This window comes from Coregonus lavaretus, assembly GCF_964263955.1.
Source record: "Coregonus lavaretus genome assembly, chromosome: 7".
Taxonomy (NCBI): domain Eukaryota; kingdom Metazoa; phylum Chordata; class Actinopteri; order Salmoniformes; family Salmonidae; genus Coregonus; species Coregonus lavaretus.
This window is the reverse complement of record NC_139994.1, coordinates 47,473,155-47,617,333: the sequence shown is the minus strand read 5'-3', so window position 1 is coordinate 47,617,333 and position 144,179 is coordinate 47,473,155. Positions and strand designations below refer to the sequence as shown.

The 144,179-nt window shown below is 44.1% G+C and overlaps 5 protein-coding genes and 1 pseudogene across 12 annotated transcripts; 4 read left to right on the top strand and 2 right to left on the bottom strand.

Annotated features, from left to right (window-relative positions):
- Positions 1–12,857: 12,857 nt before the first annotated feature.
- On the bottom strand, positions 12,858–14,759 carry gal3st3 (galactose-3-O-sulfotransferase 3; the record flags this gene model as incomplete). Its single annotated transcript, XM_084164922.1, has 2 exons — positions 12,858–14,193; positions 14,677–14,759. The coding sequence occupies 2 exons, from the start codon at positions 14,757–14,759 to the stop codon at positions 12,858–12,860; spliced, it is 1,419 nt and encodes a 472-aa protein (XP_084021048.1).
- Positions 14,760–41,438: 26,679 nt separating this feature from the next.
- Positions 41,439–44,222, top strand: LOC311132545 (copper chaperone for superoxide dismutase-like; annotated as a pseudogene). Its single transcript, XR_014615363.1, has 7 exons — positions 41,439–41,547; positions 41,944–42,007; positions 42,451–42,559; positions 42,699–42,709; positions 42,992–43,161; positions 43,472–43,633; positions 43,892–44,222. The product of XR_014615363.1 is annotated as a copper chaperone for superoxide dismutase-like (transcript).
- Positions 44,223–45,012: 790 nt separating this feature from the next.
- Positions 45,013–59,208, top strand: LOC311131989 (uncharacterized protein). Of its 7 annotated transcripts, none has more exons than XM_084165146.1 (8): positions 45,013–45,094; positions 46,611–46,761; positions 50,896–51,100; positions 51,560–51,666; positions 52,000–52,970; positions 53,434–53,505; positions 53,919–53,990; positions 54,215–59,208. In XM_084165146.1, exons 2-8 carry the CDS (start codon positions 46,618–46,620, stop codon positions 54,549–54,551), a joined length of 1,908 nt encoding a protein of 635 aa, XP_084021272.1. In that variant the 5' UTR covers positions 45,013–45,094; positions 46,611–46,617; the 3' UTR covers positions 54,552–59,208. The 7 variants fall into 7 exon arrangements, with proteins under 7 accessions (XP_084021272.1, XP_084021270.1, XP_084021273.1 ...); XM_084165144.1 differs by having other exon boundaries at positions 51,539–51,666; XM_084165145.1 differs by lacking the exon at positions 45,013–45,094 and adding an exon at positions 45,104–46,500 and having other exon boundaries at positions 51,539–51,666.
- Positions 59,209–62,905: 3,697 nt separating this feature from the next.
- On the top strand, positions 62,906–93,846 carry LOC311132687 (alpha-actinin-3-like; the record flags this gene model as incomplete). The annotated part of the gene is given in 24 exon segments (XM_084165955.1): positions 62,906–63,043; positions 82,696–82,810; positions 83,092–83,211; positions 83,492–83,578; positions 84,392–84,479; positions 85,057–85,074; positions 85,076–85,133; positions 85,464–85,478; positions 85,480–85,546; positions 85,663–85,748; positions 86,109–86,201; positions 86,485–86,715; positions 86,964–87,111; positions 87,461–87,611; positions 87,818–87,926; positions 88,240–88,380; positions 88,650–88,832; positions 89,808–89,942; positions 90,934–91,113; positions 91,935–92,081; positions 92,415–92,480; positions 92,961–93,119; positions 93,252–93,328; positions 93,765–93,846. Coding segments are annotated over 24 exon segments (2,694 nt in total).
- A 4,975-nt stretch (positions 93,847–98,821) lies between these two features.
- On the bottom strand, positions 98,822–111,747 carry LOC311132182 (myeloid-associated differentiation marker homolog). The gene is made up of 2 exons (XM_084165401.1): positions 111,692–111,747; positions 98,822–100,261 (listed from the first exon to the last, which is right to left on the bottom strand). Exon 2 carries the CDS (start codon positions 100,113–100,115, stop codon positions 99,264–99,266), a length of 852 nt encoding a protein of 283 aa, XP_084021527.1. The 5' UTR covers positions 100,116–100,261; positions 111,692–111,747; the 3' UTR covers positions 98,822–99,263.
- A 5,588-nt stretch (positions 111,748–117,335) lies between these two features.
- On the top strand, positions 117,336–142,231 carry arhgef11 (Rho guanine nucleotide exchange factor (GEF) 11). The gene is made up of 42 exons (XM_084166386.1): positions 117,336–117,383; positions 119,227–119,515; positions 121,727–121,818; positions 122,208–122,312; positions 122,409–122,458; positions 122,594–122,651; positions 122,832–123,025; positions 123,208–123,279; positions 123,649–123,756; positions 123,888–123,936; positions 124,024–124,061; positions 124,180–124,275; positions 124,427–124,495; positions 124,615–124,719; positions 124,814–124,912; positions 125,212–125,254; positions 125,390–125,486; positions 125,659–125,781; positions 127,449–127,472; positions 127,761–127,890; positions 128,197–128,290; positions 128,482–128,511; positions 129,727–129,856; positions 129,981–130,184; positions 130,390–130,440; positions 130,517–130,665; positions 131,225–131,365; positions 131,658–131,734; positions 133,437–133,562; positions 133,646–133,763; positions 134,089–134,237; positions 134,589–134,664; positions 134,893–135,075; positions 135,342–135,423; positions 135,562–135,642; positions 135,785–135,843; positions 135,951–136,121; positions 136,239–136,472; positions 139,668–139,769; positions 140,075–140,406; positions 140,571–140,703; positions 140,906–142,231. The coding sequence occupies exons 2-42, from the start codon at positions 119,481–119,483 to the stop codon at positions 140,941–140,943; spliced, it is 4,347 nt and encodes a 1,448-aa protein (XP_084022512.1). The 5' UTR covers positions 117,336–117,383; positions 119,227–119,480; the 3' UTR covers positions 140,944–142,231.
- Positions 142,232–144,179: the final 1,948 nt, after the last annotated feature.

Genomic DNA, 144,179 nt, shown 5'->3' with positions numbered 1-144,179 from the left:
TCCCTTGGCTGAGAAGCAACCCCACACATGAATGGTCTCAGGTTGCTTTACTGTTGGCATGACACAGGACTGATGGTAGCGCTCACCTTGTCTTCTCCGGACAAGCTTTTTTCCGGATGCCCCAAACAATCGGAAAGGGGATTCATCAGAGAAAATGACTTTACCCCAGTCCTCAGCAGTCCAATCCCTGTACCTTTTGCAGAATATCAGTCTGTCCCTGATGTTTTTCCTGGAGAGAAGTGGCTTCCTTGCTGCCCTTCTTGACACCAGGCCATCCTCCAAAAGTCTTCGCCTCACTGTGCGTGCAGATGCACTCACACCTGCCTGTTGCCATTCCTGAGCAAGCTCTGCACTGGTGGTGCCCCGATCCCGCAGCTGAATCATCTTTAGGAGACGGTCCTGGCGCTTGCTGGACTTTCTTGGGCGCCCTGAAGCCTTCTTCACAACAATTGAACCTCTCTCCTTGAAGTTCTTGATGATCCGATAAATGGTTGATTTAGGTGCAATCTTACTAGCAGCAATATCCTTTCCTGTGAAGCCCTTTTTGTGCAAAGCAATGATGACGGCACGTGTTTCCTTGCAGGTAACCATGGTTAACAGAGGAAGAACAATGATTTCAAGCACCACCCTCCTTTTAAAGCTTCCAGTCTGTTATTCTAACTCAATCAGCATGACAGAGTGATCTCCAGCCTTGTCCTCATCAACACTCTCACCTGTGTTAATGAGAGAATCACTGACACGATGTCAGCTGGTCCTTTTGTGGCAGGGCTGAAATGCAGTGGAGATGTTTTTTTTGGGATTAAGTTCATTTTCATGGCAAAGAGGGACTTTGCAATTAATTGCAATTCATCTGATCACTCTTCATAACATTCTGGAGTATATGCAAATTGCCACCATAAAAACTGAGGCAGCAGACTTTGTGAAAATTTGTATTTGTGTCATTCTCAAAACTTTTGACCACGACTGTTGTAGCCAGTTGTTGTTGCCCATGGTGGAATCATCTAACCTGCTGGTTCCTGAAGCCCCGATGAGCTCCCGAGTCTAGAAGCAGTCAAGCTAACGGTATGTCTTAACTGGTTCCGTTGGGGGCCACGGAGCCCCAGTAATTTTCAATGAATGGAATTAAAGTGAAGCGAGCATGGACAAGGAACGTGAAAAATTGCGGAAAGCTGAACTTCCTGCAAATACTCTGCAACATCGCGACACGCCTGACCAATCGAAGCTGGATTGGCTGTTGAAACCTAGCACCGACACGAGGGTAAAGCTAGCGTGGCGAGGCGGAATACAATATCCCGTCCTGGAAACAAAGTATTTTTAGCATATTTTACATTTTGAACATGTTAGCGTATGTGCTAATATGCATCTACAGGTATAGTCTGCCCATCTTTTTTTGAATGCATCAAAGTTATTTTCTCAAACTCTTTAGGGACTATTGTGATGATTCCAAAGACCAAACTGATTCCAAAGACCAATCTGACTTTCAGTCTATGCTTTCAGTTTTGTACACCAGCTTCTAACAGCTGAAAAACAATATTTTTGGTTATGGAAAATAGATTTCACAACGGTTTAGATGGTAGAATGATCTCTACACTATGCTTGCTTGTTTTGTCACATAATGTCACGATCGTTGACGAACGGGACGGACCAAGGCGCAGCGTGATATGCATACATGTTTATTTATATAGAATAAACACCACGACAAAACAACAAATGAAACGTGAAGTCCAAGGTAGACAAATAACATACCTCACACGGAACAAGATCCCACAACTAACTCGTGCCAAAAGGCTGCCTAAGTATGGTCCCCAATCAGAGACAACGAGCTACAGCTGCCTCTGATTGGGAACCACCCCGGCCAACATAGATCTACACATTCTAGATCTAAAACATAGAAAATCCAACATAGAACATAACCACAATGAATATACACAACAAGGAAAATCACACCCTGACTCAACAAATAAGAGTCCTCAGAGTCAGGGCGTGACAGTACCCCCCCCCCAAAGGTGTGGACTCCGACCGCGCCACATAAACATAACAGGGTAGGGGCCGGGTGGGCATTCCGCCTCGGAGGCGGATCCGGCTCCGGGCGTGACCACCACTTACTCTCCACCTCCCTGTTGCGCCCCTGGTCTGGTCTGGACCTCGGCGCGCTGCTTCCCCTCTCCTTCCTCCCACGACGTACCAAGCCCTGTCTGGACCCTGGTGTGGGAGACCCGAACCTGGAGAGGGGCTGACGTCTGGGTCTGGACTGGAACCGCTGACTGGAGCTAGACCCGACGACGGTGGAGCGAATTGCTCTGGCTCCGGAGTGGAGCCGCTGACCGGAGCTGGATCAGGCACCGGTGGAGCGGACTGCTCTGGCTCCGGAGTGGAGCCGCTGACCGGAGCTGGACTGGACCCTGGTGGAGCGGATTGCTCTGGCTCCGGAGTGGAGCAGCTGACCGGAGCTGAACTGGGCACCGGTGGAGCGGATTACTCTGGCTCCGGAGTGGAGCAGTTGCCGGACCAGGCACCAGTGAAACAGGCACGGGCCGTGCCGGACTGGACACACGCACCACTGGCTTGGTGCGGGGGCAGGAACGGGCCGGACTGGGCTGACGACGCGCACCACTGGCTTGGTGCGGGGAGCAGGAACGGGCCGTACCGTACTGGAGACGCGCACCACTGGCCTGGTGCGGGGAGCAGGAACAGGCCGGGCCGGGCTGGCGATGCGCACCACTGGCTTGGTGCGAGGGGCAGGAACAGGCCGGGTCGGGCTGGCGACGCGCACCACTGGCTTGGTGCGAGAGACAGGAACAGGCCGGACCGGGCTGGTGACGCGCACCACTGGCTTGGTGCGAGGGGCAGTAACAGGCCGGACCGGGCTGGCGACGCGCACCACTGGCTTGGTGCGAGGGACAGGAACAGGCCGGGCCGGGCTGGCGACGCGCACCACTGGCTTGGTGCGAGGGGCAGGAACAGGCCGGGCCGGGCTGGCGACGCGCACCACTGGCTTGGTGCGAGGGACAGGAACAGGCCGGACCGGGCTGGCGACGCGCACCACTGGCTTGGTGCGAGGGGCAGGAACAGGCCAGGCCGGGCTGGCGACGTGCACCACTGGTTTGGTGCGAGGGGCAGGAACAGGCCGGGCCGGGCTGGCGACACGCACCACTGGCTTGGTGCGAGGGGCAGGAATAGGCCGGGCCGGGCTGGCGACGCGCACCACTGGTTTGGTGCGAGGGGCAGGAACAGGCCGTGCCGGGCTGGCGACGCGCACCACTGGCTTGGTGCGAGGGGCAGGAACAGGCCGTGCCGGGCTGGCGACGCGCACCACTGGCTTGATGCGAGGAGCAGGAACGGGCCGGACAGGGCTGGCGACGCACACCACTGGCTTGATGCGAGGAGCAGGAACGGGCCGGACCGTACTGGGAACACACACCACTGGCTTTGTGCGGGGAGCAGGAACGGGTCGGGTCGTACTGGGACCACGCACCACTAGCTTAGTGCGGGGAGCAGGAACGGGCCGGACCGTACATGGAACACACACCACTGGCCTTGTGCGGGGAGCAGGAATGGGTCGGGCCGTACTGGGAACACGCACCACTGGCTTAGTGCGGGGATCAGGAACGGGCCGGACCGGACTGGCGACACGCACCACTTGCTTGGTGCGAGGAGCGGGACTGGGTTCCCTTATAAACCCCCGCTCCTTCTGCTGCCTAACCAGCTCCTCTCGCCGTGCCTCTACACTCTCCTTCTCCCTTATAGCCTCCTGTAGCTCCTCCCTCTGACCAAATAACTCCTGCTCCCTCTGAACCAATAGCCCCCTTAACCTGGTGGCCTCCTCTCCTAACCTGCAGATCCGCCCTGTCGCTGCCTCCTGCTGCCTCGTCGTCCACACCGTGTGCCCCCCCCCCCAAAATGTTCTTGGGGTTGCCTCTCGGGTCTCCGTCGTCGGCACTGTTGGCGCCGTTTCTCCTCTCCTACCTGGGCATCCTCCTTCATCGCCTTCCGGTAGCGGCTTCCTCCCCCGTGATTCTCCCCCAACCGAGGAGGACATCTACTAAAGTAACCTCCTGTTTAATTCCCGGCGTTTGCTCCTGAACACGCTGCTTGGTCCTTGTTTGGTGGGATCTTCTGTCACGATCGTTTACGAACGAGACGGACCAAGGCGCAGCGTGATAAGCATACATGTTTATTAAACGAATAAACACACGACAAAAACAACAAACGAAACGTGAAGTCCAAGGTAGCACACTAACATACCAAAACACGGAACAAGATCCCACAACTAACAGGTGCCAAAAGGCTGCCTAAGTATGGTCCCCAATCAGAGACAACGAGCAACAGCTGCCTCTGATTGGGAACCACACAGGCCAACATAGATCTATTCATTCTAGAATCTACACCATAGAAACAACATAACACGGAATATACACACCCTGACTCAACAAATAAACGTCCCCTGAGTCAGGGCGTGACACATAAACTGAAATTAAGAGAACTATTTGAATTTTAGCAACCAGGAAATGGCGCAGCTTTAAGAGATGTACCATGGGTCTACATACTGAATTTGGTGTTATTTGGACTCAAAGGTTTTCAAACATAAGATGGAGGAAATTCTATCCTGACGGACATTATGGGTCCTTGAGGCAAATTTGTTCAACATCAGGAAAGACACCTACACATAAAGTTTCAAGTCTCTAGGTCAAATGGGGCGGTGGATATGAGGCTTCACTGTGAACTCCTAATATTATTATTATTATTATTATTATTAACTGTATTTGTATAGCGCTTTTCAAAACAAGTAACAAAGTTCTTTACACCATAAAATAAAAGTACTAACAAAGAAACAGAGACAGGAGGAAGGAGAATAAAAATATATAGCTAATTGAAATCATACATTAAAAGCATCTTTAGATTCAGAGATTGAGTGTCTTCAGTAGGAATTTAAAAAGAGGCACTGAATCTGCAACCCTGATCTCCTCTGGCAAACCAATTCCAAAGTCTAGGGCTGCTAATGGCAAATGCCCGGTCTCTTTTATTTTCAACCTAGACTTTGGAATGGTCAACAGTGACCTACCGGAGGATCTCATGGTTCAATCCTGGCTTGTAGGGAGATGAGAGATATAGGATGGGGCTAAACCAAGCCTAGCCTTAAACGAGATTAATACAATTTTTTAATCTATTCTAAAAGTGACTGGTAGCCAGTGTAGAGAAGCTAAAATAAGTGTGATGTGGGTACATTTTCTGGTCCCTGTTAAAAGCCGAGCTGCAGCATTTTGAACTAACTGTAGACGATGGAGTGATTTCTGATTGAGACAGTAATCTAGGCACAACGAAATAAAAGCATGTATAACTTTCTCCAGATCAGTGACTGAAATAAGACTGGACTTTAGCTATATTTCTTTAGCTATAGTCCCCTGTAGCTCCGTTGGTAGAGCATGGCGCTTGCAACGCCAAGGTTGTGGGTTCGTTTCCCACGTGGGGCCAGTATGAAAAATTTATGCACTCACTAACTGTAAGTCGCTCTGGATAAGAGCGTCTGCTAAATGACTATAAATAAAAAATGATAAAAGCAGGACTGGATGGCCTTCTTTACATTTAGCTTGAGGTTTAGGTCAGGGTCAAAGAAGACGCCAAGGTTTCTGGCCGTAGGCTTTACATTGGTGGACAAATGACCAAGGCTATTTACAATCTGGGTTCTAGCAAGGCGGGGGCCAAATTAAAAAACCTGATTTCTTATCATTATGCTGGAGAATATTGTCCGACATCCAACATTTGATGTCAGCAAAATACTTCTGAAGGGTAGCTACTCTAGCTTGTTCACAGGTTCTGATTGGTAAATAAAGCTGCTTTTCATCCGCATATCATTGAAACTGAATGTTATGATTGCGGATGATGTCACCAAGGGGAAGCATGTACAGGGGAAAAAAAGGATGGGGGCCCAGAATTGACCCCTGAGAGACACCATAGTGAATAGGTGCTGGGGACGATACTGAACCACCCATGCTCACTGAGAAAGGTCTGCCACATAGATATGACCTGAACCAGTCGAGGGCAAAGGCAGAGATTCCCACCTACCTCTCCAGCCGGTCAACAAGGGTGTTATGATCAATAGTATCAAATGCGGCACTGAGATCCAAAATAACTACAATAGAGCATTCACCGGTGGAAAAATGTGTAATCGCTAATGCTGTGTGTGGTGTACGTGTGTGTGCGTGTGTCAAGGATGGCTGTTTCCTCTGAGTTTGTAAATATTATTTGGTCCTCTCTCTCTCTCTCTCTTTTTTTCTTATTTCTCTTCCTTCCCTCTCGCCTTCTCTCGCTCCATGCCCACTCCTTCCCCACCTACATCTCCTCAACATTCCTCCTCCACACCTAGTCCTCCCTCCGGATTTCACCATATTATACTTATCCGTTTGTGTCAGCTCATTTGCATCTTATTCAAAAGTATCTCTCTTCTTCAACTGCCTTTTTTTCTCAATCTCTCACTTTTTTGTGTGCATGTGAGCGTGTCTGTTACTGTGTGTGTATGTTTGTTTGTGTGTGTTGTTTATTCAGAGTCCTTTTGGCTTCTCTAGCTATCTCCCCCCACACATGCCTCTAGTATCCTCTTGATGTGTGAACTAATGTGTTCGGTCACAGAGCCATGAACCTCAGCCCACTTCAATCGCTGATGTATACAGCCACTTGAAGCCCCTGAAGCTACTGTTCTAACTGCCTATTGTTGGCGAGTCTCATCTACTCTCTCTCCCACGCACTGACCCTGCCTGCCGCACACACTGATACACCATGCCACCTGGGTTCAAACAGTATTGGAAATCTTTTCAAATTACTTTGAAAATATAGTTTTGCTTGAGCCTGATGCCTGGAGTGCCAGATGGGCGACAGGGTTTGGGGTCTGCACTTCTGGGACAATTCCATTGTTTTTATGGCGGCCATACAAGCTCAATCGAGCACAGGTCAAGTATTTGAAAGGAAACTAATAGTGTTTGAACCCAGGTCTGACGGATAACCCATCACGACCACCCACCACCGGCAGAAAAAGAGAGAGCGAGAGAGAGAAAAAGAGAGCGAGAGAGTTATCCAGAGCCAGCACTCAAAACTGCACCTCTGGTAAACTGAAGTGTTCAGTGGAGAGAAAAATAACATTATCAGGTACACTTAAAAGTTGTGTGGAGTTCTTGACGTGGCATCTTCAGAATTCTAAAAGGTTCTTGAAATGTGTGGAAGCCTTCAGATGTGTCCCTTTCATAGCACACAGCAAATTGTCCAGTGATTTTTCAGTCTAACATTTCTAGTGTTGATTCAATAGTTAAATTAACACTCAGTGGTGTAAAATAACTCCAGTGTTGGTGTTAATAACCAGAGTTGAACCAAAACCATGCCCATCATTATATTTATCAGCGTGCTCTATTGCAGGTTGATTTTTAGAATTGTTTTTCAATATCTATGTTTTTGCATGTACATTGATTGATTAACTCATCTTTATGCTACTCAAATATAAATAACATTTTTTTTTTTTTGTGTATGGGTGGTCCCGGGGATCGAACCCACTACCTTGGCGTTACAAGCGCCGTGCTCTACCAGCTGAGCTACAGAGGACCACCATTCTTCTTGGGAATGACGCTACAAGCTTGGCACACCTGTATTTGAGGAGTTTCTCCCATTTTTCTCAGCAGATCCTCTCAAGCTCTGTCAGGTTGGATGGGGAGCGTCGCTGCACAGCTATTTTCAGGTCTCTCCAGAGATGTTCGATCGGGTTCAAGTCCGGGCTCTGGCTGTGCCACTCAAGGACATTCAGAGACTTGTCCCAAAGCCTCTCCTGCGTTGTCTTGGCTGTGTGCTTAGGGTCGTTGTCCTGTTGGAAGGTGAACCTTCGCCCCAGTCTGAGGTCCTGAGTGCTCTGGAGCAGGTTTTCATCAAGGATCTCTCTGTACTTTGCTCCGTTCATCTTTCCCTCCTGACTTGTCTCCCAGTCCCTGCCGCTGAAAAACATCCCCACAGCAAGATGCTGCCACCACCATGCTTCACCGTAGGGTTGGTGCCTGGTTTCCTCCAGACGTGACACTTGGCATTCAGGCGAAATAGTTCAATCTTGGTTTCATCAGACCAGAGAATCTTGTTTCTCATGGTCTGAGTCCTTATAGGTGCCTTTTGGCAAACTCCAAGCAGGCTGTCGTGCCTTTTACTGAGGAGTGGCTTCCGTCTGGCACTACCATAAAGGCCTGATTGGTGGAGTGCTGCAGAGATGGTTGTCCTTCTGGAAGGTTCTCCCATCTCCACAGACGAACTCTGGAGCTCCGTCAGAGTGACCATCAGGTTCTTGGTCGCCTCCCTGACCAAGGCACTTCTCCCCCGTTTTACATTTACATTTTACATTTTAGTCATTTAGCAGACGCTCTTATCCAGAGCGACTTACAGGAGCGATTAGGGTTAAGTGCCTTGCTCAAGGGCACATCGACAGATTTTTCACCTAGTCGGCTCGGGTTTTCTCAGTTTGGCCGGGCGGCCAGCTCTAGGAAGAGTCTTGGTGGTTCCAAACTTCTTCCATTTAAGAATGATGGAGGCCACTGTGTTCTTGGCGACCTTCAATGCTGCAGACATTTTTTGTTACCTTTCCAAATCAAATCACATTTTATTTGTCACATACACGTGTTTAGCAGATGTTATTGTGGGTGTAGCGAAATGCTTGTCCCCAGATCTGTGCCTCGACACAATCCTGTCTCGGAGCTCTACGGACAATTCCTTAGACCTTGTGGCTTGGTTTTTGCACTGTCAACTGTGGGACCTTATATAGACAGGTGTGTGCCTTTCCAAATCATGTCATCATTCAATCAATTGAATTTACCACAGGTGGACTCCAATCAAGTGGTAGAAACATCTCAAGGATGATCAATGGAAACAGGATGCACCTGAGCTCAATTTCGAGTCTCATAGCAAAAGGTCTGAATACTTATATAAATAAGGTATTTCTGCTTTTTATTTTTAATACATTTGCAAAAATGTATAGATTGATGAAGAAAATTTTTAATTTAATCCATTTTAGAATAAGGCTGTAACGTAACAAAATGTGGAAAAGGGGAAGGGATCTGAATACTTTCTGAATGCACTGTAGCTCAGTATTTGAATTATTTATTTTATAAAGTATTTTTTGCTCATCTTTATCAAGGGTGCCAATAATGATGGAACTGACTGTATGTCTTGATCAGGGAGGCGGTTGAATGAGGTTGTGTCTGCGTTCCAAATGCCATTTGGGATGCAGATTGGGTTTTCACCAGCTCCTTTCAATTAGCGTCTCATTAGAGCTCTGGAAGAGAGTGGCTTTGTCGTCCGTTTGAAGTGACACAGATCTGAGCAGTGCAGTCAGCCAGGGAGACACACACACAGCTTTCTCCACTTCAGCCACCCCAGCTAGTGATAACACCATGGCAACAACAGCGGTAATAATAAGACATTGGCAAGAGGACAGCTGATTGCTGTAATCATAGTAAATATCAAACACATTGATTTGCATCTGTTTTTCCCTTTGAAAAGAAGAAAGATCTTTGTTGTTGTTTTTCTAAAGGAAGTTGGATGTGATTTGGGGGTGTATTTAGCATTTTAGGCGGCTTCGTGGCAGCTTGAGACTTGTATTCATATGTGTCTTCTTGATGATGTACATTTGTATTTGCATGTAATACCTTTCATGAATAAGTCTTACAAAACTATAACTTGTGTATACTATTATTAATGCAAATTTTTGCATTTATAACCATTTCTAAACATGTAAAAGTATTTCTAAACAATGTATAACCATTTATAATGGCTTATTAATTCAAGTAATTAAAAACCGTTACCCCATGTAAAATGAAAAATGACAACAAACATTGATTTGAATCATTTAACTTTTAAGGGTTGCTTTCCCCCCCCCCCCTTCATCCCTCAGTACAAAGCTTTGGGACGTCTAGCTCTGATTGTCTCTAGCTGTATGATCTAGGTGAAGTTTCCCCTAGGTACAGATCTAGGATCAGCTCCCTCTCCCCAATCCTAACCTTAACCATTAGCAGAGAAAATGCTAAACTGTCCCCAGTTTAGGGCAACTTCACCTTACTTCTGTATGATTAGAGCCCCCCCAGTCAAAAACAGAAAGACCCCTTTCAGTTCAAATACATCAATAAATATCATTTGAGAATGAATTAATGCCATGGAAAGAGAGACAATGTCATTGGAAATATAGTCACGGAAAAAAGATCAAGCGCATCATTTTGTGTCACATTGACACGTTCTCTTAACAAAGACACAGAATTTGTTGAGAAAGACACTAAAAACAGAATACGGTTCATTCTAAAAGAACACTTTTGTTCCACGTTGTTCTAACTGAGAATTTGACAAAGTGATGAGATGAAATAGTAAAACATTAAACAACTATTCTAAACTAGGTGGTTCGAGCCCTGAATGCTGATTGGCTGACAGCCGTGGAACATCAGACCGTATACCACGGGTATGACAAAACATGTATTTCTACTGCTCTAATTACGTTGGTAACCAGTTTATAATAGCAATAAGGCACCTCGGGGTTTGTGGTATATGGCCAATATACCACGGCTAAGTGCTGTATCCAGGCACTCTGTGTTGAGTCATGCGTAAGAACAGCCCTTAGCCGTGGTTTATTGGTCATATACCCCGCCCCCCCCGTGCCTTATTGCTTAATTCTAGCATTCCTAAAAATGCTGGCTATCATTGACTTGTGGATGACACAACCACCATTCTGTGCTGGTTATTTCTCTCAAAACCGAAAAACCAGCCTAGATTTGGTACTCTGTGTCACAAATGGCAACCTATTCCCTATTTAGTGCACTACTTTTGACCAGCGCCCATATGGCTCTGGTCAAAAGGGTGACATTTGGGATGAAAAATAGAGTACAATCAAAGAGCACTTAAAAAATTAACAGCAGTCGAACATGGAGGATTTCACAGGGTCAAGGGCCCTTCTGAAAGTTATCTTTCTACACTGTCCTCTTTCCACTAGACTAGGTTTGGGTCCCAAATGGCACCCTATTCCCTACATAGTGTACTACAAATAATGCACTATGTAGGGAATATGGTGCCATTTGGGATGCAATCTAGAGCATTACGAAGCACTTAAAACACAATAAAATGAATGCTTAAGTGAGTACACTTGGTGCTGTCTGAGTGGCTTTTGTGGTTGGCCTATGTAGAAAATGTATATTTTATTCATCAGAACATGCCATGTACAGTACAGTGTGTATTGCCATAAGTGGTTTGGTCCACAATACAATGTTCTGTTCCAAAATCGTAAATATACATTGAAGGTAAACAAAAACAGACTGTTTTTCCAATGATGAGAATAAATAATATATACTTAGAAACACACACACACACACACACACACACCTTCGAGGGCTCCCCGGTCGGTTCATACCATACCATTTAGGTTGTCTGCTAAATGACTAAAATTAATAAATAATAATAATTAGAGTAAAACATACTTAACACATTAAACATGAACAACCAACTGCATAAAAAATTGACCACATAATGAAACGAGAGGCGAAAAACAACCTCCATGACAACCACCTCACCAGGGCTGTGTTCATTAGGCACCAAATGGGAGACCAAGGACTGAAACAGGAAGGGAATACTACATGGAGTTGTCGGAGAAGAAACACGTATTTTTCGTATTCTGTTGCAAAATGTTTTTAAAAGTTTTCCGCAGTGTGTCCAAATGAACAGGACCCAGACTTTCTTCTTCTACTGCTTTCCCCCAGTACTGTAGTTATTTCCTCCCTCTGCTTTGCTTCTGATAAGTAAGCTACTTTGGCATGGTCCACACTTCTGTGTGTGTGTGTGTGTGTGTGTGTGTGTGTGTGTGTTTCGCTGTGTAACCCAAGTGGAGGGTCTGTCCAAAGAGAGCCTCATTAAGATTACATAATTAAATATTCAAACACTATAGCTCTCGCTCATCATGTCTTTTAGCAGGCTTGCATCACTAACGACGGGTTGAGTCCAGTGTGTGTGTGGGTGGTTATAAGATCCCTACCTTTACATAAGACTTGACCAAGATAACTTTATTGCGATAACACCCCAGATAAACGAAACGCATAGGAAAAACACTTTCACACACACACAAATTCCCATATTTAAAAAGATCACATTTGTCAGCAGCAGCTGCCATGGTCTAGTTCAGTTGCTGGTGGAGGGGAGAGAGATGAGCTGGGTTGGAGAAGCATAGAGAGTTGTTCTAAAGCAGGTTGGGCTGGAGGGAGAGAGTTGGTGTAGGGCTGAGAGCGTGTGTGTGGTGGGGAGGGGGGTTAGGGTATAGGCATGGTTGGGGGATAGGCCGGCAGGGAGATAAGCCAGCGGTCCTTAGACTGACCCCTGCCCTAACCTTTGACATTTAACCTCTGTCCTGGGGCCTAGTTCCCACAGTGGGAGTGGGGAGAGTCATTGGGTGAGAGGCCCAGAACTGGATGGTTTTCCTCTCTAGAGAAGGCTTAGAGGGTTGGATGCTCAGAGCACACAGACCCGGAGCGGTGACCCTCTCTCACTGTCAGCATCATGACCTTCTCAAGGCTTGGGAGGTGGAGGATGGCATTAGAGCGAGACAGAGAGAGAAAGCGAGAGTAACAGTTCTTTATTGTCCCATACAGAGTTGGTAATAAATGGGAGTTCTCTGCCTATGCCCATATTGCTGTGGTCCTACCCCAATCTCCAGCCCCAATCTGGGCGTGTCCTTCCCCCTCTGTCTCTCCTCCAGAGCCCCCGATACAGTCCCTGGGGACAAATGGCTGAAGTCTGGAGGACAGTCTGTCTGCCTGTATTTAGTCTGTCTGTATTCAGTCTATATTCAAGGCTGGGGCTGCAGTCTTAAGTTATGGCGTCTGCCTCTGGGGGCCCGAGGACCTTAGCCCCACCCTGGTGGCCCTGCTCTGGGTCCCTGCAGGTCTAGGGGTGGCTGTGAGGCCAGAGGCAGGACCAGGTCCTGGAGGAAGGGCCTCCCGGTGCATCTGCTGTATCCCCACCTGTTGGTGGCGTGGCAGGACCGACCGTATGGGCTGCTGCGGCTGGGGCTGAGGGGAGCGGAGTGGGTAGCTGCGTCGGTAGCGTAGTGACTGTGATCGAAGCAGGACCCTGGTGTACTGGACCTCTGGCATGATGAGCTTCAGACACAGCTCATGGGCCAGGCTTCCGGGCCGTGTGGCGTTGGTGTTGGTCGGCAGGTCGTAGCCCACGATGTCCACCTTTGCGCTGGGCTGCCACGGCCGCAGCTCCTTGTTCTTGATCTGGGCGGCCGAGCGGAGCTGGGGGAGCCGTCCGCCGAAGCAGCCTCTCACCAACCTCTCCTGGGCCCTGCGGAGCAGCCGCACCTCCCTGGCCACGCACGCCGGGCCGAGGGCAGTCAGCTGGCGCCACAGGGAGGCGTTGAAGTGATCGTAGAGGCGTGCGTCCAAGGCATTCCAGGCGCGGATCTTGGCGGGGAGGCCAGGCGAGAGGCTGTGCTTGGAGCCGGACATCCGCATGTTGAGCTTGACGTAGAGCACGTCGTCCAGATCCCAGGATAAGAGGTGACGGAGGAGGACCAGCGACTCGTCAAAGTACTCGGCGATCATCACCAGGGAGAAGACACGTTCCGTCTCGGCCACAAAGGCCCGGGCGTACACAGCTACGTCTGCCGCCGGACGGTCCTTGTCCCCACCGAGGTCAAAGGTCAGCGTGTTACGGGCGTACATGGAGTCCTTTTCGTCCGGACGGTAGTACCGCCATGGCTCATTCAGAAACGCCTCCAGCGACCCGTTGGGAACTCTCTTAAAACTCTGACAGTACTGGTTATAGTAACTGAACAACGATTCAAACATGGACCCTGGTTCTCGAAGTATGGTCACGTAGATGGTATCGTTAGGCATGAGGTGCTGCATCTCGGCACGGTTGAAGCGCATGTGGCTGGTGACCACGTTGGGTGGCAGGGTGTGTGGGTGGACGAGGTGGGCGTTGAAGGTGCGCGGGTAGCAGAACTGGTGTCCGCAGGCCTGCACAGGGAGCGCCACGGTCAGGTTGTTGCGCTCGGCAAAGCGGAAGAGCAGATTCTGCATGGTGGTGCTGGCCGTCTTGTGCGTCTTGAGGAAGGCCACGTTGGTGTGTTTGGGCTTGAGAGAGGAGGACAGGTGGGTGCGCAGTGACGGACAGCCGAGATGAAAGGCTTCCATCGTCCTGGATGAGAAAAATAGAGGGGGGAGGGGCTTTTAATACGCGATTTGCTGCTCAATCTCTGTGAAATTAGGAACTTTAAGGTGAATAAAGTTCCTATTCAGTTTTGACTGATTAACACAATGGTTAGCATAATTATATATTTTCCCTGTCTTTAATACACATGATTGGGTGTGGGTTGATGGTCACTAGACTCGATGCTGTATGTTATGGATTAAACTCATATCTGTTGATAGTGATTGATGCCAGACTGGAGGTACATGGACTGTGACAGTGATTATTATTGTATTCTGTGAAACAAGGCGGGCCAAATACTTGCAAACATTAGAAAAGTCTAAGTGCACATCAGCCAATTAAAATCCTTGGCGCTACATGTTAGCTGTTCCCATTACATAACCTGCCACATTTAGCCCTATGCTAACCTGAGCAGGTGGCAGTGATTATTTCCTATTACAAATTCTGTGTGTGGGTGCGTGGGTGTCTCACCAGCTGAAATGGACCCCATGGTGCAGCAGTAGACTGACGGTACTGATCGCCACAAAGACCAGAAATATCTTCTTCTGAGACATGATCCGCCACGTCACTGAGGGAGACGGAGGGAGAGAAAAAGGAGAGTGAGAGGCAGAGATACAAGGGTGAGAAAGGGAGAGAGAGAGAACGGGAAAGAAGATGTTATTATACATATATGCAAAACCAAAGGAGAGAAAGAGGGAGATTTATTTAACATATAATTGGCCGCATTCATTAGCAAGAGCGTGTATAGTGACTTGGCTTTTGTCACATTTTAATGATAGTGGCCGCATCGGGTTCTTCTTATTATCCTCTTTGAATATTCATAATAGGCAGTGGACTGGATGTACCTAGCTAGAATACTGTGTATCCATTAGCACATTCCTCTTAGGACTCATCAAGATGCGTACATTACTGTAAGTAGACCCTGTTGGTAGAATAGAATAAAAACATAGAACATTAGAACATGTTCTAAATCAATGGAATATAATGAGTGAGAGTGGTACACAGTGACAGCTTCCAGGTTGCCTATGTCACCTCGCCTCAAGATTCCAAGCCAACCTCCTCTCCTCTCCTCCTGCATAATAATGGCTTCTGCCAATGTCTTCTCTTGATTACACTATCCCGTTCCTCAGCACGTCAGGTCGGGTTACTTACCGACATTGTAACCACATTTAAACTACTTTCTCTGTCCAGCGGTTCTCAATCCTGGTCCTGGGGACCCAAAGGGGCGCACATTTTTGTTTTTGCCCTAGCATCTAACACACCTGATTCTAATCGAAGGCTTGATAATGAGTTGATTAGTTGAATCAAGTGTGTTGGTGGTGCTAGGGCAAAAAACGGAAATGAACATCCCTTTGGGTCCCCAGGGCCAGGGTTGAGAAAGACAGCTCTAGTCTACTCCAAGCTCAGACTGTCCTTCGGATGGGAAGTTAAACCGAGGTCTTGACCCACTGTGGTCACTAAAGATCCCATGGCACTTGTCGCTAGTGTAGGGGGTGTTAACCCATGTGCCCTGAATTCCCAAATTGGCTGCTCATTCCACCACTAGAGCTACGTTGCCCATACTATGTACTGTATGTCCAGAATATAGCACTAGCAGACTGCTATATAGCTATAATATGGCCCCATTGACCTCCATTGAAGATCACTAGTGTACTTACCCAGACAGATGTTTCATTTAGTTCCACAGACAGACAGACAGACAGGGTAGAACCAGGCTGATGAGATGTCGCCCAGATAACAGCAGAGACAAAGGGACCAGAGGCGCACACACACGCGCGCACATGCACACGCACACACCATTTTGCAGCGGTAAGATGAGCCGTGGTTTGAAGCAGTGAGTGTGTGTCTGTGTGGTGTGTGTCTATGAGTGAGCCTCCCTGCGTGGTGGATCAGGTGTCATGGAGAGTTAATAAGAAAGGGATTTAAGTGGCTCTCTGTTGGTGAGCCCCAGACTCTGGTCACGCACACACATACACACACACACACACACACAGACTACTACAACTAAATCATGGTCGTGTAGTGGGTGTCAGGTGTTAGCCTCCTGTGCTGTCATAGCTGTGGCGATCGTTGTGAAACCCAATCAGGCCTTTTTAATTAAACACGGCTCCTTTCTAGTGTGGCCAGAGTGTGTCTCTGTCTCTGTGTTTTGACCTCAAAAAGATTTTGTGCCAATCTCTTTTGTTACAGAGTCGTGAATAAAGCCCTGCCATCCATTATGTGATCAGTTTAGTTTTAGAGAAAGGAGGGCAGAGAGTTATTTGTCCACATTAGAGCTGTCTACATCACTGTTTCACTACCGTCACAGTCATTTCAGTGACGGGAAGGAATTCAATCTGTCAGTTTCTCTTCATTTCTCTGTTGCTTCGCTCTGTCTATCTTTTCTTTCCTTTCCTCTTTCTCTCCCTCCCTCTATCTTTTCTCTCTCTCCCTTTTTATTTCTCTGACCATCTTTTTTATTTTACAATAATTCTACACCAATCATTGTCAGGAAGTGAAGTCAAAGTACGTCAAACGCTGTGAAACGAACAACACTCATCTTGCGTGACCAACACAAAAGTTATTTGAGGCTAGTCTTAATGAAGTAATGAGCAGACCTTCACGCTAGCTAACTCTCAACTCCCTCTGGCCAAATGGCAGATGCTTATAGTCTATGCTGACGGCGTCTTGTCATGACTTCATACGTTGACCCCTAACCTTTGACCCTATACAACCGTAGATTAAATTCTGTCATAGACCTCCCTTACTAGGTTATCTAGTGGACACAAGACCCACAAACGTATTATCAAACTGGTCAGTTCAGGATGAAGTAACAGGACTATGATTTAGATTAGATTTACCTCCACACTGTTATTTCCCACAAAGTTAGGAAACAAATATGTTGGTAACCAATGTTCCCTCTAATTCTTTGGGGCACTGAGCATATTTTAGGTCTTGTGAACGGAAACTTGAACGTTGTGAGAATTTTGTGCAACTTCTGGCACGTGTTTGCAGTGAACACTGAGGCTGTACCCTTACCGTTTTAGACAGTAGCCAATAGGCTATTGTGGCAATTTGAGCATAATGTAGGCCTACCAACAAAACCAATGGAGCAAATCCCATAACATTTTCACATGGAAATAGCTTTTGATATCTATTATGAAGCCTACAGTAGCCTACAGTGAGGGAAAAAAGTATTTGATCCCCTGCTGATTTTGTACGTTTGCCCAATGACAAAGAAATGATCAGTCTATAATTTTAATGGTAGGTTTATTTGAACAGTGAGAGACAGAATAACAACAAAAGAATCCAGAAAAATGCATGTCAAGTGTTATAAATTGATTTGCATTTTAATGAGGGAAATAAGTATTTGACCCCTCTGCAAAACATGACTTAGTACTTGGTGGCAAAACCCTTGTTGGCAATCACAGAGGTCAGACGTTTCTTGTAGTTGGCCACCAGGTTTGCACACATCTCAGGAGGGATTTTGTCCCACACCTCTTTGCAGATCTTCTCCAAGTCATTAAGGTTTCGAGGCTGACGTTTGACAACTCGAACCTTCAGCTCCCTCCACAGATTTTCTATGGGATTAAGGTCTGGAGACTGGCTAGGCCACTCCAGGACCTTAATGTGCTTCTTCTTGAGCCACTCCTTTGTTGCCTTGGCCGTGTGTTTTGGGTCATTGTCATGCTGGAATACCCATCCACTACCCATTTTCAAGGGAAGGGAAGGAGGTTCTCACCCAAGATTTGACGGTACATGGCCCCGTCCATCGTCCCTTTGATGCGGTGAAGTTGTCCTGTCACCTTAGCAGAAAAACACCCCCAAAGCATAATGTTTGCACCTCCATGTTTGATGGTGGGGATGGTGTTCTTGGGGTCATAGGCAGCATTCCTCCTCCTCCAAACACGGCGAGTTGAGTTGATGCCAAAGAGCTCGATTTTGGTCTCATCTGACCACAACACTTTCACCCAGTTCTCCTCTGAATCATTCAGATGTTCATTGGCAAACTTCAGACGGGCATGTATATGTGCTTTCTTGAGCAGGGGGACCTTGCGGGCGCTGCAGGATTTCAGTCCTTCACAGTGTAATGTGTTACCAATTGTTTTATTGGTGACTATGGTCCCAGCTGCCTTGAGATCATTGACAAGATCCTCCCGTGTAGTTCTGGGCTGATTCCTCACCGTTCTCATGATCATTGCAACTCCACGAGGTGAGATCTTGCATGGAGCCCCAGGCCGAGGGAGATTGACAGTTATTTTGTGTTTCTTCCATTTGCGAATAATCGCACCAACTGTTGTCACCTTCTCACCAAGTTGCTTGGCAATAGTCTTGTAGCCCGATCCAGCCTTGTGTAGGTCTAGAATCTTGTCCCTTGGAGAGCTCTTTGGTCTTGGCCATGGTGGAGAGTTTGGAATCTGATTGATTGATTGCTTCTGTGGACAGGTGTCTTTTTATACAGGTAACAAACAGAGATTAGGAGCACTCCCTTTAAGAGTGTGCTCCTAATCTCAGCTCGTTACCTGTATAAAAGACACCTGGGAGCCAGAAATCTTTCTGATTGAGAGGGGGTCAAATACTTATTTCCCTCATTAAAATGCAAATAAATTTCTAAATTTTTTTACGTGTTTTTCTGGATTTTCTGGTTGTTATTCTGTCTCTCTCTGTTCAAATAACCCTACCATTAAAATTATAGACTGATAATGTCTTTGTCAGTGGGCAAAGGTACAAAATCAGCAGGGGATCAAATACTTTTTTCCCTCACTGTATTTCTTCTGCGTGGCCTGGCATTTCTTCTGCGTGGCAGTCCTGGAGAAGGTGCGCGGCTATGCGCGCAGCTTAGAGGGAACATTGTTGGTAACACTTAATAACGATTATAAATTATTATAAATCCTTTATAAACGATTATAAATGCAGTTTGAGTGAACTATCCCTTTACAGTGCTAAGTGGGAATGAAAGAACCTCCCTTCCTCCCTTTGTTATAAAATATGACTGGCGTAGGAACAGATGTCAACCAGTGATAAGGGTCACACAGCCACAGTAATACCGCACATACAGACGGCAGACTGACATGCGATGCTCCAGCTGTTCACTCAGCACTCAGAGACGACACCTCGTCAGAGCTTGGGGACGGAGCGAGCATCTCTGGCGGCAACCAAGGGCATGGGGAATCTACCCTCTAATCTATCCTATCCCCCCCTTCTGTCTCTCTTCTCTCTATAACCTCTCTCTCCTTGTCTCTTCTCTCTCTCTCTCTCTCTCTCTCTCTCTCTCTCTCTCTCTCTCTCTCTCTCTCTCTCTCTCTCTCTCTCTCTCTCTCTCTCTCTCTCTCTCTCTCTCTCTCTCTCTCTCTCTCTCTCTCTCTCTCTCTCTCTCTCTCTCTCTCTCTCTCTCTCTCTCTCTCTCTCTCTCTCTCTCTCTCTCTCTCTCTCTCTCTCTCTCTCTCTCTCTCTCTCTCTCTCTCAGGAATGGGCAACTTTGCTGGGGGTGGGGGCCACAAAAAATCTGAACTCTTCATGAGGGGCCGCAGTTGCTCGCGGGTCTGCGTACCCACATGCATACCCCCCCGCTCTAGTCTAATCCCCCTCCAACCCAACCTTGATGCTTTAGCCTTTCCCTATTAGCGACCATGTGGAAAGAGATCACTTCTGTAACTAACGCTCTCTCAGCATTTTCCACTTGAAGGTTACAGAGGCACATAGAGGGGAGAGAAGGGATGAAGGGATGTGAGAGAGGGAGAAGGGATGGATACGTCTCAATGGTATTGCAGTGAGACAGACAGCTACTGCAGCGCAGCACTAAATATAACATATTAAAACACTATTATAAGATCTTAATGGACTATAGTCTGTGACACAATTCCATCTGGGAATTCTAGAATTCCATCATCTCCTTCTGACACCAATTAATCAAAAGAAGATATTCCAGATATTCCGATCGGACCAGTCACAGTAGTTATTACAGAAGATGTCACGCTATAGTTCTAAACAAGCATCCTGTGTGTGTGTGTGACATCATCATGGAAACGCTATAGCTCAGCCTATATGTCTGTCTGTCTGTCTGATAGCTTGGTTTCTCAACTCCACAATATGTACATCACATCAGTGGAGTTGAGCGGAGACGACTGTGGGTGGAGTTTACCTACAACTGCATCCAGTCGCTGTCAGTCGATACGAGGAAATAGTCGGTGGTTGTATTTTACTAAAGTTTTATTAAAAAGTATGGATTTCAGCAAACAAATAAAGGCACACAGCTACAGAGGACAAACATAGGTACATGGCAAGGGTTTAGACATTTTTACAAGTATCGACTGACAGCGACTCGATGTAGTCAGAGGTAAACTGTCGTCTCCGCTCAACTCCATTGATGTGATGTACATTGTGGAGTTGAGAAAAACACAACTATCTGTCAGAGAGACTACAGTGGATGTACTCGATTGAGAACTGCATTGAAATGGAAAAAAGAGAGGGAGTGAGAGAGAAAGAGAGCTACCCCATCATAATCTCCCGAGTGGCGCTGTGCCACTAGAGATCCTGGTTCGAATCCATGCTCTGTCAAATCTAGAGGCACATCCAAAAAAGTCAATCCACTACTTCGCCCCTTTCTTCCCACAAACATAACACTAGAGCTAGGATAGCTAACGTGTGTGTGTGTGTGTGTGTGTGTGTGTGTGTGTGTGTGTGTGTGTGTGTGTGTATCTAGATTCAGAAGCCTGACAGGGAAAGGTACTTTTTTATATTCAGGAGCCTCTGAGTAGAATAGTCTGCCTCTGTCTGTTAAAACTATTCCCACTCTGTGTAGCTTTCAAAGGAAGGTGAAATACTGGTTAATGGATAGTGTGCCTCTGTGAGCAATCCCTCCTAGCCCAATGAGGATGACCAAATAGCATTCCTTTGTGTATGGTATGTATAGGTTGTTGTGTTTATATGACTAAATAGCCAAATTGACCTGCCATTTTAGCTTCAGTTTGTTTTTATCCTGCCACATGTGCCAAACCTGCTAAATGCTATCATGAAAGAGGAACCCAATGGAAAAAATAAATATACTTTTTTGTGTTATCCTTGATGATTCTTAATCAAGTGCATACTTTTGTATGTGTACCTTGTTTTAAATGATCAAATAAACTAAACTCAACTAAATGAGACATCATTTTCGAAGGGACTCAGGGCCATATGTATCAAGTGTCTCACTCAGAGTAGGAGTGCTGATCAAGGATCAGGTCCATGTAATCTTTTCATTGTGATCTAAAAGGCTAAACTGATCCCTAAATAAGCACTCCTGCTCTGATATGCTTGATAAGTACGGCCCCCAGTTATTAGAATTCCAAGAAATCCTTCTTGGGGTCTGTTAGCGTGTATAAGTCTTAAGTATGGTATTTTTCTTGAAAATCCTCAGAATCAATCTGATATATGACGGCTTGAAATTGTACTTCGCACTGCCTCTCAATCCTCTCCTCATCCGCCCTCCACCCCTCCTCTCTTTCTCTGCTCTTCTGAAAAACGTCCTCATCCCTCCTACTCCATTCTCTCTATCTCCTCCATCCCCTCACTTACCCTTTCTCCTCTGTTCTCACCCACCTTACATCCCTTCTCTACCCACCTCCTCTCTTCCTCCACCCTCCATCCCTCTTTTCCCCTAAATTCTACCCCCTCCTCTACCCCCTCCTTCTACTACCCCCTCCTACCCCTCCAGCCCAACCCCCTCCCCTTCTCCTCAACCACCCTCCATCCCTCCTCTCTACCCTCACCTCTACCCCCACCCCTTCCCTTATTCTCCTCACCTACCCTCCATCCCCCCATCTCTACCCCTCCCCTCCTCCTTCTCCCCCAGCCCAATCCCCTCTCCCCCTTCTCCTACCCACCCGCCATCCCTCCTCTCTCCCCCAACCCCTTCTCCTGTCCTCTTCTCCCCCAGCCCCTTCTCCCCTTCTCCTCTCCCACCCTCCATTTCTACCCCCCCCCCCCCCCCCCCCCATTCTAACCCCTTCTCCCTACAGTAAGCCCATTCACTTTCAGATCCTTTCCCAGCAGGGTTTTGGCTGCGTCCCAAATGGCACCCTATTCCCTTTAGCGTGCACAACAGAACCCATAGGGCTCTTGTCAAATGTAGTGCACTATATAGGGAGTAGGGTGCCATTTGGGTCGCAGCCTTTGTCTTGGGCCACACCCCGTTAGCCAGACACACATTGAGACAGACTCTTTGTGGTCCTGAGAGGTTCATTACTGTTCTGCTGCCACTATAAAGGCCTTTTAAGAAACAACACTTCTCCCTAAACGACCCCCCTTCAGAGAGAGAGAGAGAGAGAGAGAGAGAGAGAGAGAGAGAGAGAGAGAGAGAGAGAGAGAGAGAGAGAGAGAGAGAGAGAGAGAGAGAGAGAGAGAGAGAGAGAGAGAGAGAGAGAGAGAGAGAGAGAGAGAGAAGCCTATATAACAACTTTAATGTTTTTACAATATGACAGTGCCATTTATAGAAAAATACAATTGAACAACAAACATACAAGCAATTTTGGAGCAACACAGGCAATAACCATTTTCTCAAGGTCTATTCCAATATGAACTACAAAAACGGTCTGTGAGTCTTTCGAATCACCCAGACAGACCATTAATGACTGCATCAATTTCTATCAGAAATATAACCCAGAAATAGACCCCAATTCTCTAAAACACTCAAAAAGCTTTGCTCCACTTTTTGTTTGTGAGAGCAGAAGGATGAAGAAAGCATCCAGGTCTGTGCTCAGACCTCATTCTCTCTGCCTTGGCAGCAGCTAATGGGGATCCATAATAAATACAAATACAAAACTGACAGATCAGCTGTTCATTTACATAAGAAACATCGTCATCGCCAAATTAGTTTAAACTTTGGGTCCCTCTTCACTAAAACACACTTTAATCACACACACACACTGCCAAGCACAGCCATTTACCACGATGCTATCAGTCCCTCCTGCATCCAATTTAGCGAGAGAGTTGTAAACAGTACTCTGTTATAAAACCACATTATCAAGGTCTTCACACTGCCCTCTCTACACACAGAGAACACTTGCATTGCTAGTTGGCCAGGAGCTTTTCCTGGTCAGGGTTAGGTGGTCAGGGAAAACTCCAGGACCCTAATTGTAGTACTATCTCTCCATTACCTCATTGTTTTCACCTCTCTCATAGAACACACACGCTTGTTTCCCCCCACTCTCGCTCACACACACACACACACACAGCCTAACCCTGCTATTAAGCACACCAGCAATTACCAGCGCTCGCCAAGCCAAAGGCAGTCTTGTGTGTGTGTGTGTGGCCAGCCAAGGCAGCTTGATTTGTTTGAGGATAGTTTATTTTGCCACTTGCTTAGGATGAAAGAGCAGCAGCAGCAAGGAAGCAATGTGAGGTTTGTGTGTGTGTGTGAAATCAAAAGAGACACACACACACGATCCAATTAACATACTGTTGCATTTATAGACAGTGAGAACATGAAAGAGGTCTTGATTTGTTGGTTGGTGTGTAGCTGTAGGCTATGTGTGTGTTGTATACATATGAAAGGGATTGGAGATTTCTTTCATCAGTTAGTTGTATTGACGTGGAGGTAGAAAAACAAACACACCATTAACTGGATGTTGGGGCAAGGCATAGGACACACACACACACACACACACACACACACACACACACACACACAAACACACAGCTATGTCTTACTATACTTGTGAGGACTTTTTGGGGACTATTCAAAATCATATTTTCCCTAACCCTTACCCTAAACTTAATCCTAACCTTAACCCTAAATCTAAACCTAACTCCTAAACCTAACCACTAACCCCAATTCTAACCCTTAACTTACCCCTAAGCCTAAAATAGCCTTTTTCCAAGTGAGGACTGGCAAAATATCCTCACTGATTTTTTGTTGGTTTACTATTGTTGAGGACTTCTGGTACTCACTAGTATAGTAAAACATGTACTCACACACACACACACACACACACACACACACACACACAGCGACTAATACTAGTGTGACTAATACTATAGTAATACTATTCATATGAGAGGCTATGGTTGCAACGATCCCATAACTTCTAATGATGTCTAATATAGAAACAGAAGGCTGGATCAATATGTTTGTGCTACCACTCTATGAATTCATATTTTAATGATTAAACGCCACTTAAAGAGAACTCCGTCCAGTCCAGATGCAATTATATAATGGGGCTAATTGGCTGGTAAAGCTTGTTGATTATTTTGGAGGTAAGCATTGGCCATTTGTCATATTGATGAGGGCTCCTTATTAAATCACCTCTAAGGATCTAGGAACATAATTACCTGATTAATAAACAAATAACATTCTCAAATCCAAAGACGCGCGTACACACACACACACACACACACACACACACACACACACACACACACACACACACACTGGGCATCCACAGTGTCTATTTGAGTCTGTGAAAATCAATGAACAAGCCACAAAGGTTAGGGGGTAAAGGTCAAACGTCAAACTGATAATGATGAAGGGGGTCATTTCCTTGGTATTTTCTTCCTGTGAGGGTCAGCTATATAGACTTCTGAAGTTATATTCCTCCTCTGTTGGGTGTGTACCATGTATTGTACTGTAAGGACTCGTAGCCTGATCCCAGATCTGTTTGTGCTGTCTTGCTTGACAATGATTTCCAATAAGTTGGCAAGACAGCACAAACAGATCTGGATTCAGGCTAATGTCTGCAAGTCTGCCAGTGGGTTTGGTTGAATTCTTAATTGTGATGCAACATTTTAATAAAGCTGTTCTTATTCTAAAAATGTCAGCGCAGATGGCATATAGCCTCTGGCAGAGCGTTAGTGTTAGAGAAGAAGGGAAGGAAAGAGACGGGGATGGAGAGCGGGGAGGAAAGCAGAAAGAGAGAGGGGGGCAGAGAAAGAGGAGAGAAGGAAAGAGACCGGGATGGGGAAGGAGAGATTGGTGAGAGAAATAAGAACGAGAGGGGGGCAGAGAGAGAAAGACAGAGAAAAAGAGAGAGTGATAAAGAATGAGAGAGAGAGAGAGAGACAGAGAGAAGCAGGCAGCAGTTAATGTGATATCTCCCTTGCTGCCACGAAGTTGATGTTAAAGACTAATCAGATTACACACACCACTCCAGTCTTCTCTAACTGTACAGTCGTGGTCAAAAGTGACACAAATACTAATTTTCACAAAGTCTGCTGCCTCAGTTTTGATGATGGCAAATTGCATATACTCCAGAATGTCATGAAGTGTCACGATCGTCGGATATAGAGGACCAAGGCGCAGCGTGGAAGGTGAACATACTTATTTATTAAATGATACACGAACAAAACAACAAATCGATACGTGACGTCCACAGGTGCAAAACACAAACCAACACGGAACAAGATCCCACAAACACTGTGGGAAAACCACCTGACTAAATATGGTTCCCAATCAGAGACAACCAGCAACAGCTGATACTCGTTGCCTCTGATTGAGAACCACTCTGGCCAACATAGATAAACAAAAACTAGACTAGACACAACGAGCACAAAACATAAACTCTACACACCCTGGCTCAACTTAAAAGAGTCCCTAGAGCCAGGGCGTGACATGAAGAGTGATCAGATGAATTGCAATTAATTGCAAAGAACCTCTTTGCCATGAAAATGAACTTAATCCCCAAAAAACATTTCCACTGCATTTCAGCCCTGCCACAAAAGGACCAGCTGCCATCATGTCAGTGATTCTCTCGTTAACACAGGTGAGTGTTGACGAGGACAAGGCTGGAGATCACTCTATGCTGATTGAGTTAGAATAACAGACTGGAAGCTTTAAAAGGAGGGTGGTGCTTGAAATCATTGTTATCCTCTGTTAACCATGGTTACCTGCAAGGAAACACGTGCCGTCATCATTGCTTTGCACAAAAAGGGCTTCACAGGCAAGGATATTGCTGCTAGTAAGATTGCACCTAAATCAACCATTTATCGGATGATCAAGAACTTCAAGTAGAGAGGTTCAATTATTGTGAAGAAGGCATCAGGGCGCCCAAGAAAGTCCAGCAAGCGCCAGGACCGTCTCCTAAAGTTGTTTCAGCTGTGGGATCGGGGCACCACCAGTGCAGAGCTTGCTCAGGAATGGCAGCAGGCAGGTGTGAGTGCATCTGCACGCACATTGAGGCGAAGACTTTTGGAGGATGGCCTGGTGTCAAGAAGGGCAGCAAAGAAGCCACTTCTCTCCAGGAAAAACATCAGGGACAGACTGATATTCTGCAAAAGGTACAGGGATTGGACTGCTGAGGACTGGGGTAAAGTCATTTTCTCTGATGAATCCCCTTTCCGATTGTTTGGGGCATCCGGAAAACACCTTGTCCGGAGAAGACAAGGTGAGCGCTACCATCAGTCCTGTGTCATGCCAACAGTAAAGCATCCTGAGACCATTCATGTGTGGGGTTGCTTCTCAGCCAAGGGAGTGGGCTCACTCACATTTTTGCCTAAGAACACAGCCATGAATGAAGAATGGTACGAACACATCCTCCGAGAGCAACTTCTCCCAACCATCCAAGTGACGAACAATGCCTTTTCCAGCATGATGGAGCACCTTGCTATAAGGCAAAAGTGATAACTAAGTGGCACGGGGAACAAAACATCGACATTTTGGGTCCATGGTCAGGAAACTCCACAGACCTTAATCCCACTGAGAACTTGTGGTCGATCCTCAAGAGGCGGGTGGACAAACAAAAACCCACAAATTCTGACAAACTCCAAGCATTGATTATGCAAGAATGGGCTGCCATCAGTCAGGATATGGCCCAGAAGTTAATAGACAGCATGCCAGGGCGAATTGCAGAGGTCTTGAAAAAGAAGGGTCAACACTGCAAATATTGACTCTTTGCATAAACTTTAATGTAATTGTCAATAAAAGCCTTTGACACTTATGGAATGCTTGTAATTATACTTCAGTATACCATAGTAACATCTGACAAAAATATCTCATAACACTGAAGCAGGGAACTTTATGAAGACCAATACTTGTGTCATTCTCAAAACGTTTGACCACGACTGTAGTGGTTCTAAAGACTCTGCTTCTCTAACCTCTCCTCTACTGCCAGCCAGGAGGATGAGGAGTAGGAAGAAGAGGAGGAGGGAATTCATATTTTTCACAAACTGTCTGCATGGAATACATATTTTTCACAAAAAGATATGCTTACATGTTACAAACGGCGCCCCATAAGTAACAGAGACCCTCCATCTGAGGAGAGATTCATTAATCCTCCAGACACCCTAGGGGAGGGTTGCTCTGCAACACACACACACACACACAGACACACACACTCCTCTGCACTGTGATAGGTCAGTAGTGAGACAATCTATTACTGACCCCAGCCAGCCAGTCACGCCCCCCAAGGGGAAAGACCTTGACACCTTTACCTTCACACTGTTATTTTATCAGTATTTTATCTGTTTTTTAAATCAGTATTTTGTACTGTACACAGCAGTTTTATCTGTGTTTTCACTTCAAAGTTATCTACTCTGAGGATTTGTTTAGTGTTGAAGAACATAAAAAATTGAAGTTGTTTCCTGCTGCTGCTGGTAAGGATTTGTTGAATAAAAAAAGTATTTTGAAACATCCTGCTGCAGTGAAAGATGATATTGTTTGGACAAACAGTGGTTTAACTGTCTATTGTGACACCTGTGTATACACCTGTGGCTATCTAATGGGGCTTTCCACAGAATGGGTCCCGATACTGGACACTGTAAAGCTTACCGTATGCTTCCCAGTCGAAACAGTTTGCGCTTATATTATGATGACATTTTGTGACGTTTTTGTCTTGGGCTGTTCGTGCACACAAAAAATATTATTGAGGCAAGTCGAAGTTCGGTAGCCAAAGTCATTGCCCCTTCGTCTGTGATTGGTCAACAGTACTACTTCTAGTAGGGGTGGGAACGTGAAGTGTTTGTTGTCATTAAACGAGAGACGACTAGTTTTCATGCACATTTTTTCACTTGAGAAATACTGCACCAAACATAAAATTGTGCGACTAAGACATAATTTGCAAAAACATCAACATTAATGACAGATTTCTTTAAATATTTATTATATTAATTCAGACTATTTTGAGGAAGTGTTTCTGGCTATGTTGTTGCTATGGTGGCTCAAGAGGCACAACAGTAATATTGCTGTTATTTTCTCGCTTTTCAAGCGAAGGTCTTTAGGGAGTATGAGAGCACAGATGTTCGCTTTGCCTTGCCGAGTTCTGCTAGGAGCAAACCGAACTTATGTATGCAGACGCCTTAACTGGACAGGCAATCCAGTGTGTTCTTATAGGGTGGTGTGAGCCTAGATGGCCTATTGTTGCTGGTGTTGTTCAGTTACATCAGTGGTTCTCAAACCTCTCCTTGGGGACCCCCAGCACAGATTACCATTATATTGACCAGATACTTTAGTGGCCGCTCTAACAATGAAAATAAATGTCTTCAAAAATGGAAGACAGTTGGGAGGAGGCAAGATTAGGTGGGACCATTCTAGCCAATGAGAGGGCAGATACGTGTGTGAACAACAGGCACAACGTTTTCCACTAGTTACCCTAGCCACAAAGTTAAAATTGGCCATATCGTAAAAATGCATGCATTATTTTTGGTCTTAATTTGAGGTCAGGGTTAGGAATAAGGTTAGCAGTGTGGCTAAGGTTAGTGTTAGGTTTAAAATCACATTTTAAGAAGATAAATTGTCGAAATAGGTGGGGTTTATAACTTTGTTGCTGTGGTAACTAGTGACAACCAGGCACAACTCCGATATAAAGTGTTTTTTCTCAAAGTTGCCGGGATGTCACGTGTCCTACTTATATCAGTACGCTCGAAACAGCCAAATCATTACGAAACTTCTATTCGATCAAATAAGCCACACGTAGCAAATAAGCCATTAAATTATTTGTTAACCAAATTCAACACTCTCTCATTGACCTCCATACAGAAACTCCTCGCTTGGTGAGCGAAAAAAACTCAAAAACACCACCTGCTGAAGAAGACAGATGTTGGGCCTGTAATCCCTCTCGCGTTGCCTCTTCCTCTCTGCCCCTAGCCATTCCATGTAGTTCATCTATTCCTGTGCTAGCACACCTGATTCAACTTGTCAACTAATCAAGACCTTGACTAGGTGAATCAGGTGAGCTAGTTCAGGGCTACAACAAAATTGTGAAACGTCTGGGGGTCCCTGAGGAGAAGTTTGAGAAGCACGGAGTCACATCATTGTGCGCAGGGCTAAGATATGGCATTGGTGTGGCAGCGCCAGAGGACGTCTTCCTTTGATGTTCTTACCATGTGGAGAAGGGGTTTTGTGTTTCTTTCCTCCGAGGGGGTAGTCTTTCCTTGGGTTCATGGGAACCACAGTGGTGGAGCCGGAGGGCAACTCCAACGATCACGCCCACTCTTCCAGTCAAACCTGGGGTGTAGGGTGAAGTTGCCCTTAGATGCTGATCTTGGGTCAGTTTAGCATTTTCCCAACTAATGGTTAAGGTTAGGATTGGGGCCGGAGAAGCTGATCTTAGATCTGTACCCAGGGGAAATGTTCACACCTGTGGTGGTCCAAAAAGTCACTTTCTGAGCACGTCTACAATGGGCAAATACAGTTGAAGTCGGAAGTTTACATACACTTAGGTTGGAGTCATTAAAACTCGTTTTTCAACCCCTCCACAAATGTATTGTTAACAAACTATCGTTTTGGCAAGCCGGTTAGGACATCTACTTTGAGCATGACACAAGTAATTTTTCCAACAATTGTTTACAGACAGATTATTTCACTTATAATTCACTGTATCACAATTCCAGTGGGTCAGAAGTTTACATACACTAAGTTGACTGTGCCTTTAAACAGCTTGGAAAATTCCAGAAAATGATGTCATGGCTTTAGAAGCTTCTGATAGGCTAATTGACATAATTTGAGTCAATTGGAGATGTACCCGTGGATGTATTTCTTGGCCTACCTTCAATCTCAGTGCCTCTTTGCTTGACTTCATGGGAAAATCAAAACAAATCAGCCAAGACCTCAGAAAAAAAATTATAGACCACCACAAGTCTGGTTCATCCTTGGGAGCAATTTCCAAATGCCTGTAGGTACCACGTTCATCTGTACAAACAATAGTACGCACGTATAAACACCATGGGACCACGCAGCCGTTATCCCGCTCAGGAAGGAGATGTGTTCTGTCTCCTAGAGATGAACGTACTTTGGTGCGAAAAGTGCAAATCAATCCCAGAACAACGGCAAAGGACCTTGTGAAGATGCTGGAGGAAACAGGTACAAAATAATCTATATCCACAGTAAAACGAGTCTGTGATGGTAATGAAGGTCACTAGCTACAGTATAACCTAGCTTTTAGCTAGCTTCTCTGTAAGCTAGCTTGACTTGCTAGAAAGTTATAGAAACAAGTTGAGAAAAAAGTACCTAACCAAAACATGTTTTATTATAAACTGAAACAATATGTTTCTCCTGTCTTGAATGAAAAGGTCACATTTTACAATCTCCCAAAATAAATGTGATCCCTGACGAGAGGCTCTCCTCCATCTTGTCTTGCATTGTGAAACCCTCCTTGTGCTCTCCGCCCAGTAGAGGAATGAGATTGCATAAAGATGCCGTACGGCATAATGAAATACGTTTGTCACGATCTGCCAGGTATGGAGATTGCGCGTGCCCGGGGGAGGAGATGGAGAGAGAGACAGGGAGAGAGATGTGTGCCTGTGTTTATATATATATATATATATATATGTGTGTGTGTGTGGGGCGGATGCTATCACTGTTCTTCATTAGCCTGCATTGTCACTTTAAGAGCATGCATTCATTATTCTGTATTGTGTTCCCACAGGTACAGGCAGGAAGACAAAGAGAACACACTACTACACCATTAGAGTGGTGTGTATGGGTTTATCTGAATTTTCCCTATATTTTCCCCCACCTGGGCCAGCCCCCTAATAATTAGAGTTCAACCAATTAGCTTCAGCCCCACACACACACACAGAGAGAGAGAGAGGCAATTTTCGGCGACCACTTTTGGCTAGTGAGCACTACTTTCAGAACTACTGGATAAAAAGTATGCAAAAGTACCGAAGAATCTCTTTAATTCTATACTGTGGTGCCACATTCAATATACACTTCATTTGTCAAGTGTTGATTAGTTTGTACTCTTGTGACACACAAACACTACTTTCAATTGTGTTCAATTTAAATAATTTGATTGCCAACAAAGTTTTATTGTCAATATAGGCTAATAATGACACAAGTGGCGATTTTAAGTAAAAATAAATCCAATCTAATAGAATTAAACCTACCTCAACCACACAAAAATGGGAATCTTCAAACTTCTGCAGCAGTGAACGAAATGCACTGTAGCCTGCTACACTAATCACACAGCATATCCCTCACTCATGTCAAACTACACTGAGTGGACAAAACATTACCAACAATATTGAGTTGCACCCTTCCTAATATTGAGTTGCACCCGCTTTTGCCCTCAGAACAGCCTCAATTTGTCGGGGCATTGACTCTACAAGGTGTCGAAAGCGTTCTACAGGAAGCTGGCCCATGGTGACTCCAATGCTTCCCATAGTTGTGTCAAGTTGGCTGGATGTCCTTCGGATGGTGGACCATTCTTGATACACACGGGAAACTGTTGAACATGAAAACCCCAGCAGTGTTGCAGTTCTTGACACACTCAAACCGGTGCGCTTGGCATCTACTACCATACCCCGTTCAAAGGCACTTAAATGATCTGTAAGGAATGAGTATGAAAATGTATGCACTCACTAACTGTAAGTCGCTCTAGATAAGAGCGTCTGCTAAATGACTAAAATGTAAATGTCCCTCAGTTAAGCAATGAATTTCAAATATAGATTCAACCACAAAGACCAGGAAGGTTTTCCAATGCCTCGCAAAGAAAGCCACCTATTGGTAGATGTTTTTTTTTTAAAGACGCAGAAATTGAATATCCCTTTCAGCATGGTGAAGTTATGAATTACACTTTGGATGTTGTATCAATACACCCAGTCACTACAAAGATACAAGTGTCCTTCCTAACAGTTGGCGGAGAGGAAGGAAACCGCTCAGGGATGTCACCATGAGGCCAATGGTGACTTTAAAACAGTTATAGAGTTTAATGGCTCTGATAGGAGAAACTGAGGATGGATCAACAACATTGTAGTTACTCCACAGTACTAACCTAAATGGCAGAGTGAAAAGAAAGAAGCCTGTACAGAATACATCCTGTACATGCATCCTGTTTACATTCCTCATGAAGCAGGTTGAGAGAATGCCAAGAGTTGGCAAGGGTTGCTACTTTGAAGAATCTCAAATATAAAATATATTTTGAATTGTTTAACACTTTTTGGGTTACTACATGATTCCATTTGTGTTATTTCATAGTTTTGATGTTTTCACTATTATTCTACAATGTAGAAAATAGTAAAAATAAAGAAAAACCCTGGAATTAGTAGGTGTGTCCAAACGTTTGACTGGTACTGTATGTAAATGAGATTTCTGTATTTCATTTTTCAATAAATTAGTTCGAATTTCTAAACATGTTTTCACTTTGTCATTATATGGGGTATTGTGTGTAAAAGGGTGAGAGAAAAAATATATTTAATCCATTTTGAATTCAGGCTGTAACACAACAAATTGTGGAATAAGTCAAGGGGTATGAATACTTTCTGAAGGCACTGTAGCATTCACCTAGTCAGTCTGTCATTAAATGTTTTGTACACTCAGTGTATATCTAATCTGACAGCGCATTCAGCTCGATCACACTTCTGTTAACCTTACAGCTGATAGGCTGAGAACAAGATGCACTGTGGTAGAATGAATGATCAGATGGATATCATGTTTCATTCTAATGAACCCATAGCAAACTAATTAAAAATAGGGTGGTAAAAAGGAAATAAGGCTGAAACGAAATAGCAAATACTATTATATTGCAAAAACATTGCATTTATTCATAGACCTAAATGCATCTTAAATATGTTTTCTATTTCCTGTTTTATCATCTCTCTCCATCTCATGTTCTGAAATGATAAACTTTCATGCAAATTAATTAGGCCTTCATTAAGTGGGGAGAGTGTTAAATCAATTTAATCTAATATAATGGCTAGGCTAGAAAAATCAATCATACAGCTTTCAGCTCCTTCTGCTAGATACAGTGCCTACAGAAAGTATCCATACCCCTTGACTTACTGCACTTGTTGTTGTGTTACAGCCTGAATTCAAAATGTAATTGATTAAATTGTTGTTTTTATCTCCCCCATCTACACACAATACCCCATAATGACAAAGTGAAAACATGTTTTTAGAAATGTTTGCAAATGTATTGAAAATGAAATGCAGAAATATCTCATTTACATAAGTATTCACACCCCTGAGTCAATACTTTGTAGAAGCACCTTTGGTGGGTATTTCTGTATCAGCTTTGCACATCTGGATTTGCGGATTTTTGCCCATTCTTCCTTGCAGATTGTCTTAAGCTCTGTTAAATTAGATGGGGAGCGGCAGTGAACAGCAATCTTCAAGTTTTTCCACAGATTTTCAATGGGATTCAAGTCTGGGCTTTGGCAGGGCCACTCAAGGACTGTCACATTCTTGTACTGAAGCCATTCCAGCATTGCTTTGGCTGTATGCTTGGGGTCATTGTCCTGTTGGAAAGTAAATCTTCACCCCAGTCTAAGGTCGTTTGCACTCTGAAGCAGGTTTTAATCAGGGATTTGCCTGTATTTGTCTCCATTCATTGTTCCCTCTATCCTTACCAATCTCTCAGTCCCTGCTGCTGAAAAGCATCCCCATAGCATGATGCTGCCACCACCATGCTTCACAGTAGGTTTGGTGTTTAACGGGTGATGATCTGTGCCTGGTTTTCTCCAGACATAGCACTTTGCATTCATGCCAAAGAGTTACATTTTTGTCTCATCAGACTACAGAATCTTTTCCCTTATGATCTCAGAGTCTTTCACGTGCCTTTTTGCAAACTCCAGACGTGCTGTCATGTGCCTTTTTCTCAGGAGTGGCTTCCTTTTGGCCACTCTCCTATAAAGCCCAGATTGGTGAAGTGCTGCAGAGACTGTTGTCCTTCTAGCAGGTACTCCCATCTCAGCCAAGAAACAATGTAGTTCTGTCAGAGTAGTCATTGGGTTCTTGGTCACCTCCCTCACCAAGGTCCTTCTTGCCCGGTTGCTCAGTTTGATCAGACGGCCAGCTCTAGGCAGAGTCTGGGTAGTACCATATTTGTCAATTTCCCGATGATGGAGACCACTGTGCTCTTGTAAACTTTCAACACTCTAAACATTGTTTTATACCCTTCCCCAAATATATGCCTCAACGGAGATCTACGGAAAGTTCCTTGGACTTCATGGTATAGTTTTTGCTCTGACATGCACTGTCAACTGTGGGACCTTATATAGACAGGTGTGTTTCTTTCTAAATCATGTCCAAACAATTGAATTGACAACAGGTGAACTCCAATCAAGTTGTTGTAGTGACATCTAAAGGATAATCAAAGGAATTTGGATGCAACTGAGCTAAATTTGGAGTGTCATAGCAAAGGGGTGTGAATAGATATGTAAATGAGATATTTTTGTATTTGATTTTCAATAAATATGCAAACAATTCTAAAAACATGTTTTTACTTCGTCATTATGGGGTATTGTGTGTACTGTTTTTTTAATATCCATTTTGAATTCAGGCTGCAACACAGCAAAATGTGGAATAAGTCAAGGGGTATGAATACTTTCTTAAGGCACTGTAGATCATCATAATCTATTGAGTTTCCTTGAAGCGATTGTTGGACATCTTCCCAAAGTAGCCTACCGTCCGCGGTCTAATAACAGGACAGGACAGGACGGGGAGAATATGAGCACGGCACCCAGATCCAAACCCAAATGTCAATATTTTGGGATAATTAATTCATACAAAAATAAACTCCGAATGGCATAATTATAATGATGAAATGCGAACCGGCGAACGAACAACTGACTGACGGGCTGAAATGACAAACGCACTTGTCACAGCCTATGGGACTGTCGTTGCCTGATCATCGGTCAGTGACTGACACAACACCGCAGCGGCAGGCGTTGTAAAGAATTAAGACCCGGGGCAGTGGGGTGTTGGGTGCACCAGCCCGGTGACGTTGGAAAAACAATGAAACTACACAATAATATATTATATTCTAGTGTACTGCTGGCAATGCCAGCAGAAATTCCCAGATAAATAACCTGCCATAAAAATTGGGGAAATAGCGATAAACGGGTATTGGAATAAAACGGGTGCTGTTACAGATAAACACAAAACATGATGATGATATTATATTCTTTATCACCCACCTTTGTCATCTCACGACAGACAGACGCGACTGATGATGGTGCGGCTATTCTCGTTTGACGTTTCTGACTAATAGGTAGGCTACTGCCCCTCTTTCACCCGCACCCAGTGATGAAAGAAGCGAATCTCCACCAATCTTTCTTTGCCTTCTTATTCTTCTTCGTCATCGATTCATTCGTGATAGAAACATAAAAAGGGCTGTAGTAGGCTAGTGCTATGGAAACGCTGCAGGATGGAATCGATCGTTTACATTTGATCGTCCCTCTGTCCCGCGGTCGCTGCTCTGCTGCTGTATGTCATTATTGCTTTGAGACCCCTCGTGCGCACAAACGAGACGGTCATATCTTTCGAGACGCTTTTCTTCAATAGCCGCGCCGAAATGCGCGCGCGCTCTCGCGCCCCCCAGTCGTGGAATGAAGGAGCAGCACACACACACAAGCGCGCACACACATGCTGATGATGCTCAATTATATACTATAGGAGAAGACGTTGGCACTAATACAAAACGAAATATTATGATTTTCAGTCCACCTAACCTCACTCAATACGCCTAAATTAGATTATTATTACGATTTGATGAAGTGTTGTTTGTGTGTGGATGGCCCATGGCGCCATATTGCAGTGTCCATATGGTCGGGGTAGACATGATAGACCATTACTTGGACAATAGAGGGAGACTATGCCTCATTAAACAACACGGTCTTGTTTCCTTATTGAATAATTTTTTGATCCATGAAGTTTATTATGTTCCTCTGCTTGTTATGAACACAACCCACTGTCTTCACAATGTCTCTCTTATGTCCCAAATGGCACCCTATTCCCTATATAGTACACTAATTTTGACCAAAACCCTGGTCAAAGGTACAGCACTTCATAGGGAATAGGGTGCTATTTTGGACACTGGTAATGTATTGTTCCCGAAATGATACTAGGTCAGCAATGTTGGACATTTCTGACTATGTAGGCCTACATTTTCTGATATATATTTTTTTATTGTTTCAGAGAATGTATTGGTTTATTTGATTGCAACAATTTTGCTTTTTTAAATCATTAGTGATGATTCAGGATTATTGATAGGCAGCGTTGACCTACACTAGATTCAATGTTGTCATGATTTTAGTTCATCAAAGTTATGGCATTTACACTGGGATATCTATATGTCTGTTTATCATACTTGCCATAAATTAAAGATCTTACTTTCCACAATAGCTGTAGCAACTGGATGCAGACAATGTATCTGATGAGTTTCAGTTATGAGAAGATTGTCCTCCTATAATGAAATAAAAGCAAGGCAAATGGCTTCACTTGAAATAAAAAATATATATTTTGAGAAAAATATATAAGTAAGTAGCCTTGGTATGCAATATAGATGCATTTTATCCAGAGACAAACATTGGTTTGTACAGAAGCGTAGGTAAATCTGATTCATATGAATTATGCATGACCCCAGTGTACAATAGGCCTAGCTACTTATGTAATTGCTTCAGCATTTCACCTTCATTGTCCATGTACTTTATGGAATATGACAAACAACATACGAACCGAAAACAAAATGTTCTATATACTTACCTTGTGAAGTGTGAAGAAATGATAGTGTGTGTGTGCATACATGTGTGTGTGTGTGGCCTTGTCCTGTGACATTGTTGCGACCTCCAACAGGACCCTCTGCCACTGAAAGCCCTCTTATTTTCCTATGGAAGAGTTGAATAATTCACCTTACACACACAAACACACACACACACACACACCATCTAGGATAGATAAGCCCCCTACTGCTCCCTCCTACAAGGTTTGTCATCACCATCACTCACCACAATGCCTTCCTTGCCCCCTCCACCACGCCTCCCTCATCCCCCGCTCCGCTGCTCCTGTGGTACGGCCGGGGCTAGTGTAGTGCTGCTTCGATTTCAACTCCAGAGAGAGAGAGTGTGTGTGTGTCTGTGTTAGCTTGACTCTCAGAGGGAGGAGAAACCCCACTTCTCCAGGATCAGGTGTCCCATATGGCCAGGCCTCTCTCTCTCTCCCCTCCCTCTCTCTCCCTCCCCATCTCTCTCTCTCCCCATCTCTCTCTCTCTCTCTCTCTCTCTCTCGTTCTCTCAAGAGGTACCTTGCCCAGAGAGCTCAGCTCAGTCCTGGGCAGATTAATGGGTGCTCTGTGTGTGTGTGTGTGTGTGTTTGTGTGTGCATGCGTGCATACGTGCATGCACTTGCGCTGTGTGTGTGTGTGTGTGGGGGGGGGGCGCTTAATCTTCTGTGATGATTTCATTTGCATGTTATGGCCTTTTGTACTCCCTACATATTTTCTATGGTAAAGCTGCTCTTTCATTATTTCCCTCTCTCCGTTTGCACTACAGTGGGAACTCAACTCTCCGTCCTCTCATCAACTGTGTGTGTGTGTGTGTGTGCCCAGTCAGTAACTGGAGCAGTTCACCAGGCAGGGCTTAGGGAGTGCCAGCATTGCCTGTTAAAGTGACACACACGCAAACACACACACAATACACCCTTAGAACCTCCACCTAAAGTGGCCATTAACCGTGAATGGGGTCAAAGGTAAAAACAGAAGAGCCGACAAGGAAAGGTGGATATGTTTGTATCCCAAATCACACCCTATCCCCTATATAGTGCACTAGTGTTGACCAGAGCCCTATGGGTCCTGGTCAAAAGTAGTGCACTATATAGAGAATAGAGTGGTATTGGGGACAGCCTATGTGTTAACAGGAGTGTTCATGTTCTCTGTATAATGAGGGTGTATTGGTATCATGTGTGTCATTAACATAGTATTAGTGTTGGAGCACTTAACCTGGTGTATTTATAGTGTTTGGAGTTGAGTAAACATTTGGCTGAGGACACGTCTACAGTACCAAGTATAGTGAAAAACAATGTCTTTTTTGGACAGAAATGTACCACGTTTTCATACCAATGGATACACAGTAGGGTCTGAAATTGTTGACACCCTTGATAAAGATGAGCAAAAATGTATAAAATAAGTAATTTAAATACTAAGCTATTCTGTATGCAAAAAAAATAGGAAATATATTATTTTATACTAATACAATTGCTCTGAGAAAAATATTTTGTTTCACAAGTAGTATTTTTTTTCTTCTCAAAAAGGTAGGGGTCAAAATTATTGACACCCCTGTTTTCAATACCGTTCAATACCTCAACTTGCGAGGATAACGGCACTGAGCCTTTTTCTAAAATGTTTTATGAGTTGGAGAACACATTAGGAGGGATCTTACACCATTCCTCCATACAGAATCTTTACAGATCCTTGATATCCTTCGTCTGTGCTTATGGACTGCCCTTTTCAATTCAAACCACAGGGTTTCACGTCTGGAGACTGAGATGGCCATTGCTAAATGTTGATTTTGTGGTCAATTAACAATTTCTTTGTGGATTTTGATATGTGCTTGCGGCCAAGTTTCAGCCTCCTGGCAGAGGCAACCTGGTTTTTGGCTAAAATGTCCTGGTACTTGGTAAAGTTCATGATGCCATTGACCTTAACAAGGGCCCCAGTCCCAGTGGAAGCAAAATAGCCCCATAACATCAAAGATCCACCACCATGTTTTACAGCGGGCATGAGGTTATTTTCTGCTTATGCATTCTCATTTTGACGCCAAACCCACCACTGGTGTACGTGGCCAAATAGCTCTATTTTCATGTCATCTGACCAAAGCACCGGTTCCAATCCCCCCTCCCCCAAACACACAGACACTACATTAAACCAGCTCTCCTCTGACCCCTGGGTGTGCTGAAATCTCACTAGTGATCAGCTTAGCGGTGCAGTCCCCATACCGGGAATCTAACGGCCTGTAATCTGCAGGATGAAATGGGTAATAATAATCTACCACAGATTGAGATGGGTCTATGGCTTGCATCCCAAATAGCACCCTATTCACTATATAGTGCACTACTATTGACCAGGGCCCATAGGACGCAACCATCTATACACCACACATGCAGTGCAGGGAAAGCAATCATCATTAATAACTCAACTGCAATCTTCTAAGTGATCCTCTTCTATAGGCAGCTTCCCAAATGGCACCCTATTCCTTATATAGTGCACTTCTTTTGACCAGAACCCTATGGGCCATGGTTAAAAGTAGTGCACTACATCGGGAATAGGGTGCCATTTGGGAATAGAGTGCCCTAGATCCACTGCACATCTGACTAAGGTAGGTAGGTCACTGCATCATCAGACAGTACAGTACAACATACACTCAATCTCAACCTATGTGTTTATGTTGATGTGTCCTACTCTGCTGTCAATCATATTAAAAGTGGAACATGAATTGCATCATTCAAGTCACGAGTGTGTCCCGAAATTGATGGGTTTATTGATCCCCTCCCCACTGAGCAAAGAACGTAATTTCAACATGGAAATTTGGGTAATAATTGGTTGAGACGTTGATCAATGTGATTTCAACCTTTATTCACCCACTCAAAAAGACAGCCAGAAGTTTGTTGAATTCCCAGTGTGTTATCACTATGCTTTGAACCATCTAAAAGCACAACCAAATTCCAATGGAAAACAATGTCACATTTTTGGTTTAGCTGTCATCTAAAGGTGTTATCACTGCACTTTCAACCATTTTAAAAAGCACAACAAATGGGAATACATGTCAGATGAACTGTCAGATATTTTGTTTATTTATACAACAGATTAATGTGTTATCACTGTGTTTCATCTAATAGCACAAACAACTGACCTGGATTGCAGCTGAAATTACATGAAAAGTACATAATGCAAGTGATCAATTCTGTTTGAGATTCTGTAGCGGTTTGCCTTGGAAAGGTTTTTTCGCCTGGTCACATACAGCTGATGTGTTGTGCACTGAAGTCCACAAGCGAGAAGGAATACAATGTGGCTGCTATGAAAGTGAACTGTGTTTTCTCGTGATCAGGGTGTATTCATTCTGTTGAAAAACATTTCTTAAACGGAAGCAAACCGAACAAAACGGGGATAAACATACCTGGATTTGTCCAATAGAAATTCTTGTTTGCAACTGTTGGACTAATGATTACACCCTATATCATGTGGTGCAGTGCCGATTACACCCTATATCATTACACCCTCCCAAGTGGCGCAGTGGTCTAAGGCACTGCATCGCAGTGCTAGCTGTGCCACTAGAGATCCTGGTTCGAATCCAGGCTCTGTCGTAGCTGGCCGCGACCGGGAGACCCATGCGACGGCGCACAATTGGCCCAGCATCATCCAGGGTAGGGGAGGGAATGGCCGGCAGGGATGTAGCTCAGTTGGTAGAGCATGGCATTTGCAACGCCAGGGTTGTGGGTTTGATTCCCACGGGGGCCAGTATGAAAAAAATATATTTAAAAAATAATGAATGCACTCACTAACTGTAAGTCGCTCTGGATAAGAGCGTCTGCTAAATGACTAAAATGTAAATATCAGGCGGTGTTGAATGTCACTGTTTGTCCATGTGTCTCTGTCTCTCGACCGGTGTGCACCTACATTGTAAACTTTAATTCATAGGTTGTAGCAACCTCATGATGGGTAAGGGAAAATTCGAGTATCATTTAGTAGCCTAAACCTATCGCTGTTACATTGAACTGGATGAATGGAATATTTATAACAGTCATCCAATATGCTGTAATAGAAATAAGGCCATGCTCATTAAAAAAAATTGTTCTCCCTCATCTTAAACGACACTGACCGCCACTGCCGGATATACTTTTTAGCTATATATTGCACTATTTTTACAGTATGTAGGGAATAGGGTGCTGGAATAGGGTGCTATTTGGGACATAACCCTATTCTCAGTCCACTGCTCCATCATATTACATTTACTTGTCTTGTCACATTCTTTAGTAAAAAGTGAACACCAAATCTACGCAGTGATTGTCAATTGACACTAGGTGGCGGTGACTGTCAAAATACCGTTTACCGACCTCATAAAGATGTCAGCGCCCTTCTCCCGTTTTGTGTTTGGAGGAAAGTAGGACGTTTTCTATTGAATTCTGTTATCATAGGTCAGACAACTGCGTACGGCACAAAAATGGACACAGACAGAACTACGAAGGTTTGAACAATTTGATGTAAATATGCTTTCTTCAAACGACAAATTGTTAATTTTGCGCTCCTGAGTGTCAGTAGGCTACTGAATGTAAACAATTGCTTATTGAATAGCCCTAAAACTCAATGACTGTATATGTAGGAGTCAAGACCGCTTATACAAATTAATAACAGGACTGTCTGAAATAGCTAGCTGTCAGTCATGTGTCTTCATAAATCGTGCCTGGTAGGCCAACTTTAGCTATCATCAATAATTGATATTGAACGCAGCATTGGTGGGAAACTAAAGTAGCTTGCTATATCAAAGCTTAATTTACATTTAGAGATCTAGCAATACAGACTGTACTGTACTTTGAGGATCTTGTTCACTGCGTACTGTATCTTATTTACCTGTTCTGTACAGCTGGAGTTTGCAGTGACCGTTGTGCAGAGAAAGTCCAAGGTGCACTGGAGGGAAAACCAGGCAGGTACATTTTTACCTGTCCATTCCACTACTCAAATAAGTTATTATTGTAGTAGGCTACTAACTACAATTCTGCTACAGTGTGCACAACTCAATGTTAACTAGGGGTATTGCCCCTAGGCTTCATACCAATCGTAATACAGTAGAACAAATTATGAATGTTGTTATTATTTACTTAGCTATTACTGTTACATCATAGTGCAGTACATTGCAATTTAGTTGGCAATACAGGGGCTGCTCTTGCTTTTGGTCAAATACTTAACACTGGAACAAAACCACAGGGCCCCTCCATGCATTCCAAGCCATCTAAAGCATAGCCGGTCACAGGGCAGCAGTAATCTCTCTTTTCTTCCCCCTTTATTCCTCATCTCTGTGTTTTCTCCTGCTCATTGCTTTTCGCTGTCTCTGTTTTGTGTTCCTCACCCCTTCTTTCTCTCTCCTTTTTAGGAGTGTGGTCGGTGAGGATAGACGTGGGGAAGGAAGAGGTTCTGGTGGAAGCAGCTCTGACATCCCATGAGGTGCAGGATCTCATAGAGAGCACTGGATGCAGGGCAGGGTAAGGCTGCGGCCATACTTTCGGACGCATGAACACGGATGAAATTGTATATGACTTGCATTCATTGCCCGTCAAAAGTACAACACTTTTTGTTGCATACTTCAAAAAACAGACAATTTATGTGTTTTCTGTCGGACAGTCATCTCTGTTGTCATTCACCCCTCAATGGATGACTCCCATTAAAAAAAGCATTGCCTCTATCCGAAATACTCCAACACAAAATCCCAATGTGTCCACTGCCTATGGAGGGAGCCAGCATCCTGAGGGTGTATGAACTACTTGGTGACTTCAGAATGCCTGAATACATTGACAGACTAATGTCCAATATTTAAGTTATTAGTAGGCCTACATCACAGGTGTATGGGGCAGCATATGTGCTCTGTATTTGTGTATTCTACTATATGTGTGTGTGTGTGTGTCTGTGTGTATCAGACCTGGGTGCAGCGGTAGCCATGATGGGTGGTAGCGGTTCATGGGGTGGTGCGGTTCCTGCAGCTGTCTGAGGAGCGCTGTCTGATCGACGGGATCATTGATGGTCTGGAATCTGGTGCCCATGGCCTCCACGTCCACACGCTAGGAGACCTCACACAGGACTGCCAAAGGTAACCTGTGTGTGTGTGAAGCACACACAAATGTTATATTAGCACCAAAATGCCAGTTATATGCATTATTTGAGGATTTTTTAATATTATATTTTTCATAATATATTATACTGTATGCATTGTTTTGGCCCCAATTTTTTTTACAGCCTTCAGAGTTTCCTCAAAGTCAATTAAAGGAACCCTTGAATAGATCTGTCACTTTATGATTGCATCAAGGCAGCTCATGATGAGGTCACAGTTGCACCTGCTTGCCCCAGAGGATCATGGGAGCGGATGACTCATGTTTCTCTCTCCGTGTATGTTTGTACAGCTGTGGAGAACACTATAACCCCTATGGGAGACAACATGGCGCCCCACAGGACCCAGACAGTACAGTTTCCTTGCCTTCACTCAGAGTAGGGCTACACTGTATAGTCCTGCTTCAGTACCTTGTGAAAGTGGGGTACTTTCTGAGATGTTCTGCTCTCAGGAAGTAACTTTTTACTGTCTCAAAGATATGATTGGATTGGTATTGACTGATATTGATTAGACAGATATTGGTTTACTTTTTTTGTTGCCTTTCACCTTTTCTAACTGGTCAAATGCTATTCATGGTTGTGATATCCATGTAAATGTGTTTCTTCCAGCATGTAGGTGATCTGGGGAATATTGAGCTCATGGTAGAGGAGAGATGAGGATAGCATTTGGGTGGACTGACTGTAAGTCAGAGTTGAAGGAGTTAATTAATTGTATTTGACCATTTTAAAATACAATTATATAGGTTATTGGAATGTCTCTTAGTGATAGTATTCTGTGTATATTCCTGTGTGACTCGTGTCATGTTACCTTCATTGTCTGGACTTTGCAGGTGCTGGCCCTGTCTATGTATGTGTATCTATTGCTCTGTGCTCATTGGGTACAGACTGGCCTGTGGGATCATCGCTCGCTCCGCTGGCCTGTTCCAGAACGCCAAGCAGATCTGTGAGTGTGACGGGGTGACACTGTGGGAGGAGAGGGACCGACCGCTGGCTGGAACGGGCCGCAGCAAAACCACCACAGAGACACCTGCCGTTCACCTGTAATGCCAGACACCTGGGTCATATTCATTAGTGCACAATGTAGCAAAAAGTTTTGCAACAAAAGTCCAGGTTATCCGTCCGTGTGTTCTGTTTAGTGATCAGTGAATATGACCCGGAATGGTGAACCTCACTGGCTGTTGCTTATGATGTCGCACACAGACTGAAAATGCACTAAGAGTGGGAGAGAGGTTAAGTAGGTGACCGAGGAGGAGAGATCAAATAATTGTCTGATCAGCAGTCATCTTCCTTTTTATTGAGATGCCATATTGAATTCTTCCGAGACCGGAACCTATCATGACAGACTGAAGAAACACAACAGGAATAGGATGTGTGTTCCTGGACACTGAATAGTCTCACATATAAACAATATTCTTGTTTCAAGACAGAATTATCCCATGCTGACTATTCTGTTGTTTAATAGTTAATGTTTATCAATCAGTCAATGTTGTCATTCTATGTTTGATTACAATGTGCTCTACTGTGTAAATATCAGTCCCTCCAAATGTGTTACGTGAGATTGTGGTTTTCCTCCCAAATGTGGTATGACTTAAATCACGATGATTTTATCCAAATCTTTGTAACCAGAGATTATTTTTCTTTGTAACTTTTTCTCAGTGAGCTTGCAATAAAAGGCACCAGTTGCCCTTTGGACTGAATGAAACCTGTATATGAATTGATAAATGACTGACTTTTGCTCAGTCGAAACATGTTATAAAGCCACTTTTTGAATAGCCTATATCTGTTCAAATGTTGTGAAGAATGAGCATTCTAGTGCGGCAGACCCGAGCCACCCTGACTTCCCCATTGGTGAGGAATGCGCGTCATTCTAAAAAACGGAAGCAGGCGCTACCATTTTGAAACACGGCACTGCTTAGGTAAGTAAGATGGTAGATGTCTGTCCATCTCTTTCATTTGATTTCTTTACTAACGAAGAAAAATACACCAAACGACGATAAGTAGAAATATGAGGTTTTATCCGCCGAGAGCGGAACAACCAACGACACCAAATATGAAAGCGGGTTGTCGTACCATTGAATAAATGTTTCGCTCTCGGGGAATGTCCATTCCAGTGCTGAAAAATGCTGTTATTGTAACGTTTTAACTGTAAAATCGGTAATGTTTCCAATCCAACACCATTCACTCGATACAATTTGCGTATTGTTTGTGTAATTGTGTAGATTAGGTTGATAAAAAAATTGCATCGAAATCGTTTGATCACATTTTCGCCTTTAGGTTTGTTCAGTTTCAGTCCCACCAAGCAAAACCTAAGTATCCTCCGTATCAGGCTACTCATTTTAAAGAAAACATACGCCTATAATTGCTTGCTCAGTCTTAACTGCGACTTGCGAAATCATGTAAACCCGCACCACATTTTTGTTAAATTTCTGTATCGTGGTAGATCGGGAGATCCCCAATCTTTCTAGCAAAACATTTTTTACTTTCTCGTGCTGCGTCATCAGAAAAAAAATGTTTTCTATACCGGGTGTGCCTCGTCTGAACTTTTTAAACTACTGTAAATATAGATGATCTCAGCGCATAGGCTACTATGTATAGCATTGTGTTTGGTATGCACAGAAAACAGAAACGTCACTCTGGTGGTGTCAAGTTCTTTATTTTTTTTGCTCTTCGATCACTTTAATAATGTTTACCTACTGTTTTCATATTTATATACTGTGTTCTACTGTATTTTAGTCAATGCCACCCCGACATTGCTCGTCCAAATATTTATATATTTCTTAATTCCATTCTTTTACTTTTAGATGTGTGTGTATTGTTGTGAATTGTTAGATGCTACTGCACTGTTGGAGCTAGAAACACAAGCATTTCGCTACACCCGCAATAACATCTGCAAAAAATGTGTATGTGACCAATAAAAATTGATTTGATTTGATCTACAACTAGCATAGCAACTGGCCCGCCTAAACTGTTGATGACAACCCTGTAAGGTAGCTTAGTGCTTCTTGGCCAGTAGGAAGTAAGGTCAGAGGTCAACTTGTTGCTTGAGAATAGAATAGGCTACATAACCACGTTTCTATGGTGTCTTCCATATAATTACATATTTTAACTGGATATGGTGTCTTCAATCTGACATTCATGCCTTTGTAGTTATTGTGCATGGTGGTCAAATCTCTTCTTGACACACATTTCCTGCCCCTCTTCTCCTGTGGTTTCATTTGTTTACTCATCTCTGGCTTTCTCCCTCTGAATGGTTGCAATTTGTTTTCTCCAGCGACCGCCATGGACAAGTGCAACAAGCTGAAGTTCAGGAAAGTTGTCTTCAGTATGTTCACTTGTCTGCTCTCTTTCACCCTTGTGTCCCACGTGTGTGTGCGTCTGTCTGTGTGTGTGTGCCTGTATCCGTCTGCCTGCATCTGTGTGTGTCACCCCCAGCGCCACAATGGACAAGAGCAACACGGTGAAGCTCTTCGTGGGCAACCTGGCTCTGGACACCACCCAGGAGGAGCTGTCGGCCATCTTTGAGTCGTATGGCGAGGTGGTCAGCTGCAGCGTTCTCCGACAGTTTGCCTTTGTACACCTACAGGTAGGATATAGATATCCCATAGGGAGGACTAAGGTCTGTTTCCCAATTCTCTACACTTCTCCTGAAGTGTACATTTAGTTGCATACTGTTCTTCATGGCTTTAACAATGGTCTAAACTTTGTCTAGGCAAAATGTACAGCAACCAATCCTATGCTTTTAAATCCATGACGGGGAGGGCACTCCAGAACTGTATGTTGGTTTATTTTTTTTTATTTTTTTAGGGGGTAGATCAGCTTTAATATTTCAGATAGATTGTAACTTCCATCAATGTAATTGTCTGCATCACTTCCAATCCCCCATATGTTTTTTTTCTCTCGCATATATATATATATATATATATATATATATATACACACACACACACACACACATATATATATATACATACATACATACATACATACATACATACATACATACATACATACATACATACATACATACATACATACATACATACATACATACATACATACATACATACATACATACATACATACATACATCCATCCATACACACACACATATCCTTTTTTAAATTATATTTCCCTTCATTACTTTCCAACCCCACCACCCCTTCCCCAATTGGAGTAAACTAGTGAACAACAACGCTTAGGCCTCTACTTCCGGCCCATACATACTATATACATTTTATGGACACAGTCAAATTCTACAATAATTATATTTTGTTTGTTTTTACTCCTGAACTTCCTCCGATCATTTTCATGATGTCCATCCGGTTTGCTTCTATATGCCATATTTTTCTAACTGTGCTCTTTCACAAAAGCTCTCAACCTATAACCTATATACAGTGGGGGGAAAAAAGTATTTAGTCAGCCACCAATTGTGCAAATTCTCCTACTTAAAAAGATGAGAGGCCTGTAATTTTCATCATAGGTACACGTCAACTATGACAGACAAAATGAGAAAAAGAAATCCAGAAAATCACATTGTAGGATTTTTAATGAATTTATTTGCAAATTATGGTGGAAAATAAGTATTTGGTCAATAACAAAAGTTACTCAATACTTTGTTATATACCCTTTGTTGGCAATGACACAGGTCAAACGTTTTCTGTAAGTCTTCACAAGGTTTTCACACACTGTTGCTGGTATTTTGGCCCATTCCTCCATGCAGATCTCCTCTAGAGCAGTGATGTTTTGGGGCTGTCGCTGGGCAACACGGACTTTCAACTCCCTCCAAAGATGTTCTATGGGGTTGAGATCTAGGCCACTCCAGGACCTTGAAATGCTTCTTACGAAGCCACTCCTTCGTTGCCCGGGCGGTGTGTTTGGGATCATTGTCATGCTGAAAGACCCAGCCACGTTTCATCTTCAATGCCCTTGCTGATGGAAGGAGGTTTTCACTCAAAATCTCACGATACATGGCCCCATTCATTCTTTCCTTTACACGGATCAGTTGTCCTGGTCCCTTTGCAGAAAAACAGCCCCAAAGCATGATGTTTCCACCCCCATGCTTCACAGTAGGTATCGTGTTCTTTGGATGCAACTCAGCATTCTTTGTCCTCCAAACACGACGAGTTGAGTTTTTACCAAGAAGTTCTATTTTGGTTTCGTCTGACCATATGACATTCTCCCAATCCTCTTCTGGATCATCCAAATGCACTCTAGCAAACTTCAGACGGGCCTGGACATGTACTGGCTTAAGCAGGGGGACACGTCTCGCACTGCAGGATTTGAGTCCCTGGCGGCGTAGTGTGTTACTGATGGTAGGCTTTGTTACTTTGGTCCCAGCTCTCTGCAGGTCATTCACTAGGTCCCCCCGTGTGGTTCTGGGATTTTTGCTCACCGTTCTTGTGATAATTTTGACCCCACGGGGTGAGATCTTGCGTGGAGCCCCAGATCGAGGGAGATTATCAGTGGTCTTGTATGTCTTCCATTTCCTAATAATTGCTCCCACAGTTGATTTCTTCAAACCAAGCTGCTTACCTATTGCAGATTCAGTCTTCCCAGCCTGGTGCAGGTCTACAATTTTGTTTCTGGTGTCCTTTGACAGCTCTTTGGTCTTGGCCATAGTGGAGTTTGGAGTGTGACTGTTTGAGGTTGTGGACAGGTGTCTTTTATACTGATAACAAGTTCAAACAGGTGCCATTAATACAGGTAACGAGTGGAGGACAGAGGAGCCTCTTAAAGAAGAAGTTACAGGTCTGTGAGAGCCAGAAATCTTGCTTGTTTGTAGGTGACCAAATACTTATTTTCCAATAAATTCATTAAAAATCCTACAATGTGATTTTCTGGATTATTTTTTCTCAATTTGTCTGTCATAGTTGACGTGTACCTATGATGAAAATTACAGGCCTCTCTCATCTTTTTAAGTGGGAGAATTTGCACAATTGGTGGCTGACTAAATACTTTTTTCCCCCACTGTACTTATTATGGATACAGTATGCTTTACATTAGTTCTCTTGTTGTTGTTATTATGTTGGCTGTTACTTTGTGTGTACGTAGGTTACATTGACTCCATATGGTACAACATTCATTTCCTTATTGAGTGTTTCTCACATTAATGTTTTCTAATGTACAGTGCTATGAAAAAGTATTTGCCCCCTTACTAATTTTCTCTACTTTTTGCATATTTGTTATACTGAATGTTATCAGATCTTCAACCAAAACCTAATATTAGATAAAGGGAACATAAGTGAACAAATAACACAACAATTACATATTTATTTCATAAACGTTATGCAATGCCCAATTTCTCCTGTGTGAAAAAGTAATTGCCCTCTTACACTCAATAACTGGTTGTGCCACCTTTAGCTGCAATGACTCCAACCAAATCCTTCCTGTAGTTGTTGATCAGTCTCTCACGTCGCTGTGGAGGAATTTTGGCCCACTCTTCCATGCAGAACTGCTTTAACTCAGTGACGTGTGGGTTTTCAAGCATGAACTGCTCGTTTCAAGTCCTGCCACAACATCTCAATTGGGATTAGGTCTGGACTTTGACTAGGCCATTCCAAAACTTCCAATTAGTTGCTTTTTAGCAATTTTCATGTAGGCTTCATGTAGGCTTGATTGTGTGTTTTGGATCATTGTCTTGCTGCATGACCCAGCTGCGCTTCAGCTTCAGCTCACAGATGGATGGTCTGACATTCTCCTGTAGAATTCTCTGATACAGAGCAGAATTCATGGTTCCTTCTATTAAGGCAAGTCGTCCAGGTCCTGAGGCAGCAAAGCATCCCCAAACCATCACACCACCACCACCATGCTTGACCTTTGGTATGATGTTCTTACTGTGGAATGCAGTGTTTGGTTTTCGCCAGGCATAATGGGACCCATCTCGTCCAAAAAGTTGACTCAAGTTTGCCAAAAAGCACCTGGATGATCATCAATACTCTTGGAAGAACGTTCTATGGACAGATGATTCAAAAGTATAACTTTTTGGACGACATGGTTCCAGTAATGCCTGGCAAAAACCAACCTCTGCATTCCACAGTAAGAATATCATACCAAAGGTCAAGCGTGGTGGTGTGATGGTTTGGGGATGCTTTGCTGCCTCAGGACCTGGACGACTTTCCTTAATAGAAGGAACCATGAATTCTGCTCTGTATCAGAGAATTCTAGAGGAGAATGTCAGACCATCCGTCTGTGAGCTGAAGCGCAGCTGGTTTTGGAATGGCCTAGTCAAAGTCCAGACCTAATCCCAATTGAGATGATGTGGCAGGACTTGAAACGAGCAGTTCATGCTTGAAAACCCACACGTCACTGAGTTAAAGCAGTTCTGCATGGAAGAGTGGACCAAAATTCCTCCACAGCGACGTGAGAGACTGATCAACAACTACAGGAAGCATTTGGTTGGAGTCATTGCAGCTAAAGGTGGCACAACCAGTTATTGAGTGTAAGGGGGCAATTACTTTTTCACACAGGGGAATTGGGTGTTGCATAACTTTGTTTATGAAATAAATATGTAATTGTTGTGTTATTTGTTCACTTATGTTTCCTTTATCTAATATTAGGTTTTGGTTGAAGATCTGATAACATTCAGTATCACAAATATGCAAAAAGTAGAGAAAATTAGAAAGGGGGCAAATACTTTTTCATAGCACTGTAATATTCAAATGTAAAATTATCCTATTATTTAGTCAACATTTTGTAATGCAATGTAATCTACTCCCAGGGCGAGGGGGCTGCAGAGCGGGCCATCAGTGAGCTGAACGGCAGGGAGTTCCGGGGGAGGAACCTGGTGGTGGAGGAGTCCCGGGGCAGACCGCTCCACTCCACCAAGGTGTTCGTGGGCAACCTGTCGGGCATGTGCACCACTGAGGATCTCCAAGAGCTCTTCCAGACCTTTGGCAAAGTACTGGAGTGCGACAAGGTCAAAGGTGAGCCACGCCCCTTCTCATGGAGGGGTACTCAGAACGGAGATTGTGCAGTACATTATGTTCCACCAGTGCTTGAAGTGGGCCGGTCAGTGCTGTCCGGTATGAAGTACTAGCGCCTCAAATGTTCTACTGTACCTCTTATAGAATATTGGCTGTAATATGTGTACTAGCATCGAAATATAAAGAGTTCCAGCAACCAAAATGAGTACCGGCACCTATTTCAGTGCACTTCAAGCACTGCATACCATTGATAGCTAGTTAAGGTCCAATGTATGCTTAGCTGTTTAGGGCTTCTTCATTATGCAACTTGAATAACAGTCAGGTAAGGTCTGTGTACAATTGTATAGAGCAGTAAGGAAAGTGTGTGTATAGAGCGTTAAGGTGTGTGTGTGGCATGCCCGGTGTGATTCTAACTGGTGTCCCTGCGCTCAATGACAGCCAGGCTCTCCTCTTCTGCAGGCTACGCCTTCGTGCACATGGAGAACAAGGAGGAGGCTCTACAGGCCATCGAGGCCCTCCACGGCACCTCCTTCAAGGGACGCCCGCTCTCTGTGGAGCTCTCCAAGGTGCTGTAGCGCGACACCCTGACATAGAAATAGAATGGGGAAAGGGATTGATGGGTGGACCGGTGGCCATTTTGAGTGGACCTGTGAGGGTGCGGCCAAATTGCTGTGGTCTGAGGTGTTATGCCTGTTCTAGTGACTGTATTTCTATGTGTACTACAGTACCCATAATGCTCTGCTTTGTATATCTGGTTTTATCTCAGTAAAGATGTTCCTGAAGGCTGTAGAATGATGTACTACAGTACCCATAATACTCTGTGTTCTATGTCTTGTTGTCTCTTAGTAAAGATGTCCCTGAAGCTAACATGATTGTGTCCTGTCTCATTATCCTTACAGGTACAGCCCTCCAAGCAAACCCCCACAGGGAAGATCCCCTGTGTGAGCTGTGGGAAGCAGGGCCACTACGCTGGGGAGTGCCCTGTAGGGAAGTCCTCTCTGGAACAGTACCAGAGCCAGGCAGCCGTGTTAGCTGCAGCCGCCGCTGCCGCAGCCGGCCTCCCCCTCCAGGTCCAGCAGAGCGTCCACAACTCTGTCTACAACACCTCGACCTTTGACCCCACCTACGCGGCACTGACGGGCCTCACCACCGGCACGCGGACGGACAGCAACCCCGTCAACCAGGCAGTGTACGGTGCCCTGGCGACGCAGGTCTACGGCGCCAATGTGGCCAATCAGCTCTACGGAGTCCAGGCAGCCAATCAGGCGGCAGCGTTGACACAGGCGGGTGCCACGCAGGTGTATGCCAGCTCCATGAACCCCAGCCACGCCGCCCTCTACAGTCAGCTCAGTCAGATCGCTGCCAGCCCAGCCGCAGCGTCCGCCGCTGCCTACTCCACACCGGTGTATGCACATGCCATGGCCAACCACCACCACCCAGGGGCCGTCTACCTGGCAGCCCATGGCGTAGAGATGCCTACAGCCGCTGCTGCCATCAACCAGGCCTACGCCTTGGCGCCGGCGCTGTATGGGGGCGCCCAGCATGCCTACGGCCACATGGGGATGGGAGCCATGAGCGTGTCAGCGGACCCGTCGGCGGCCATTTTTGAGGCGGCGAGGGTGCAGCACTACTTCGCCCAGGGACAGCAGGTTCTGGCCGAGCAGCAGAATGCGGCGGCGGCACAAGCAGCAAAGTCCGGGGAAAGGGACCGGAGTCCCCTGAGGCGCTCGGCGGGGTCCCTGCTGCCCGACCCCGTCATGAAGCCCTTCATGTACCAGAGAGCGCCCAAGCAACGCCGGCCACTGCTCCCCACCCCTGCTGGGCGAGCTGCAGAGGAGGCAGCGGAGGCTGCAGAGGACCCCATGGCTAGGTACTAGCACTTTCTCCTTATCAAACCTTCTTTGACTCTCATTCACAATTTAGTTGGCTTTACGCTCTATGGGGCGAATCCAGATTTCCACTTTAAGTCACATTTTTGTGTCCCATTGACATCAGTGCAGGACTGAGTGAAAATTTTGCCCCAATGATTGTAGGAATATTTAATCCTCTCTGACCCTCCCCATTGCACTGCCCCCTACACCATAAACACTCCTTTCTCACTACATTACCCTCTCTCACTACAAATCTTCGTCAGTTTTCAGACTTCAGAAGTGGTATTGGACATACTTACTGTACCGGAATTGCTCAATACATTATCCTTCATTGCCATCAGACTGGCTTTACCCCCTGTATATTTTCTGAAAGCCTGTTCTTTTTGTGTGAAAAGACTACAATTCCCTGCTAGTAGATGATCTAAAACGCTCTCTGTCCCCCTCCCTCCGTGTGTATCTTAGAGACCAGTGTCAACAGTATGCTGAGTACTACCAACGACAGCACCAACAGTACCATCAGCTCCAGCAGTTACAGTAATTAGGCAAATCCTAATTTCCACTTTAAGTCGAAAGTCCACTTTTAAGTTGAATTTTCACTTAGTCTCACATTTACATCGATGCGTGGCTAAGTGAAAATTTGACTAAAGTGGAAGTTAGGGTTCGCCCCAATGGTTTTAGGAGCACTTAACTCATCTCGCTCCTTATTGAATCCTCTCTGACCCTCCCCAATGTACTGCACTCTCTCCTTTTTCACTACATGACCCCTCTGATGTTCACACTTCAGGAGTGGTAGTGGACATACACTTAGCTGAATTGCTCAATACGTTATCCTTCATTGTCATCAGAGGCTTGTTTTAATTTAACCAACCCCTTGCACATTTTCTGAAAGCCTGTTCCCTACTGGTACATGATCTAAAATCTGTTCCCCTCCCTCGTGTGTATCTTAGAGAGCAGTACCAACAGTATGCTGAGTACTACCAACAACAACACCAACAGTACCAGCAGCTCCAGCAGTTACAGTACGCTATCTACCCTACCTACCGCCCCCGGAAAGACTCTGTACCCCACTAGATTTTTTTAAACCTTGTGTGTGTAAAAGACTGTATTATAGTAGATAATCCAAAACCCTCTTGTCTGTCTGTCTCCCTTCCCCTGTCTGTCCCTCTATCCTTCCCTCCCTCTCTTTCCTCCTTTTTCTCCTTCCCTCTGTCTGTCCCTTTCCCCCTCCCCACCTCTCTCCCAGGTACTATGCAGAGTACTACCAGCAGTACCAGCAATACCAGCAACTCCAACAGTACCAGCAACTCCAACAGCTCCAGTGCGCCTACCCGCCTCCCAACCACCACGCCATCGCCGGCATCCCTGCCCACGCCATGGCGGGCCACGCCCACCACCACGGCCAGCCCGGTCACGTCACGGCGCTGGACGCCGCCCTCAGGCCAGTGGTGGCTGCCTCCGCCATGGTGGCGGTGCCCAGAGTGTATGAGCCGCCGCTGCCGCCGCCTCCGAACCGCAAGGAGGCCGTCCTCCGCCGAGCCCCCGAACTCTCCCTTCACACGCCTGAGCCCCCCTTCCGATAGTCCACACCTCCCTCGCACACCTCCTCTGTTCCCCCCCTGCACACAACCTGTATACCACCCTCGTACCCCTCCTTCCTCTCAGTGGCTGTGTGTGGGGGTATATATATCTGGATGTGTATCTGTGCGAGAATGAGTGTTTTATGTGTGGGGTTGGTTTGGTATTGGGTTTGGGTTTGTCCGTTGACTACAGTAAAAACTAAGACCCTAGCTCCAACCATGGTTATGATACCAGACACACAGTGCAGTTAAAGACGGGAAAAGTTGCTCTCTTCCACCACATACTGTTGGCATTTTTTTGTAGGGCTTTCTATGACTTTCTGAAGTGTAAGAAATAGATGACAACCCTCATACATTTTCATTGCCTTCAAGAGTGATGATTTACAGTGTAAAGGCCAAAATATGATGGTTCTCGAGTGTTCAATGAATTAGCTAATCTCTCCACTAGTTCAACAGTAATATTTCTAGCTTTATTTGAACTATGTGAATGTCTAATTGAAACTGCACTGTGGTTTGTTGTGAAGGTCCAGGGTTGGAGGGGTCTGTGTGGCTTGCATGCGTCGGGACTGTGGTGTGAAAGTGTGTGTGAGAGAGAGAGATGTTGGCTTTCTGTTGTTTCAATGTAATTCACACACACACACTGTCTTGTTCCCTCACTAGCTCACCCCTGGGGGACTCGAGGGCACAGATCACAGCCACACTACTATTTAAGAACTACCTTCTACCTACCCAGCCTCATCCCTCCCTCACCCCGCTTCAACCAGAACACTGAAAGACACTGCTGCATTTCTGCCCTCTTTTTACTCTGTCTATACCTTAGCCTGGCTAAACCAGATTGAACGCTGTGCTCACCACTGAAACAATGGAGGATTCAGTCAGGTTTCACCAGGCTTATCTATACCTACCTCTGACGATGAGATAGGACTGAGATTAGCTGGTTAGAATATGAGTCGTCTGCTTTCTATCCATCCAGTATATAAGTTGGTGTCAGTTGCAGGGCTGTGATCCATTCCATTTGAATTCTATTCAGTCAATTTACTTCCTGAATTGAAATGGAATGGATCCCAACCCTGGTCAGGAGTTTGGAGAAGAATGCCACATTTTAGTGACAAAGATTATGTACTATACTAATAGTCTTAATGAATCAGTGTATTTTGAGGCCTTTTGAATTATTTGTTGTTTTAGTTTTTTTGTAAGTGGTTGTAGGGTCGATGAAGAGTACATTTATAACTCCTCAGATCATGTATGAATTATTTGGTGGATTTACAAGCAAGTCAACTTTTTAGCTCGAGAATCATGAGTTTCGATGAGCTTAACGTTGTGCCTAAGCGTTGTGTGAAGTGCATTTAGTGGAGGGAATAGCTCCTTTTTGAAGTGCTTATTTCTTATGGCAGGCTTTTTAATCTGAGGTGGAGGGTAAAGGGTTAAGATAATGTGACATTATAATTTTTTTGTGGTCGGTGACGTTCGCACCGATATGATGACAGATGGAGCAGTATCTTTCAGTCGCTCTCCCCGACGTATCCTTGCACCCCGTTGTAAGACGACTCACTACCCCGTACCCCACTGTGTCCTTTCTCCTTGTGGTTGTAGTGATTTTGTTTTTTATATTGCATAAACTCTCTCCGTCTCATATATATATATATATATAAATATATATATATATCTACACACACACACACACACGGTTGCATCTCCTGTGAGATCTCGACAGTCACAAAAAAACGGTCTTTTTATTCTTGTTGCTTGCCTTGTTTCTGACCTTATTTTTTAAATTTGTTTGAATTTTGCCTTTTTTTTAAACTAAAAATAAACAATTAAACCGGCATGCTTTTTAATATGTGTACTACACATGCCCACCATTTAAAATGAAGAATGTTTCTGACTACTGTGGGGGGGGGGGGGGAAGAACCTGAGCATTTCAGATGTATTTCTCCTTGTTTTAATTTATTCGTTTGTATTCTTCACTCCTCCTTCCTGTCTCTCCTTGTTGTAATGACCAGACCCATATGACTGGGGACCAGGGTGGCAGAGAAAAGGAGGAGTAGCGTCTGTCAGTGTGTGCTCCCCTCCCTAGTCTGCCTCGGTGGATGGGGTAAGTCTAGTCTGGGGTCGGCCTCTCTCGCTCCAGCCTCGCTCAAAATCTCTGTAGGCCTACAGCACAGTCAGACAGGCCCAGGGTGTATCCCAATAACATCTATTTTCTTCCCAATTGTGCACTTGTTCACTTCCCTTCACTGATTTGAGAGGAAATGACTGGGATAAGGAATATGATGGAAACTCCCTCTAGCCCATGCCTCCACTAATCCAATGCGTTTAGATGTGTGAGAAGTAGGGAAGTAGTGTACACTTCAGGAAGGAGGAGAAATAATTGGGACATAACCCCTCACTGGTACCCCAACAAGGTCTACTGTTACCTTGCACTCATGTCTGAAAACAGTTTCCATGACCTCTGATCACTTTGTGCCAATCAGATGATTCCTTGTTTAGCAGTGGTGGACACACATACAGAGCATCTGAGAGCCACACTGACAGAATGGCTCTATCTGTGACATTTTGATCTGTTGGGCTGGGGCCGGGGGAGCTCCTACCCAACCACAACACCAACAACTTGTCTGTCTCTACTTACTACTGTTCTAGACATGCATGTGTCACTGTGTTCTCTATCCAAAGCCCTGTACATACTGACTGACCGTTTCAACTGAAATAGGTCCCGTGCCTTCCTCACACACCACCAGAGCGTGAGGTGAGAGGGGGAAGACAATAAACGTCGCGCAGGCAAATGGGAAGTGGGATCTCAATCTACTCCACCAAGGTAATGAAACAAAGCACCGTTCCCGTTCCTCTCTCTGACTGTGCTTTGACCAACCCCCCCCCCCCCCCACCGCCATCACCACCACCCCTCCGTAGCTCCCCCCCTCACCTGCGTTGACATTGCCAAAGCCGAGGGTCGCTGCTCACCGTTGCCGCGATGTCTCCTACCAGACTTCCACTGAATTGTCCTGTCTCTCGCCATGCAGCACTTACAGTGGACTGTTCTGTCAGTCTCTCTCTGTCGTGCTGATGTGTGTCTGTGTGTTAGAGCGAGAGATTGTGTGCTTGTGCTTTACTGTTTGTGTGTGACTGATTGACTGTACATGTTTGAGACCGTGTGTGTGCAGTAGTGAGTGTGTGATGTCATTGGTGTGTTGAGGCTTGGCACATGTGGATCCCCCGCCCCCGCTAGTGACTCCTACACCGCCGTATTCGCCACGCCTCCTCCCCCCAACCCATCCCCCTCTGCGCCTGTCTGCCGTACACAACGCTTGCTGCCGCCCACTGCCATCTTGGATCTAGGCTGGGTTCTGTGGCTCTGGCTGCGGATCAGCAGCCCCCAACTGGCCACACCTGGCTATGGCTGTAACCATAGAGACTTAGTGAATGACAATGGACACAGTGTATGGTGGCCTAGTGGGGTCGCTTGGCTGGACAGAGTATTACCAGAGATGGTAGAGAAAGCGAGACACCCCATTCCCTAATTTCTTCTGATCGGGGCAGGCTCACTCTACTTATTGCCCCTGCGGAGGGCGTGACCCAGGGCGAGGCATCTCACTGGCTCATTTTTTCTGGTTGGTCGGGGCGAGCGAGAGGGGGACAATAAATAGACCAGAGCCAGCTGTTCCCTTTCTGGCGTGAACATGCCTGACATTGGCTGCGTTCCTCTGCCCCGGCGTTGCTGACGCATACCTTATCTTACAACGCCAGGATAGGTAATGAAAGTATCAGCTAATCACATCATTATGTTATATCAATCAGTCAGTCGATGACGTGGCACGCAACCATTGGTTGCTGCATGCAACGTCTGAGCAAGGGAACACAACCTATATGGAGGAACTGTGAGCTCACGAGGGAAAAGCATGCTCACGCGAGAGAGGAAAATTCCCACTTACACAAACAGGAACCTTGACCATTTTTGTAAAATGGTTAACGGCCTGAGTAAACTATCTTATTTATCCACCATCTTTGGTATTACTTCATAAAATAGACTTTGTAGAGAGAGTTTTTGCTTTGCTAAAACTGTGATGCTGGGTTTGCCATGGATGTGTATGGGGGTTAATCACTGTTCACTACTACCATCACCACCCATATCTGTGCAGTTTAATCAATCAATTCAAAATTATCTAAAAAGTCAATAAGTTGACCTCGCTCTGAAGAATAACATTTGTTTTTTTAACACTGAGTTCCCTATGGCCCTATCAAAAGTGTCCTATAAGACAGACGAACCCATTAAGGGTTAACTACCTGCAGATTCACTGCAATCTCAGGACTCCTATAGGACTTCTTTGGTATGGGGACTATTTCTCTTCACTGGAGACAGCTGCCGTCCCTGTGCCAACCGGCTGTACTTGTGGGTTGTGCTGTATATGTGTGTGTGTTTATATCTGTTAAGAATCTCCCTCTGTTAGGATGGCTGAACACACACACACACACACACACACACACACACACACACTTGTCCGACATGTGCACTGAGCAGCTGAGAGGTTCTTTGAATTTGTTTAGAATAGTTTTAGCCTGCAGGTGGGTGTTTTTTAAAATATTATTTTGTACAACAATAATACCAATATTACACATCAATACAGGGACATCCCCCCCCCCCCCCAAAAAAAAAAAAGAATAATTCAGGACATAATTTAGATGAGACATTACAGACATTCAGAGACATGACTTCTAATAATTGTCCAACTTTTTAAGTTTCACAAGTTTGAGGGATTTATAAAAATGCAACAGTTCACCCCATTTACATTTGTGAATATAATATTTGGCCAAGAGAATAATAATGTTAATAAAATAGTTATGATCGAAATTACAAGGATAAGCGTAATACCATTTAAAATCATTGAAGGTAAACATAGGTAATTTTTTAGATTTAATACACAACCATTCATGAATTTGGAAAAGTGGGAACAACCTCATAATATAGCAAAGTGTTCTTAATAAGTCCAAGTAAAGGAAGTGGAATTGCTTTGCAAACCTTAATATATTCTCTCCACAGCAGAAACTCCCCAGTGTTGTCTAACAAATCACATACAAAATGAATACCCTTGTCAAACCAAAAGCCTTTGAAAATGTATTTCCTATTCATTTTAATAACTCCAAATCAATGTTTTATGGGGGGGGGGGGGATTGTGCTTGAATATCATTTTCCAGGAAGAAAGAAAATTGCTGGTGAAACTTAGACAATTTCACAGGTATTTTTAGAGGGTCAAAATCACATTTCATTAGGAATTCAAGTGAGCATCTGAGAGGAGCGTTGCTGGCGGCGGCAGGCAGAGACATGACAGGGAGAGGGCGTGGTCTTCCCGTGTGTCTGTCTGCTTTACCACTGAAAAGAATGAAGGATGGATGGAAGGAAGCTGCGTTGGTAATGTAGGGATCTCCAGCTCTGATCCATGCCTGTTCCCTTAACCCCATTCTATCCTGATCCTAGAGGAGAAAAGTAATCTAGATGTTTTCAAAATGGCGGCTCATGGAAAGAGAGTGGGCTGGGTTGTCTCAAGAAACATTGATTTTGACTATAGCCTACAGTGGGTCAAAGGAAAATGATAAAATCACTGGTGCTGCACTCATGGGGGGATAGAAAAACTGTGCCTTGCATTTGCAGCTCTGGGAGGGGAGTCTTGTAAAGATGCGGCAGATAGCCTAGCGGTTAAGAGCGTTGGTCCAGTAACCGAAAGGTCGCTGGTTCAAACCCCCGAGCTGACTAGGTGAAAAATCTTTCTATGCCCTTGAGCAAGGCACTTAACCTTAATTGCTCCTGTAAGTCGCTCTGGATAAGAATGTCTGCTAAATGACTAAAATGTAAAAAGGTGCACCAGTAATCTCTCTGAGCATTCAAACTACAGTATTGCCTCTGCACAAAATGGACTAACTAAAATAACTAATCAGGATGTGGTGCTTTTTCCCACATAGTCCCCTTTTCCTCTCAGAAGTGGATGTGTGGAGTCTGACTCTAGTGCTTGAGCAAATGCAGCCAGCCATGCATTTCTAAATCCCCCTGGCTTGCTCCCTATTAGTTCACACTGACGGACAACCACATGGCTGCAGCCTTTCACCACTGCTCCTGTTCTGCTCTACCTCGCTCTGCACAACACAGGACAGGGAAGCCAGAAATGCTGCCTTACCAATAGAATCTCAATTCTAAATCTCGCCCCTCTTTCCTGAAGTGTGCACTTGTCCACTCCCACTCAAGGAGATGATGGGGGAAAGCGTTGGATTGTTGTAGACAGAGTATACCATATATCTTCTACCAATCTCATGCTTTTAAATCCTCAAGGAGTGAACGAATGCGCACTTCAAGGAGAGCGGGAAGAATTGGAATTGGGCCGCAGATTTGCCCCCTGTGTAGTCGCAAGTCGACTGTCGGTCACACTTAACATTGCAGCCCAAATACTACCTAGTCACATCGAATATTATATTCTCACATGCAAGAACTTGTAACTACGCTGTAACTAAGTTGACTTAATTAAGAATCTGGGGCAAGTCAAGTGTAGTTACAGTGTAATGGTGTGTGATTTCATCTGGTTAAGGAAAATACTATCTATAGTCCTACTACGATATAAAGGCAACCTAATGTAAACTGTTACCTCATTTGTTATCTAATACCTATGTTCTTATAGTCTGAGCCATTTGATTTATTTTGGTATTTTTAGGGAGAAAGAGCAACTTTGTATGCCCAGCTGGATTGTTGAGGTGATGTTTTGCAAACAAGTGCAAAGAATCAGCATGCTTGAAGGAGATGAAGGGGGACATTTTAATGGTGCAAAATAGTTAAAATATGCAAGAAAATACTGTAAAACTCATTATAATCCTGCAGTGTTATTATAAATATTTTCAACAATGTTCATTATAAATGGGTGATTATTTAACTAGAGTTTAGTATACTGAGCAATGCATGAATAGTGACCTTTTATAACACACAATGCTTGAGAAAAGTCTAATTCAATCACAATGCCAGATTGAGTTTTACTGTGTTTTTGCACAGCTTTAAACTACTCTCCACCAAGAAAATGTCGCCTTAAATGTATTATGACAATGAATAACCAAATGTCATATAAATATGTATACTCCTTGCATCGCTTATATGTCTTGAGGCACTGTACCGTCTGCATGGCAGTACCAAATAAATGAATATTTTAAAATAAACGTTGTTTTATTCTCTCTTTAAACATAATTAGGCTATTTTTAAGCGTACAGCACAAATATGGAAATAAAGCAGTGCTATATGCCTTTTTTTGATATTTTTCTATATTTTCTTATGTAATACTGTAGGTCTAGATCACTTTGTGCCTACTGACATTTCCATCTGAGCTGTCAATGGTGTATCAGCCAAATATTGAGAAGTCAACTGCCTTCAGCTGTTCTTTGATTTCTACCTCGAGTCACAGCACTTTATATAGGGCTTGTCATGTCAATGTGTCTTCTGGAAATGTGACCTTCATAGTACTACCTTCATAGGCTAGGCCAGCCTTTTTCAAACCTCCTCTCAGGGAACCCCAGAGACATTTCACCGTTTTGTTGTAACCCTCCTTGAACTATCACACTTGACTTAAGTAGTCAAGGGCATGATGATTAGTTGACACATTAAATCAGGGGTGCTAGATCTGGAGTAATTCAAATACATGGAATAGCTGGGGGTCTTAGAGGAGAGGATTGAGAAAGGATGAAAAAAGCATATCCCTGTCAGTTTCCTGGATTCATAAAGACATCTTCCCATCGTCCTGCAATTATCCTAAAATACACTGATGTGTCAATATAATTCTTAGTTGTAAGGACATTGAGGTTATCTGAGGTCTGTGTTGTTTATCATTGTAATCAGTGTGAGGGGTGTAGAGGGATATAGACTAGAGCCCGAGACTAGAGGCGCACAAGAGGCAACAGGTGCGCTCCACAAGCTGTAGTTTAAAATCTCCTTCAGTAAGGGGTGTGATTGACGTCTCCATCCTCCTCTCACAAGCCTCCCTGCCCCGGGATAGGTCAACTCTCCAACCACCACCCCACCCATCGCACCTTTTTAGGGTCAGACCCTGACAGCCGCCCGCCCGTGTTCTCATACTTATTGGGGTGCGGTCACGTGTTCTACTTTTGACCAGGAAAGTAGCACGGGCGAAGCATAGTTTCTGGTAGTGGGAGCTGCACCTCTGCCGCAGTCTGTACTCTGCCGCCGCATCTCTTGTTTCTGCTGACCAGCACACCTGACAGACAGCGAGTCCTCAAGCCCAAGGAGGGTTTCATCTGGTATCTACAAGGCTCAGAGTGCGCAAAAACCTCGTTTCTTTTCTATATAATCAGAGGGGGTACTAGAAACCCTAGACGGCATGATGATGGCTGTCGAAACCCAAGCGCAATACAACACCTCGTATATGATGAGCGAGGAGCATCAGTATATGACTCCGGAGGATGAGTGGGACAGGGACCTACTGCTGGACCCCGCCTGGGAGAAACAGCAGAGAAAGGTACGTTCGGTGCCGGGCGGTGAGTAAGTCAAGTCAAAGTGGCACGGTGACCGTTGAGTGTTGGCTAGAGCGGGCGGTTGTACACTACGGAAATGTGTGCGTCTGGCTTGAGTCCAGCCAACCCGTTGTGTATGTTTTATGAGTGCCCACAAGGCAGAATCAAATGGTTGACGGTTACTAAAATCCCAGTAAAACTTATTAAAGTTTGGGGGTGGTGGGGGGGGGTGGTGGTATAAGGAGTTGGCGTACGCACCTGCTCCCTTTCAGTTCTGGAAGCTATGAGCAGAGCAGTTAGATATTTCAAACGCGCAACGTTCTCAGTGTTATCTTTCACTTACACCCGACAGGCACACGAAGACAGTCTCAATATATATATATATATATATACCCCCACACATTTAAACTAAGCAATTAAACAAATAGGGACTTGCGTGCTTTTATGCACGACTTTTCCAAGAAGTCACCATGTGCTATAGGCAGGCCCAAATCGAACCATTTACAGAATCTCTAACCTATGCTTAGGCAACCAGTCAACAGTTAGGTCTAATAAGGTAGGCCTATATGTGTAGAGAGATATGTTCATATATTAAAGGTTGAATGCTTTTTAAACTCTCTCTCGCTCTCTCAAAACTACTCCAAGTTGTCTATGAGTTTGTATTTTATTTTGGGAGTGGCGCTTATTTGAGGTGGCAAACTATAGTGTCTGGAAGTGTCATGTAGCCGGAATAAGAGCGTCTGCTAAATTAATAAAATGTAAAATAGGCCTAGAAAGTCGCGAGGGGACTTGGGCCCGTTGTCTTGGCGATCAGCTGGCCTTGCTGTGTTCGCGGACATGGATGACAGGTGCATTTAATGAGCTGGAGCTGTCAAGCTTAAAAGTCAATGGGCTGATGTGACAGTTATGACGTAAGCATCGCGGCGCTTCGCCTGCCTGTGCTCTATGGCCTGGCCTAACTTGGAATGGGACAACCATACCTCAATAGTGAATTCATTGAGCATAAAGACTAAACTGCTAATAAATGCACGTTCGCCATGCTAATAAATGCATGTTTGTCAGCTCAGCTCTCATAGGCATTCATTTCTGATTTGTGCCTCATGGCCTATATATATTTTATTACCATTGATTTACCAGAATAAATGTTCTGCTTCTGACAAGACTTTGTAGAATGTTCATGTACACCTTTAAAAGAGTGGTCTGAAGTTGGAGGATTGTAGTCCTTGCATACAGGTCTGAATCTCAGTCTGAAAATATCTATGGCCTATTTATATTTATACATAACTAGCCTACTTGGGTTGATTGGCATCTTGGGAGAAGGTAGAGACTGTACATAATATACATACAAACATGAATTAGGAAACACATAGAAAATAGAATCTATTCTAGTCCTTATATATTATATTTCTATGGAACTCCCCTGTCTCTCTATGATGTGAAAGTTTCCTTCACACAGTGACTGTACTGGAGCTCACAGGGCCTTAAGGGTGAGAGACGTCAACAGATGGCCAGTCAGGCAGCGGCCAGAGAGGGTGAGTGAGAGAACGGAGAAGGGGAGAAGGGGAAAGACTGCTCGTATAGAAGTACACCGACAGGGTTAGTTTCAGATCTACGAATAAACCTGTCCTAAAAATACTCCTGAACTCTTTCTGTTCCCTCCCTCCCTCCCTCCCTCCCTCCCTGCTTCTCCTTCTCTCTCTTTTTCCCTCATTCTCTCTCTTTCTCCCTCCTTCTCTCTCTCTCTCTCTCTCTCTCTCTCTCTCTCTCTCTCTCTCTCTCTCGCGCGCTTCTATACTTTCCCCCCTTCTTCCCAACAGTATAGTAGGCCAATACCTCCTGGCCAGTTCCCTCTCCAACAATCTCTCTCACACCTTCTCAATGTCTCAACAAGTTGTTGAGGTGGTGCAATATCACAATCTTATATATATATTTTTGTTGCTGTTTAGCATAAGGTGATATGAGCTTGTGAGACACACACACACAAGGAAAAAATAAAAAATAGTGATTTTTTTGAGGGGAATACAAAAATATGACCTTTAATCCACACACACCAGAAGGGCTGTGTGAGTTCACCCCGACCCCCCCCCCCACACACATACTAAAGAACAGCTTAAGAAGCTGATATCATCTCATAAATATAGAAAGCTGCATCATTTTGTGGTGAAATGGATCTGAGAGAGGACATAACCACCTGTTCTAACCGCATGTTCCACATTTCTTTGGAAAAAGCTCCGGCTGCATTCAGGCTCAGTAATAAAGTTTGTCAACACACTGTGACTCTGTTGAATATGATACAGCATTTGAAATAGACACAGCACTCCTTTCACTTTATTGAGAGGGTTGTATTTTGATATTTCACTTGGTCCTAAGAGTTGATGTAGTGCGACCAACCAAGGTTTGGACTGCAAGACTGTGTTAGCCCGCTGAGCTAAAGCCTAGGCATTAGCCTATCTCGGGAGCTAACGCAGGTCTTCTGGTCTCAAGGCAAGGTTTCTCATTTCTCGAGCATGGTTCACCGAGCCACCTTCTTTACAGAAGTTAAAATGTTACAGTGGTGTTATATACTGTATCTGAGCATTGACCACCTAAGGAGTTCAGAATGAAAGGATGATGAATGAGAGGAAGGTATGAACGATTCTTATTCACACCAGCCGTCCTGTCTCTGGCTATAACTCAGTCATAACAATCCTTTTCTGCAAATAGAGAGCTAGGGAGCTATTTCCTGTGATACGATACAGTACTTTTATTTATCTACTTCCATGGAAAATCATTTTGTCAGGTCAGCTTTCATGGAACTAAAGATAATGTCAACTGCAGTAAGCCTATAAAGGGATTGTGTATTTCAGTTAGCTCTGTGTGTACCAGATGTAACAGAAAAAATGATATTATAACGTTATTTGGCATCTACACTAAAGCCCTAAGGCAAAACAGAAAATAGATGAAGTTTAAAGAGCAACACTTCAGCTTTAAGTAGAAAAACATATTAGTCTAATGAACACTTTAAGAAGTTACACCCTAAGGTAAGGGGGAAAAAAATGTTAATTTACAGCACAGAGTGTTAAATTGGCGAAGGAGGGCCCCATCACCGCAGTGAGGACAGGATGTGGACTATTCACACTCAACAGACGTCAACTTAATATGATCAGGGATGACCATTCCCCTGTGGATAGTAGGCCTGCACCTGATGTCCTGAGCGCTCTGGAGCAGGTTTTCATCAAGGATCTCTCTGTACTTTGCTCCGTTCATCTTTCCCTCGATCCTGACTAGTTTTCCAGTCCCTGCTGCTGAAAAACATCCCCACAGCATCATGCTGCCACCCCATGCTTCACCGTAGGGATGGTGCCAGGTTTCCTCCAGACGTGACGCTTGGCATTCAGGCCAAAGAGTTCAATCTTGGTTTCATCAGACCAGAGCATCTTGTTTCCCATGGTCTGAGAGTCCTTTAGGTGCCTTTTGGCAAACTCCAAGCAGGCTGTCATGTGCCTTTTACTGAGGAGTGGCTTCCCTGATTGGGGGAGTGCTGCAGAGATGGTTGTCCTTCTGGACAGAGGAACTCTGGAGTGTCAAAGTGACCATCGGGTTCTTGGTCACCTCCCTGACCAAGGCACTTCGCCCCCGAATGTTCAGTTTGGCTGGGCAGCCAGCTCTAGGAAGAGTCTTGGTGGTTCCTAACTTCTTCCATTTAAGAATGATGGAGGCCACTGTGTTCTTGGGGACCTTCAATGCTGCAGACATTTTTTGGTACCCTTCCCCAGATCTGTGCCTCGACACAGTACTGTCTCGGAGCTCTACGGACAATTCCCTCGATCTCATGGCTTGGTTTTTGCTCTGACATGCACTGTCAACTGTGGGATCTTATATAGACAGGTGTGTGGCTTTCCAAATCATATTGAATTTACCACAGGTGTACTCCAATCAAGTTGTAGAAACATCTCAAGGATGATCAATGGAAACAGGATGCACCTTAGCTCAATTTTGAGTCTCATAGCAAATTGTCTGAATACTTATGTAAATAAGGTATTTCTGTTTTCTATTTTTAATACCTTTGCTAAAATTTCTAAAAACCTGTTTTCGCTTTGTCATTATGGGGTATTGTGTGTAGATTGATGAGGATTTTTATTTATTTAATCCACTTGAGAATACGGCTGAAACGTAACACTGTGGAAAAAGTGAAGGGGTCTGAATACTTTCCGAATGCACTGGTTATACAGTGGCTTGCGAAAGTATTCAACCCCTTGCCATTTTTCCTATTTTGTTGCCTTACAACCTGGAATTCAAATGGATTTTTGGGGGGTTTGTATCATTTGATTTACACAACATGCCTACCACTTTGAAGATGCAAAATATTTTTTTGGGGTGAAACAAACAAGAAATAAGACAAAAAATAAGAAAACTTGAGCGTGCATAACTATTCACCCCCCCAAAGTCAATACTTTGTAGAGCCACCTTTTGCAGCAATTACAGCTGCAAGTCTCTTGGGGTATGTCTTTATAAGCTTGGCACATCTAGCCACTGGGATTTTTGCCCATTATTCAAGGCAAAACTGCTCCAGCTCCTTCAAGTTGGATGGGTTCCGCTGGTATACAGCAATCTTTAAGTCATACCACAGATTCTCAATTGGATTGAGGTCTGGGCTTTGACTAGGCCATTCCAAGACATTTAAATGTTTCCCCTTAAACCACTCAAGTGTTGCTTTAGCAGTATGCTTAGGGTCATTGTTCTGCTGGAAGGTGAACCTCCGTCCCAGTCTCAAATCTCTGGAAGACTGAAACAGGTTTCCCTCAAGAATTTCTCTGTATTTAGCGCCATCCATCATTCCTTCAATTCTGACCAGTTTCCCAGTCCCTGCCAATGAAAAACATCCCCACAGCATTATGTTGCCACCACCATGCTTCACTGTGGGGATGGTGTTCTCGGGGTGATGAGAGGTGTTGGGTTTGCGCCAGACATAGCGTTTTCCTTGATGGCCAAAAAGCTCAATTTTAGTCTCATCTGACCAGAGTACCTTCTTCCATATGTTTGGGGAGTCTCCCACATGCCTTTTGGCAAACACCAAACGTGTTTGCTTATTTTTTTCTTTAAGCAATGGCTTTTTTCTGGTCACTCTTCGCTAAAGCCCAGCTCTGTGGAGTGTACGGCTTAAAGTGGTCCTATGGACAGATACTCCAATCTCTGCTGTGGAGCTTTGCAGCTCCTTCAGGGTTATCTTTGGTCTCTTTGTTGCCTCTCTGATTAATGCCCTCCTTGCCTGGTCCGTGAGTTTTGGTGGGCGGCCCTCTCTTGGCAGGTTTGTTGTGGTGCCATATTCTTTCAATTTTTTAATAATGGATTTAATGGTGCTCCCTGGGATGTTCACCCTGATCTGTACTTCTCCACAACTTTGTCCCTGACCTGTTTGGAGAGCTCCTTGGTCTTCATGGTGCCGCTTGCTTGGTGGTGCCCCTTGCTTAGTGGTGTTGCAGACTCTGGGGCCTTTCAGAACAGGTGTATATATACTGAGATCATGTGACACTTAGATTGTACACAGGTAGACTTTATTTAACTAATTATGTGACTTCTGAAGGTAATTGGTTGCACCAGATCTTATTTAGGGTCTTCATAGCAAAGGGGGTGAATACATATGCACGCACCACTTTTCCGTTATTTATTTTGTATAAGTTATTTTTTTCCTTTCTATTTTGTGTATGTCCATTACATGAAATCCAAATAAAAATCAATTTAAATTACAGGGTGTAATGCAACAATATAGGAAAAACGCCTAGGGGGATGAATACTTTTGCAAGGCACTAGGTTAGCATTGCGCTAGGATGAGCTACTGCTATGCCAGAAAATTATTCAGCTATCTAGCCAGTTAGTTAGCAGCTGAAAATCTGGAGTATGTGATGTGATTCACACTGCAGTGATCTTATTCCCATAGGAAGAGGATCACTCTCTCATGTTGCTTCCCAAATGGCACCTTATTCCCTATATAGTGCACTACTTTTGACCAGAGCCCTATGGGCCTGTAGTGCTGCACTAGTGCACTATGTAGGGCATCGAGGGCCATTTGGTACGCAAAGCCTCAGTCAGTGTTCAAGGGCTTGGTTTGGACACTTGAGAGCTCATATTTGAGTAGTGGATATTGATCCAGCAAGACAACGATCACTGATTATTGTGGTGGATACTCTCTCTATAAGGCCTGTAAGCTGCTCAGGGACACCAAGGCAGTAGGCTTTGATGGAGTGTGTGTGTGTGTGGGGAAAAAACACTACCTCTTGAGCTCTCATGGTAAATCAATTTTCCTCTTATGTCTCTGTGTCTCTGATACACACATAGATTTAAGTGCAGTAGTAATAACTAACACTTCACAATTCATTTTCTACCCTCATCTCTAGTTCCAAAAATGCATTACTGAATTCACAGAATGAATTTCCATGGAAACGGACTAACACAGGATCTAGCAAAGATTAGGGGGAAAAAATGTTTCACTTCCTACTCTCTGTTTATGTGATATAGTTATTTAGAATGATTAATCCCTATCACACTTTGATAAAAAAAATCATCCAATGGAAGTGTTGCTACAAATCAGATTGAGAGTTTTGATTAAATACAGTAGTACAGTAATTTACTTGTAAATCTCATCCAGAGGATTTTGAAACTGATGAGGATGTGTTGTTTTCACCCAGCCTGGTCTCATAGACTAGACGTAACATAGTAAACATAAATCTGGGACACTGAAATTAGTATGATAAAAATAATATGCCATTTAGCAGACGCTTTTATCCAAAGCGACTTACAGTCATGCGTGCATACATTTTTTTTGTGTATGGGTGGTCCCGGGGATCGAACCCACTACCTTGGCGTTACAAGCACCATGCTCTACCAGCTGAGCTACAGAGAACCACAATATGTTACATTGATATGTTACATTTGGTATGTTTACATAACACAGAAGGTTACTTAAGGAAAAAACGAAAGTAGGGTAGTTGGTCGGTGTGGATGGGTGGGTTGCGAGTTCGAATCTTATCACGGACAACTTTAGCATTTTAGCTAATTAGGCAACTTTTCAACTACTTACTACTTTTTAGCTACTTTGCAACTACTTAGAATGTTAGCTAACCCTTCTCCTAACCCTAACCTTAAGCCTTTTAGTGAATCCTTCCCCTATCCCTAACCCATTGACCTAACTCCTAAACTTAACCCTAACCCCTAACCCCTAGCCTAGCTAACATTAGCCAGCTAGCTAACTTTAGCCACCTAGCTAGAATTCGTAACATATCATACGTTTTGCAAATTCGTAACATATTGTACATTTTGCAAATTCGTAACATATTGTACATTTTGCAAATTCGTAAGGTATTGTACATTTTGCAAATTCGTAACATATAATAGGAATTGTAATTCGTAACATATCATAAAATGGGTGATGGACATCCTCAAATTAATACATACCATACCAAACTTAACATATCATACTAAATGGAGTGTCTCAGATATACTATACAGAATAATACGAAATGCTCTGAGACCAGGTTGTTTCACCTCACGGTCCCATCAATATCTGGTGACAAGCACAGTGACAAGCTTAGCCTATGCAATGTGTTTTATGAGATATTCATGGTCTGGTCTGGATTATAATATTAATCTGGATTATAATATTAATTCCCTTTGAACAATCTGCTCTCCAAAAACGGTTGTTTATTCTGTCATTAGGTCTAACCAGTCAAACTCACCGATGTTTGATGAATGTCTCATCGATCTCAGAGGTCTGGCCCACATAGCTTTTTATAAAATGTTTTATGAGATTGGAGAGCACATTGGGAGGGATCTTAGACCATTCCCCCATACAGAATATTTCCAGATCCTTGATATCCTTAATCTGCATTTATGGACTGACCTCTTAAATTCAAACCACAGGTTTTCAATAGGGTTCATGTCCGGAGACTGAGATGGCCATTGCAAAAAAGACTGAATAGAATAAATAATACAAATACTAAGCTATATTGTATGCTCAAATAAAATAAAATAATTATTTTATACAAATACAATTCCTCAGAGAAAGATTTTGTTTAACAAGTAATCATATTTTTTCTAAGAAAAATAGGGGTCAAAACGAAATACCTCACCTTGCGAGGATAACGGCACTGAGCCTTTTTCAAAAAAATTGGACCTGACTGTATTTCCTTAGGCCTATTTTTATTAGTCTACTTGACTATACTCTCTATTTTCACAATAATACTATAGCCTTTCTCAATAATTTGTTCTTATTATTCTATATTTTCTTCTTTCTTACAATAATTCAAAATTTTGAAACAGAAAGTTCATCCCGCAAGTAAATGCAGAACTGAACTGGCCAAGAGAACCGTGTGTGTGTAGGGAAAAGGCTAGGTGAGAGAGAGAGAGAGAGAGAGAGAGAGAGAGAGAGAGAGAGAGAGAGAGCTTGTAGTGAGATCAGATGGCAGTTGCTATTCCAGAAGCTGTGTCCATGTAGGGAGGCTTCTATAAACTGCCTTAGTGGAATTAGGAGCCCTGGGAGGCCACAGGAAGGGCTGAGGAGTGTGTGTGTTCTGTGATACCTCCTCCAAGTGTGTGTGTTGTTGGAGGGTGCTAAGACATGAGGTTACACAGGTATTCCATGGTCTGGTAATGGGAAAGGGACACTGAGGTGCCACAATCCACAGGGAGAAAGAAGAGATGATGGGGGGTTGGATGGAGGGAGGGAGGGATGGATGGAAGAGTTCTGTCATGGTTTACTCTGTATTTGAGGTGAATATGGACTAATTAAGTCTTACAATTGTCTTGTTACTCATTCATTTTGGATGATAAGATATTAATAGTCTTACTACTGATCCTTAGTATGACTCCATGGTATCGGATGCCACCGTTGGCACTGAAGATGGAAACCTGTCATAGCAGCAGTGTGTGTGTGTGTGTGTGTGTGTGTGTGTGTGTGTGTGTGTATGTATGTGAGAGTATATAAAATGATATCAGAATCCTGTTTTATGAGGCAGAAGTCAGAACAGAACAGAACTGATATCACAGAGGTGTTATAAATGGCACATCTCTTAAATTGCGTTGGTAATATTCACCCTGAAATTATAAATGCCACATCTCTTACATTGGGTTTGGTAATATTCACATTTACATGTAATAACAATGGCATTATAGATCTGTTGTAAACTTTAAGAGAGGTGGTACTGACTGTTGACAGCAATATGTTCTTTCAGGTGAAACCAAGAGCTCTGATTGGAAATTGACAGCATAGCATTGGTCTGTCTGGCAGTTACAGCAGGTGTGATTGGGTGTTGTCACAGTAACCGGTGCCTGGGTAGTTCCAGTGATTGACTGTAGTTTATGAGAGGTTCATGTGATTAGTCATGAGTCATGACTCAGGATATTGGTGCTCATGACATCAGGAGGGAAAAGAGTAATAGAAGGTCATCTAGGAAGTCTGATGGACGATGATGATCTAAGATCAGTCTTGTGTTTACTTCCTAATGGTCAAGGTTAGCATTGACCCTGGATGAACTGATCCTGGACCTGTCCTAGCAGTTTGACCCCTATTGACAGAGAGAGACGCCTGTTGAAATTAGACCCCCCCCCTCCTACTCATATCAGACAGACAGTCAGCTGTAAATCCTACTCCCCTCTTTAACCAATTTATCCCTCTGCAATCATCAATCACAGTGCCCAGGGCACATTAAAACACTCACACACAAATGCACACGCATGGCGGATGCACACACACACACACACACACACACACACACACACACACACACACACACACACACACACACACACACACACACACACACACACACACACACACACACACACACACACACTGTGAAGCAAGCTGAAGGCTGTACCATGCTCTGCTCTACGTTCCCATAACATATGCTTCTGGGACCACTAGAAGGCCCAGTGTGTTTGACATTTAACCTTAGAGTAACTCAGTCAAGCTGCAGGCAGGAGAATAGAACAGATAAACACTGGAATTGAATGGAACGGAACAGAATGATATATCATGAAATTATGTTTTGTAGAACGGAATGGAACAATGGAATGGAATGTATTGAATCTGTTGCCCTTTAATAAAACCATTGATGCAAACAGATGGAATTACATTATGATTAATATCTCAGATGTGTAACTGTTGGTATGACTCTGCAGGTGCAGGTCCAAGTGTTGTGTTAGTCATAGTCATATGAATTGTCACTTTGATTGAACACTGTGAGTGTGTTTAACAGCAGTCAGTACTAAAGCTTGGAACGGTCAACCTCATAAATAAGCAACACACAAACACAATATTATAGAGAACTCATTGTAAACCCGTGGCATTTGGTCTAGTTCAGATTTCCTGTCTAATAATTGTTTTCAGAACAGAGTTAAAGAAAAAGTGCAGCATTGTTCATCCTGATGTACAAGTCAAGTTGAGTGTGTAGAAATAGGCCTCTATCTCTATTCCTGCATGGCTGTTGCTGTCAACAAGAATATGTTCTCAGTCAACCTCTCTGGTTAAATAAATGCAAATTAAGGATGGGCATTCTCTCAGATGTGGGTCAATGAGAGGGGCTTCACTCCATGCTGTAACTGCTGAAATAAGAGTTAAATACATAACAATTAGCAATGGGCATTCTCTTAGATGTGAGAGCGTGAGGGGGGCTTCAATTTGCTCCATGCTGTCATCAGGTGTGCCACCTGTTGCTTGGCGCTGGCTGCCCTCGTGCCCACGGGGTGGCTGGTAGCTGGGACAGAGCTGGGCTGGCAGAGGAGGTATGCCCGCTAGCCGCTAATGTTAGGCCTGGTGTTTAGAATTCTGGCCCTCAGAGGCTCTGGATGTGTCCCAAATGGCACCCCATTCCCTTTATAGTGCACTACTTTTGACCCTTATGGGCCCCGGTCAAAAGTAATGCACTAAGGAGGGAATAGGGTGCCATTTGGGATGCGGCCTCTGTGCTCTAACAACCCTTTAAGTGGCTCCTGGTCTCCTCTTAGTGTCACTCTTTTGGATGAGGGGATGAGGGAGAGGAGAGGTGGTTAACATAGTGGTTAGAGAGAGAGAAAGATTATTCTGTCTTTCTTTGGTTTAGTCTTAGTCATTGTACTTGGTAGCACTTTAACATGGTTTGTTTGGGTGCAGCTTGTGTGGTAAACGTTTTATTAGTTGTATATACAGGATACGGAAGGTATACATCGTCCAACAAAATGCTTACTTGCAGGTGGCTCAGTTCTACTCTTATGTCATCGTCCCAAAGCGTCCCGGTGGCGGCGGCAACCAAGTTCAGGCCTTAGGTCTCCGTTAGGGGGATATTTAAAACCCCCATAAGGGGAAGACGGGGCTGGAGGGATGTGGTGAGGGTGGTGGGGTGTCACTCCACATGCTGTCACACCTGTTGTATGGCCTAGCCTCCCCTCCGATCCCCTACCTAACACTGTCTAATGAAACTCAAGGGGAAAAGAGTTGACCATTGTTGACATTCCACATAAATACATTACAAGTAACCACTGACAACTGACAACCACTGACAACTCTTTCTGTCAGCTGTAAGAAATTAAATAAAATAAAGTTATCCACCCTTACATACAGCACAAAGTCTTTTCTCAGTAGGTAAACTTATGAATGTATGAATGACATGCACATAGCCAAGTATAGCATTTGATTATGATTGATGATGATAATGAGGGGTTTTAAGGTCTTATAAAATACACTACATTACCAAGAGTATGTGGACACCTGCTCGTCGAACAAAATCATGTGCACTTAGGCCTGGCTCGCATTCGGCATTCCAATTCATCCCAAAGGTGTTCGATGGGGTTGAGGTCAGGGCTCTGTGCAGGCCAGTCAAGTTCTTCCACACCGATATCGACAAACCATTTCTGTATGGACCTTGCTTTGTGCACAGGGGTATTGTCATGGTGAAACAGGAAAGGCCCTTCCCCAAACTGTTGCCACAAAGTTGGAAGCACAGAATCGTCTAGAATGTCATTGTATGCTGTAGAGTTATGATTTCCCTTCACTGGAACTAAGGGGCCTAGCCCGAACCATTATTCCTCCTCCACCAACCTTTACAGTTGGCACTATGCATTGGGGCAGGTAGCGTTCTCCTGGCATCCGCCAAACCCAGATTTGTCAGTCGGACTGCCAGATGGTGAAGCGCGATTCATCACTCCAGAGAACACGTTTCCAATGGCGGCGAGCTTTACACCACTCCAGCCGACACTTGGCGTTGTGCATGGTGATCTTAGGCTTGTGTGCGGCTGCTTGGTCATGGAAACCCATTTCATGAAGCTCCCAACGAACAGTTATTGTGCTGACGTTGCTTCCAGAGGCAGTTTGGAACTCGGTAGTGAGTGTTGCAACTGAGGACAGACGATTTGTACGCGCTTCAGCACTCGGCGGTCCCGTTCTGTGAGCTTGTGTGGCCTACCACTTCGCGGCTGAGCCGTTGTTGCTCCTAGACGTTTCCACTTAACAATAACAGCACTAACAGTTGACCGGGGCAGCTCTAGCAAAGCAGAAATTTGATGAACTGACTTGTTGGAAAGGTGACATCCTATGACGGTGCCACGTTGAAAGTCACTGAGCTCTTCAGTAAGGGCATTCTACTGCCAATGTTTGGCTATGGAGATTGCATGGCTGTGTGCTCGATTTTATACACCTGTCAACAACGGGTGTGGCTGAAATAGCCGAATCCACTCATTTGAAGGGCTGTCTACATACTTGTATAGATAGTGTATATATTATTTAAATGCGAATATAAGCCTAAAACATACGTGTGGTCAAATAAGGTTAATGGTCCCATCTTTGTCATCTATGGGGTCAAATATCCTTTTAATTTGTTCTGACAAATCATGCTTAATATTGATAAGTGTAGTTGTTAGTGATAGGTATAGCTGTTAGTGATAGGTGTAGTTGTTAGTGATAGGTGTAGTTGTTAGTGATAGGTGTAGTTGTTAGGGATAGGTGTAGTTGTTAGTGATAGGTGTAGTTGTTAGTGATAGGTGTAGTTGTTAGTGATGAGTGTAGTTGTTAGTGATAGGTGTAGGTGTTAGTGATAGGTGTAGTTGTTAGTGATAGGTGTAGTTGTTAGTGATTGGTGTAGTTGTTAGTGATGAGTGAAATTGTTAGTGACAGGTGTAGTTGTTAGTGATAGGTGTAGTTGTTAGGGATAGGTGTAGTTGTTAGTGATAGGTGTAGGTGTTAGTGATATGTGTAGATGTTAGTGATAGTTGTAGTTGTTAGTGATAGGTGTAGTTGTTAGTGATAGGTGTAGGTGTTAGTGATAGGTGTAGGTGTTAGTGATAGGTGTAGTTGTTAGTGATATGTGTAGTTGTTAGTGATAGGTGTAGTTGTTAGTGATAGTTGTAGTTGTTAGTGATAGGTGTAGTTGTTAGTGATAGGTGTAGGTGTTAGTGATAGGTGTAGGTGTTAGTGATAGGTGTAGTTGTTAGTGATATGTGTAGTTGTTAGTGACAGGTGTAGTTGTTAGTGATAGGTGTAGTTGTTAGGGATAGGTGTAGTTGTTAGTGATAGGTGTAGGTGTTAGTGATATGTGTAGTTGTTAGTGATAGGTGTAGTTGTTAGTGATAGTTGTAGTTGATAGGTGTAGGTGTTAGTGATAGGTGTAGTTGTTAGTGATAGGTGTAGTTGTTAGTGATAGGTGTAGTTGTTAGTGATAGGTGTAGTTGTTAGTGATAGGTGTAGGTGTTAGTGATAGGTGTAGTTGTTAGTGATAGGTGTAGGTGTAGGTGTTAGTGATAGGTGTAGGTGTTAGTGATAGGTGTAGGTGTTAGTGATAGGTGTAGTTGTTAGTGATGAGTGTAGTTGTTAGTGATGAGTGAAGTTGTTAGTGATGAGTGAAGTTGTTAGTGATAGGTGTAGTTGTTAGTGATAGGTGTAGTTGTTAGTGATAGGTGTAGTTGTTAGGGTTAGGTGTAGTTGTTAGCGATAGGTGTAGTTGTTAGGGAAAGATGTAGTTGGCATGGACCTGGTGTGAAGCTAAGGTATGGCTTTCATGATGGATGCAGTTGTCATGACAGTCTGTCTGTTGGTCGGTTTGGTTGTTAGGTTATTTAGATATTGTTACACTTTGGTTGTTTGGTTGTTTGGTTGTTTCCAGTTGGTTGTTTGGTTGTTTACACTTTGTTAGACTTTGGTCGTTTACAGGTTGAGCTGCAGTACATTATTTAGGATGTACTAGGGGTCTGTTGGGGCGTATAGCATTGTGAATGTGAATGTGTGTAAGAGTGCGTGGTCGCGTGTGTACGAATGTACATGTGTGTGTGTGTGAACGTTCTCTCCCACTTGTGCGTTTGGGAGAGCAGCTATGTATGGCTTGGCCAAGTGTGGCTTTTCTCCAGACTGATGGGACTATTTATAATGATAAAGACTGCTGTTTCTGTTTTTATACACGACATCATACCTCATCAGGATGGTACTGCGTGTGTCCGAGCGTGTGTGTGTCAGGCAAGTGAGTGTGTGTATGTGTGTGTGCAGACACCTGTCTGTCCAGGTCTGTCTCTCCCTGGCCTATCCCACTTGTTCTATAGTCATGTGTTGGACTGGACAGAGGCTGTGTTTATATATAAGGTCAGTATGTTAAGGGCTTGTAAGTAAGCATTTCACTGTAAGGTCTACACCTGTTGTATTCGGCGCATGTGACAAATACAATTTGATTTGATTTGATTTATGCTCACACTGGGCTCTCACACCGGGTGGACACACACACACACAGTGCAGCCAGCCCTGCAGACGTATTTTACACTGCTGTTGAGCGCTGATACAGGAATACTCTTGTCCTGTTATATTAATAAAAGGATATCAACGGCAGATAGGGGATGCGTCCCTAATGGCAACCTATTCCCTTATTAGCGCACTAGGGCCCATAGGGCTCTGGTCAAAAGTAGTGGGACACAACCATGGAGTCTAGGATGTGATGTTCGCATTAGCAATCAGGTGGATCAGGGTTAGTTTGTTTTGGACATACAGCTAGCTATGTCTTAAAGGGATAGTTCATAATTCTTTGTCAACAGAAGCTCATTTTTGATTGTGGGGATTCTACCCAATATGTTCACACAGAGGTGTGTCAGTCTTAAAGGGATAGTTCACCACCAAAATGTAAGTTAGCCAGACATGTCATGTTGAGCTGAGTCCATGTCCACTTTTGATATGTGAAGAAGTCTGAGAAACTGGTTTGAACTGTCCCTTTAAGACTGTCATTGCTGATCCTATGTCTGTGCTTATAGGCAACTTCTACCTGGAGCTTCTACCCTCTTCTCTATTCTTTCTTTGTTAAAGGTCCAATGCAGCCATTTGAATCTCAATATCAAATCATTTCTGGATAACAATTAAATACCTTACTGTGATTGTTTTCAATTCAAATGGTCAAAAAGAAACTAAAATAGCTTTTTAGCAAAGAGCAATATCTAAACAAGAATTTTGCCAGGACTGTCTGGGAGTGGTCTGAGTGGGGAGGGGAAAACTGAAAACTAGCTGTTATTGGCAGAGAGGTTTGGAACTCTTTCTTATTGGTCTATTAACTAATTTACCGCCTGGTGATGTCACCAAGCAGGCAAAACCCCATCCCACCGAAACAGGCTGAAATTTTAGCCAGTCTTTTCAAACAGATCTTACACTAAAAGGGCATTATCATCATTTTCAGTCCTGAATCCCCTTTCTTTAGTCTCACAAGTCACACAATTGTTCCTGATATAAACAACTGAAAATAAAGACTGAAAATGTAGGCTATCCTTTCTTAGAGGTAGCAAATAGACCAGTCATTTGTCAGTCTCTGTGTACCTCGTGGTCCTCTGTAGCTCAGCTGGTAGAGCATGGCGCTTGTAACGCCAAGGTAGTGGGTTCGATCCCCGGGACCACCCATACACAAAAAATTAATAATGTATGCACGCATGACTGTAAGTCGCTTTGGATAAAAGCGTCTGCTAAATGGCATATTATTATTATTATTATTATTATTACCTCGGCCTGACTATAATGGCACCTTGTAGACATGTCTAGGTAGTAGTGTTGTCTGTGTGTAGAGCGATTCCACAGTGTTGGAGGAGAAAAACTCATTCCTTCCCGTTCTACTCTTTCTCTTGTAAAAGTTATTTCTGACTTCTAACCCCTTCTGTCTTAGACACACACACACTGCAGAGGGCATAGCCACGGTGACAGTGTTGTAGAGGGCATGGCCACGTGACTGTTGAAGTAACACTCATGCTAGGCTAATTGTCAGGTCAGACGTTGACATGGCAGATTGCAGGCTGTGATGAATTAGTTCTCCACATTAAGACACTATGTAGAGTCACACAGAGTCATGCTAATACAGGGAAACCCCTAAAACTCTTTGTAGTTTGATTTAGTAGGGGTTTCCCACTCCTATGGGCCTGGTCAAAAGTAGTGCGCTACATAGGGAGTAGGGTGCCATTTCGGACACATCCAGAGTCAAGTCAGAGGAAATCCGCTTAGACTCATAGTTGGATTGAGTAGGGATTTTTGTGAACCTTAAAAGCATTCTGAAATTAATTCCAAATTAATAATTTACAGTAATTCCATTTCAGACATGAAACACGTTTCTGTTACACAGAGATCCACGAGTACAACGCAGCCTTAGCAGCCATTTTCTACACATCAGTGACATCATGGATGAACACAACACACGTCACAGGGTGTGTGTACTTGTGCCTTGCAAAAACAAAGTGAACCCTGTCATGCTGGTGTTGCTTGAATTGAACTCATTGTCCACAGTAGTACATTCTTGTCACATGACTTAGCTTCAGCGCTCATTGCTGCCCCTCTGAGGATGTTAGATGTAACTGCAGGATGTTAGTGGTTACTGCAGGGATGGTTACATGGTAACAGTGGTTGCATCACATTCTTGTCGGACAGGTGGTGTCTGGGATGGGAGGAGGATGTGTGTCTATGTGTTTGTGTCCTCCCAGCTGTGCTGAGGGTCATCAGGCCCTCCCACTGTCCCCTCTCCCTGAGTTATGAGAGGCATCCAGCAGGATGACTGTGTGTATGTGTGTGTTTGTGTCCAGACCAGACCAACACGGCACAGAGGGGCAGCTCAACAGGTGGAGAAGAGGGGAGACAGAAGAGAAGGGGGGAGATCGAGAAGAAGGGAGGACAGAAGAAGAGAAGGGGGAGAAGGGGGGAGATAGAGGAGAAGAGCAGTGACTTCATAGTCATACTAGCACTCTCTAGTTGACCACAGGCATCCCCTGCAAAGACATGTAATCTATGAGATAATGGGTTATTATGGAGAATGGTGTAACTATGGTCTCTTGAGCCCAATGGCCTTTTGAGTCCAATGAATAGGGTTTTGTACTTGATGATTCTAAATAGGACTTATTTGTGTTTTGAGTTGGATATTTGTATAATTTTTTTGCTCCTTAGATATAGTATTTGAAAGACAGGATATCCCGATGTCTCAAATGCAAAGACGGATCATATTTTGTCACCTCACTCCATTTTAGGTGAACCCCAACAGAACATGCATCTGAAAGTTGAACTGACAACAACAAATATCGGTTTCTGTTTTTCGAAATTCACTTGTTTCCTCACTTTCTTTTAACCTCTCTCTTACAATCTGTCTCTATTTCCTTCTCTCTCTCTCTCTCTCTCTCTCTCTCTCTCTCTCTCTCTCTCTCTCTCTCTCTCTCTCTCTCTCTCTCTCTCTCTCTCTCTCTCTCTCTCTCTCTCTCTCTCCTTCCTTCTATCCCTCTTTGACTCTGACAGTTAGCCTTAGGAATCCTGCCTTCTCAGCTGTCCCTAATGGTGTCTCATAGCTACCCGAATTAGCCTCCTTCACCCCCCTCACCTCCACTCCTTCCTTCCCCCTCCTCCTTTCTTCCCCTCCCTTCTTCTCTACTTTCCCCCTCCTTCACCCCCTCCTTTTCCCTCTTTTCCCTCCCCCTCCTCCCTCCCTCCCTCCCCATCTTCCTCCCTCCCTTTCTCCTTCCCACCCCCCCTCTTCATTCCTCCCTCCCCTCTTCCTCCTCTCCTTCTCCTCCTTCTCCTCCCCTGTTCTCAAGCAGTCTGGTTTGGTGGTTTAGTTAGCCTAGAAGTCTGTGTGGTCTGTATTGGGGGCCTGTCTAAATGGGGTCATGCGTAGCTGTAGGGTGGGGGTTTGGGTCTGTAGGGACTGGGGGACACCTGCTGGGATGGGATTGTGGCTCTCCTTCCCTTCCTTCCCGTCTAGGGATGCATCCCAAATGGCACCCTATCCCTATATAGTGCACTACTGTTGACCAGAGTTTGACCAGGACCCATAGGGCTCTGGTCAACAATAGTGCACTATGTAGGGAATAGGAGGTCATTTGGGACACAGGCCAGGGCAGTCCTGCCTCCCTCCCTCTGGCTGTCTGTCTGTTCTGCCTTCCTCCCTTCCTTCACTCCCTGGCAAGCACTGTTTCTCTCTTGCTCTCTGTCTCGTGCCCTAGCTCGTTCTCTTTTGTTTTCTTTCTTTCTCTCTCTCTCTTTCTCTCTCTCTCTCTCTCTCTTTCTCTCTCTCTCTCTCTCTCTCTCTCTCTCTCTCTCTCTCTCTCTCTCTCTCTCTCTCTCTCTCTCTCACCCTCTCTTAAGCACTCTTTATCGCTCTCTCAAGCACTTTCTCTTTATTTTCTGAGTCTCTCTTTCTTCCTCTATCTCTCTTTCCCTCTCTGTCATCGCTAAATGGCTCGCAGCTCTGCCCAGTGCCCACCCACCCACCCAGAATCACACACACACACACCCAGAATCACACACATACACACCCACACACACAGCGACTGCGTTAATGGAGGCTCTCAGAACACAAATCATGCTTCATTACTGATTAATGCAATCTCTCCCTCTCTCTCTACACAACTCTGTAGTCGGTCGTTCCGCTTCTGCTGGTATTATTTTTCTCCACCCCCTCACCGCGGACAGACGTCTATGTTTGCTGTGACCCTCTACGCCCCACCTACGCACACACCTACGCACACACACACACGCACACACACACACACACATACACACACCTCAACCTCGTATTGAAATGACCCCCCCCCCCCCCCCCCCCCCCCTTGAATCAGACCGTTCCAATCAATCAATCAAAGCTGTCAAGACAGAATAATGTCTATCTGAGGTCAGGATGGGTGTGCTAGCCTACGCTAGTATATTAAAGGCATCAGTGTATCTGTGTACATTGCGACCACAGACAGACACCCAGAGCAGCATAGTGATGCTGTAACAAGGTTAAAGATGTTAAGGGACAGTTGGGGCGTTGCCAAGCACTCTTGACCGGTCAGAGCGGCCGGGAGAAAGCAAACACTTTTTTAAGTGTCTGCTTAAGGCTTCACTTTAGATTAGAGCATTTGTCTGTTTATTTATGTTTACTATGGGGTTGTTTATCAGTGTGGGCCCAGGATTCCATTTGGGGTCTGTTGGTCCCATCGGTCATTGTCAGTGAGGCTCAGTCGCTGTCTGTTTGTTTGAGGGAGAAGATTAATTAATTTATTGGCAACTCTAATCCTGTTTTTTCTTCTCCCTCTTCCCTTTGTCTCCCCCCCTCTCTCTCTTTCTCTTTTTATCTCTTTCTCCCCCTATCTCAACCTGCTTCCTTCCTCCCTCCCTCCCTGCCTCTCTCCCTCCCTCCCTGCCTCTCTCCCTCCCTCCCTGTCTCTCTCCCTCCCTCTCTCCCAGACTTTCACAGCCTGGTGTAACTCCCACTTGAGGAAGGCAGGGACACAGATCGAGAACATCGAGGATGACTTCAGGAATGGCCTCAAACTCATGCTGCTGCTGGAGGTCATCTCAGGTGAGTCAGACTCTTAAGTCACTGTAAGTCACCGCTAAGTCAGTGTTAAGTCACTGCAAAGTCACTCTTACATACTGTTACATCAGAAAGGTTTTCCTCTCCATCTCCATCATAAGTTAGTGGAAAAGCACACTCAAATTCGATGGTATGTGGTCAAATAAAGCAGCATCTGAGCTTAAATGAAAGGAGAATGGCACATACCTTTCTTGGTTGAGTAAAACTTCACCAATAATTTTGTGTTGCAGAGTGGAGATTAAAGTGAATGTTTTTATTGTACACAGGTGAGAGACTGCCCAAACCCGACAAAGGCAAGATGCGTTTCCACAAGATTGCCAATGTGAACAAAGCCCTGGACTTCATCTGCAGCAAGGGAGTCAAGCTGGTGTCCATCGGCGCTGAGGGTGAGACTTCAACATCTTGGTTCTGTTGTTCTTTGCCAATATGTTGTTATACAGGTTCAAAAACAGTAATGTTGTAATTATCCTTTATTTGTAGTTCTAGAGTCCCATTTTACAAAGGAGTTCTGACTTAGAGGTAAAATACTATACCTGTAGATACTTGTTGAAAGATAGAGTGAGGTATTATGTCTGAGACAACTCTCAGTAAGCCAGCATAGACTGAGTTTTGGCCTGTGCTCCATGTTGCCATGGTTTCTGACGGGACTCTGTGATTGGCTTGCAGAGATCGTCGACGGTAATACAAAGATGACCCTGGGAATGATCTGGACCATCATCCTGCGTTTCGCCATTCAGGACATCTCCGTGGAGGGTCAGTTTGTGTGTGTGTGTGTGTGTGTGTGTGTACGTGTGTACACGTGTGTATGCAGGGGTGGAATTGGAAAAAGTTCACTCTTGGATCTGACACATGGTCTTTCAATTCATCTTTAAAAAATAAGTTTACAACTTTGTTCCTATGTATTTCCCCTCGGTTTCACCCGTCATAAACACATTCGAACTGTACATGCATTAAGTCACATGAGAACAAAATCGACCTACTTACCCAGATATCGGATGCACAGTAACACTGTCTAAACATTAAGAGTCACTATACAACTCTATACATACGCATCAACACATTAATAGAATTACGTACATAGTCATAAACACATCATAGGATCACTGTTAAGACACTCAAAATAACCATGATACATGAGAAACACAAGGCTACAGCATGCACTCAGTTCAATATGCATGACTGTTAACACGTTCATATTACTCAAGCCTCAGTTGCACATACACTTTGCATATCCTCCACAAAAACACACCTCAGTAAGCATTTCACACATGCACACACCCACACACCCACCCACACACCCACACACACACACACACACACACACACACACACACACACACACACACACACACACACACACACACACACACACACACACACACACACACACACACACACACACACACACACACTCACACACACTCACACAGGTCACTAAGCTTGACCTTAACAGCACAGGGTTATTGGAGCGTATTTAGCCTACTCTTTTAGGATAACACTATCTCCCCCTGCCCCTCTGTCTCCCCCTCTCTCCCCCGGTCTCCCCCCCGCCTCCTCCCTGTGTAGAGACCTCTGCTAAGGAGGGTCTTCTTCTGTGGTGCCAGAGGAAGACTGCCCCCTACAGGAACGTTAACGTGCAGAACTTCCACATCAGGTGTGCACATTGCGTCACCCTGTGGCCAGGATGGGAAACTACACCCCTTCTGCATGCTGCTTCACAGAGTCATGTTGAGAAGAGATGAATTGGGAACTCCAGTTCATAGTTATGGCTGTAGCTTACTCCTCTCTTAACCTGAGTGCCAGTCTATTTCTGATATCATGCCGCTCTCCACTCACTGTCACATTTGGCATGACAATTACATAAGGAGTTGGCAAGAGACCAGAAACAGACTGGCGACCAGGCTACGCCTCTCTTTCTTTTGGGATTGTTTGTGGTATTATTTTACTTTCTTACTTTTGTCTTTCACTGCTCTTCATTGTCCCGTGCCTCATTGTCCCGTGCCTGTTCTTTTTCTCTCTAAGATTTTCATAATCCTAATGTTTATCTCTCCTCTCCTCTCTCTCTCTCTCTCTCCTCTCCTCTCCTCTCTTCCTCTCCTCTCCTCTCTCCTCTCCTCTCCTCTCCTCCTCTCCTCTCCTCTCCTCTCCCTCCCTCCTCTCCCTCCCCTCCCTCCCCTCCCCTCCCCTCCCCAACTCTATCCTCCCTCCTCTCCCGTGGGTGACTGATTCAGTTGGAAGGATGGCCTGGCACTGTTCCCTCATACACAGACACAGACCTGACCTCATTGACTACTCCAAACTGAGAAAGGTGCCCCCTCCTGCCTTCACTCTCCTCTCAACCCCCATCCTCTCTTAGAGTCCACTAGGGTCAACACCTGTCGTATCCCCTTACTATTACCTTTCATTTCTCTATACCTCAATTCCCTATTTTTTCTCTCTAGAACTCTATTGTATAAGAAGTATGTATATATTTATAATATATGCCATTTAGCGGACGCTTTTATCCTAAGCAACTTACAGTCATGCATGCATACATGTTTTGTATTGGTGGGAATTGAACCCACAACCCTTGGCCTGTGTCTTCTCTTTATGTGTTCATGTAAATCTATTTCTCTGTCTGTGTGTGTGTCCCTAACAGGATGACCCCATCGGTTAACCTCAACACCGCCTTCGAGGTGGCTGAGAAGTACCTGGACATCCCCAAGATGCTCGACGCTGAAGGTGAGTCCATTTTTCAATCATGATTTCTGTAAAACCAGGGAATTCTGGGAACGTTTCAGGAATTGTATAACCCTACCATTCGTCTCCGACGACTCTCTCCAGTGATTACGCAGGAGTTGTATTGAACACCCCCAAGCCTGATGAGAAGGCCATCATGACCTATGTGTCCTGCTTCTACCATGCCTTCGCTGGAGCTGAGCAGGTAACACACTCCATCCACTGCCTCTGCTCCACAATGCCGCAAAACAATGAATACAATGCAATGAAAAACAATACAAATCAACCATCGTTCTAAGGGCCACTGTCTCTGTCTTAACGTTTGTTGTTAATATCTCTCTCTCTCTCTCTCTCTCTCTCTCTCTCTCTCTCTCTCTCTCTCTCTCTCTCTCTCTCTCTCTCTCTCTCTCTCTCTCTCTCTCTCTCTCTCTCTCTCTCTCTCTCTCTCTCTCTCTCTCTCTCTCTCTCTCTCTCTCTCTCTCTCTCTCTCTCTCTCTCTCTCTCTCTCTCTCTCTCACTCTGTCTCTTTCTCTCTCCATCCCCCCTCTCGCTCTTACTTGCCCAGGCTGAGACAGCAGCTAACAGGATCTGTAAAGTGCTGGCTGTGAACCAGGAGAATGAGAAACTCATGGAGGAGTATGAGAAGCTGGCCAGTGAGGTGAGTGTTAAAGGGATAACATACTAGCCTGCTAACTGTTCCTGTAGACTTCTAGTCATTGCGCTAATGCAATTATGTATGAGAGGTTGCATACTGTATGTGCCATTTTCCTGGACGCAGATTAAACCTAGTCCTGGACTAAAAAATGATTTCAATGGAGATTCTCCATTGAGCATGCTTTTTGTGTTTGCCCCTGAACGGTTTCCCAAACAACCAACCAACCAACCAACTCTTCTCCCACTGACCTCTAACCCCTAATCCCTGACCTCTTACCTCTCCCTAGCTGCTAGAGTGGATCCGCAAGACCATCCCGTGGCTGGAGAACCGCATGGCGGAGCAGCACATGAGGGCCATGCAGCAGAAGCTGGAGGACTTCCGGGACTACCGCCGCATCCACAAGCCGCCCCGCGTCCAGGAGAAGTGTCAGCTGGAGATCAACTTCAACACCCTGCAGACCAAGCTGAGGCTGAGCAACCGGCCCGCCTTCATGCCCTCCGAGGGAAAGATGGTCTCGGTAGGTGACGTCACACACCACGCCTCGGGGAGTGAAACTGTCCTGGCAGCCCTCTCGACTTCATACCCCGGGTTCTTCATAAAACCACAGCTAATTTACTGTAGTGGTTAGAGAGTTTTAAGAATAACCCCGTATATATCTGACTGTTCAACCAAACTCACAATACCCAGTATAGTCAACCAACTAACTAGCTTCCATCTATAATACCACCCATCTTATACACTCTCTCTGTCTCTCTCCTCCCCCAGGACATAGCCAACGCATGGAAGGGTCTGGAGCAGGTGGAGAAGGGATATGAGGAGTGGCTCCTTACTGAGATCAGACGTCTGGAGAGACTGGACCACCTGGCTGAGAAGTTCAAGCAGAAGTGTTCCCTGCATCAGTCCTGGACCTCAGGTAATAACAGAGAGAGGGAGAGAGAGAGGGGAGGGAGAGGGGGGTGTAGAGAGAGAGTGGAGGGAGGGGGGGGGGGGGGTAGAGAGAGAAGGGGGGGTAGAGAGAGAGGGGCGAGAGGAGAGGTAAAGGGGATATCATTTAGAATTTTTAAATCCACTTAATTGGGTCAAGAACCTACAGTACATCAACTTTCAACCCTCAGACGGCATGCACCACAGTGCTCATGGGTGGATGGGGATAGAGAGATAGAATGGAGAGGAGAGGTAAAGGGGATAGAGAGATAGAAGGGGGGGAGAGAGTGTGAGAGAGAGAGAGAGATAACGATTGAGTATAAACTGTGTTTCCCCAGGTAAAGAAGAGCTGCTGTCCATGAAGGACTATGAGTCAGCCTCTCTGATGGAGATCAGGGCTCTGATGAGGAAACACGAGGCCTTTGAGTCTGACCTGGCCGCACACCAGGACAGAGTGGAACAGATCGCTGCTATCGCACAGGAGCTCAAGTAAGGAGGGGAGGAGGGAGTAGGGAGGGATGATGGGAGGTGTGGAGGAACGGTGGAAGGAGGGAGTAGGGAGTAGGGAGGGATGATGGGAGGAACGGTGGAAGGAGGGAGTGATGGAAGAAGTGATAAATGTAGTTCTAGAAAAAGGGACACAGGTATGTAATAGAAGTGATACTGATCAGTGTGTTTGCCTGTTTCTCTCTCAGTGAGCTGGACTACCATGATGCGTCCTCGGTGAACGCCCGCTGCCAGGGCATCTGTGACCAGTGGGACAACCTGGGGACCCTGACGCAGAAGAGGAGGGACTCCCTGGAGGTACTGAGCTACGCACTTACAACAGATATCTAATCAGACACTTTTAGTTGGAGAATGTGATCGATGCAGGAATTGAACACACAACCTCTTACCAACTGAGCCACCATGAGCCAGGAGATGTTCCTGACCATGTGACCTGTCTCTGGAAAAACTCCTGGCCCTTCCAATAACAACTAGTGGTGGTCATATCAAGCCATTACATGTATTACTGTGACTACTTAGTCAAGTTACTATTAGTAGCAGCAGTTATAGTAGTAATAGCAGCAATGGCTTCATACTGTATATAGTTAAATATTGTCCTGGTCTTTCCTAGCGTGTGGAGAAACTGTGGGAGACCATTGACCAGCTGTACCTGGAGTTCGCCAAGAGGGCGGCGCCCTTCAACAACTGGATGGACGGAGCCATGGAGGATCTGCAGGACATGTTTATCGTCCACAGCACAGAGGAGATCCATGTACGTGTGTGTGTGCGCGCGCGTGCGTGTGTGTACAATACTTAACATTAACTGTCTGATGGACTCTCGTTTCTCTCTGCATTCCCTCGCTCTCTCGCTCACTCTCGTTATTTCCCATATCACTCCATTCTCACTCCTTATTTCCTCCCCCTCTTCTGATTATGTGACACACACCACACCCTTTAAACCTCTCTCTCTTTCGCTACTTCCCACTGTATCCCTCCATTCTAACTCCTCTTCTCCTCCTCCTATCCCCCTCTCCTCTCCAGTCTCTGATCACAGCCCATGACCAGTTCAAGGCCACCCTACCAGAGGCTGATAAGGAACGCATGGCCACCATGGGCATCCAGAGCGAGATCGTCAAGATCGCTCAGACCTACGGCATCAAGCTGTCAGGAGTCAACCCCTACACCAACCTCTCCCCCCAGGATATCACTAATAAGTGGGAGGCGGTGAGTACAACACACTGAGAAGCCAACAGAGAAGCTGAAATGTTTTTCTTTTTAATTGTATTTCCTTCCCTGGCTAGGTTTCTACACTCTAGATTGTACAAGTCAAGTGACACATTTTCTGTGACAATATTTTTTTCTGTGGTTTGTATTTTTTCTCACACACTATAGCTGTAAGTTGCTTAATGTCAAAGGGTTACTCTCTAGAGCAGGGCTCTCCAACCCTGTTCCTGGAGAGTTACCCTCCTGTACGTTTTTACTCCAACCCAAGTTGTAACTAACTTCAATGAGACAATGCTGAAACATCAATCCATGGGCGAGTCAGTGACACAATTTTCATTTGTGCAGAAATCAAAATGAAAGAAAATGTATCTGGGAAATTCAGCAGGCTGTGGTGTGAAATAGGCTTTTAGAAATGCCGTCTTTATTTTATTATTTATCGTTACTGCCGTCTTTGGTGTGTTTTGGTGTGCTTATCAATGCAAGAGCACCTTTTATCCCACTCCCAAAACAATTTGATTAAGTCATACAAAGGTTTTACACTTCATGAAGTTTCAAATGCATTCTGCCATTACTAAATGTATAATGTGATAGGTATTTTGACCGAACAATTTTTTTACGAACAAAAATACATTTGATTAATAGAACATCAGTCGTCTTCCACAAATGAAGGGGATGATGACGCAATCTTTGCGAGAGGGAGGGAATCTGATTGGTCCTCAACTCACAGCTCAGACACTTCATTCAGGATAAAATAATTTAGTTCTTAGTTCTGAAGGATTCATCGCAATAGAAATGTACCTGGCTAAAAGGTGAGCCACTTTCGTGATGCCGGTTATCCGAGTTTGATGACCAAAGTTACCTCGCTAACTCCTCAAATTTGGTACGTAGTATAGGGCTCTGCTCTAGAGTAACAGAGTAACGGAATGTCATCTCTACCAGTGTGTTGACGACCAATGTCCCTGTCTCCCTCCATAGGTGAAGCACCTTGTCCCTCTCAGGGACCAGATGCTGCAGGAGGAGGTGGCCAGGCAGCAGGCTAACGAGAGGCTGAGGCGCCAGTTCGCTGCCCAGGCCAACATCATCGGACCCTGGATCCAGACCAAGATGGAGGTACAGTTACTTCAACTAGAGCAGTGGTCACCAACCTTTTCTGAGTCAAGATCACTTTCTGAGTCAAAATGCAAGCCGAGATCTACTGCTTTTTTTCTACAGGACTTACAAAATGTAAGCCTATGCAACATTAACCAACTAAAAACAGTTCTGTAGCAATGAGGTTTGTGCAGTAGGTTAAAGGCCTAATACATTATCACTGCATAGTGACTATGCTTGAATTGCCCTGCCAACATTGTTCTTCTCAGACCATTTTGAAATTATATTTAAAAAATGTAGGTATATGATCACACAGGTAATATATAATTTGTTGTATTACTTGTGAGGCATAGCTAAGTGAGCATAATAATATATGTTTTTTTTCTGAGGGGAGGGAGGGAGCAGCGGTGAGGCTGCCTCTCATCCGACTCACTGTCCCTCCGCTCTCCCTTCCCTCCACTGAGAAAAGGGGACACAGTCTTTCTGCCTCATGCACCAATTCATGTTGTTACTCCTATGACCAGAGAATGTGAACTATTCCTTGATATTAAAAATGAGCTAGTGCTACAGGGTCCTACTAGCCTGAAATCCAGACCTGTTTTGTGCTAACATTCCACTGTACTCCATGTCATTATGCCATGTTTGGTATGACAAAGAGTGTCAAGAAGTGAAATGTTAGCACAAACAGACTGGTACCCAGGCTAAGCTGCTACAGGGTCCCCTAACCCCAAACATGCAGGGGTTCACAACATCTACTGTTCCTATACTTCTGGGTCCTTATTCAAAAAGAGTCTCAAGAGTAGGAGAGCTGATTTAGGATCACTTTTGCCTTTTAGATTATAATGAATGGAACTGATCCTAGATCCTAGACCTGATCCTAGATCAGCACTCTTTGACGCTTTATGAATACGGAACCCTGAACTCTCATCCATACACACTTCTCAGTTCTCATCAGCTCCTTTTCTCCTCCCTCTCTCCCTCTCTCCCCCTCTCCCCCCCTCTCCCTCTATAGGAGATTGGTCATGTGTCTGTGGACATTGCCGGTTCTCTAGAGGAACAGATGAACAACCTGAAGCAGTATGAACAGAACATTATCAATTACAAGTGTAACATTGACAAACTGGAGGGAGACCACCAGCTCAGCCAGGAGTCCCTCATCTTTGACAACAAACACACCAACTACACTATGGAGGTAACACAACTCACAACTACACAACGCACGACTACACAACAAAAACACCAACTACACAACGCAAGACTACATAACAAAAACACCAACTACACAGCACACAACTACACAACAAACACACAACTACACCATGGAGGTAAAGTATCTTATATTCTAGACCTAGGTTAAGTATCATATACTCCCCTACGTATTTATTTGGACAGTGAAGCTAAAACTTTTAATTTGGCTCTATACTTCAGCATTTTAGATTTGAGATAAAATGTTTCATATGAGGCGACAGTACAGAATGTTGCCTTTTATTTGAGGGTATTTTCCTACAGATCAGTTTTACCATTTAGATATTAGTGCACTTTATGTATCTAGTTCCCAATTTGAAGGTGTCATAAGGTGTCACTTATAGTGTATTAAAGTAGTCAAAAGTTTAGTATTTGGTCCCATATTCCTAGCGCGCAATTATTACGTCAAGCTTGTGACTCTACAAATGTGTTGGAAGCATTTGCAGTTTGTTTTGGTTGTGTTTCGGATTATGTTGTGCTCAATAGAAATGAATGGTAATAAAATGCTAACCTCTCACCATAGACCAATATCAGGGAAGGTTAGCATTTTTAAAAAATATTTATGCCTCTGTAACTTTCCCTCTCATCATTATTCACGATTTATTCATGATTTTCCGTAATCATGGTAGCATCCACATTAATGTAGAAGTGTTCAGAAACATATTCCATTCTTATTTACTATACAAGTGAGTCCTCTGTTTCTTTCTCTCTCTCTATCTGTCTCTCTGTCTTTCTCTCCGCTCCCTCGTTCCCTCTCTCTTTCTGCAGCATATCCGTGTGGGCTGGGAGCAGCTCCTGACCACCATCGCCCGCACCATCAACGAGGTGGAGAACCAGATTCTGACCCGCGACGCCAAGGGCATCAGCCAGGAGCAGCTTAACGAGTTCAGAGCCTCCTTCAACCACTTTGACAGGGTAAAGAAAAAAACGGTTCTTGTACTTGCGTTTCTTGCACTTGTCTTTTCTCTTCCTGGCTCAGATTTTGCAGATAGCGGTTATTTTGAAGAAGGTTTTACTTGCAATGATTCTGATATGTGGTTGTTTTTACCTACCTTAGTTGAATGCACTGACTGTAAGTGTGAATTTGGAATATTTAGTGATTTCTTCCCATCGTAGTTGTTCCTCCTTACTGAGGGATAGTGTATCTCTAGCGTGTAATGTTCACATAATCGTTGATCATTGCATTGGTCATTGATCATATGTCCAATCATAAAAACTGATGCTTGTGTTCTCCCTCTCTCTTTGCAGAAGAGAAACGGCATGATGGACCCCGACGACTTCCGTGCCTGTCTCATCTCCATGGGTTACGATCTGGTGAGTAGCCTAGCTACCAACAGGAAGTGACCTCACATTCATTTCTTCTCAGTCCCTTTATACAAAATGACTGTGCTCTATCTGGTTGTATACAGTTATAGTATAAATGGCATCCGTTTTTATACTAAAGGTTTCAAAACATGTTCTCCTCAACAATGATATGAAAGTGTTCTAATCTACTGTAACATGTTGTCCAATAGGGTGAGGTGTTCTAATCTACTGTAACATGTTGTCCAATAGGGTGAGGTGTTCTAATCTACTGTAACATGTTGTCCAATAGGGTGAGGTGTTCTAATCTACTTTAACATGTTGTCCAATAGGGTGAGGTGTTCTAATCTACTGTAACATGTTGTCCAATAGGGTGAGGTGTTCTAATCTACTGTAACATGTTGTCCAATAGGGTGAGGTGTTCTAATCTACTTTAACATGTTGTCCAATAGGGTGAGGTGTTCTAATCTACTGTAACTCGTTGTCCAATAGGGTGAGGTGGAGTTTGCCCGCATCATGACCTTGGTGGATTCCAACAACACAGGCGTGGTCACCTTCCAGGCCTTCATTGACTTCATGACCCGTGAGACGGCCGAGACAGACACCGCTGACCAGGTCATGGCTTCCTTTAAGATCCTGGCCTCCGACAAGGTGAGCTAGAACATTTTAATAGGGCCAGATCTCCCTTGAAAAATAGGTATTTTCACACCTGTGGGACAACCTAGTAAATACAATGAAATAAATACATAGAAATGAAATAAATATATACTTCCTCTCTTCCAGGCCTACATCACGGTTGACGAGCTGCGCAGAGAGCTGCCCGCAGAGCAGGCTGAGTACTGCATCAGCCGCATGACCAGGTACACAGAATTACAAAGGTCAAATAGGGGGTGCTTATATTTGTCCTGTTTCACACATGTACAACTGTGTAACCTATACAAGTGTGTGGCTACGACACAGGCCACTCTAGTAATATAATGTATCCCTATGACCAGGGACACAGGCCACTCTAGTAATATAATGTATCTCTATGACCAGGGACACAGGCCACTCTAGTAATATAATGTATCTCTATGACCAGGGACACAGGCCACTCTAGTAATATAATGTATCTCTATGACCAGGGACACAGGCCACTCTAGTAATATAATGTATCTCTATGACCAGGGACACAGGCCACTCTAGTAATATAATGTATCTCTATGACCAGGGACACAGGCCACTCTAGTAATATAATGTATCTCTATGACCAGGGACACAGGCCACTCTAGTAATATAATGTATCTCTGTGACCAGGTACATTGGAGCAGACGGCTCACCCGGAGCCCTCGACTACATCTCCTTCTCCAGCGCACTCTATGGCGAGAGCGACTTGTAAACCCCCTCTCCTCCTATTCCTCCTCCTCCTCCTCCTCCTCCTCCTGTTCTTTCTTCCCTCCTTCCTCTCCCCCCTGTACAGAGAGAGATTTAGATACACCTTCTCCTCTCCTCTTTTCCCATTCCCCACTCCTTCCTCCATCCTCCCCCATGTTGTCCACACTGCCCAGAGAGGAAGAGAGAGCGGGAGGCTTTGCTCAGATCAAATCTCAGAGACCCATGTCCTGTTAAGGTCTGGCTGGATTTCTAATGTTTAACTCTCATCCCTGTATCATCCATACTGTCATCCGTACTGCAACAAGTGCCTGATGAGCCAGAATACCTGGTGTCACACGATAATCTGTTTCACATTAACTTTCTTTTAGTATGATTGACCAGACAGAGTTGGGTCATGAAAAAAACAAAGAAAGGACAAAAGAAAAAGAGTTTCACACTAGCAGAGTTTCTGAGCAAAGCCCCCAGCACTACACCTCACCTCCTCAAAGAATATTAAAATATATATATTTTTTGGAAGGGTTTAAAAGAAAATGATGAAAAAATATTGGTTGGTTGGTTGTGTATTGATGCAGATGCATGCTCTGTTTATAGTAGAAATGCTGTCCATGTTGAATGTTTGAATCTCCCCCCTACACCCCAAACCCTTTATAGCAGCTCTTCATCCCCATACAAACACCCTTCTCTTTCCATAGAAACTTGTAATGTTGTCCCAACATTTTCATAACGTTGTCATTTAGTATTTCAGGGATTATAGGGTGCCATCAGGAGAGAGAAGCAAGAGAGAGCAACCTGAGTGAGTGGTGAATTGTGGGTAAAAGGTAGTTAACCCCTGATCTCCGATCAACTTGTTTAGAGGGGTGAGGACACTGACAGGAAGGCTAATTTTGATAGGAGGATAGGGTGAGGATGCTGACAGGAAGGCTCATTTTGATTGGAGGATAGGGTGAGGATGCTGACAGGAAGGCTCATTTTGATTGGAGGATAGGGTGAGGATGCTGACAGGAAGGCTCATTTTGATTGGAGAATAAGGTGAGGATGCTGACAGGAAGGCTCATTTTGATTGGAGGATACGAAGATAAAGGAGTGTAATAACTGTTATGGCCAGAAAGACGTGTGTCGGTCACCTCTCTCCTCCTCATCCCTCCATCCCTCTATCACCACTCCATCGTCTGTACCAGTGAGATTACTACACCAATAGAATCATATAAAATATATTAGATATTATATTTTAGATATTATATTTCGTATCATGTCCTATGAAACCATGTTGAGGTTGTCTGCTTGCTGTGCGTTGTCAGAGGAGTGAGAGACAGATAGAGGTGTTGGGTAGTGAAAGAGAGAGAGAGAGAGAGAGAGAGAGAGAGAGGACATCAGGTAAAGTTCTCCAGATAAAGGAATATGTCCAGGTATGGTGAAACAAAGGTATGCCCAGGCTTCGTCCAAAATGGCACCCTATTCCCCATAGGCTCTAGTCAAAAGTAGTGCACTACAAAAGTTATAGGGTGCCATTTTGGACAAGACCCAGTATGGCCTAACTATCTATGTAAGTGAGCTTTTAGGTTGTGGTCCAGTTCAATAAGAGGATGGCTGCGTTCCAGGCTGACTACACCGCAGACGGCTGCCATATCTCACAACGCCTGGATCGGTGTTAAACATATCAGCTAACCACATCATATGATATAGCAATCTGATGCCTGACTGCACAGTTGATGAGGTGGCACACAATCATTTGCAATGTAGTCGGCCTGGAACATGACAAATGCTTAAAACAGAACCTGAGAATGTCCGCCATGAAGTGAGCAAGGGTATTCTAATGACAGTGGGCAATTCTCAAATCTACACCCAATTCCCTATGTAGTCCACTACTTTTGACCTGGTCCGAAGTAGCCAAGTGCACTACGGAGGGAATAGGGTGTCATTTAGGATAGAGCCAGTACTAGTAACTCCCCTGTGCATGAATTCTTTCTCTTCTGTCTTCTCTATTATCTCCTCCTCCTCCCCTCCCCCCTCCCCCTCCTCCCCTCCCCTCCTCCCTCCTCCTCTCTCTATTCTATCACCCACTACAAGAGCTCGCTTCTACACAATTCATCAAAGTTAAAGACACACCTTGGAATAAATAAAAAAGGAAAACTATATTACTATATGAAGTTTTGTGTTGTGTTTTTATTTCCCATCAATCACCATAAAGGGAGTGGCGATACTGTTGAAGTAAAATCAGTTGCAACTGTTCAGAAGTAAACCAAAATGTCCAGAACAGTTCCTGGTTAATTAAATATTAAATAAATACAAGAAAGAATTGTAAAACGTCTTTAATGTAACTGTAATGTGACTAAGACTACTACGACTTATGTAGCATAAACATTCCTTCCACAAGCTTCCCACAATAAGTTGGGTGAATTTTGGCCCATTCCTCCTGACAGAGCTGGTGTAACTGAGTCAGGTTTGTAGGCCTCCTTGCTTGCACACGCTTTTTCAGTTCTGCCCACACATTTTCTATAGGATTGAGGTCAGGGCTTTGTGATGGCCACTCCAATACCTTGACTTTGCTGTCCTTAAGCCATTTTGGCCCAACTTTGGAAGTATGCTTGGGGTCATTGTCCATTTGGAAGACCCATTTGCGACCAAGCTTTAACTTCCTGACTGATGTCTTGAGATATTGATATATATATATCCACATAATTTTCCTTCCTCATGATGCCATCTATTTTGTGAAGTGGCAGTGGCTTCATCCTTGCTGAGTGGCCTTTCAGGTTATGTCGATATAGGACTTGTTTTACTGTGGATATATATACTTTTGTACCTGTTTCCTCCAGCATCTTCACAAGGTCCTTTGCTGTTGTTCTGGGATTGATTTTCACTTTTCGCACCAAAGTACGTTCATCTCTAGGAGACAGAACGCGTCTCCTTCCTGAGCGGTAGGACGGCTGCGTGGTCCCATGGTGTTTATACTTGCGTGCTATTGTTTGTACAGATGAACGTGGTACCTTCAGGCGTTTGGAAATTGCTCCCAAGTATGAACCAGACTTTTTCTGAGGTTTTGGCTGATTTATTTTGATTTTCCCATGATGTCAAGCAAAGAGGCACTGAGTTTGAAGGTAGGCCTTGAAATACATCCACAAATACACCTCCAATTGACTCAAATGATGTCAATTAGCCTATCAGAAGCTTCTAAAGCCATGAATTTTCCAAGCTGTTTAAAGGCACAGTCAACTTAGTGTATGTAAATTTCTGACCCACTGGAATTGTGATACAGTGAATTATAAGTGAAATAATCTGTCTGTAAACAATTGTTGGAAAAATTACTTGTGTCATGCACAAAGTAGATGTCCTTAACGACTTGCCAAAACTATAGTTTGTTAACAAGAAACTTGTGGAGTGGTTGAAAAACAAGTTTTAATGACTCCAACCTAAGTGTATGTAAACTTCCGACTTCAATTGTATATGAACACTGTTTAGTTCTAAAAAATAAGGGGTTAAATACATGTTTAAAAAAAATCCTGATCTTTCTTATATCTCTCAGATATAGGACAGACACTTCGGAACTTCAGAACACTTCAAACTTTTTTGGGGGGACTATCTGTTGTTCCATGTAGTGAATCTGTTATGCAATACGTTTGTATGGGCTAATAGCAGTAAGGCCAAATAAAAATGTCTCAAAAATGTTTATATAATTTTTATTATACTTCAATGGGTCTTAAAATTCTAAGTCAAATAGCTAAATGATTCTTGGTATGACCTTCTTAAAACGATTCCATATAGCTTAGAAGACCCCCCCACCCCTGGCTTAGACAGGGCTTAGACTCTTATGGGTTAGACAGAAAGATAAGCAACAGGATGAAAGCATTTCAGTTCAGGATTTTTTATCTCACATGTGGATGAGGGATCAGTAGTTAAATAATTAACATTCTAGGTCTGCCTCACGCCTGTCATTCTGAAAGTATGAATTGCTTTTAATGGATATACTGTGCATATTATGTATATAGTTATATACAGTACATGTATAATCAGAAAGATCTCTAAATGATCTCTGTGTCATCTATGACAAGAAGTGATTAAGTTGATTAACAAAAACTGTACAAATCAACTAAACTACATGACTAAATGCTAAAAAAAAACAGCAAGCAATAAATAATGATAACAGTGATTACTTACAGTACTAAACAAGATACCCACCCTACATGATGACAAGGCTACTGAGACTCACACATACAGTGAGCTCCAAAAGTATTGGGACCCCTTTTCTTTTTTGGCCTCTGCACTCCAGCACTTTAGATTTGAAATGATGCAATGCTACCATGATTATGGATAGTCCTGAATGAATCGTGAATAACAATGACTGATAGAGTTACAGACGCACAAATATCATACCCCCTAGACATGCTAACCTCTCACCATTACAATAACAGGGGTTAGCATTTTTTGGGGGGTATGATATTTATGCCTCTGTAACTTTCTCACTCATCATAATTCACGATTCATTCAGGATTATCAGTAATCATGTTAGCATCCACATTAATGTAGAAGTGTTCAGAAACATATTATATTCTTATTTACAATAAAAGTGACTCCAAAATGACACAATACATTATCTACCATTCATTTCTATTGGGCACAAAATAATCTGAAACACAGCCAAAACAAACAGCAAATGCATCCAACAAGTTTGTAGAGTCACAAGCTTGAAGTTATCATTGCGTGCTAGGACTATGGGACCAAATACTACACTTTTGACTACTTTAATACACAAGTGAATTTGTCCCAATACTTTTGGTCCCCTAAAATGGGGGGACAATGTACAAGAAGTTCACCCGATATGGATGAAAATACCCTCAAATGAAAGATGACAGTCTGCACTTTAACCTCATAGTCATTGTATCATTTCAGTACAGAGCCAAAACAACAACAAAATTGTCACTGTCCCAATACTTTTGGAGCTCACTGTAGTTTGTAATTTAGAATAAACACTCAAGAAACTATAATATAAAACACAGCGTTTATTTATAGAAGAAATACAGTCACAGTGCACATTAGCAGAGCACTTCAACCAGGCACTCTGGCTCTCCGACAGGCTGATCAGATTACACAGATACGTTGGTTCAAACATTTATTTTCAAAATGCCTGTGCTGTTGCAACGTTACATTGCTACTGTGATAAACTCTGCTGCAGGGTGATGCCAAGCGGCAAGTTTGAAATACATCGGTGACATTTCTATTCACATTGCAGCATTTTTTCGTTTTACCTGTTTTGTATCAGCCCAAATGTAGCCCACATAATACAATAAAGAGAAATAACTGTCTTTTCATTTGCTTTGGGAAGATAAAGGCAATGCAGAAATACTTTCACAACTGAATTAATTTTACACAGTAGTTTTTGTCCCACATCCCGCTCCTCTCTCCCCTCTTCACCTCCTCCCTCCTCTCTCACACACTGACAAACACCAGGCGTGCAGAGTACGCCAGGTCGGCCAGGTAGAGCAGGAAGTTGAGAGCGGTGAGAACTGCAACCGTCACCAGTGTGGGCTGCTGCTTGGTTTGGGTGTGGCTGTAACTCTTGTCGAACTGGAACACTGGCCAGATAATGGTGGCGGTCAGGTACATGACAACAGCCAGCAGGCCGTAGGCTGACAGGAAGCGTGCGAAGGGGAACGGGAGGCAGCCGGTACACTCCCCGACACACAGCACCACCACGGCCGCCGACAGGATGAAACAGATACAGTAGACCGCCATGCACCACTTGAGCGCTGGGTGATGTTCGTACGATACAGGGTCGCTGACCAGTATGAAGATGATGCAGGCCACGAAGGTCTGGCACACCTTGAGCAGGCCTGGAGCTGTGGCCATGTAGCCTGTGACCTCACCCGGCCGTGCCCGCTTCAGGGTCACCTCCCACAGGTAGGCCACGGTGGCCAGGCAGGAGAAGACAGTGGCGGCGATGCGTCTGTCCCGGAGCTCCCCGTGGTTCTGCTGGCCCTTGAGGAAGTAGACGGGGAAGATGATGGAGGCGGAGAGGCAGAGCAGGGTGGCGTAGCAGGCCATGGTGATGGGGAAGTTGTTCCAGGAGACGGGGGCTCGGGCCTGGAGGCCAAAGTGCTCCACCAGCAGTACCAGCAGGGTCCCGGAGAAGCTGAAGGCCCAGCAGAACACACACCAGTCTGCTAACCCGTGGGAGAGGGAGGCCCCGTGGGCCACCACACTGAAGGCCACGCAGGAGAACAACAGGGCAGCCACACGCACCCACAGCAGCTGGGAGGTGGGCAGCACTATCAGTGGCATGGTGGGAGGTGTTATACAGTTAAGTTATACAGGGGAGTGGGGTATATGTACTGTAATACAGCTGGAACACAGTAGTAGTTCACTTGTTCAGAGTCTTTTAGTTGTATCTGAGAGGCTCAGAACATGTCCTGTTCTCATCCAGGATTCTGCAAGGAGATAGAGAAACAAAGCAAGATTTAGGGGCCAGGCTAATCACAGAACATCCCAAATTATTTAGAAAAATAAACAATGAAACCATTGTGAAATTGTGAAACTGAAACCATTAACATGACTCTCAGTTCTACATACATGAGAGCAGTTCTTGAAAATGGTTCCCAGTCACTTGTTCTCTACATGTCCCCTCCCTCCCCAGAGAGATGCCTGATTACATGCTTTCCTAGTCTAAATACAAACATTACATCAACATGGCTTAACTCTCAGTTCTAAGTTTAAATGCATGAGAGCTTTGTATTCACTATGAAGAAACCGAGCAAACAGGCTGAAACAGGGCGGGACTACTCGAACTTGTCCAATAAGAAACACGTTTGTATTATTTATTTTTTGTTGTAAAACATTTTGCTGCTGTCATGTACATGCCATGCATCTGGGGTCTATACATTCCCCAAACAGTTGCAAAACTTTTACAACTTCTATTTCTATTAGTATGAATTACAGTGGGGGAAAAAAGTATTTAGTCAGCCACCAATTGTGCAAGTTCTCCCACTTAAAAAGATGAGAGAGGCCTGTAATTTTCATCATAGGTACACGTCAACTATGACAGACAAATTGAGATTTTTTTTCTCCAGAAAATCACATTGTAGGATTTTTAATGAATGTATTTGCAAATTATGGTGGAAAATAAGTATTTGGTCACCTACAAACAAGCAAGATTTCTGGCTCTAACAGACCTGTAACCTCTTCTTTAAGAGGCTCCTCTGTCCTCCACTCGTTACCTGTATTAATGGCACCTGTTTGAACTTGTTATCAGTATAAAAGACACCTGTCCACAACTTCAAACAGTCACACTCCAAACTCCACTATGGCCAAGACCAAAGAGCTGTCAAAGGACACCAGAAACAAAATTGTAGACCTGCACCAGGCTGGGAAGACTGAATCTGCAATAGGTAAGCAGCTTGGTTTGAAGAAATCAACTGTGGGCGCAATTATTAGGAAATGGAAGACATACAAGACCACTGATAATCTCCCTCGATCTGGGGCTCCACGCAAGATCTCACCCCGTGGGGTCAAAATGATCACAAGAACGGTGAGCAAAAATCCCAGAACCACACGGGGGGACCTAGTGAATGACCTGCAGAGAGCTGGGACCAAAGTAACAAAGCCTACCATCAGTAACACACTACGCCGCCAGGGACTCAAATCCTGCAGTGCCAGACGTGTCCCCCTGCTTAAGCCAGTACATGTCCAGGCCAGTCTGAAGATTGCTAGAGTGCATTTGGATGATCCAGAAGAGGATTGGGAGAATGTCATATGGTCAGATGAAATCAAAATATAACTTTTTGGTAAAAACTCAACTCGTCGTGTTTGGAGGACAAAGAATGCTGAGTTGAATCCAAAGAACACCATACCTACTGTGAAGCATGGGGGTGGAAACATCATGCTTTGGGGCTGTTTTTCTGCAAAGGGACCAGGACGACTGATCCGTGTAAAGGAAAGAATGAATGGGGCCATGTATCGTGAGATTTTGAGTGAAAACCTCCTTCCATCAGCAAGGGCATTGAAGATGAAACGTGGCTGGGTCTTTCAGCATGACAATTATCCCAAACACACCGCCCGGGCAACGAAGGAGTGGCTTCGCAAGAAGCATTTCAAGGTCCTGGAGTGGCCTAGATCTCAACCCCATAGAACATCTTTGGAGGGAGTTGAAAGTCTGTGTTGCCCAGCGACAGCCCCAAAACATCACTGCTCTAGAGGAGATCTGCATGGAGGAATGGGCCAAAATACCAGCAACAGTGTGTGAAAACCTTGTGAAGACTTACAGAAAACGTTTGACCTGTGTCATTGCCAACAAAGGGTATATAACAAAGTATTGAGTCACTTTTGTTATTGACCAAATACTTATTTTCCACCATAATTTACAAATAAATTCATTAAAAACCCTACAATGTGATTTTCTGGAAAAAAAATTCTCATTTTGTCTGTCATAGTTGACGTGTACCTATGATGAAAATTACAGGCCTCTCTCATCTTTTTAAGTGGGAGAACTTGCACAATTGGTGGCTGACTAAATACTTTTCCCCCCCACTGTATATGGATACGATATGGATTACAATTATCATCCTGAATATTAAGGCTATACTCACTTCATGTTACACACATAGACACTCAACCATGCAAATTAGCTGGGTTATTATTTATTTGGACATCACACATTATAGTCTTCCTCTTACCCAGACATCATACACACTCTCACTAAATCACACCCAATATTACACGCATCAACCTACTCAGATCTACTACACACATAATATCCTGACTCAATTTTCTAACATCTGTGGCATTGGCTCACAGGCAAACAGGCAAAAAAAATTAATTAAAAAGCGAACAACATGAAAACACCAGTTGCTTTGTGCATATTGTTATAACCTGTTTCTTGAATTCTAAACATCAGACGTTTGAAATCTCTATTTTTGGCTAAAAGAAAAGGAAAATAACATATACTGTTTACAGGAAACTCCCTCTACATCTTTAGATGAAGTTGCGTTTAAAAAGAAATGGGGCAGTGAAATTATTTTCTGTCATGGACAAAGGAACTCAAAAGTTGTGATGATATTAATTAACAAAAATGTCGATCCGAATGTGCAAACAGTCAGGAATGATCCGCAAGGAAGGTGGACAATATTGAATATGAAAGTGGATGAAAAATTGATTTGGCTCATTAATCAAAATGGTCCAAATCAGGATGATCCATACTTTTTCGGAAATATTTATACCAACCTACTGAACTTACAGGCAACAAACGATCAAATCCTTATGGTGAAAGAGTATAACACAGTGTTAAGTACCTCAATGGACCGTAAAGGAAAATCAATCTACAAACTATCATCACCGTGCCCTTACGGAAATCACAAATATTATGGACACATTAGAAATAGTGGATATTTGGAGACTAGAAAAAAACCTAGTGAGATATACATGGAGGAGACTTGATCAAGCTAGTCATCTTGACTACTTTCTTGTCTCTTTCTCTCTTGCATCAAAGGTTAAACAAGTATTGATAGGAGACAGAATGCGATCGGTCCATTATCTAATTGGCCTTCACATAACTCTTACAGAATCTCCACGTGGACGGGGATATTGAAAATGTAATCAAAGTCTACTGGAGGACAGTTTATTCTTAACTAAGACAAAATCATTTATAACTGCATATTTCCAGTACAATATACAGTTGAAGTCAGAAGTTTACATGGACTTAGGTTGGAGTCATTAAAACTCGTTTTTCAACCACTCCACAAATGTCTTGTTAACAAACTATGGTTTTGGCAAGTCGGTTAGGACATCTACTTTGTGCATGACAAGTAATTTTTCCAACAATTGTTTACAGACAGATTATTTCACTTATAATTCCCTGTATCACAATTCCAGTGTGTCAGAAGTTTACATACACTAAGTTGACTGTGCCTTTAAACAGCTTGGAAAATTCCAGAAAATGATGTCATGGCTTTAGAAGCTTCTGATAGGCTAATTGACATTTGAGTCAATTGGAGGTGTACCTGTGGATGTATTTCAAGGCCTACCTTCAAACTCAGTGCGTCTTTGCTTGACATCATGGGAAAATCAAAAGAAATCAGCCAAGACCTCTGAAAAAAATTGGTTCATCATTGGGAGCAATTTCCAAATGCCTGAAGGTACCACGTTCATCTGTACAAACAATAGTATGCAAGTATAAACACCATGGGACCACGCAGCCTTCATACCGCTCAGGAAGGAACGCGTGTTCTGTCTCCTAGAGATGATTGTACTTTGGTGTGAAACGGGCAAATCAATCCCATAACAACAGCAAAGGACCTTGTGAAGATGCTGGAGGAAACAGGTACAAAAGTATCTATATCCACAGTAAAACGAGTCCTATATCGACATAACCTGAAAGGCCGCTCAGCAAGGAAGAAGCCACTGCTCCAAAACCGCCATAAAAAAGCCAGACTACGGTTTGCAACTGCACATGGGGACAAAGATCATACTTTTTGGAGAAATGTCCTCTGGTCTGATTAAACAAAAATAGAACTGTTTGGCCATAATGACCATCGTTATGTTTGGAGGAAAAAGGGGAAGGCTTGCAAGCCGGAGAACACCATCCCAACCGTGAAACATGGGGGTGGCAGCATCATGCTGTGGGGGTGCTTTGCTGCAGGAGGGACTGGTGCACTTCACAAAATAGATGGCATCACGAGGAAGGAAAATTATGTGGATATATTGAAGCAATAGCTCAAGACATCAGTCAGGAAGTTAAAAGCTTGGTCGCAAATGGGTCTTCCAAATGGACAATGACCCCAAGCATACTTCCAAAGTTGTGGCAAAATGGCTTAAGGACAACAAAGTCAAGGTATTGGAGTGGCCATCACAAAGCCCTGACCGCCAATCCTATAGAAAATGTGTGGGCAGAACTGAAAAAGCGTGTGCAAGCAAGGAGGCCCACAAACCTGACTCAGTTACACCAGCTCTGTCAGGAGGAATGGGCCAAAATTCACCCAACTTATTGTGGGAAGCTTGTGGAAGGCTACCCGACACCTTTGACCCAAGTTAAACAATTTAAAGGCAATGCTACCAAATACTAATTGAGTGTATGTAAACTTCTGACCCACTGTGAATGTGATGAAAGAAATAAAACCTGAAATAAATCATTCTCTCTACTATTATTCGGACATTTCACATTCTTAAAATAAAGTGGCGATCCTAACTGACCTAAGACAGGGAATTTTTACTAGGATTAAATGTCAGGAATTGTGAAAAACTGAGTTTAAATGTATTTGGCTAAGGTGTATGTAAACTTCCGACTTCAACTGTAGTAGGTTCAGCAAATCCCCTTATTGTTTGGGATACCTTTAAACGTACCTTCAGAGGTCATTCACTTCAATATTCATTAGTAAAAAAAAGCAGTTTCTGTCTAAAGAGACAAGACTAACAAGGGAAATACAGGAACTAATAGTACAGGTAGATAGCAAAAAAAATCAGTACTGCAGAGATACAAAACAAGTCAGAGGAAAAACAAAAAAAAGTGGAGAAACTTATTCAACAAAGATCTAATGTAATCTATTACAAAAATAAAGCAAACTGGATGGAATATAGAGAAATATGCACCAAATTCTTCCTGAATCTTCAACACAGGAACGCTACCAGAAATGATTAGTAGAAACTCATTACTACAGATGCAGTCATCCATAATTCTCTGAATGATATTTCAAAAGAGGAAGCTAAATATTTTAAGCAGATGTTTTCTTTTCAGTCTCATCCTCACCCTCTGAAAGACGATTACTGTAAGGAATTCTTTCCAAATAAAAAATTAAAATGAACAAATGCACAAAAAGATCAGTGCGAAGGCCAAATTACAGAGGAATAACTTTTTAAGGCTATTAAATCATTTCAGTCTGGTATGCCCAGCGCTTGATGGCATACCGGTAGAGGTATATCAAGCCTTTTTTTATGTACTCAATATTCTACTAATAGCTTGTTTTAACTACTCCTATAGAAATGGTAGTCTGTCAGGTACTCAGCAGGAAGGTCTGAATTCACTATTATTAAAACAGGACCCAGATGGCAAAAAAATAAAGATCCAGTCCATCTAAAAAACTGGAGGCCTCTTACACTTCAATGTTGTGATGCAAAAATACTAGCGAATTGCATAGCACTCAGAATTAAAAAGGTTTTTACCAGGTATTGTTCATCCTGATCAGACAGGTTTTTTACATGGACGATACATTGGAGATAATATACGACAACTACTAGAAATAATAGAACAATATGAAACATCTACGAAGTCAGGCCTGGTATTCATAGTGGATTTTGAAAAGGCCTTTGATAAAGTAAGACTGAATTGGACCTGGATTTTTTCCATTTCGGTGAGTTTCTTATTCAATGGGTAAAAGTAATGTCTAACAACCCCAGGTGTAAAATAGTAAATAGCGGCTGCTTCTCAGAGAGTTTTGAACTGTCAAGTTTTATATTTAGTCCGCAAGCTAGATCCCTGCAATGTCTCATTGAAGATAACTCTTCTGGCCTCTCTGGACTAAAACCTACACTGAACAAAAATGCAACATGCAACAATTTCAAAGATTTTACTGAGTTACAATTCATATAAGGAAATCAGTCAATGGAATAAATTCCTTAGGCCCTAATCTATGGATTTCACATGAATGGGAAGGGGTGCAGCCATGGGTGGGCCTGGAAGGGCATAGGCCTACCCACTTAGGAGCCAGGCCCACCCGCTGGGGAGCAAGGCTCAGCCAATCAGAATGAGTTTATCCCCACAAAAGGGCTTTATTACAGACAGAAAATACTCCTTAGCACCCCCTCCCCCCTCAGACGATCCCGCAGGTGAAGACGCCAGATGTGGAGGTCCTGGGGTGCGTGGTTACACGTGTTCTGCGGTTGTGAGGCCGGTTGGACGTACTGCCAAATTCTCTAAAACGACTTATGGTAGAGAAATTAACATTAAATTATCTGGCAACAGCTCTGGTGGACATTCCTGCAGTCAGCATGCCAATTGCACGCTCCCTCAGAACTTGAGACATCTGTGGCATTGTGTTGTGTGACAAAACTGCACATTTTAGAGTGGCCTTTTATTGTCCCCAGCACAAGGTGCACCTGTGTAATGATCATGCTGTTTAATCATTTTCTTGATATGCCACACCTGTCAGTTGGATGGATTATCTTTGCAAAGGAGAAATGCTCACTAACAGGGATGTGAACAAATTTGTGCAAAGAAATTGCTAACTCACTAACTGTAAGTCGCTCTGGATAAGAGCGTCTGCTAAATGACTAAAATGTAAATGTAAAATGAAATTGAGAGAAATAAGCTTTTTTTTATGTATGGGACATTTCAGGGATCTTTTATTTCAGGTCATGAAACATAATAATAATAATAATAATATGCCATTTAGCAGACGCTTTTATCCAAAGCGACTTACAGTCGTGCGTGCATACATTTTTTGTGTAACATGGGACCAACACTTTACATGTTGCACTTTACGTGTACCATATTAAGTATTGGATCTTTAAAAACACAACTTTTACATTACCCTGCAGTTTACCTATAAAATGGCTGACGGTGAAGTAGACATACTTGGTATTCATATCACAAAATATATAAATGAGCTCTCCACAATGAATTTCAATAGAAAACTAGTAAAAATAGACAAGCTCCTGCAGCCATGGAAAGGCTGAGATTATTACATCTAAAAGCACTACACCTCTCTCTAAAAGCTTCACTTATCCAAAAGTTTTACTTGAACCCAAAATGGTCCTCAAGTAGATTACTAAGAAAAGCTCATCCTATGTTTAAAAATCGCCTTTGTGCAGATTGCCATGTCTCATTTTCGATTAATTGAAAATGAAACCTTGTTCAAAGTATCTCTCTTTTTCAAACAAGCATTGCAGAGCCTGGCGGTTGGGAGCTTGGGCCGATGGCCGATAGGTCGCTGGTTTGGGTCCCCAACTTGACTTGGTGGGAGATCTGTCGACGTGCCCTTGGGCAGGGCGCTTGACCCTGGTTGCTCCTGTGGGTCACTCTGGATGGGAGTGTCTGCTAGATGACTGAATGTAATGTACATGTTGAGCGGCTTCACTGCAGGTAGATTGTATGTTTTAATATATATATATATATATATATATATATATATACATACAGTGGGGAAAAAAAGTATTTAGTCAGCCACCAATTGTGCAAGTTCTCCCACTTAAAAAGATGAGAGAGGCCTGTCATTTTCATCATAGGTACACGTCAACTATAACAGACTAAATGAGGAAAAAAAATCCAGAAAATCACATTGTAGGATTTTTTATGAATTTATTTGCAAATTATGGTGGAAAATAAGTATTTGGTCAATAACAAACGTTTCTCAATACTTTGTTATATACCCTTTGTTGGCAATGACACAGGTCAAATGTTTTCTGTAAGTCTTCACAAGGTTTTCACACACTGTTGCTGGTATTTTGGTCCATTCCTCCATGCAGATCTCCTCTAGAGCAGTGATGTTTTGGGGCTGTCGCTGGGCAACACTGACTTTCAACTCCCTCCAAAGATTTTCTATGGGGTTGAGATCTGGAGACTGGCTAGGCCACTCCAGGACCTTGAAATGCTTCTTACGAAGCCACTCCTTCGGTGTGTTTGGGATCATTGTCATGCTGAAAGACCCAGCCACGTTTCATCTTCAATGCCCTTGCTGATGGAAGGAGGTTTTCACTCAAAATCTCACGATACATGGCCCCATTCATTCTTTCCTTTACACAGATCAGTCGTCCTGGTCCCTTTGCAGAAAAACAGCCCCAAAGCATGATTTTTCCACCCCCATGCTTCACAGTAGGTATGGTGTTCTTTGGATGCAACTCAGCATTCTTTGTCCTCCAAACACGACAAGTTGAGTTTTTACCAAAAAGTTATATTTTGGTTTGATCTGACCATATGACATTCTCCCAATCCTCTTCTGGATCATCCAAATGCACTCTAGCAAACTTCAGACGGGCCTGGACATGTACTGGCTTAAGCAGGGGGACACGTCTGCAATGCAGGATTTGAGTCCCTGGCGGCGTAGTGTGTTACTGATGGTAGGCTTTGTTACTTTGGTCCCAGCTCTCTGCAGGTCATTCACTAGGTCCCCCCGTGTGGTTCTGGGATTTTTGCTCACCGTTCTTGTGATCATTTTGACCCCACGGGGTGAGATCTTGCGTGGAGCCCCAGATCGAGGGAGATTATCAGTGGTCTTGTATGTCTTCCATTTCCTAATAATTGCTCCCACATTTGATTTCTTCAAACCAAACTGCTTACCTATTGCAGATTCAGTCTTCCCAGCCTGGTGCAGGTCTACAATTTTGTTTCTGGTGTCCTTTGAAAGCTCTTTGGTCTTGGCCATAGTGGAGTTTGGAGTGTGACTGTTTGAGGTTGTGGACAGGTGTCTTTTATACTGATAACAAGTTCAAACAGGTGCCGTTAATACAGGTAATGAGTGGAGGACAGAGGAGCCTCTTAAAGAAGAAGATACAGGTCTGTGAGAGCCAGAAATCTTGCTTGTTTGTAGGTGACCAAATACTTATTTTCCACCATAATTTGCAAATAAATTCATTAAAAATCCTGCAATGTGATTTTCTGGATTTTTTTCTTCTCAATTTGTCTGTCATAGTTGACGTGTACCTATGATGAAAATTACAGGCCTCTCTCATCTTTTTAAGTGGGAGAACTTGCACAATTGGTGGCTGACTAAATACTTTTTCCCCCCACTGTATATATAGATTCTATTAGACAAATTTAGGTAAGTCCCTCCCCGTTTCATTCCGTTTGCTTCCGTTTAAGAAACGTTTTGCATCGACGGAATGAATATACCCCTGACCAGTGCAAAACCTTTCGCTATGCTGCAAAATATTTTGCTACGGTGTGCACAAATGAATTTTGACACGGTGTGCACAAATGAGTTCAACCCAGCTCCTTATGGTTGTTAGGCCTACTAATTGAGTACCACATCCCCCCTCCTGGTCACATGTTCTACTCCTACAGTAGGCTACACTTATCGGTAACACTTTATTTGGATAGTCTGTAGAGCATCTACAGATCGACTATCTATAGTCTATCAGAAAGATTTTAACTAACTATCTACTAACCCTAGCCCTAACCTCAACCCTTAGCCTAACCTGGTTACCCTAACCTGGCTTACCTGGTTAAATAAAATAAAGGTGAAATAAATAAAAATAACCCTTCTCTAAAACTAACCTTAGCAGCAAGCAGTTGCTTATCAACAGATGCTGTTGATAGTGTGGTCCTCTGTAGCTCAATTGGTAGAGCATGGCGCTTGTAACACCAGGGTAGTGGGTTCGATTCCCGGGACCACCCATACGTAAAAATGTATGCACACATGACTGTAAGTCGCTTTGGATAAAAGCGTCTGCTAAATGGCATATTATTATTATAGTACAGTATGACCATCTGTAGAGCATCTACAGATGGATTATCCGGACTATCCAAATAAAGTGTGACCCACTTATCCTCACACTAAGAGAGATGACAGTGAAAGAGAAAAAGCTATTCTAGCTGTGACTTGTACTAGGCTAGGGAGTATGCACACAGTAATGAGGAAATAAAAAGTCCTTGAATTCAGACTAAGGCATTTCTTCCTTGACTTCGACGCCCTCTATTGGCATTGGTGTTCACTGTCAGTCACACAGCACCATCCCTTTTCTTTGGGCCAAAGCTAAGTTCCTAAGACTTCAGACATGATGTGTCCCAAATGGCACCCTATTCTCTACATAGTGCACTACTTTTGACCAGAGCCCTATGGACGCGGCCGTCGACTCTGAATGCAAGGTAAACTGAAACTTCACAGTCATCCTCATCATATGCTTGTCAGTAACACATTGACTTCCTCTTCAGTGTGTCTAGCTCTAAACCTGGCTTCCTGAAGGCTGTGTTACTTTAAGTGCCTCTTTACTGAGTCTATTAGCCAGATGAGAGCTTTAAAGAGCCTCCCTTCCTCTCTGGCCGAGGGGGATTTACAGGAAGCTGAACTAATGTCTATGTCTCAGATCTACAGGGGCCCAGATACTGCTAGCCTACTGTACCGTAGACCTAGTCCACATGGAAATGACAAGTTTGTGATATAAAACTGGGTTAAACAAACCTTGGGCTTGTTTACTGGACCCAGATTTGACCAATGCTACTCCTAGACGAGTCCAGGACTAGGATGAATCTGTGTCTGGGAAACTGGCCCATAGTGTCAATACCATATTCAATTTCTCTATTAGATGGGGGCCTAGTTACTCATATCTAGAGGTTGGGGGAACAAAACTAAACCAAACGGAGGTGAAATGGGGGTTAGGAGGATGTGGTGGATGTAATAATAGGTGTGGTACAAGCTCGAGTCTCTCTCTCTCTCTTGAAAAGGACGTTTTGCAATATTCTTAGCAGGAGAGTGCTGCTTTTATTGTTTACTTCTATGCCAGAGAGAAATTCCCCATGAATGTTTTATTTAGAATTTAGATTAAATTATTCTAATATTGGCAGGATGTTCAAACTAAAACACATGGGGAGAAAATATTTATAATAGGAATTATCTTTATCTCAAGTTCATCAAAGCATGACCAGACTTGTTGATGGTATCCCCAACACATACAGATCATCAATAGTGAGTGAGTGAATGAGTGAGTGAATGAGTGAGTGAGTGAGTGAGTGATAGTGATTGAGGGATTGAGTGAGTGAGTGCACAAGCAACAGGGCTGTGGCCAGACAGACCGCACCCAAGTAGATTAATGCTATGGTATCTGAGGCATTCTCATTGGACTAAAAATAGAAAGTAACGGTACTTTCTGAACCTTCTTTCTCGTCTAGACTTCACTTGAATAGAAATAGCATTATAATGAAGATGAACAGTTATTCTTACCTCTGATCTCGCATGGTCTTCTTCCTTCCTGTTACCGTTTTGGAGCCGGGGCGCGCACTTTTACGCTCGCAACCACTACGCCTACCAGTAACTGCCAAAATAATGGAAACACTTGAATAAATTAGGCAATAGAGTTCCAGACACTTGTAGAATCTATGCCAAGGTGCATTGAAGCTGTCTGGCTCGTGGTGGCCCAATGCCCAATTATGACGCTTTATGTTGATGTTTCCTTTATTTTGGCAGTTACCTGTAGCTCAGAGAAGAACTGGGCGGATTCGATTATGCTGAACGCGGGGCACCGGGCTATGGCCGGTCTAGCGCCCTTCTCAAATCGAACAGTCAGCAAGGCAGCATGGTGCATAGTCCAGAAAGATACACATATCTGTCCCATAAAATATATATTTGAATTTTCAAACTAGTTTTCATTGGGAAGGCAAATAAAGGGTTTATCAAACGCAATCACCTTTGCATGTGAAAACACAGAATCATACTCATTACTCCACGTGCTTGATTACGTCACTTTTGTTTTGAGCCGACTTAATCGTGGGCTTTGAACGGGGCACCTGGCTCACGCCCGGGTGGCAGCCCGGTTCCTAAACAAATGCAATCAACTTTCACTCGGTGCAAAATACACCTATTCAGGCGCCCGGACCAGATTAATCGAATCCCCTCACTTTCTCACAAACTCCACGCCAAATTTGGGCATTTATAGTAGGTTACGTCTGGAACTGGAATTGCGGGTTCAGCAGGACACAACGTTTTGGAACTGTTAGAAATAATGTTAGGCTATCTATTACAAACATGCGTTCGGACATGGAGAATAACGAATCATGTCGGCTCTACTGATGGCATTTCCTATCTGCAACGTTCGACAACGTTTGGCTAATGAACTTGGCCCAGATGTGTGTGGAGAGGTGGTGGAAGCTGTCTGAGGGTTTGGGGAGGCATCGTCTGCTGGAACAGTTCCCATCAGTTCCAGAGTTTCAGCAAAAGTTTCAACAATAGTATCCAGCTGCAGCCTGTCACTAAAATGAATCTGTCACTAAAGCCAAATACTATCGCCATCTACTGACCGTGGTTAATCCCTACCACATACATGCGAACTCATTTTCTTTCCTAGTTCCTTCCTCATTTCCTCGCTCCCGTTAAATTTAATCATTTCCTAGCTCCCTTTCCTCCTTTATTTCCGATCCTTTCCTCTCTACTGGCCGTGATTAATCCCTACCACATACATGTGAACTCCTCCTTTTCTTTCCTAAATTATTTCCTTGCTCCCTTTCCTTTCCTCCTTGCCTAGCTCCATTTATTTTCCTCCTTTCCTCGATCCCTTACCTCATTTCGCCCCCCCCCCCCTTTTTATTATTATTATTGTTTATTGAGATAGCCTATATTAAATACAACACCAGCTCGATTTTGTTTAATTTGAAGGATTTAGGAAAATGTTGTTTTGAAGCTAATTTCCTGCAATTCTATGTACCGGTAGTTTACAAGTCTCATGACATCTTAGGTAGGTTATTTAATGATGATGATAATAATAATAATAATAATAATAATAATAATAATAATAATAATAATAATAATAATGAAAATAAAGAGACCCGATTTCCCCAAATGTTATTCTGCTACAAAAGGATGTCCTGTCCTGGCGTCGTGAGGGAGCTTGTTCCACCATTGGGGTGCCAGAGCAGCGAACAGTTTTGACTGGGCTGAGCGGGAACTATGCTTCCGCAGAGGAAGGGGAGCCAGCAGGCCAGAGGTGGATGAACGCAATGCCCTCATTTGGGTGTAGGGACTGATCAGAGCCTGAAGGTACGGAGGTGCCGTTCCCCTCACTGCTCCATAGGCAAGCACCATGGTCTTGTAACGGATGCGAGCTTCAACTGGAAGCCAGTGGAGTGTGCGGAGGAGGGGGGTGACGTGAGAGAACTTGGGAAGGTTGAACACCAGACGGGCTGCGGCATTCTGGATGAGTTGTAGGGGTTTAATGGCACGGGCAGGGAGCCCAGCCAACAGCGAGTTGCAGTAATCCAGACGGGAGATGACAAGTGCCTGGATTAGGACCTGTGCCGCTTCCTGTGTAAGGCAGGGTCGTACTCTCCGAATGTTGTAGAGCATGAACCTGCAGGACCGGGTCACTGCCTTGATGTTAGCGGAGAACGACAGGGTGTTGTCCAGGGTCACGCCAAGGCTCTTCGCACTCTGGGAGGAGGACACAACGGAGTTGTCAACCGTGATGGCGAGATCATGGAACGGGCAGTCCTTCCCCAGGAGGAAGAGCAGCTCCGTCTTGCCAGGGTTCAGCTTGAGGTGGTGATCCGTCATCCATACTGATATGTCTGCCAGACATGCAGAGATGCGATTCGCCACCTGGTTATCAGAAGGGGGAAAGGAGAAGATTAGTTGTGTATCGTCAGCGTAGCAATGATAGGAGAGGCCATGTGAGAATATGACAGAGCCAAGTGACTTGGTGTATAGGGAGAAAAGGAGAGGGCCTAGAACTGAGCCCTGGGGGACACCAGTGGTGAGAGCACGTGGTGCGGAGACAGCTTCTCGCCACGCCACTTGGTAGGAGCGACCGGTCAGGTAGGACGCAATCCAGGAGTGAGCCGCGCCGGAGATGCCCAGCTCGGAGAGGGTGGAGAGGAGGATCTGATGGTTCACAGTATCAAAGGCAGCAGACAGGTCTAGAAGGACAAGAGCAGAGGAGAGAGAGTTAGCTTTAGCAGTGCGGAGAGCCTCCGTGACACAGAGAAGAGCAGTCTCAGTTGAATGACCAGTCCTGAAACCTGACTGGTTTGGATCAAGAAGGTCATTCTGAGAGAGATAGCAAGAGAGTTGGCTAAAGACGGCACGCTCAATAGTTTTGGAAAGAAAAGAAAGAAGGGATACTGGTCTGTAGTTGTTGACATCAGTGGGATCGAGTGTTGGTTTTTTGAGAAGGGGTGCAACTCTCGCTCTCTTGAAGACGGAATGGACATAGCCAGCGGTCAAGGATGAGTTGATCAGCGAGGTGAGGTAGGGGAGAAGGTCACCGGAGATGGTCTGGAGAAGAGAGGAGGGGATGGGGTCAAGCGGGCAGGTTGTTGGGCGGCCTGCAGTCACTAGTCGCAAGATTTTATCTGGAGAGAGAGGGGAGAAAGAAGTCAAAGCATAGGGTAGGGCAGTGTGAGCAGGACCAGCAGTGTCATTAGACTTAACAAACGAGGATCGGATGTCGTCAACCTTCTTTTCAAAGTGGAGTGAATCCTTACCACCACTACACCTGGCTATCAGCGGAGCCTTGTCTGGGAGCAAAACAGTTAATTCAGCCTCATTTACTGCCTTTTTAAAAATCATAGCTGATATGGCTGACTTCCTTAAACAAATGTGGTTTCTACTGACAATTGAGATGGACAAACTATGGCATAAGGGAACGATGAGCAAGATAATAATAATAATAATAATAATAATAATAATAATAATAATAATAATAATAATAATAATATGCCATTTAGCAGACGCTTTTATCCAAAGCGACTTACAGTCATGCGTGCATACATTTTTTTTTTTTTTTTTTTTTTTGTGTATGGGTGGTCCCGGGGATCGAACCCACTACCTTAGCGTTACAAGCGCCGTGCTCTACCAGCTGAGCTACAGAGGACCACCAAGATAAGAGGCAAGCCGTAATTTCGATTAAGACATTAATGAGCGAGCTAAGATGGACGAAGTCAATATAACTATTTACCCTAGCACTTTTGAAATGTACAATGACAAAATTCAGAACAAAGGCCGTTCTTACAGTATTCTCCCTGTACACGAAGTCAGAACTGTAGGATAAATAAAGGGGTCATATAAGCAGACAATGAAAGCTCTTACAATATTCCATGTTTAAATTTTTATCTAAAACAGGCTATAGGCTACATTTTACATTTACATTTTAGTCATTTAGCAGATGCTCTTATCCAGAGCAACTTACAGTTAGTGAATGCATAAAAAAAAAAAATCATACTGGCCCCCCGTGGGAATCGAACACACAATCCTGGTGTTGCAAACGCCATGCTCTACCAACTGAGCTACACGTGCACCACCAAGTCAGAACAGTAGGCTAAATTATGAGAGGGAAAGGGACCAAATTATTAGGGTGAGGCACATGGGCTACTAACATACACTTAGTATTACATTATTAGCTACAGTATACGTATACATATCTCCCTGGCATATTAAATCATTTATGCAGCAGCATACAATACATTTTTGGACTCACCATGTTGTGCTGTGCTCACTTGAACAGGAAGGTGGCGTGGCGGTCCTTCTTGTGGGCACATTTTGTCATCAAACTTTGTCATCAAAGTCTGTCTTTCTCTGGATTTATGGTGCTGTCAAGACAACTGGGAACTCTGAAAAAAAACAAGGTTGAATCATGATGACGTCAGTGATCTTCAGGTCGGATTTCTAGAAAGAGGCCCGAATTCCCAACTTGAAATTCCGAGTTGGATGACCTTTCAAAACTTATTTTCCCAGTCAGAGCTAGTTTTTTTTTTCAGAGTTCCCAGTTGTCTTGAACTCACTGAAGTCTGAGATTTCCCAGTTCCGAGTTTCCAGTTGTTTTGAACGCAGCAGAAGTCGTGCTGGATTGACAGCATGGCCAATGTATTCAACCTTTTCTGGCCCATGGTGTTGCATGTGAATGTTTATCCTTTTAAGCTTGGAAAAGAGACCCTTAAACACAGACTTGGACCACACACCCTCTCCACTGAATAGCAGCCTAGTAATTGCTTTGCAAAGCTTGCAGTTAGCCACTGATTCCTTCCAAACCAGTCATTGCTGAATTTGCGATTTCCAACTTGTTGTGTAATGTTTATGTCCAATGGCAGATGAGCACCGATATGTTTTATCTATCATTTCTCTTCATATGACAAGGATTTGTCAGTAGATTGTCGACCTGATTCCTGATGATGACTGCTTGTCTAGCTTGCTTGCTAAGATTTTGAAAGTATGATGTTGACATGATCAGTCCAATCAAAGCTACTGTAGATATAATGTGATTTGACCTCATTTTATCTGTGGCCAATGACCTTGAGCCTTGTTGGATGGGCACTTCTAAAGTAAATCTATGGCAGCACCCAAAATCTATGGCAACACTTGAATGTTTTATCTCTCCCTGTATATATTGCGGTGACGTAGTGTCCCCATGAGTGACAGAACACTGAGCCAATCACGGCGCAAGTAGAGAATATTACCAACCCCTACACTCTGTATTTTCCGCTGGCTGCCACACCACCACAAAAGCACTGAGCTAGGCTGAAACACCTGCATTTTGGAGCTGCCTTACTCAAGAAAGCAAAAACGAGACCATGTTTGTATGCGGCTTTATTAACTCAATGATATTTTTTTTTTTTTTTTTACATTGTTTGCAAACTGATATGTGACACGTATTAATGCCAAAATAACATGCAAAACAGGCACACAAAAAATGAAGGGTCGCCACTGATCTAATTATACATATTCTCTTCATGCAGATGCTGGAATGCCCAAATTGGAGGCGGCAATCATACACTATTGGTAATTCTGGGGATTTTTGTATGGACTGTTGCAGTACTGGAATCCAACCAGTTGGGGGTGTCTCTTTAGTTTGTCTTGCTCTTGGGACATGGTATGATTTCCATACACAACCACCACTTTATGGGAGAGGAGGAATAGCTACTGGATTTAGGTAGGTGGATAACAACATAATATGGATCATCGGCTTGAAGGCTACAGCTAAATACATTAACATATTAATGCAATCAGAAATGTGGATTAATCGAGGAATGCGAGGAAGTGTGGGACAATGGAATCTCACCCCATGGAATGCAGCAGTTTGATCATATGAAGCGAGTTGTTTGGAAAGGAGAGACGTCGCCTGCATCTAGCTATAACGCTAAGCCGAATCGAATGGACTGTCTTTCGAGAAAGAAAGAAATGCAAGTTGAATGTACACATTGTACAAGAAAGAGGATACTGGATTTATCTTTACATTCCAGAGAACTGGCCTCAATGTCTACATTTCAGATGCTAGCTAGCTAATGCATTTGAGTGGCAGACTAGTTTAGCTTTAGCTAGTCCTCCATTGCTCTCGGCTGACCGCTATCGCGTCAGCGTCATAGCCGACGAGAACGCTCTTGTGTCCAATCACAGTTTTCACGTGATGTCGCGGATGGCTTTTGGCCTCTATCGGAATTAGCTTGTTAATAGCTAGCCAGCCATTATTTGCTTATCACAACCAAATATTCTCTACAACAGTGAGTGTTGCATAAAGAGACCCCATTTGTTGTCAAAAGCAAGTGTTTAATTTGCATGAAAACAATATTTATTTAGCTATAGATTTTGCAATAATAGTCAGCCAACTTGATGTAAAGGGCAACCTAGCTACCCAGCTAACAAAGCTCGGTTCTTAACGTTATATAATGCTAGATATCAATAACATCAGCTAACTAGTCGCTTGTCGTGTATATAATTGGTCTTTCATTTTTGGGAAAGTTTATCGGGAGGATTTACTTTCAACGTTCACTGGCCAGTCAACGTTAGCTAGCTTGTTAGGGAACTAGCCCGCCTTACATCGTAACTCGCATTGCTAGAAATCGTAGCATTAAACAGGCTCCAGTTTATAGCTACGAGTTAGTGGTGGAGTATTGCAGTGGAACGTCAGGTCAGAAGACATCCTGTTTACAGCGGATAGCCTCCTCTCAATCAAGCTAGGGACACTTAGGTAATCATGCTGCACCAATGCATGCCATTCGAAGGTACTTTTTGTGCATTTTAAATGTTGCACTAACTCGCTTCTTAGAACAGTTCACAGCACCACATTGGCCAAGTTTTAACACAGACAAAGGGAAGTCTAGTCGAATATCATCACGTGCACGGAGATCACGTACTGTTGCTCTTCCAAGAGCCACACCAGTAAACTAGCCTCAAGGATTCTGTAACTAAATTTAGCTCGCAAGGGATGGAAACCAATTTACTGAGGATAATGCGAGTACAATTGTCTAGCTGACGTTACTTGGCTTGGCAGTATCAACATAATAAACCAGAGGAAATCTTTATATAGACACATATTACTTAATTTGAATGAGTTTAAGCTAATGTTGGGATACTAGTCGAAATGCATATGCATTGTAATTAATTAGAATGTTTACTAGCTGATATATCTCAGAAAACAAATAAAATAGCACAGGACAGGAGCTGTTGACAAACAGACATTACTCTGTCACTAAAACATATTTGATGACAACGTTATTGTGCAAGCTATCACTTCCTGGTAGGACTGGAAACCCAACAACAACAAGCCTTTAAAAATATATACTATTTATTTGCTTGTTGTTGGTATTGCTATGTAATTACACTTTGTCTAAAGACTGAAGGAAAATAACACAGTAGATATTGCAGTCAGTGGTGCCTGAATTTCATGCATTTTGCTTTGAGGGAGCACACAATTTAAAGTCCCCCACCAGCTATTTTTGAACTTTTCCTGTCAAGCTAGATAGTTCTAACACTGTTTCAATTTGCCGGGGGTGTAGTTTCAACTGTCTACTGTAAGATACTTGAAGATTGCCTATGAAAACATGAGGAAGATGCTCCGAGCACTCTCTGAAAGGAATAAGCTCCCCACTAGCTGACGTGAGGAGTTGTAACGTTTGGACATAACTGGCAGACAGCAGCATCACTGTGGAACTCTGTACAATAAACTTGAAGAGAAAAGGAGATGGTCACCCTGCTGTGACATCATTGGACTGCAGGAGAGGACACGGACACGCTCGAGCCGTCTGCAGCCATGAGTCTCCGCCCCCCCACCTCAACACTGGACAGGTAGGACTGACTGCTGCTGATGATGGTGCTACTGACAGATGGGTCAATCTCAGTTGTATTTCCTTGATTTCTCTGGTCCTCTCTCCTTGTCTCCTTCTCAAAACGCAATTGGAGGAGAAGATCAGAGGGGAGGGAGCTCCAATGCGCTTTGAGAAGGAGATGAGTGGGGAGGATTAAAGTAATCAAGGAAATATAATGTATTCACCTGATGTCTTCTTGATAGACAGGCAGCCAGTTATTATTATGTTCAAAGATCTACATTAATACATGTTGGATATTGTGCTAAGTTGTGATCCCCTCAGCTTAGCTTTATGTACAGGGCTATTCTCAACTATGAGGCAGCTGTATCACCTTTGATTCACTGGTTACTTTTGATGTGGCATCCTTTATGGCTCACTGTCTATTGTATTTGCATACTGTATGTGTCTGCATGCATATCTGTCTGTCTTGTTCATGTGTACCTCTCTTTTCGCTTTTCCCTCTTTGCCCTTTCACTTTTGCTGTCTCTGTGTCCACTTCCTGTGTCATTTGACAGTGGGGCAGCCATTCAGAAACATTCTCAACTGCCCAGGTAGGCTGGCTGTCCAATAAGAGTCCCTGTTGGTGCTTACTGTAGATCTGCAGTTGGAACGCTGCTAATCTCGTCAACCTGCCGGCGCTCTCTCTGTCTGTCTGGTTTCACAGCGCCTCAGAATGGAACTTGAATGAAAGCCTATGGCTGATCTCTCAGTCCATCAACATCTAGCATAACCATTAGATCAGGGTTCCCCAACTAGCAGCCCATGGGCCGAATTTGACCACCTTGTGATTTTATTTGTCCCCCCCCCCACCCCCCCAAGTTTTCAGAGCAAAAAAAAAAAACATGTTATGTTTTTTTTGTTGGATATACTAGACTGTAAAAAAAACAAAAACAAAACAGCAAATCAGCTCCAAATGATTTTAATTTTGGAAATCTGTTCCAAAGTATTCCCACGCATAATAGATAAATATATTTGATCGTATACAAATGTAAGCAAGGTTTGAAATGATTGTTTTAGTGATATCTGTTTGGGCTTCTTTCGGTCAATTTGCAGTCTACAAATTATTTCTAATTATGTTCTGCCCCCTGACCATCCGCTCAAGAAAAAAATGGACCCTTCGCTGAATCTAGTTGATGATCCCTGCCTTAGATGAACCTTCCTCTACGCTGTGGACTTCAGAGCATGAGCAGCGGAAGTGATTTAAACAAGGAAAATCTGAAAGTACGCATCTTAGAAATGAACTCAGAATCAAATGATTTTCCCAAAAATAATATGTTCAATGTGATAAAACATTTATTTTGATTGGTCATTATTGCAATTTTTCTAAGTCCCATCTAATACAACTGTAGCAAGCTCGCTTCCTTTTCGATTTTAACCACACCACTTTCAAGTTCCACTTTGAAGCACAGTGTTACCAGCCTAGGGAGGAGGTTAGATCGCTGCTACAGCAGGTCTCCTTTCTTAGTGTCATCACTTTACGTACTCTTTAACTCTCCTTGTTTGTCTGTCAGGGCTTGACCACTTTTACTCTCCTACTTTTATTCTAAACCACTTTTCTTTCCTTTTCTCTCTTGGGCCCTTTCTGCCTTCTCTGTTATTCCCTCTTGTTCTCTGATGCCTCGCTTTCAGCCCCTTTGCTGCTTGGTGAGTTTTCTGCTCAGTTTATACTTGAGCTGTAAGAAATGCTGAAAGGCAAACTAAGCACAGATTACAGTTTGCCACTTTACCTCAGCAGTCTCCCCTCACAGAATCTCTCCTCCAAGCTCTGGCACGCTCTCCATCTATCTACCCCCTGGTCTCCTCTTCTTCTTCCATCCTCTTCTACCTACATCTCTGGCTCTTTCACAATACATTTTTCCTCAATACCTCACATCCTCTCTCCTCGCCTCCTTTTCAAAATGCATTGGAGAAGAATGTCTGAGCGAAGAGGGATTTTGGACCTTCTCCAATATGCTTGAGAAGGTGTCAAGGAGATAGGATCCAGGGAAAGGCGACTTGAGATGCAGCCTCTGTGTCCCATGCCACTCCTCTTTACTCTCTCCTCCTTCCTCTCTCACCTCCTGCCAGAAATCCTCCCTCCCTCCCTCTCCTTCTCCCCAGCCCTCCCAGTGTGATCCTGATTGATTAATCCTTCCACCTTGTAGCATCCTATTTGTGTCTCACGTTCCTCTTGTCCTGCCTTTCCCTCCAGGCTCAGCAGCCTGACTATAGGAGATTCGGAGCGCAAGACCTCCAGCGGCCAGCAGAGGGAGACTCTGGCTGACTTCCCCGCTGAGAGCACAGGTACATTTACAATTTTGTCATTTAGCAGACACTCTTATCCAGAGCGACTTACAGTAGTGAGCTCATACATTTTCATACTTTTTTCGTACTGGTCCCCGTGGGAGTCAAACCAACAACCCTGGTGTTGCAAGCGCCATGCTCTACCAACTGAGCTACACGGGACATGGGGTTTATAGCACAGATGTGGGTTATAAGGTGGGCTGGTGGGGCTAGGCGTTGGTTCATCATGGTATAGCCAGTTGACTCTTTCTCTTCATCTCTTGGTCTCTTTCTCTCTCCTTCACTCCATATCTTCCCTTCCTTCTCTCTCTCCTTCACTCCATACCCCCCTCCCCCCTTCTTTCTCTCCTTCGCTCCATCTCTCTCCCTCCTCTCTCTCCACATCTCAGGTCCAGGTCTTGTTCAGAGATGTGTGGTGGTACAGAAGGATCAGCTAGGGTTTGGTTTCACTGTGTGTGGCGAGAGGATCAAGCTGGTGCAGAATGTTCGACCAGGTCAGACACACACACAGTGACTTAGTACATTTCTACACGTCTTCTCTAATTCTTCTTGGACAGTCTCTCATATGTCGCTCATATCTCTCCATGCAGGTGGCGCAGCGGTCAAGGCAGGGGTCCACGAGGGAGACAGAATCATAAAGGTTACTACTCATTTCAAACTATTACCGCAAACCCAATATCTGTGCCTTCGTGATCTGAGACTACACTCAGCAGAGTTAGTGTGTCTCTCTCTTTCTAATTCTCTCTCTCTCTCCATCCCTCCATCTCTCTCTCAGGTCAATGGCTCGCTGGTGTCGGCCATGTCTCATCAGGAGGTGGTGAAGCTCATCAAGTGTGAGTGTCACTGGTTACTATAACGTTGGTGATGATGATGATGATGATGATGGTGCTAGTTATGATTCCTATATTTGTGAAATGTGTTCAGGTGTAGCAATATGTCTGTCACTTTCTGTCCTCTCTCTGTTGCTCTTTCGCGCTCTCTCTATCTTTCTCACTTTCTCTCCATCCTTCCAGCTGGGACATATGTTGCTCTGACTCTTCAAGGACCGCCCCCTTCAGCAGCTGCCCTCCCCCTACACCCCCTCCCCACTGACCTCTTACCCAATCAGAGGACGTCACTGGGAGGAGAAGCCCCGCCTCCACCACCTCCACCCCTGCCCCCTGGACTGACCAGCACCCCCTCCCAAAGAATCACCAAACCACTGCAGGTGAGTTCCCTTAATCACCATACCTTAACCATCACCATAATACTTACAAACACTGACTGGTAGGCTAAACCTGACCATTTCTGTGACCATATGTTCAAGCAATGTTGTGTAACATGGGCCAACAACAATAAGTTGAATAATACAGCATTTTCTCTCTCCTCCTCTGTCATTGCGTGTGTTAGAACCTAGATGTGCAGAAACATGCCACTCAGATTCTCAGGAACATGCTGGAACAGGGAGAGGCTGAGCTTCAGGTAACAGTTATATACAGGGTTGCAAAATTCCGGTAACATTCCCAAAATTCCCAGGTTTTCCAGAAATCTTGGTTGGAAGATTCCCGGAATCAGTTGGTAAGAAGCAGGATCCGTAATCCTTTGGGAAATGTTGCAACTCCAAACAGTCAAACCCACTTAGAATGGATACTTTTTAGTCATCTGTAATATAGAAATGTAATATATAGAACAGATATGTCTATCTCAAAATATTGTGCCCCACTGAATATGCAATGGAAAGGACACACTGCTTATGAAAGTAGCTCTTTATTCAGACCAATAGTCATTTGGGGGGTTCTCTTCACTGAACAATCAGCGCCTCTGATAATGTCACTCTGACCAATCCCGCAGGACTTGATGGAGGAACTGTCACGGAACCCCTCCCCATCCCTGGAGGAGCGAATTGAAAGTGCCAAGAGGCGGGCCCAACAAGTCCGGGTTAAAATCCAACAAGATCTGGTGAGATACCTGTGTGCATGACAACAGACCCTTAACACCTGTCATCTAAATCTGTCAGTACCTAATAGGTACTATCTATTACATTGTCATTACCGTAGTTTAACATCTTTGTTATTTCTCTGTCTCTCAAGGATGGAACTCGATCGGAAGCTGTGACCAACTATGTAGTAGCAGGAGAAGGTTTGTATGGGATTCTGTTTGTCTATGATTCTTGTATGTGTGTTTTTGTGTGAGGAAAATCGATATAATGTCTTGATGTTTCTGCAGGTCGGTTGTCGGTGGATTCAAGTGAAGGAGACTTTGAGGTAAGTAATGTTAGCACTCATCCTTTATGAATGACTGATTTAGAGTGAGAGTGAGAGAATCCCAGAGAGAAAGTGAATGAGAGAGAGATATGGTCCTTTTCACCCCTCCACCCCCCAGGCCTTTGAGAGCCCCCACTCCTCCCCCTCCACCTCCTCCTTCAGGACCCCCCTACACCGGAGACAGGGTTCCGACACACACACCTTCACTGACTCGGTGAGACCCACACACACGCACACACCGATTCTGTGAGATCAAACACACTTGCCTGTAGTCTACCCTTAGTGAGGTGAACAATGTCTCCTACACACGAACACATGCCAAAGGTTCTATTTTCCTCATATCATCATGATGTGTCTCTTGTCAGGCTGGGAAGGCTCAGATCATTGGCCCAGAGGAAGAGGAGGAAGAGGACAACAGCTATACGCTCAACGAGGTGACATGGTCTTCATCAGCAAACATCACATCTAACTACCCTGCATCTCACGTAGGTATGAGCTGTTGAACTATATTCATCTCCTTGCCTCTCTCTCCCTTTCCTCCCCTCTCCATCAGATGGACGGCCCATTTCAGGACATAGAGCTTCTCAAGTCGCGACCAGCCCACATGACCGTGTTCATGAGATACGTCTTCAGTCAGCTACTGGATCCCAACCCGCTGGTCAGTGCTTTTGATCTTGAATACTGCTATTTACTGTAGGTTGATCTCTTTTACATGGGAACTAATCTGGGGTGTGTGTGTGTCTCTACAACAGCTGTTCTACCTGTCAGTGGAGGCCTACCTGGGCTCCAGCCCTAAAGACGCCCGTGCCCTCGCCCCACAGATCTGCTCCCACTTCCTGGACCCTGATGCTGTACGTCTCTCATTGGTTCATTCAATTAATCAATTCAATTAATACATCTCATTCAGTTAGACCAGGGCCTGTAAGTATCAAGCATCTTAAAGTAGGAGTTCTAATTTAGGATCAGTTTGGACTTTTGGATCATAATGAATAAAATGCCATGGATCGGGGGGGAACCTGATCCTTGTTCCACCCTGCTTCTCTGAGATGTTTGATACGTAAGGCCCCAGCCCATCGATTTATCTTGAGAGATTGTAAAGAAAGCTTGAACTCAGCTATGTAATGGGGTCCTTAAACGTTTTATTTTGCAGCCGTTGAAAATCAGAGTAAGAGAAGAATACCTGACAGATATAGGTAAGTTACTCTCAACATGCAGTGTAACAATTGTTGATCTATTTGGGCAATTTGTGTTTGTTGTGTTTTTCCTATGAATGCACTGTGCTGTGTTGTTCAGTTAGTCTTACTGCATGGTGTTGTGTCCTGTCCCAGAGAGTCGTCTTCATGCCCAGGAGGACATCAGGGGACCTCTGTCTGAGCTCCAACAGCAGGTGCTGCCCGACATTCAGGACCAAATACAGGATTACAGGTACCGTCTATTGGACAAGCCTAGTTGAATAGTGTCAGTGTCTGTGTTGTTTGAAAGGGTGTGTGTATGAAACCATAGGTGTCCCTTGAGGTTTGTGGTAAATGCAGAAAATGGCTGTGTGAGCGTGCGCTCGTGTGTGTGTTAATTGTGTTTGTGTTGTGTTTGTGTGCAGGAATAAGCAGATGATGGGTCTGGGCTCTCTGTTTGGAGAGGGAGACCTGCAGCAGCTGGATGGAGACCCAGCCAAGGAGAGGCTAGTGGTGGACAGACAGGTCACTGCTCTCTGGGAGATACTGTGAGTTGGAACGTCTACCTATATGATACATAAAGTATATTTTATAAGGGCCAGGTACTGTGAGTTGGAGTGTGAAATACCGTATTTGTGTTATATACATACAGTGGGGTCCGACATTATTGACACCCTTGATAAAGATGAGCAAAAATGACTGTATAAAATAAATCAAATACTGAGCTATATTGTATGCTTAAAATGGGGTTATTTTCTGCTCATCCATTCTCATTTCGACGCCAAACCCACCGCTGATGTGTGTGGCCAAAGCGCTCTATTTTCATGTCATCCAACAAATGTAAATGCACCGGCACTTCGATTGGAACCGGTGCTTTGGTCAGATGACATGAAAATATAGCTATTTGGCCACGTACACCAGCGGTGGGTTTGGCGTCAAAATGAGAATGCATAAGCAGAAAAGATCCTCATGCCCGCTGTAAAACATGGTGGTGGATCTTTGATGTTATGGGGCTATTTTGCTTCCACTGGTCCTGGGGTCCTTGTTAAGGTCAACGGCATCATGACCCAGGACATTTTAGCCAAAAACTTGGTTGCCTCTGCCAGAAGGCTGAAACTTGGCCGCAAGTAGATTTTCCAGCAAGACAATAACCCCAAGCACACTTCAAAATCCACAAAGAAATGGTTAATTGGCCACAAAATCAACATTTTGCAATAGCCATCTCAGTCTCCGGACTTGAAACCCATTGAAAACCTGTGGTTTGAAATGAAGAGGGCAGTCCATAAGCACAGTCGAAGGTTATCAAAGATCTGGAAGGATTCTGTATGGAGGAATGGTCTAAGATCCCTCCTAATGTGTTCTCTAATCAATAATTTTATAAAAAGGCTCAGTGCCGTTATCCTCGCAAGGTATTGAAAACAGGGGTGACAATAATTTTGACCCATACCTTTTTGAGAGAAAAAAAAGCTGTTTCTCAGCAATTGTATTAGTATGAAATAAGATCATTTCCCAATTTTTTGAGCATACAATAAAGCTCAGTATATGAATTATTTATTTAATACCTTTGTTTTTGCTCATCTTTACCAAGGGTGTCCATAATTTCGGACCCCACTGTATATGAAGTATATGTCAGGGCCACAAGCTTTTCAGGGCCACTTTTAAATAGTAATACTATGACTACTTTAAACAATACAAATGCTGAGACTGTGTTGTGCTTTCCTTTTTGATGATTCAATGTCAGCAAAGCACAACAGTAACTACAGTAGGACACACTATTCGTAACCATCAGGGCACTGAACCGGGTGGTTGCTTAGCAACGGGTCAGATGTTGTAGCTGCCTGGTGGCCAATAAAACGGTATTGGAGCGTGTGACCGTGAGCCTGCCAGCTCAACCTCTCACTGTACTGTACCAAAGGTCAGAGTGTGATCACTGGGAGCTTCAGCAGGCTAGCCTCGGGCCATGGCCACCTAGCCACATGATGCTTTAAAACACACCCATTCCCATCACATGACTCACTGCTAGCAGGTAGACACACAATGGACCGCCTTGATTTTTCTCAGCAAGGATTTTTTTCTCACCTTGTTTTACTGGGCCGAGACTCTTTGGAAATAATCCGCAGACCTAATTAAATTAAAGGTTGTTTTTGATTTTGTGTGGAAGGCCAAAAGAGCGAGCGATAGAATAAGCTAATGATTGTTTTTCTGTGTGTTGCAGCTCGAAGCACGAAGAGGACAGAAGGTAATAAAAGCCGGAGCGTGTCTCATGTCTGTGTTGCAGGAACATGATTGAATCCCAATACTACTGTCTGTTCACATAGAGATGCCCCTCTCAATTCTGTCCTTCTGTTCTCCCTCTTTCGCTCTCCCTTCTTCGCTTTCCCTCCCTCTCTTTTTCACTCTTTCTCTCACTCTCTTTTGCTCTCTCCCTCTCTCTACACCCTTCCCCTTTCTTTATGTCTATCTTTATTCTACCCCCCCCCCCGTCTACCTTTTTCTCTCTTTCCTTCTCTCTCCCTCCCCTCTTCAGTTCTCCTCTAGCCTCTGCAGTACTGCTGTACCTCCGTCATTCAGGCATAAAGCTGAGGGACTCCAGGGTGTTCCCAGGCCTCAGCACTGAGAAGGAGAAGTGGCTTGCCTTCTTTCCCAAGACCAAGAAGGTAAGGAGGGGAGGAGGCAGGACTCTTGTCTACCACCGTCGCATGGATTTGTAATTCTCTTATCAGTCATATTTATTTATTGAAACGTCTAAAAGCTATTCAGGCTGTTTTGAATAGGCGGAGCATGTAGTCCATAAGCTACAAACCTTCAGGTAATGATCCACCAAGAGGTGTCACATGTGGGACCTAATTCCTCTGTCTTACCGTTCATCATTATAGGGTATGAAACATTGTGTTGTGGGAGTTTTGCTTTGACCCAAGTTTCGCCAATTTTCCAGTGGTGTTCTTTGTTTATGTTTACTACAGCTGAGCAGTTCAAAGAAAGACAAGGATGGAGAGGACAGGAAGAGAAACCCCATCCTGAAGTATATCGGCAAGCCCAGGAGCACCTCTCAGTCCAGTAAATATACAAACACACACACACAAAAGCACACACTTTCTGTTCTCATCTTACAGTATCATTTAATTCCAGTGACCTCATCCTTTGTTTTCACCCTTATTGATTTGTTTAAGAGGATTTAAGATTATTGATCTAAGACTTTTCCATCGTTCTGATTTCATTGCTTCTTTTGGTTCACTTTGATTCCCCAGCGTTCCATGTTCCCTTGTCTCCCACTGAAGGTATATCATTTATCTATTTTTATTTATTCTTTTTAATCTTTCCTTTATCGCATTTTTTCTTCAGTGTTTTTTATTTTTTTTAAGCTCATTTTAAAACATAATATAAAGTGCCTTCAGAAAGTATACACCCATTGACTTTTTCCACATTTTGTTGTGTTACAAAATGGGATTCAAATGGATTGAATTGTCATTTTTTGTCAACGAGCTACAAAAGATACTCATGTCAAAGTGGAAGAAAAAAAGACTAATAAAACACCTATCTTGATTACATGAGTCAATTCATGTTTGAATCACCTTTGGCAGCTGTAGGTATTTCTGGGTAAGTCTCTTAAGAGCTTTCCACACCTGGATTGTGCAACATTTGCCCATTATTCATTTCTGAATTCTTTAAGCTCTGTCAAATTGGTTGTTGATCATTTGCTAGACAACCATTTTCAGGTCTTGACATGGATTTTCAAGCAGATTTAATAATATACTTACTTAATACTTTCTGAAGGCACTGCATATTAATAAATGCCATTTAGCAGACGCTTTTATCCGAAGCGACTTAGTCGTGCGTTCATACATGTTTTACTGTTATAGCTTGCTCTTTGTGGTCTAAGCTGGGTATCTGGAAAGCATTTTTTGCTGATTTACACTGAGTGTACAAAACATTAAGAACACCTGCTCGTTCCATGACATGGACTGACCAGGTGAAAGCTATGATCCCTTATTGATATCACTTGTTAAATCCACTTCAATCAGTGTAGATGAAGGGGAGGAGACAGGTTAATGAAGGATTTTTAAGCCATGAGACAATTGAGACATGGATTGTGTATGTGTCCCATTCAGAGGGTGAATGGGCAAGACAAAATATTTAAGTGCCTTTGAATGGGGTATGGTAGTAGGTGCCAGGCGCACCAGTTTGTGTCAAGAACTACAACGCTGCTGGGTTTCCCGTGTGTATCAAGAAAGGTCCACCACCCAAAGGACATCCAGCCATCTTCACACAACTGTGGGAAGCATTGGAGTCAACATGGGCCAGCATCCCTTTGGAACGCTTTTGACACCTTGTATAGTCCATGCCCTGACCAATTAAGGCTGTTCTGAAGTCAAATATTAGGAAGGTGTTCTTAATGTTTTGTACACTCAGTGTATATCATTTATAAAATACGATTGATTGATGTTCTGTTTACCTGTTATCTGTGTGTCTCCTGTCTCATTTTCTCTCCTCAGTGCGTCCGGGCAGTGTGAGGAACATAATCCAGCAGTTTGAGAACCACATAGAGATCCCCGGGGAGGAGGGGGCCGAGGGAGACCCTCCGAGATTGTCCTCCAGCAGCCTGGGAGAGGACAGCATGGACAGGTAACAGGGAGGGAGGGAGGGAGGGAGGGAGAGAGTGTGTGTCTCGACCCTTGTGCAAAATTGTTAGTGTGTTCAAAACCGTGCATGTGTTTGATTCGTGTCTCTCTCTCCCTCCCTCTCTCAGCCCTACGGTGTCGGTGCGTCTGGCTCGTAGTGAGTCTCTAAAGGCGCAGGGGGAGGGGCGTCGGCGCGGCGGGTCCTCGGGGGCGGAGACAGTCCCTCGTTCCCGTAGCGACGTGGACATGGAGGACTGTGGAGAGGAGAGGGAGGGGCCGGGCCTGAGACCCCTACACCACAGCGCCTCCTCAGCCTCCAGCAGCTCAGCACGGTGAGACTACAACACATACCCAATCCAAGATCTGGAGCATACACACTGCTCAAACACACACACACACACCCCCTTGGAACTCACACACACACACACCCTTGGAACTCTCACACTGTATGAATCACTCCTAGAGACTGGTTAAGCAGCAGCATTGAATATAAAGAACTGTCAGAATGTAAGCAAATCTGTGTGTTGTTCTCCTCAGATCCTGCGAGAACCCCACCCCTCCGTACACCCCTCAGTCCTCCAGACGAAAGTAAGTCAACCTTACTATAATGTGTTAAGCTTTGTTGAGGGACTTGCAAGTATATTGAATATATTTGTGTGTGTAGGAGTGTGGAGTTCCCAGTGGCCCTGCTCCCTGACGCCCCAGCCCTAGAGGAGGACGTGGTGGACAGTCACAACTGGCAGGAGACGGTGGCCCCGCAGGTCCTGGCCACTCTCTGTCCCCGAGAGGTGGACCGACAGGCTGTCATCTACGGTAGAAAACCCACTGATTGACCAGGCTTTGGCTAGAAACAGTGTGCCAGGCTGAGAGTAACACGTGACATTGCTATACATCTATAATTGGGCCCGTATCCTCTAAAGGTCACTATCTATCAGAATAGTTGACTAAAGATAACACATGAAATCATGATGTGTACATACAACACGTAGCCCATTCCCAAGGGATTCTATCAGACAACCGCCTCTATGGGACTGTTATTTCAGAAGTAAATTAGAGGAGAGGGTTATATTTCCATAACCTCCATAACCTCCATAACCTCCATAACTTGCTACATTTGCACACACTGTATATATATGTATTTCTGTTGTATTTTTGACTTGGTTTTGTTTTACCCCATATGTAACTCTGTGTTGTTGTTTTTATCGCACTGCTTTGCTTTATCTTGGCCAGGTCGCAGTTGTAAATGAGAACTTGTTCTCAACTGGTTTACCTGGTTAAATAAAGGTGAAATAAAAAAAATATAAAAAATATTTACACCCCTTTTATTCTCTCATCTTTCTCTCTCTCGCCCCGCCCCCCTCTCCTTTATCAGAATTGCTGACAACGGAGGCGTCTCACCTGCGTACACTCAGGGTGTTGGATCAGGTGTTCTTCCAGAAGATGAGGTGTGTACTGAGCTCTGACGAGCTGGCCTGCATCTTCCCCAACCTGCCTCAGGTCTACGAGCTTCACGGTCAGTCACTGTGTGTCTCTATGCGTGTTTCTCAGTTCTGTCAATATGTATTCAAGCAATGTGGATTTGAAGTTCTGATAAGGTCGTGTCACATAAAAGGGGTTTTCTGTTTGAGTGGCTTTGCTGTGTAAATATCATATGTTTTAATGAATTTAGTTGGTGAATGGTAGAGAAGCAATGTTTATAGCATTGCCTTTGAGTGGCAGTCTGTCTCATTGACGGTTATGTTCTACGTTGATTCAATGTAGTTATTGTTTTTGATCAACCTTGCTCCAACGGTATCGTGTTACAGCGAGTCTGTGTGAAGCCATGAAGAAGAGAAGAGAATCTACCATCGTTCAGGGCATCGGTGACATCATGCTGGCCAGGGTAAGTTTAACAAACCATGTCATTCCTTCATATCTCTCTCCCTCCATCTTCGTCAGTGAGATGGAGTGTTACATTGTTAACTGTGTCAGTTTGAAGTAGGGATGGGCACGGTTAATCGAATATCCGGACAGAGAGTGAGAGTATTATTGTGAGAGTGAGAGAGTATTATTATTTATTTGGCCTATTTTAACAATGGAAAAAGCTTTTCTAAATTAAATTGTCCATGTTACATTGTTACACACACGGATATACCATGACATTTGAAATGCTTCATTTAATAAAACAACAAACTTTAGAATGTACTGTTTAGAATGTACTGGCGCATTGAACTGCTGTTGCTTCAGATGTCACGTGGCTTTGACAGTACGTTGTTAACAGTTGCACGCTGTAAACGTAGACTACAGTTCTTACAATGCACAAAGTGATTTTCATTTTCTCATGGGCTATGGGTTATGGGTAGTGTTGCAAACTGGGTATTACTGGAAACGTTCAAATTTTACCAGTAAACTACCAGAATTTTGGTAACTTCATAAAAATGTAATTTATGACAAGACCTCTAGTGGCCCTTTTGGGTACTTCAGATGATCACAGGTGTGGCCTTATTTACATTTACATTTTATTTACAGCCTTATCACATGTAAAATATATTAAATAATTAAATAAGATCATAAAAAACATTTGAATGACAAAGCTGTAGAACATTATCCTAAATATAAACCATCAACTTAGTGAATACCATTGGTGTTTAATATGAGGGCTTCAGCATGAAATACATTTTATTTATTTTACTATGTCAATATGTATTTGTTGTCAATGTTTTTGTGTCAAACTGGTGGCAGTTGTGAAAAAAGTCAATAGTTGGAAGAGTTGCAGAGTTGATTGAAAATAATGTCATTGTTGATTAGATGCTTTTTTCATTAATTCGTTTTTTTCTCTCTTAGACCATATGGTTAATCTACTAGAAACTCATGGACAATATGGAGACAGATATAAAAAATGAATACTATATATTAATATATATTTTTAGTTATTCAATAATAAATTACCATAGATTGACAGATTTTCTATTCATAAGCAAAATCACAGCATATTCCTGTAACTAGTAAATTACCGTTAGCTTTACAACCCTAGTTATGGGGTTGGATTTTACATGGAAAGGTATTTTTACTATCATAATGCATTTAGCCCTCCCGTCAGCCCTGACAACGGAATGCTATTTCCCCCACTTCAAATAGCGATTAGCCTACAGGCGCACACCAACGGAGGGTCCACAAGACCTGACACAGATCAATGCAAAACTCTTACCAGAAAACTTTTTTTGAAACAGAATCAGTTCTATGATGGCGAACATCAGACTTCTCTTTCACTGTTGCTTTTAGCCTAGGCTACTGTTAGCCGAATACTACCGGAATAGCACCCTGGAAACGATGGCGCACTGTCTGCTGTTGTGGCATTTAGCATCATTCTGATTGGTCAATAGAGGCTAGCTTTTTTTTAAATAAATGTTTTTAAGGATATCCGAGAAAAGAAAAAAAAAAGAGCATATTATTCGTGTAGTGAAATAACTTCAAATGCCCATCCCTAGTTTGAAGACTTAGCTATTGCTAATACCTGTCAAATAGATTTAAATCTGAAAAAAATAAGGAAATTATGGTGTAGTGGTGTATTTTCAATGGGGCGTCTGTGTGTACCTCTCTGGTAGTTTGAGGGTGTGGCGGGGGAGGAGTTTCAGGAGCAGGCGTCCCACCTGTGCAGTCAGCAGTCTCAGGCCCTGGAGCTCATCAAGAACAAACAACGCAAAGACCCCCGCTTCGCACACATCATCCAGGTAACACACGCACGCAGTTGCGATGGCTTTTTCTGCTAATGGATTGATTTGATTGATATATGGATTGATTGATGTATTAACAGGAGTGTGAGGCCAGTCCTCACTGTAGGAGGCTGCAGCTGAAGGATCTGCTGGTGTCTGAGACACAGAGACTTACCAAGTACCCTCTGCTTCTGGACAAAATCCTCAAACACACAGAAGGTATGTAGGATAGGGTTCTACCACACACACACACACACACACAGAAGGTATGTAGGATAGGGTTCTACCACACACACACAGACAGACAGTTCAGCACCAGTACCACTGGAGAATGTATAACATACTATAGCTAGCGTATAGCATTATGTTACTGTTTGGTGATTTGGTAATCTTGTTGTTTTGATGCAAGGCTTTCAGTAACTGCTCACTCACGTAATAGCTAACTAGAAGCAGAACAGTAGCTACTAGCTATTGACTGAAACTTTGGCTATGGTAGTTTTGCTTATTTGATGTCACTTGGAGTAACGTCCTTCTCTTCCCATAGCTGGTTCCACAGACCTCCCACCTCTCCAACAGGCACAAGCCTGTTGCCGGGGGATACTGCAGGCCGTCAACGAGGTCGTCAGGGAGACGGAACACCGGCAGCGGCTCAACCAATACCAGCGCAGGTTGGACCCCACGCCACAGTTGAAGGTACTGCCCAATTGGATCTTGTTCTTTTTTCCTTATCCTACGTTTCCTCTCCAAATTTTTATTTTCCAACAACACATACCCAATGATAAGAAGGTGTACCCAAATGTGCTTCAGCCCAGCTTAAACAAAAAAGGGAATCAGGTGTTCGACTGAGGGGCTTGAAAATCCCCAAAACATTCCTTACCCCAGGGCAATTCCAACGGGTGACTACCCAGGAGAATAAAGATGAAGGAGCGCGCTGTTTATTTGCGTAATTAATCCTGGGTTAAGGAATGTTTTTTTGGACATACCCAATGATATTGTTATGATGATGCTGATGTCTACCATTTTGTCTTCTGTCTCTCCTCTCAGAGTCTGGACCTGACCAGTAAGAGAATGATCCATGAGGGTCCTCTCACCTGGAAAGTCAGTAAAGACAAAACCTTAGGTAAGAAAGGCCCACCACACCCCACTGATGAGTCAAACCCCATATAGTCTCTGGTCAAACCCCCTTGTCAATGTAATCAACACACTTTTTAAAAAATCGATACTCTCTTAATACGCCCCACTGCTCTCTTTAGGTTGCAAACCTTGCAACCATTTTCCACCAGGTTTTTCTTAGCATTGTTCTGTAAGGTTCTAACCATGTGGTTCTGTTTCTCCCTGCCGCTCCCAGAGATCCAGGCGCTGCTGTTGTCAGACCTTCTGGTGTTGCTCCAGAGAGGTCCAGACGACCGGTTGCTGCTGCGCTGCCCGTCCCGCTGGCTGGGGGGAGGAGGAGGGGGTAGCGGGGACACCAAGGCCTCCTTCAGCCCTGTGGTCCAGCTAGATTCACTGCTGGTGCGCTCTGTGGCCACAGGTAAGAGGTCAGGGGTTATGAGGTCACAGTGTGGAGTAGTCAGTGGTTAAGTTTAGATGTAGCCACCAGTTTGTGCTGTTAATGGTGTAACAACACTGTAATAGCGGAACTTACAATCTCAATACTTTGCTTAATGTTGAAATAATGACCATTACATAGTATTCATGGTTCAGTGATGCATCTTCGATAATGCAGATACCAAAAATCTGTGATTGCTTTTTGAATGATTGACAGCTGTCACTCATCATGTGCGATTCCATCCTCAGACAACAAGGCCCTGTACGTCATCAGCACAACAGAGCAACAGATCTACGAGCTGGTAGCAGGGACGTCCTCAGAGAAAAACATGTAAGCACATCTAGACCAGCTATATCTATACTAGCACTATAGTCCACCAGTTTACAGATAATATACATGATAGAGTTATCATCATTAGCATTTTGAAATGGAAAAGCATTGGTTGTTAAGTCTTATTTATTTTCACAGCTGGAAAGACCAACTTGAAAAGACCATCTCATTGGCTGCTGGCTCCTCACCTTTGACCAATAACAGATCCACACCTATTTCGTGAGTATCCCTAAGCTGACCTGTTTCTATCAATTACCATTGAAAAGACATGAAGACTGAAGATGGCATTATGGACTATTCACTATGGTAGTCCTAAACAAAACGACAGACTAAATTCCATCTCTCGCTCTCTTTCTCTCAGCTCCCCGAGTCTTGGTAACGCTTCCCCTGTCTCAACTGGCAGCCATGTCTACCAATCAGGTAAGACATATTGTGTCAGACAGGGAACATACGTTTTGGAGTGGATCATATTTAGAGTACAGATAAATATTTCTATACACAATATTGATTATGTTTAATCTCCCTAGACGACTTGATGACGGAGCAGGTGGTTTCAATGGAGACAAACTCTCCTAATGATGAGGACAATGAGCTCACGCCCACCACACCAACGGCCCAATCAGGGGCTTTCCTCCACAGTGAGGGGCGGGACTACGTCAAGAGACGAATTGGAGTGGCTGAGGCAGCTCTTGAAGACAGTGAGACTGAAAGAGACAGACCACTTTACTTAAACATATACTTTTGCGTCACTAGAATATGTTTGGTTGATAATCAACTGTCAATTTATTATTAAATTCCTCTTTCTGTCCTCTCAGTGGAGATGCTAAGGCAGCTGATTTTCCACAACATGGAGGAAGATGGGTGGAGTCACGACTCAGATGGAACGCCCACAAACGAGACAGCCAATCAGAGGAGCTCGCTCAATGACAGACAGAGACCGGCGTCCTCTGAGACTCTCCTCAGCGCCAGTCCCAGCCAATTGGAGGCTGAGCATTCAGAAGTCCCGCCCTCGGAGGTGGGGTCCCCCAGTGTACATGTTGTGCGGAAAGGTAATGGGGACAGAAGGTTTAGACAACAACCTAATAACGTTTTAGTTAAATTACTGCTTGTTTCTTGGTGTCTACTGTGGTCAAAAATCAAGTCTGACTCCACTAGGGCTGTCCCCCCCAAAAAAAATCTTGGTCAAACTAGAGTTGTCTGTTTTTCCGACCAATCGGTTGGTTGAAATGTTAAAACGTATTTTTCCATCTTTGTAGACACAATAAAACATAATGAAATCAACTAAACTCAGCCAAAGACCCTGTCTTTCAAAGATAATTCGTAAAAATCCAAATAACTTCACAGATCGTCATTGTAAAGGGTTTAATCACTGTTTCCCATGCTTGTTCCATGAACCATAAACAATTAATGAACATGCACCTGTGGAACGGTCGTTAAGACACTAACAGCTTACAGACGGTAGGCAATTAAGGTCACAGTTCTGAAAACTTAGGACACTAAAGAGGCCTTTCTACTGACTCTGAAAAACACCAAAAGAAAGATGCCCATGGTCCCTGCTTATCTGTGTGAACGTGCCTTAGGCATGCTGCAAGGAGGCATGAGGACTGCAGATGTGCCAGGGCAATAAATTGCAATGTCCGTACTGTGAGACGCCTAAGACAGCCCTACAGGGAGACAGGACGGACAGCTGATCGTCCTCGCAGTGGCAGACCACGTGTAACAACACCTGCACAGGATCCGTACATCCGAACATCATACCTACGGGACAGGTACAGGATGGCAACAACAACTGCCCGAGTTACACCAGGAACGCACAATCCCTCCATCAGTGCTCAGACTGTCCGCAATAGGCTGAAAGAGGCTGGACTGAGGGCTTGTAGGCCTGTTGTAAGGCAGGTCCTCACCAGACATCACCGGCAACAACGTCGCCTATGGGCATAAACCCACCGTCGCTGGACCAGACAGGACTGGCAAAAAGTGCTCTTCACTGACGAGTTGCGGTTTTGTCTCACCAGGGGTGATGGTCGGATTCGCGTTTATCGTCGAAGGTATGAGCGTTACACCGAGGCCTGTACTCTGGAGCGGGATCGATTTGGAGGCGGAGGGTCCGTCATGGTCTGGGGCGGTGTGTCACAGCATCATCGGACTGAGCTTGTTGTCATTGCAGGCAATCTCAACGCTGTGCGTTACAGGGAAGACATTCTCCTCCCTCATGTGGTACCCTTCCTGCAGGCTCATCCTGACATGACCCTCCAGCATGACAATGCCACCAGCCATACTGCTCGTTCTGTGCGTGATTTCCTGCAAGACAGGAATGTCAGTGTTCTGCCATGGCCAGCGAAGAACCTGGATCTCAATCGCATTGAGCACGTCTGGGACCTGTTGGATCAGAGGGTGAGGGCTAGGGCCATTCTCCCCAGAAATGTCTGGGAACTTGCAGGTGCCTTGGTGGAAGAGTGGGGTAGCATCTCATAGCAAGAACTGGCAAATCTGGTGCAGTCCATGAGGAGATGCACTGCAGTACTTAATGCAGCTGGAGGCCACACCAGATACTGACTGTTACTTTTGATTTTGACCCCCCCTTTGTTCAGGGACACATTATTCAATTTATGTTAGTCACATGTCTGTGGAACTTGTTCAGTTTATGTCTCAGTTGTTGAAACTTATGTTCATACAAATATTTACACATGTTTGCTGAAAATAAATGCAGTTGACATGTAGGCTACTGAGCTTGTCAGATGCTTTAAGCACACTGTGATTAAATCATTAAGACACACAAATGACTGGAGGGAGCCAGAGATCAATTTAGCCTAAGCAGAAGAGAAAAAAAACTGTTCCCGGCCCTCTTCCTCCTGTTGCTGCTGGCCTTCACAGATTCTGCTGTTACGCTCCTAATAGGCTACACCAGGGGTCGGCAACCTTTTCCATTTGGAGTGCTAATTTATCTTACCATTTCTACCGATCTGCGTTCCAGTTATGATTTTTATATGCACATTTTCGTGGAACAGTTTCATTTCATTTATAATAAAGTCTTCGTATCTCAAAATCATCATGTGGTTAATATAAAATATAAAAGTAACTTATATTGCCAACCATGTAAAAATATCCTACATAAAGCCAACAAATAAAAACATTGCAGCCTGCAGGTAGAAAATATCCTGATAAAAATACATATCCTATAAATCACATTGGCTACGCATGGCCTTTCTGCAAGGAACTTGAAACATTGTATCAACTATTAACTTGGGTCCTGCTTGTGCTAGCAAACTTGCAACATTGTATTAAATATTCTGGGCACTCAGAGTTTCCCGTTCCAGTGAACTCCGGACAGACATAGCTGTAGGCTATTTGCGCAAGGGATAAAAAGTAATCAGGTAGGCCTATTTTATGACGTTTCCACCAAATCAGAGCATGACATTTTTTCCCCCTTTTCATGTTGAGTGGTTATCGAAAGGGAGAGGGAGCTGGAAAGATTTTTCATATAGGCTACGTTGAGGAACTATTGTCATTCTCAATGGATGTAAAAACAGACTTTGTTTACTTGCGTGCAAGCCAGGTAGCCTAGGCCTACTTCTATGTATAATCAGTTGCGCGTCCTTACTCAACATTGACTGGAGCGCTACAAACAAACGACAATGAATAAATTGACAACTCCTAAATGGAATGAAATAAACCTAAACTTATTCCTCATAAGTGTAGCCTAGGTCGAATGTATTAACCGAAATGACTGTAACCAAACAAACGTTGTAGATCAGAAGTTATGAGAATTAATGGTAAATCTACTACTGGTGATGCAGGTGTGCCATCCACGCGGCCTCCACAATGGATTAGTCCACTCAGACAGGTGTTTCATCTGCCACCAAAACAAATATTTTAGACTGCTCGACTAAAATAATCTCTGTCGACCAACAGCCTATCGACCAAACAGTCGACCAATTGGGGTCAGCCCTAGACACCACTGAATGACCACTGAATGTCTCTAATTGTTTGATAATACACATTCCTTTCTCTTTGCATGTTAATGAAGCTCTGTGTGATTCAACTGGTCTTCTTCTCTTCTTTCCTTCTGCCTCTTTCCACAACTCTGTTGACTTTCACCTCCCTTTTCTTCTCGTACAATATCACATCTCCCTCACTTGCACTCAAACTCTCACCCCCGTGACACTACCATGCTCCCCTACACATAAATATATACTGTCTGACACACACTTACTCTTTCACGCCATCTGTCCTCTTATGCACAGCTGTGGTGGCGGGCTCTCCTTCTATCCCTGATGACATCACTGATGATGTCAATCTCCACTCTGACCAATCACCTGAGCCGAGAGGCGGGGCCAGTGTACGGGGTAATGCTTCAGTAGACAGTCCAGTTGCCCTCTTCAAACCTGTGTTGAATATCTTCTATTAAGTCCCGGGCTCTCTGTTTTGAGAATGTTTGTGACTACTACACCAGGGTCGTGTCCAGAGAACATTTTAGAAACGCAGACAGTTTGGTTCTACCTACTTTCCAATTCATACCTACTGAACGCAATCCTCTGAGCACACTAGCCTCATACTATAAGATTTCACAACTGTACTGTCAATTCACCATGAAGATTGACTGTTGCCTTTGTAGCCTGTTGATAGTCTCTTTAATTCCACTCTGCTGTAGGAAACGTGTTCTACCTGGTGATGCCTACAGAGAAGGGAGAGGGACTGCTGGATGAGAGTCCCACAGATGAGGTCATTGATCCCCCCACCCCGACCTCCACTGAACTTCCTGATCTGGACCAGGAAGTGATGTCATCAAACATACAGCATCATGAGGAAGAAGGGCAGGTCTCTTCCACCCTGTCTGCGGGCGACCAATCGGAGCTGGGGAATCTGAGCCGGGAGGGAGGGCTTGGCCAATCACAAAAGGTCCTCCAGAGCCATGTGATCAAACACGTGGATGAGATATTCCACACAATCGAGGAATTGATGAACAAGCTGCACCAGCTAAGGGTAAGGCGTTTAAACACACACACACGTGACATGCTATTACATGCTATTACAAACAGGAGAATCCACTCACCCACTCACAATTAGAACCCAGAGTTGAAAACACATTTGGACATTATTTCCATGCTAACTTTTACTTGTCATTTTCTCCCCCATAACCCCGACAGGACATAGAGACAGCTCATCACAAGCTCCTGAGAACACTGAGAGAGCCGCCTGTCAATCAGGAGTCAGGTGACCTCCCTCGTAACCAGGAAACCGTCATCAGGACGCCGTCTCTGGACCGGGACCCAGGGGATGGTGAGTTCAGCGGTCAAGGGTCCACTATGTGTTGAAAGATATGGTCTGGATACAACCTTTTCACAAAGGTATTTCTCAAACCTTGAAATTCAAAAGGGGCAGTTCTTGTTGTTTTTGTTTGGGTTTAAATCAATTCTGTATCTATGAGTTCTGTTATTGATAAGCCTCTCACTCTCTCTGTTTCTATTCGTCCACCCAACAGAGCCAGCTAAGCCTGAGATCCTCTCCACTGGATTCTAACGATGTTATCTCAATGAGGACTTCTTAACAGACTCACCCCTGCCCTGCCGTAGACATACGCACACACACACTAACGGACTGGGACCCCAGCCTTTACCCCCTACCCCCCCTCTCACACCCCTAACCCTCAGCCCAATCCTAGCATGCACTGCTCGTGGGAGCAGGATCGAGGAAGTACTGTGATGTTGTTGGTGTTGCCCTGGGAGACCAGGAAGTGATGCAGGACTGATGGCCCCAGCCCCCTGACACCCAAGGATCCGCCCCCAACACGGTTTCAGGGTTAACTCTGACCTCTGTGAATCCAGAGAGAGTCCAGGGTCGAGACGATGGACAGATGAAGGCAAAAAAAGAAGGAAGAGACGGAGAAGTAGAGCACAAGTGACGGAAATGTTGTGTGAAGAAGCAAATAGATAATACTGAAAGTGGAGAGTGGGAGGAATCTAAATTGGCAAGGAATAATGCCATGGATGACATGTTGGACGGAAGTAAGGTTGGTTACATTTGAAGAAGAAGTTAGTATACTTTGAAAGAAGTAGTGATGGTTCAAGGGAGAGAGTTGAGAAGTGACAGATGTTTGACTGAGAACAACGACTGAACAGGATAACGTAAGGACCCTAGCACTCTACCCACAATGCATCCTCTGTCGCGTATCCATACTCCACAACGGATTGGATTAGTGAGTGACTGGAAACTGGACAGATCACCGGCTCCATTGTGAGTCAAAGCTGCACCTAGTTTGAGCCAAGATGGTAGTTCATTACTACTGTTTGCTTTACAGTATGCCTGCCATGGAGGCCGATCGAAGGACTGTGTGTGTGTGTGTGTGTGTATATATATATATATATACACACACACACACACACACACACACACACACTGAACAAAAATATATACGCAACAATTTCAAAGATTTTAGTGAGTTACAGTTCATATAAGGAAATCAGTCAATTGAAATAAATTCATTTGGCCCTAATCTATGGATTTCACGACAGGGAATACAGATATGCATCTGTTGGTAACAGATACCTTTTAAAAAACAAAAGGAGGGGCGTGGATCAGAAAACCAGTCAGCATCTGGTGTGACCACCATTTGCCTCATGCAGCGCGACACATCTCCTTCGCATAGAGTTGATCAGGCTGTTGATTGTGGCCTGTGGAATGTTGTCCCACTCTTTAATGGCTGTGCGAAGTTACTGGATATTGGCGGGAACTGGAACACGCTGTCATACACGTCGATCCAGAGCATCCCCAACATGCTCAATGGGTGACATGTCTGGTGAGTATGCAGGCCATGGAAGAACTGGGACATTTTCAGCTTCCAGGAACAAATCCTTGCAACATGGGGCCGTGCATTATCATGCTGAAACATGAGGTAATGGCGGCGGATGAATGGCACGGCAATTGGCCTCAGGATCTCGTCACGGTATCTCTGTGCATTCAAATTGCCATCGATAAAATGTGTTCGTTGTCCGTAGCTTATGCCTGCCCATACCATAACCCCCACCGCCACCATGGGGCACTCTGTTTACAACGTTGACATCAGCAAACCACTCGCCCACATGTCTGCCATCTGCCCGTTACAGTTGAAACTGGGATTCATCCGTGAAGAGCACACTTCTCCAGCGTGCCAGTGGCCTACGAAGGTGAGCATTTGCCCACTGAAGTCAATCAATCAATTTTATTTTATATAGCCCTTCTTACATCAGCTAATATCTCGGAAGTGCTGTACAGAAACCCAGCCTAAAACCCCAAACAGCTAGTAATGCAGGTGTAGAAGCACGGTGGCTAGGAAAAACTCCCTAGAAAGGCAAAACCTAGGAAGAAACCTAGAGAGGAACCAGGCTATGAGGGGTGGCCAGTCCTCTTCTGGCTGTGCCGGGTGGAGATTATAACAGAACCATGCCAAGATGTTCAAAAATGTTCATAAGTGACAAGCATGGTCAAATAATAATCAGGAATAAATCTCAGTTGGCTTTTCATAGCCGATCATTAGAGTTTAAAACAGCAGGTCTGGGACAGGTAGGGGTTCCATAACCGCAGGCAGAACAGTTTAAACTGGAATAGCAGCAAGGCCAGGCGGACTGGGGATAGCAAGGAGTCACCACGGCCGGTAGTCCCGACGTATGGTCCTAGGGCTCAGGTCTCTCAGTTGGCTTTTCATAGCCGATCATTTAGAGTTGAAAACAGCAGGTCTGGGACAGGTAGGGGTTTCGTAGCCGCAGGCAGAACAGTTGAAACTGGAATAGCAGCAAGGCCAGGCGGACTGGGGGCAGCAGGGTGTCATCATGCCCGGTAGTCCTGACGTATGGTCCTAGGGCTCAGGTTCTCAGAGAGAAAGAGAGAACGAGAGAATTAGAGAGAGCATACTTAAATTCACACAGGACACTGGATAAGACAGGAGAAGTACTCCAGGTATAACCAACTAACCCCAGCCCCCCGACACATAAACTACTGCAGCATAAATACTGGAGGCTGAGACAGGAGCGGTCCGGAGACACTGTGGCCCCATCCGAAGAAACCCCCGGACAGGGCCAAACAGGAAGGATATAACCCCACCCACTCCGCCAAAGCACAGCCCCCGCACCACTAGAGGGATATCCCCAACCACCAACTTACAATCCTGAGACAAGGCCGAGTATAGCCCACAGAGGTCTCCACCACAGCACAAACCAAGGGGGGGGGGGGGCGCCAACCCAGACAGGAAGATCACGTCAGTAACTCAACCCACTCAAGTGACGCACCCCTCCCAGGGACGGCATGAAAGAGCACCAGCAGGCCAGTGACTCAGCCCCTGCAACAGGGTTAGAGGCAGAGAACCCCAGTGGAGAGGGGAACCGGCCTGGCAGAGACAGCAAGGGCTGTTCGTTGCTCCAGCCTTTCCGTTCACCTTCACACTCCTGGGCCAGACTACACTCAATCATATGACCTACTGAAGAGATAAGTCTTCAGTAAAGACTTAAAGGTTGAGACCGAGTCTGCGTCTCTCACATGGGTAGGCAGACTGTTCCATAAAAATGGAGATCTATAGGAGAAAGCCCTGCCTCCCGCTGTTTGCTTAGAAATTCTAGGGACAATTAGGAGGCCTGCGTCTTGTGACCGTAGCGTACGTATTGGTATGTACGGCAGGACCAACTCGGAAAGATAGGTAGGAGCAAGCCCATGTAACGCTTTATAGGTTAACAGTAAAACCTTGAAATCAGCCCTTGCCTTAACAGGAAGCCAGTGTAGGGAAGCTA

Coding starts and splice junctions, on each gene's coding strand:
- LOC311132182 (XM_084165401.1), bottom strand. CDS start 100,115: ATGCCACTGATAGTGCTGCCCACCTCCCAGCTGCTGTGGGTGCGTGTG.
- arhgef11 (XM_084166386.1), top strand. CDS start 119,481: ATGAGTCTCCGCCCCCCCACCTCAACACTGGACAG. Junction 122,459..122,593: donor AGGGAGACAGAATCATAAAG/GTTACTACTCAT, acceptor TCTCTCTCTCAG/GTCAATGGCTCGCTGGTGTC. Junction 125,487..125,658: donor GACCAAATACAGGATTACAG/GTACCGTCTATT, acceptor GTTTGTGTGCAG/GAATAAGCAGATGATGGGTC.
- LOC311131989 (XM_084165144.1), top strand. CDS start 46,618: ATGGACAAGAGCAACACGGTGAAGCTCTTCGTGGGCAACCTGGCTCTG. Junction 52,971..53,433: donor GCAGAGGACCCCATGGCTAG/GTACTAGCACTT, acceptor TGTGTATCTTAG/AGACCAGTGTCAACAGTATG. Junction 53,991..54,214: donor CAGCAGCTCCAGCAGTTACA/GTACGCTATCTA, acceptor CCTCTCTCCCAG/GTACTATGCAGAGTACTACC.